Source organism: Acartia tonsa, chromosome 11 (assembly GCF_053477335.1).
Source record: "Acartia tonsa isolate MP-2025a chromosome 11, ASM5347733v1, whole genome shotgun sequence".
NCBI lineage: Eukaryota > Metazoa > Arthropoda > Copepoda > Calanoida > Acartiidae > Acartia > Acartia tonsa.
The window spans coordinates 20,416,764-20,534,592 of record NC_137270.1 but is presented as its reverse complement, the minus strand read 5'-3'; the positions used below and the strand labels follow the sequence as shown (position 1 = coordinate 20,534,592).

At 32.8% G+C, this 117,829-nt stretch overlaps 3 protein-coding genes across 3 annotated transcripts; 2 read left to right on the top strand and 1 right to left on the bottom strand.

The window, feature by feature from the left end:
• Nucleotides 1–5,872: 5,872 nt before the first annotated feature.
• LOC145332900 (1-phosphatidylinositol 4,5-bisphosphate phosphodiesterase-like) lies at nucleotides 5,873–107,339 on the top strand. The gene is made up of 42 exons (XM_080178004.1): nucleotides 5,873–6,051; nucleotides 15,290–15,384; nucleotides 16,066–16,182; nucleotides 23,551–23,593; nucleotides 25,222–25,308; nucleotides 27,155–27,249; nucleotides 27,714–27,811; nucleotides 28,681–28,726; nucleotides 29,307–29,378; nucleotides 32,282–32,365; nucleotides 32,872–32,991; nucleotides 33,410–33,467; nucleotides 36,751–36,855; nucleotides 41,808–41,921; nucleotides 42,608–42,706; nucleotides 44,155–44,263; nucleotides 44,427–44,508; nucleotides 45,207–45,256; nucleotides 47,554–47,586; nucleotides 50,039–50,079; nucleotides 50,510–50,578; nucleotides 51,431–51,518; nucleotides 51,986–52,038; nucleotides 53,925–53,976; nucleotides 54,672–54,730; nucleotides 56,023–56,081; nucleotides 56,562–56,634; nucleotides 59,430–59,515; nucleotides 60,027–60,134; nucleotides 86,437–86,529; nucleotides 87,137–87,266; nucleotides 88,205–88,273; nucleotides 88,676–88,795; nucleotides 89,551–89,604; nucleotides 90,436–90,545; nucleotides 91,078–91,131; nucleotides 91,880–91,958; nucleotides 93,173–93,220; nucleotides 95,244–95,344; nucleotides 95,957–96,008; nucleotides 96,468–96,557; nucleotides 106,758–107,339. Exons 1-42 carry the CDS (start codon nucleotides 6,022–6,024, stop codon nucleotides 106,818–106,820), a joined length of 3,288 nt encoding a protein of 1,095 aa, XP_080034130.1. The 5' UTR covers nucleotides 5,873–6,021; the 3' UTR covers nucleotides 106,821–107,339.
• Nucleotides 77,086–78,340, bottom strand: LOC145332382 (uncharacterized). The gene is made up of 3 exons (XM_080177381.1): nucleotides 78,039–78,340; nucleotides 77,865–77,968; nucleotides 77,086–77,333 (listed from the first exon to the last, which is right to left on the bottom strand). The coding sequence occupies exons 1-3, from the start codon at nucleotides 78,254–78,256 to the stop codon at nucleotides 77,086–77,088; spliced, it is 570 nt and encodes a 189-aa protein (XP_080033507.1). The 5' UTR covers nucleotides 78,257–78,340.
• On the top strand, nucleotides 78,619–82,057 carry LOC145332381 (uncharacterized). Its single transcript, XM_080177380.1, has 4 exons — nucleotides 78,619–78,657; nucleotides 78,864–79,221; nucleotides 79,485–80,557; nucleotides 80,826–82,057. The coding sequence occupies exons 1-3, from the start codon at nucleotides 78,619–78,621 to the stop codon at nucleotides 80,540–80,542; spliced, it is 1,455 nt and encodes a 484-aa protein (XP_080033506.1). The 3' UTR covers nucleotides 80,543–80,557; nucleotides 80,826–82,057.
• Nucleotides 107,340–117,829: the final 10,490 nt, after the last annotated feature.

Sequence of the window (117,829 nt, the reverse complement as noted above, 5' to 3'; positions counted from 1 at the left end):
GATGCTATAAACAACCATAACAAAAATATGGACCAAAAACGAATATCAAAGAAAATATGATTTTAATGCTTAATTTTAGAAGATTGGTTAAATGATTGTCAAAAGAGCCCCTTTAGAGATTGGGCCCCTAACGTAAGGCCTAAGAAAGAATAATTTTTCTTCTTAATTCAAATTTGGGGGAGGGAAATTTTTTTTGTCTGTGTTTAAGTACCATATAACATATCTAAGAAAACCTAGTCCAACATTTCAAAATCTGTGATTTTTGTAAGCCTCTACTTCATAGTTATAATACATTTATTTAAGACCCTGTATGTAAACGGGAATGGGGCAACAAAAATTGGAGGTCCCTTCCCCCCTCTCCCTCTCTCTCTTTCTTTTTTTCTCTCATTATCCCTATTTCTCTTTAAAATGTCATATAAAGTTTATTTAACATGTAATAATACCAAAAAATGGAACATTTAAAGAATAAAAATAAGGAAAAAGAAAAAAATCTGATAACATAAATATGTTTACAAGAGTTATTAAAATTGCTATATAAATGCTATATCCTCTGGTCTTATCTACAGAGCCTTTAACAGAGGTCCTCCGTGATAAGACGTGGGGGGGGGGGGGGGGGGAGAGGACAAAGAGAGAGAGAGAACACATCCCTTGTAAAAGTTTTATGAGAAGAGAAAGAAAGAGAGAGAGAAAGAGAGAGAGAGGGAGAGAGAGAGAGAGAGAGAGAGAGTTAGTATGTTGTTTTCTGTGTGTAAATAAACACACGTATAACATACATGCAGTTATATTTTCAAACATTAAACACAAATACTACTTCAAAAATAAACATTTATATTCTAAAAGTGATAATTAACAATTGAAATAACGCCTTTTGGATTATTTTTATTTTATATTATATCATTATTAGTTCTTTATGAATACTATGTAATGATGTGTAATAGTATGTTATTGTACTATTGTGACCTTTTCTAAGGGTACCATTATTTTACTATTTACACAATAAATGTATAAGATATATGGATACATAATCCAGACTACCTGGATCTTGTGTTAAGGACCTTTTTCGTCTGCTAGCAAATGGCTTTCTGCTCTTTTGTAGTGACTTGGCTGTGTTGATATATCCGATGCTATTGGCTCATATTAAAAGACCCAATTGTCAGTCGGCACAGGGTCCACAGGGTGGGAAATGGGTTATTTTCTTTTTGGGGACATATTTCTTAGGGAGTTGACTCCCCCCGCAAAATAGCCTAAAACCTTCCCTGAAAATTGTGGAAGTATTAATCAAGCCGTTTACGAGATCTTAACGGACACACACACATACAACATACTACTTTATATTATAGGATATGGTGTCTACTATATGTTGATTGTAAAGGAATAATATTACATGGTATAATAGTTCTATCAACTTTAAACTGTACATGGTGTTAAAATAGATTTATTATTACTTGGTTCTTACACCAAATTAACATATACTCTCATAAAATGAACCTTGTAGCGGGCTAAAATAACGATTTACACCAACTCCTCTCCTCCTACAGGATGAAAAAACTAACCAATTGATAATGTCCATCGCAAGCTAAATTGTCGACACATTTTCCCCTGTCAATATATCTAGATTCTAGGTATATGTCATAGTAATTAAAATAATCCATATTTCGAACACGAATATGTGGTGTAAATGTTTAATAATATGTCAACTGTATGGCATTAAAGGCTAGCTATTTATGACATACTAGCGACTTGGTGTTGTAGATACTAATTGACTTATTATTACATGGACATTGAAATACGTATTTAATCAGGGATCTGAAGGGATAAGACAATAGCCGATAAATTGGTGTATATCTCCAATGATGAAACACACAATTAAACCTCAGTAGCTTAAAATTAGTTGTTGAAACGTTTGAGCACTGAAAGTAATGATCCAACCATTTAAAATTCACTTAAGTCCCCAAAGTTGTCCCCTCTCATCTCTGGTAATTAATAAGGTTAGGTTAGTATTAAGCAATTCAAATTCAAATTCAAATTCAAATATTTATTGGGACAAAACAACATATACATTTAATATTCAACATTCATAAATGGTAATTACATTGCATTAAGAATTTATTAATAAACTATTTTTTATATAAACAATGAATAATATAGGATTAACACAATATAATACAAGTATCCAAGGACTGAAAAACGCCTGATATAATTGAAATATATATCCGTAAAGAAAATTAGAAGGATGTACGTGTGTGTGTTTGTAGCTTAGAATCCTTAATTCTATTCTATTTCAAGTATATTTTACTTATAAAACTAACTTCTCTCAATCATCAAACGGATATTTTATCTTAATTTGGTATTTAGTTTTTTTATTTATTCTGACCTAAGCTGACTAAAGATAATCTACACTTCATTACTGATAGCTATCATACAATATAACCAAATATTTAGTTTTTTTTTGTATTCTGACCTAAGCTGACTAAAGATAATCTACACTTCATTACTGATAGCTATCATACAATATAACCAAATATTTAGTTTTTTTTTGTATTCTGACCTAAGCTGACTAGATATTCTAGGCTTCATAATTTTCATACAAAACAACCAAATGTTGCTTATCACAGTGCAGTGGGATGCTTTTAAGGTGACCGAATGCTCAATCCAAGTTTTGACTTTGCCGAGTCACCAGGGAAGCTGCAGCAGACCAATTATGGATGTTAGTTTGTCTATAGAAAGAAAACTTTAAGAACATAGGGTCTATCTCTAACCCAGCTGCCACCAGATGGGCAAAAGGGGCATCGGTACGAGAAATATCGGTCACCTTGAAACCATCCCTGCACTGTACTGTACATACAAAATCTGACTATAGTTCAGATGCCAGGGATGTGTCACTAGATTTATCATTATAGATGTGTACAGCAAACAAGTTTCTGCCTTATTCTTCATTGACCCTAAATTTTGCAGACGACGCTTTAAAAATTTGTACGTAGCTACCTCATTTTCATATGTTAGGAAAGTGTCGTTTTTTCAGATCAATGCTAAAAAATTTATATTTTTAGGTTTGTTTCTAAAATAAAATGAATAGATTTTTTAGATTCAATAATGATGCATTTAAGGGTCTCTTTAGGGATTCAGCTATTTAACTATTGATCTTTCTTTTCTAAAATTAAAAAAACAAACATTAGTAGATAAAATATTATCTTTAATTGTCAGAAATTACGCAAGAAAATGTGGATCAATAACTATTTTGACATTTAGCTAGCCAAAAAACAGTTTAAAAGAAAAAAAAATGCTAAAAATACAATTACATATCTGTCTGAATGCAAGAACATATATTCCAAATTTGTCAGTTTTTGTGTAATTTGTAATGAACATTACTTTACTCTCCCATCAATTTCAGATTCTAAGGTCATTACATAACATTTTATTACAGAATCAGAAACAAATTTAGATTCTTTAGGTTGAGGGTGTGCACCACCGCTGGGATATAAAGGGATTAGACAATTGGCGATAAATTGATGTACATTCCCAATGATGACACACAAAATTCCCCCTTCTGTAGATTGAAATTAGTGATTGAATTGTTTGAACACTCAACTTAATGAATCAAACAATCAAAATTCACTAAAGTCCCCAAAGTTGTGAAGTTAACGAATAAAAAACTTTAGTATAAATCTTTGGGGACTAGTGTAATAAACAACCCATTGTCCCCCCCCCTCTCTGGCAACTTCGTCTTTATTTAATACTTTTAAGAATCGCCTAATTAAATTCATTCGTGTTGAGTTTTCTATGACTTAATTTTTTAATGGCAAAATATAGGTTGGGTTTCGTTTGTCCTTACGTCTGAATTCTTTCGCTAGGTATGCATTGATTAATTTGTCATCCTTGTTGACCAATGTAAGGCTCACCAAATAATATATTTGTCTATAAAAGAACGTATTTCTACACTATTAGGAATAGCCAATAGAGTCTTAATCAATCACTATGAATATAGATATTGGAAACAAGGATGACAACATCAATTAGTAGTGGAATGGAAATAAAAATCATAACTTGCTCACAGGTATCTAAAGGGCCAGCACAATGGACTATAAATTGATATAAAAATACCCGATATGTAGATTAAAAATAGTGGTTGAAACGTTTGAACACTCAACTTTATGAATCAACTATTCAAAATTCACGAAAGTCCCCAAAGTTGTTAATATATCTAATTAAAACGTTATTATAAAACTTTGGGGACTAGTTTAATAAACAGCCCATAGTCCCCCCTCTCTCTGAGTTGCTCATAAGTTTGGAAACAAGTATGACAACATCCAATAGAAATAGAAGAATAGAAGCATATTCTGAACCCTTTTTTCGTCAAATCTAAGAAGGAACATTTCTAGCAGACAAAAGTATTGTTTACTTTCGACTCAAGCTGATGTGGATTCTTAATAATTATAGACTCGCTACTCGATAGTGAGGCAAAATTATTTTTGTGAAAAATCATCCAAAAGCACATTAATAATCTACAAAAATTAAACAAAATCATATGTTAATAACCCTTTTAAGATTTTATTTAATTTTTTGTAATTAATTTTTTATTCGATTTTGAAGGATTTTTCACAAAAATAATTTTGCCTCACCAGCGAGTAGCCAGCCTAACTTTTTTTTAAGAATCCACCTCGTTACTAAGCTTTCAAATTTAAACGAAATTTTTGGGCAATTAATTCTGATTCCGCAAAGCTTTCTACTAAGAAAATATACTGTTTACAGCTGACTTTTATCTAAGTGTGAAATGAAAAAAAACATGCATTCTTAACAAGATGTGTACAAAATTTCAACCAATGAAATTAAATGTATGTACCGATGCGATTCTCCTATTGGCTCAATCAGACATTCCCTCTCTTTCTTAGTACCTTTATTCAACATCCATACATGATTTACTTTATCTTTATAAATTTCGAAAGAGGCTCTTGCAATTTTTAGCAAAGCTACTCTATAATTTATCTGTCTGTCCGTCCCTTAGTCCGTCATTCCGCAACGATATGGGGAAAATGTGATTTTCTTGGCTTCTATTTAAGATAGACAACTAATATTTTTTAGTGAAGATGGCCCGTTTTTTCTTTTACTTGACAACTAAACAGCTGCTAGGTATTCAACTCATCCCAATGCATTTATTAATTCGCACCAACAATCTCCGAGATCTTAAGCTTCAGACAAAAATTTTACTACTTTATATTAATGGAAATAGAAATTATTGTCCTTCTTCTCATTGACAACGTTTAGACAGACAGCTAGACGTTTTCACTAAAGAGTAGCAAATTAGAAATAAGTGAATTGTATGGTATCCATGCTATATTTCTCTAAAAAGTGTCTATAAGAATTTGGATCCAGGCCTTGCCAATATTATTAGAAAAGTTATTTCGGGACAAAAAATGTAATTATCCTTCTGATACATCAATAGTAACCTACTTAAACTTTTATATTGGCAATGCTATACTCGGAGATAGAGAACTTATTTAGAGATAGAAAAAGAATATACAGCTTTTTATTTTAAGGGGGGTAAACTGAGGGGCGTCAACCGTTTTAAGAGGGTAATCTAATGTTTTTATTATTTATTTATTGGGAGTAAAATAAGAGGTTTCAAAGTTTTATTTTGTAAATTCTATTTTTTTTAGAAAAGAAGAATTGTAAATACATATTTTAAATTTTTCCTATCCTTATATAAAAGTATCAGGATGTTTGTCTGTCCGTACCAAAGGATCTCGCAAACTTGTAAAGTGAAGCTTCTCATAGATACATCCAATCTCCAAAGAGAAATCCCTCCTAAAAAAAATACCCCCTCAACCCAAAAAAAGTATCTTAATATCTCAATCAACGTTTTTTTTCCAGAAATAAAATGTAGTTGTTAGTTTTAAAAAGTCAGTTTTTTTCTGAACCAAGTTCTCTATCTATCTATCTCACTGAAACTGCACAAAAAAAACCAAGCACAAACAATGTACAAAGTAACCTAGTCAGAGGAGAGAGGCACAAAACTGCGCCACAATGACGAAAGCTGTCGATTTTGATTGGAAGGTAGGTTTTTTTATACAATATTATATCAAGAACTGTTCTAAAATAACTGATAGCAATGTGCTTTTACAATTCTTTTTTCCACAAATATGTCGTAAATGGTTTGACCAAATTGTTGCACAATTTACAGAGAAGTTTACGGGGGTTATATCTCTCCCCCCCCCCCTCCCGATGAAAAAATAAATAAAGGTCATTAAAGTTAATATAATTACAATATATTTAAAATTTGCGGCTACGACTCTAGAGGCCTGAAGATTGTAGGAGCACTAGAAGTTGAGGGGGTGGTGGTGTTATTAAGCATCCAAGGTTATTTGAGAAGCTACATTGTAAAGAAGAACTTTATCAGTTTAGCGGTTAGCGTTTTCCTTTGGTATAGAAAGACAGACAAACAGAGTGTCTACATTCTGATACTTTGATGATTGTACTTTTATTTGACATGTTTTGAATATAAGTTAATATTTTATGTTTCATAATTATCATAAATTTTCAGCAAAATATTATGAATGAAATAACAGGGATTTAGAGATGGAACAATGGATAATAAATTAGACATTAATCTAATTTTTTTTTGTGGGATAATGCATTAAATCTATACATTTTGTTAATATTCCCGACGCTATTGGTTGATTTTCGATGCCCTAATTGAAAGTTGGCACAGAGTCCTCGGGAAGTTATCTACCCCCCCCCCCTTTTTTGTTTTATTCGGATCTACTGCAGTTCACGGTAAAATATTGCTGGTAAGCAATATTTCCAAAAATCTATGAATTTTAAAGGCTGCTAGCTGCCAAACGGCTGAACGTACAGATCTTACCCGCCCACCATTTTAAGGGGCATAAGAAGGCCTACAAATAATCTGGAATAGCGAAGATCCAATTATGCACAGGGAAAGCTTTACTGAAGAAAAAACACGTAAAATAGGTCTTTTTCGCGCATTTCTCTGCACTGCGAGATAATTATGCATTATTGATTTATGGATATTCCAGATTATTTGTAGGCCTTCTTATGCCGCCTAAAACAGTGTGAGGGCATGATCTGTACGTTCAGCCGTTTGGCAGCAAGCAGCCTTTAAATTTAATAGATTTTTGGAAATATTGCTTACCAGCAATATTTTACCGTAAACTGCAGTAGATCCTTTTATTCTAATAATAATGTAAGTGGGAGAAAGGTTAGTGGATTAATCATTTAATCCGCCGGCCATAGTCCGTCTCGTCCCTGTAATGAAGTTGGTGCATATTATATGCCTTTTGAATACTAATCATTAATGTTCTCAAGTTGACAGTAATAATCTTTCTCGTATTCATTCGAATCCGGTGGATAGAAACCGGTTCTCATCCATACGAAAAAACTATGTCTAGCATCGTATTATATCCAGTTTTCTACGAATATAGAAATGTACAATCACAAGATTAAAACTAGTTTTTTAGTCGGTGCCTTCGGCACCACGGGGCTAAAAAAACTAGTTTTAATCTTATAATTGTACATTCTATATCCGCGGAAAGCCGTTTATAATACGATACGAGAAATAACTATTCTCGTATTCATTTGAATCCGGTGGATAGGAACCAGTTCTCATGAATACGAAAAAACTATGTCTAGCATCGTATTATATCCAGTTTTCTACGAATATAAAAAAACTAGTTTTAATCTTATAATTGTACATTCTATATCCGCGGAAAGCCGTTTATAATACGATACGAGAAATAACTATTCTCGAATTCATTCGAATCCGGTGGATAGGAACCGGTTCTCAAAAATACGAAAAAAAATTGTCTAGCATCGTATTATATCCAATTTTCTACGTATATAAAAAATGTACAATCATAAGATTAAAACCAGTTTTTTTAGCCCGTGCCTTCAGCACCTCGGGGCTAAAAAAACTGGTTTTAATCTTATAATTGTACATTCTATATCCTCGGAAAGCCGTTAATAATACGATGCGAGAAATAACTATTCCAGTATGGCTTCGAAACGGGTTAAAACCGGTTCTCAGCCATACTGAAAAATAATGTAAAGTATCGTATTACAGACGGTTTTCCACGAATATTAATATAAAAATCATAAGGTTAGCATGGGTCTTCGGTACCACGTTGCTGCAAAAACTGGCTTTTATCTTTTGATTTTCACTTTAATATTCGCGGTAATCTGTCTATTATACGATGCGATAATAGTTATTTCTCGCATCTTATAATAAACAGCTTTCCGCGGATATAGAATATACAAATATAAGATTAAAACCAGTTTTTTTAGCCCCGAGGTGCCGAATGCACCGCCTAAAACAGACAGACATACAGAAATCGTTCTACTTTGTATTATAGATAAATTCTAAATCTATTTATAGAATCACCAATATGTAAGAATCTCAGGGATCTAAAGGGATAAGACAATGGCCAATATATTAATGAACATGCCCAATGATGATACACAAAATTACCCATTCTGTAAATTAGTAGTTAAAACGCTTGTACACTAATCGTAATGAACCAACTAATCAAAATTCAATAAAAGTCCCCAAAGTTGTTTCGCCAGTGATTATAAAACTTTATTATAAAAGTTTTTGGGACTAGTGTAATAAACAGCCAAATGTCCCTTCTCTCCCTGAAGTATCTATATTAAGAACAATTCTGAAAACCTTGTCATACATTTTTAACAAGATACCCTTTTAAGAATATTACAAATGTAAAACTTTATGCATTTTACCAATTTTTTCAGGAATCCATTGATAGTGCATTAAAAAAAATTAGTTATACAATACAAATGACCAAAGATAGGCCAGTATGCATTGTTATTGAATAATGGTAAAATGTATACTGGCCTGTCATTGGTCATTTGTAATGTATGACGTAATTTTTTATTAGGCACTACATGCTGTTAATAAATGTATAAGTCTAGATGTATATTAATTTCCGACAACTACCTCCCCCAAATAGCAACAACCTTTTGATAGCAGACGAAAAAGAATTTTCTTTAACTTTGCTTTCTCAGTTTGGCTATTAAACGCATTTGTATGTATATTTAATTATTTTGATTGGTTTTTATCTGAATGGTGAAAGTGGCAGCCCCTCGGAGCCAACAGAACTGGATTTTTAAAAGCGAAGCTCTTCTATAATTAGGGTCGGTCCGTCCGTCCGTCCGTCCGTACATCCGTCCGTACGTCCGTCCGTCCGAGATAGTTAGCTTTTATTCGTTAATTTAGGCATGTTAGAATTGTCCTATCGATTTCAAACTTTGCATGGTGATTCCTGTAGTAGTTAGGTACGATTTAGAAAGCGTAGCAACTCTATAATCGTTACTAGAATGTCCGTACGTCCAATTTAAACATGTTGATTTTTTTACTTTTTTAATAACAATTTTTTATGTGATAAAATCATCCGATTGATCTGATTTTTTGATTACTGATTCCTATTACAATAAGGTACAATATTATGAGCGAAGCATCTCTATAATCAAGTATTAAAATGTCAGTATGTCCTTAAACAGAATTCTGTAATTAAGAAGTTTTGCAACAAATTTACGTATAATTTTGTCAAACCTTATATTTTCATATTTTGTATGTTCAGTTCTGACACTCAACAAAAGTTAATGTTCGTCTGTCATATCGTTTCAGAGCTTCGCTTTTATGGATGTTGTCATCCTTGTTCTTATAATTTTTGAATTTTACTATCCGCAGAAATGTGTCCACAAAACCATGCGATACATATTTTTTCACGACTAGAATAGTTATTAATCGCATTATATTATAGACTACTTTCCGCAGATATTGAGATAAAAAAATTATAAGATTAAAACCAGTTTTGTTGCTTCCGGGTGGACGAGGAACCGGGCTAACAAAACTGGTTTTAATATTAAGAGTGTACAATTTAATATTTGTAGAAAGATGGATACAATACAAAACTATTCTGTATGGCTGAGTGAGAACCGATTCTAATCCAGCGGATATTAATAGGTTTGGAAGCCATACTGGAATAGTATTACTTTGATTATCATGTTTGCTCTTAGATTTATTAAACAACAAAAGATATTTATTTGTTCAAACTTCAAATAAGACTTAAATTTAAATTGCTACCAGTTATGTAAAATTGTATAAAGTAGTGTACTTTACAATTCATTGGTACGATGGTTTTGGTTTCATTTTATAATCAAGAATAAATTCGCAATAAGAATGAAACAAGCGAAATAAATCTAAAATAATATTTGGGGGCATATAAAAAAGTTCATCTTCTCTACGATATGTTGCACCCCAAAATCACGAAACCTTTTTTTAAAACAATTTATTCAGTAACAGTTGTTAGTTACGGCTGGATTTTGTCATCCTTGTTTTTAATATATAAGGACTGCATTTGACACTATATGTTAAAATAAATTAAGTTTTATTGTCGACTAGATTGGAAATTTTCAATAAAGGTTTTGTACAAATTGAACAAAGAGTTGAATAGTCTTTTGATGGCCTTCTTATTACGTTATTCTATTATATAGAATTTAGATTTTCAGTATGGTTTCATAACCGATTGATATCTGCTGGATTAAAACTCGTTCTCCGCCATACTGAAATTAAATTATTTATAATCGCATTACAGACAATTTATCACAAATATCAAAATAAAAAGCATTAGATTAAAACCAGTTTTGTTAGCCTGGACTTTTGAAATAGGAAGATTCAGAATGCGAACAAACCTCCATTTTCAAATTTAATTTTAACTTAAAATAGTAGAATATAGTAGTTAGGGCGATTTACTTTGTTGGTTTGTGGAGGTACCATCCCCCAAAATAGTTTCAGTTTTCCTGGACCTTTAAAAATCTTCACTGTAAAGTAGAACTATTCAGCTGTTCGCTGCACACACACATACATCCTGTTACATGTCCAACCTCTTGCTGGCAAACCAAGATAAGCCGCCTGCGGATTAATATCAGATTAAACAAATCCTTTCATTTTCTGGACACTTTTTTATAACGTGTCTAAGAAAGAATTATCGCAGTTCCAGGTAAAGCTAAAGTATACCACCCTCCCCAGTAGGGGAGCTATAGATACCCACAAAATCCTGGGGGGGGGGGGCGGGGTATGGAATTAACTCACTCCCAAACCCTTTGAATCAACCGAAATTATTTTGGGACCAACCCCCCCATAATAATTTAAAAAATAAGGATTAGAGAGGATAATTATTACCATTATATTGATTTTACCCCCTTTAAAAATGCAAGGAAGCTTAAGAAATCCCCTTGCAAAATGAATGCCAAAATTTATAAAGTACATATTCATTTTCTTTCTATCTTGGTTTAAAACTTTTATAAAAACTTTATTTCATTTGAAGATACCTTTGTTTTTAGCTATTTTCTTCTTAGAACTATTTTTGGTGTTTTCCCTCAAAATGGTCGAACACCCCCCACCTTCATTCGTTTTTTTAATTGAAAATAAGGAGTGGGGGAGGTATTTTTTATGCCAAACCCCAACCCTGTGGTGGTATATACATGCTGTGCTTTAACCCTAAAGGGATACATAGTAACCAATATTACCAAACCTATCCTTACCTAAACAAATAAACAAACAAACGAAGAACTTACCCCCACCCCTCGTATAATTTTTAAAAAAAAAGTTGGGGGATTCTTTGCTCGACTAGGCACTTTAATGACAATTGAATATTTCATAATTTTATTTGTTCTCTTCATATATTTTGCCTTTTTTCAGAGGCTTAAAAAGATTATCTCCATTTTATTTCACGCTGTCTTCAATTTTTTCTCTCTCTTCTATCTATCTGAATTTTTATTTTCTTTCAAATTATATCAAAACAAGTTTTAGTAAATCAATTAATAAATCTCTTTTTATGCACAGTCAACTATTTATACAGGCATCAAATTGATTTTCAAACAATCATTAATTTCAATATCATTTCTGAAACTTTATATTCCCCATAATAAAAAAAATGATTTATTCTAATAGCAACGAGACTACTCCATAATTTAGGTCTGTCTGTCTGCCCGTCAGAAAAAAAACTTTAAGAAGAATTCCGTGAAAAGCAAAAGATTCTTGTCAAGATATTTTAGTACCATCAAAAGTGTTAAAAATCGTTATTTTAAGATAAATGTCGTAAATTTCTGGTCGGATTATAGATCTATAAATCAGTCAGTTTGTGTGTTAAGTTGTTCTAATTCCGCATCGAACAGAGGTTGTCATCCTTGTTATAGAAAATGGTGTCAGACTTTTTTTTAAAGATTTAATGCTTGACCCAAACTTATTTTATTCACATGCCAAAAGTTTTTCTACGCTAATTTACCTAATTATTGCTTAGGGAGATTTTAGGTTTAGTCCCTTTCGTGGCAACTCCTCTTAAGGGGCGTTTCGTCGTATTTTCACAGTAGCTTTTCCCTTGCGGGGAACCCTAACCCTGCGGGGAAATAATCTTACCCATAATAACCTAAAATAAACTATCTAATGCTACTATGAAAATGCGACAAAACGCCCATTAGGAGGCGTTGCCACGAAAGGATCTATACACAAAATTCATTGTTTTTTAAGCCTCTACTTTTAACTCTACTATGACCGTCATTCTAACTGTAAGGATATTTATTGCTATTTCAGATAGAAGGCCAATATTTTTTTTATAACTCTTCTGAATTCATCAATCAACTATACGTAATTTTCTCTTCTGTTATCAAAGATAGAATGCTGAAATTTAGTTAGGAGATTCGTATGACCACTGAGCAACTATACCGTACAATTTATTAATCTATTTATCTGTTATGTAGTTTTTTCTTCCATTTGCTTTGATGGTCTTACTGTACTTCGCTACTTATGTATATGCTGTCATCCTTGTTATGAAATATTTTTGTTTTATTTCCAATAAACCAATTTAAAGTTAATTAGATAAAATTAAAAATAGTTTTTTTAATAGAATTAATTGCTTTAATTCGAAGAGTTTTTCTATATGATGACATCAAATAATTATTAATAACTGATAATTATTGCATTTTCATATTTTATTGAAAATATAATTACTGGAAAATTAGTATTTAGAAATTTTTTATGTACTTAAAAATGTTCATTTTACTTATATGCCTGTATTTGTATGAAGGTTTTTTTTAAGTGATGCTTTTCTATAATTAAGTATGCCCGTCCGTAACGGATAGCTCTTGTCGTTAATTTAGGCATGTAAGAACTGTTCTATCAAACTGTGCATGATTATTCTTATAACAGGTACGATTTAAGAAGCGTAACAACTTTAAATTTATTAACAGAAAGTCCGTGCGTCCATTTAAAACAACTGCCAAAATTCAACAAGTTTGTAGCTAAAACTATATGAGTTAATTTGAATTTTTTACGGATTTTAGCTTAAATAAATACGGCACCCGTGCATAGTAGGTAAAATATTATTATAAAAGATTAATGATTTGTGTCTAATGTCTATCAGTGCGATAAATTGATTTTTTCTCTCTCTATCACCTTTCTACTTTCATATTAAGATTCATTTTTCTCACAAAATACATGCTACATAATATATATTGTAAAGATCTTAAATTTAGCTTTCATTTTAAAGGCGACATAAAATTATGATTCCTGTAACTTTTCAACGCGTTGTCATAACCAAAACTGAAATGTCTGAACGGCAATTTCAAACACATTGAGTAATAAATTGTATTCAAAGAATATTATAATCAGGTCTTTAAACGTTGAAAACATCCTGTTACAAAATAATTTTCCATTTTTCTGTCTATATTTTTGCTTTTATGGATGATTATTCATTGTTATCGATCCATTTTATCGCCTTAACTAGACTTTAATCATCAAGGATGATAACATCCTTAAAAGCGAAGCAAATAAATCGAATTTTCTGTTAATGAATATAGAGTGTCTGCGCTTTCTAAATTAAATGAAATTGAGGATTGCTTTAATTTTGTTAGAATTTGTGTACTTTAGACTTAAGAATAGTAATTGACTTCTAATTAATGTCGCAATATTAATTTTCAATTGATTTATAATTACATGGATCTTACACAAAATTGCCATGTATTTTACTAAAGGGAACCTGTCCGCGGGCTAGAATAACAATCCCCACCACTCCTACTGGATATATAAATAAATGTAGGGGAAATAGCAACCTAAATTGACGACAATTTTTCCCCTGTCATTATATCCACGTAAATTCTACATCAAATATATCATATGCAGTCTTTTTAAAACTATATATAATACAAAGTAGAACGATGTCTGTCTGTTTGCTTGTTTTTTTTTATTCTTTTGAAACTCAAATTTAATATGGGATAAGGTCGATTTTCCCTCTCCTAACTTAAGTGCCCCTATAGGCTTCTAGGGGGCGTAGCCGCCAGTAATTCATAAATAGAAAGAAACTAAGATAAAAATATGAATTCAAGAAAAAGGAATGAATAGAAAAGTTAATAATTAATTTCTTATGTCAAAAATAGTTTATTTTATATTGTATAATTAATCCTTACATATCCGACAGTGCGACAAAATGTGTTTTATTCATTTTTCTATTTTTATTCATTAAGATCTTTACATAATCATAGTCTAATTGCAAATTTTACAAATCCTTATGATAAAGTAACAGGATGTGTGTTTGCCTGTCTGTCTGTTTGTTTGTACCGAAAGATCTCGCTAACCGCTGAACCGATTGGGTTCTCCTTAACAGGGCAGCTTCTCATAGGTCCCGGGAAGGTTTATAATTATTTTGGAGGAAGGTACCATCCACCACCCTCCCAAGAGAAATCACAAAAAAATGTATAAAAAATTATAGAGACTTCGATAGGTATCATAGAGACTTGAATGCTACATTGATAGGTAACGTATTATTTAAAAAAACATTTAGGTGCCACTAGAGGCCTCTAGGGGCGTAGCCGCTAGTAAAATATAAAAGATTTGAACTTAATTTTATAAAGTTTTATAAACTAACCAAATTTTTTTTATAATCTATTCTAAAACAGATGAACTAAATGTTTTTCAACTTTCGACTTTGGGCCTTTTAGTACAGGAAGTGAGGACCTTGGGCTGTAAATTTTACTGGTACCCAAAGTTTAAGCTCTCTCATTCGTTGGCTTGAAAATGGGTATTATTTAAAACATTGATTGGGTGGAAGAAACTAGCAGTTCACTAACTTTTCAACCTATAACTTTAAAATACAGATGTGAAATAATGTTAGTCGTAATTTTGATCAATTTATCGTCCATTGTCTTATCCCTTAAGATTCCTGGTTAAATAAATATCTATCTATCTAATAAGTAACAATTTATCTAGGTGGATGTCCCAGCTGAGCTACAGGCTGGCAACCTGTTTGACCGCTGGTCTGAGGAGAAGGACAGTGTGGAGCTAGAGTCACAACTATTATTCAGGTATAGTCATTTATATATATCTATCTATCTATCTGTCACAGCTGAGTTACGGGCTGGCAACCTGTTTGACCGCTGGTCTGAGGAGAAGGACAGTGTGGAGCTAGAGTCACAACTATTATTCAGGTATAGTCATTTATATATATCTATCTATCTATCTGTCACAGCTGAGTTACGGGCTGGCAACCTGTTTGACCGCTGGTCTGAGGAGAAGGACAGTGTGGAGCTAGAGTCACAACTATTATTCAGGTATAGTCATTTATATATATCTATCTATCTATCTGTCACAGCTGAGTTACGGGCTGGCAACCTGTTTGACCGCTGGTCTGAGGAGAAAGACAGTGTGGAGCTAGAGTCACAACTATTATTCAGGTATAGTCATTTATATATATCTATCTATCTATCTGTCACAGCTAAGCTACAGGCTGGCAACCTATTTATTATGTATCTGTCACGGCTGAGCTACAGGCTGGCAACCTGTTTGACCGCTGGTCTGAGGAGAAAGACAGTGTGGAGCTAGAGACACAACTATTATTTTCAGGTATGGTTTTCCAAAAATCTTTCTAAATATCTATTTTTTTTGTTAATTTCTACCTATCTATCTGTCTTTTTTTCTATATATCTTTCTATCTCTCTGTTTTTCTGTCTGTCTTTATTTCTTTCTATCTATCTGTTTAACTTTAGAGTTGATGAGTTTGGCTTCTTCCTTCACTGGCAAGGGGAAGGGGAGGAGGGAGAAGTTCTTGAGATCTCACAGATCAATGATATTAGAATAGGAGAAGATACACCAAAGGATGCCAGGTAACTTTATATTTTCTATGAGTGGTAACGTTGTATCTATGACTTATCATTGCATAAATAACATGCATATAATAAAGTAACAGGATCTCTGTCTGTTTGTACCGTAGAAACACGCTAACTGCCGAACCGATATGATTCTCCTTTATAGTGATGTTTTGATAGGTTCTGGGAATGTTTCTAGCTATTTTAGGTGAGAGTTCCATCACCTTCCCAAGAGAAAATGCAAAAACAAATAACTAACTACATAGCTCCAAAAAATATTTTTTGCTAAACAGCTGATTTTAACATATATTAAAAAGAAAACATTTTATGTGCTTACAGACTAGGGGCAAAGCCGCTAGTTATCATATGAATTGAGAGAGGCATAGAAAGAATTGAGATCTTGTGCTTCATTGGTGCTGATTATTAAAAAATTTAACATTTGAAACTTGTAACCAAAAGATGCATCTACATTTCATATTTACAGTAAAATCATCCTAAATGAATAATAAAGCGGCTATTCTGAAAATTCATTTTTTTATGGGCACTATTAAGGGCTTCTGACCTGGCCTAATATAATAAAGAACCAAACATAAAAACTTATCTTTTTTCAAATTAGCGGGGGGTTTATAGGGCTTAATAGGGTAGTTTGTATGAAATCGTCTATATCTTTACATAAGGATATTATTTTCTAATATGATATTTTTTCTTGGCTATTTCTATTGCTTCAAAATTGTACTTAAACGTTTACAAAACATGTTAATTATCTTCAAATATGTTGGAAATTAAACTTTCCTAATCTGATTGTAGATTAATTCCAGGAACGTGAATTTGTATTCCAGTGTGGCTTCGAATATCCGTTGGATTAGAACCATACTTAAAAATCATGTATGGTATCGCATATAGACAATTTTACGAATTATAAAATAAAAAAACAAATCTGAATATTAATAACGGTTTTACAGTCCACAGAAAGTTGTCTATAATAAGATGCGATGTTGAACTAAAGTTTATTGTTTAAAGGGTATGAAAGGCAAAAAGATACCGCTAAAGATAAGCCTCAAAATTAATATAGCCAAATGACTTTTTAGAGTATATATCTTAAAAGCCATGCATAGATATTAAGCTTATATGAAATACATATGTAATGTATATTTATCATTCCTGAGAAAATTAGTGTTTTATCCATGTAGTTAATATGTTAAGATGGTTAATTTTCATAGATGTTTAAAACGTAACACTAGGTCCTAGGGGGCATTCAAATAATAATTTTCTTGTGAGTACAGTCAGTACTTAGACAAGAACCTAGTAAAAGTGTCTGACTCTTATTATGACGTAAAAAAATTAGCCAATTAGAGGCCACTATAAATTTTACCATTGGTCAATTACAGTGTATTCTGGCCTCTCATTAGCTAATTTTTCTTAAGTCATAATCAGAGTCAGACACTTTTACTAGGTTCCTTAGACAATATAAACCAGTATATTAGCAGCTGCGCTCCTAGACTCTAAAACCATGTAGTTTTTCAATAATAGACAAAAACCTGCCCGGGACTTATATAAAGTTAATCCTTATTAGAGACAAAGGCCAAATTGTGTCAAAAATGATCCATTTGACGTCATAAAAATGAGGGAGAGGAGAAGTGGGAAAGAAAAACCCTAAAAAAGAGATGGATAATCCCTCATTTTTATGAGGTCAATGGATAATTTTTGACACAATTTGGTCTTTGTCCTTATTTGAACAGAATATATTTTTGTGTCTCTGTCTGTAGCTTAAGATACCATCAACCACTGGACCGATATGGTTTCTTATGCAGTGAAACTTTTCATAGGTCCATAATTATTTTGGGGGAGTGTACATCTAATTTTTTCTAAAACTATAATTAAAAGTGGAGGATCGATCTACCCTCCCCCCCATTACCCCAAAAGCCCCTAGAGGCCTTTTGGGGGACTTTTCCGCTATTATTAATATAAAGTAATTCTTTCGCTGTGAGCTATTCTTAGATAAATGTCTGTAAATTCATATTTTTAGGCTTTTTCGGCAATAATATTTATATTATAATTGATCAAAGACTTTTTTACCTTTGAATAAATCAAAATTTAGAAGTTTTTGTGTAAACATATGATGTCAGATGTTTATTTATTCCTTTTCATGTATCTGTGTAGAAATCTTAATCATATGAATATGAAACATTTACAGTTAGGCAGATGAGACATTTTCTAATAGTTATATATCGCATCGTTTTATAGACACCTTTCCATGGATATTAAAATGAAAAAATTATAAGATTTAAATCACTTTTTATTTGCAACATAGCTTAAAACCAACCTAAGACTTAAAATAAAAATAAAATAGCCTTAAACCATCCCGGCATCTATATAAAGCTTTTTAAAATAGAGAATTCAATCGGTTTAGTTGTTTGTAAGATCTTAAAGGTTATCAAAAGCATTACAATTTAACATAAAAGTGTTTAACTGAGAAAAAAAAGCAATAAATAGAAAAACATGTGTATCATCATTGGGTATATTTTATCAAATTAGGGAAGGATATAAAAAAAACAGGGCTCGGCAGCCGCGTTTAAGCCTCAGTGAAATTGTTATTTTTGAACTTTAAAATCCATCTGGATGTCTAAAACTCTTCCTAAAGAAACACTCTATCTCTTCGTAATTTCTTTTTTTCTGCACACAAGCGGGTTTAAATTGGAGGCTTATGCCGAGCCCTGATAAAGAAGTAGATAGACAATGTATATTTAATAAATGTAAAGTATTTCATCTGCCCGCAGGTTTTATGACAGAGATAATTTCCGCCAAGAACATCTGTTTACACGACATGTCTTCTCATTACATCTAAGCTTTTTACATATCATCATATATAAGCAACAGGATGTCTCTCATTGTATGTCTGTCTGTATCGAAGGATCTTGCTAACCGCTATACTGATATGGTTCTCCGTTACGGTGAAGTTTCTCACTGGTCCTGTAAAGGGTTAAAACTATTTTTTTCTGAAGATTAATACCAGACTCTCAAAGAAAAATCACCAAAAAAATTCTTTAAATGTAAAAATGTCAATAAGATAATTTTAAAATCAAGATGATGTTTAAAATGGACAAACGAACGTTTTTACAAAATTGAGTTTCCACGTTTTGTACCTAACTTATTCAGTTATCATCATGTGAATTTAAAATTTTTAGGACGTTTCTAAAATTCCTAAACTAACTATAAATATATAATAGAGAGAGAAAAAAGTTAAGAACTGGAAAAAGTAGATAGGATGAGGGTTAATATATTTTGAAAGTATAAATTAATGACGGTACCAATTTATTTTCTACTTTCCTAAGAGTTGTTACAGGGTGATTAAAAAGTATTAGTCTTTTTTGCTCAAATTGTTTAGTGAAATAAACTAAAAATAAGGGGAGAGTAGTTTTGTAGCTGTGGATTATAAAAAAAGCTCCTTCATTTATATTGATGCATTGTTATCATAATATTCATCTCTGCTCCTATTATTTGTGTAAATCATTACATTTATAGTTCCGAGGCTTCTACAGGGGAGAATAGTTTTGTATGTTTATTCATTACTTTAGGTCAGGTAGCCCCGAATGGTTAGAGCACTGCAAGGGGTTTGACATAGGGAAAAAATATCCCCTTAACAATTAAAGACAATTGAGCCATTTCCTTGTAATCCTAAGTGTGAAGTGTTGATAATGTGCTTTTTATTGGCCAAGACATCCATAACTTTTCCTCAAAGTTTTTTCCAATGATCTATTTGATTGCCATGGAGAATTAAGGAGCATTGAAAGCCCTTACCCAGGTTCCTGCAATGACCTAGAGTTGAATTAGATGAAAGTTAATAATTAGTTATGAAAATTTAAATTTCTTATAGGCTTTCAATTAAAATAAAAATCATTTAATTAAACTTTTATAACATTAAACTTATGCTGTATACAAAATATTTTTTGAGAAAAAATGAAAAAAAATTATTATATTTTTGTAAAAAGACAACCCATGCAAAGAGATTTGCCAGGGGGGTGTAAGCATTAAGGGGCAGTGACAGCCTGTTCAACCTCCATCCCCACATCCCTATGATGACCTAAAGTTTAGATAAAATTTTTGAAAGCTGGTTATAAATATGTAAATATCTAATAAAAAAGCAATCAGTGGCATGCTCTAGAAGGTGTAGAAGGATGTCAACACCCCCCTTAAAATTAAAATGCCTTCCCCTCTTTCACCCCCTAATCATTTTAAACCCCCCTGGTGTATATCTGAGCACGCTACTGTTCTCAGTTATGATAAATTTTTGGTAAGAAAAATGAAAAAAGGATTATTTTTATACCTTAATTGGATAGGTCTTGAATAGAAAACAAAAAAAATACCAATAGATCTAATTATGTAGCTCTCTATGAAAGGTTTTTTACACAATTAAAAAAGATTTATTACGCAAAATAGACTGTCAGACACAATCATCTGTCAAACTTATAAATTTTGAAAATTTATAAGAACGACCAAACTTCAAAAGCTATAATTCCCCAAAGACTATGTTCATCCTAAAAAATGTTACTACTACTGGATGAAAAAACTGCTCTTTCATACAAAAATGTATTGAAGGTTTAGCCATTTAACCCCAACCAGAAACTCCTACAAATGTTCTTATTGGGCAAATTTATTGATTATGAATCTATATTGTTATACAATAGACCTTTTGTGTACTGTGCATATCTTATTGTACAGTATATAAGAAAATATTAAAGAGTCTAAATATTAGGATATTATTGATTATATATCCTATTATTATTATTATTATGAATTATCATTATATCCTATTAAATGAAGTAGCAAGTTGTGAAGCTTCACATAGGTCCTGACAGGGACGTCCAAGGGGGTGGGGTGGGTGTGGGGTAAATGGGTGTTTACCCCCCTACCACCAATTATGAATTTTTGATTACCCCTCCCCCCCAATCCAATTATAAAACTTGGACATCCTTGCTCTATGAAATGAAGATTACAACCCCCTCCCAAAAATGAAAATAATTTTTAAGTATTTACCCTCCCCCCAAGATGAAAAAGTAAGATAGATAAGAAAAAAATTATACGAAAAAATATTTAACCACCCTGTAATGAGATGTGCAAAATAAAACTCTCAACGGAACTTGGAATTAGCCTTGTTTTTTTTGCACACTATCAACTCACGAGGGATTCTGCACCAATATATTTTTAATCAGATACCCTGTCGAAGTTTCGTGTCGTCATAATGTCAGCAGAATATTGTTTTGTCAGCAATGACCACTTTTATTTAATACAACATAGTCTACAGAAGTAAGGGGAGAAAGTCACTCAAAAATCAGCACGTGACGTCATAAAAATGAGGGATTATCCATCTCTTTTTTAGGGGTTTTCTTTCCCATTTCTCCTCTCATCTCTCTCATTTTTATGACGTCATGCATCTGATTTTTGAGTGACTTTCTCCCCCTACCGACATACATTTTTTTTCTTTTGATATCATTTAAGAAATTGTCATTTAATTTAATGCCATAATGTCGACATAATATAGAAGCCTTTTATAATGTCAATAAACAAAAAGACGCCATACAATACAAAACACAAAAGATAAGCCGATACACACACGAAATTACCAATGACAGGCCAATATATATTTTAATTGACCAATAATAGGTCAGTATGACATCCTTTTTTTTATAGGTTTATAATCTATCGTTATTGCTGTCCAGTATGCCTTCGAAATCGATTGATATCCGCTGGATTAGAACAAGTTCTCATGTAAAGCATCGTATTACAGACAATTTTCAATGAATATTTAGACAAAAATCATAAAATTAATGCCAGTCTTAATAGAATTATTTTTCATTTTTAAAATCTGCGGAAAGCTGTCTATAATACAATGCGATTAATAATTATTTTTGGAGTTAATTGGAGAGGAATTTCCACTCATTAAAACTCACTCTTCTCGCTACCCCCTGGCAAAACCCCCTGTGCACGCCACTTCACTAAATCTATTCTCATTGACTAATAATAGTTAAAATGTTTTTCATTACACCAATTATCTTCTCTCTCTATAGCCAGGGAGGGAGAGGACATTAGACTGTAAATTGCACTGATACCCAAAGTTTCTTAATCAAGTTATTTTGTTGGTTGGCTTAACAACTTCATGGACTTTTTTTGAATGTTTATTATATTAGTTGATTATTAAGTTTAGTATCAACAACGTTTCAACCACGTTTCAACCACTAAGTTTAATCTACAGAAGGGGTAATTTTGTGTATTATCATAGGGGATATACACCAATCTATCGACCATTGTCTTATCCTTTTAGATTCTTGGTTTAATGCCATCCGCTAATAGGGATAAACATAAACATAAACATATTTATTTGGGCATAAAAATTAAACAAAAAAAAAGTCATAAAATCAAAAAAAATATAATATACAATTAAAATTACTATAACAATAAACAACCTAAATCCTAATCAGTTCTGCCCGGGTAACCATGAATAGATTACTATGGATCTGTCTACTTTGCCCAAAATATATCAAACAAAGGTATCCTGGATCCCTTTAAACTTATAGAACCTAGGTAGTATCGCCAAAATAAAAATAACATAAAAAAGATTACAAAATTTACAGAGCTGGAGATTTAGATTATTTGATATTATTTAGGATCATAATCAGAGGGGGGGGGGGGGTCTTTAACAAAAAAACCCAAGAATCCATATAAAACTTAGCTCTATTGGTTGGTACATATTGACATTATTATCCTTGTTCATGTATAGGCATGTTTTATTATTATAGATCATGTTACACTGTACATATTTGCTTTCATTATGGAAATCAATAATCACCACTATTATGGATAATTAAAAAATAGGATATTCTATCTGTTAAGCCAATGGATATATAATTGAGGGGTTGCTGCCACTTTTACCACTAGCAAAAGTACAACCACTGTGTTTTTGACAAAAATTGGCTGTGTTTTTGTCAATTCGTTTATAGCTGTATTTTTGGCAATATTTTTTATCCACTGTCAATATTACACCTTTACTACTGTCATAAACATAATTTTACTTCATAATTGAGTGGATATTATGACAGGGGAAATTTAGTCCTCCATTTAGCTTGCAAATATTTACCTCATTTATTGGTCATTTCGCTCTAGGAGGAAAGGTGATGAAGTGAAGGGGGTTGGTGGGGGTATCGTTATTATATCCAGCTGCTAGCATCGCTTTATCAGAGTACATGAAAATCTGGTGCAACATCCAAGTAATTATAAATCGATTGTCAAGTCATTTTTGAGCGAAGCTACAATCAAGCTCTGTTTTTATATCTTAACAAAAAAATCTTCTAAAAGTATTTTAAAAATGTTCTAATATAATTATTAATTTAGATTACAAGCAGCTCTACTGAAAACACATGGAGAAAATTATAAGGTAATTAACACAATTAAAACTTTTAAATTAAACAAGAATGATATAAGTCCAAAGAATATTCCTGGAAAATTGTCTGTAATACAATGATATACATGATTTTTTAGTATGACAAAGAACCGGTTCTAATCCCTAGCAGGTATTAATCGATTTCAAAGCCATACTGGAATATATTTTTTAGTACAATTTGTTGAGTAAATTCTAAAGAGGAACATGACTATTTTTGTCTTATTCTCAAGGGGCCCAACCAACCCAAGTCCTATTATATCAGGGATTTTAAGGGATAAGACGATGAATGATTTGTTAATGTTCTCCCCAGATATTGGATACTGCTTACCGGTGTCCTGGATAGGAAACCGTTTTTTTTGAGTTACGTATGACAAGACCTATATTTCTATGACCGGGCGTGTATGACAGTTCAGCACATAACTTTCATTAAATCACAGATGATCATTTTTAAGGATTTTTTTGAAAATTACTTTTTTATCCAAATTTTCATAGAAACTAGGACACCGGTGTGCTATATTGTTCAACCCAATCAATAAAAATCCAAGAAAATAATCATTTTATGTATTATATCCATTTAACGTATGCAAATTACATTTTGGAACAAGTAATAAGGTACATAGCAACTTTATAATCCTTTTCTAATAAGCAGTAAGTTGCTTGTCTGTGTCTAAATGCCCAGAAAGATCTCGAAAATGTTTGGACGATTTGTTCCACCATTTTCAATCAAGTTTATAAAATTTGGTCCAAGAAAAGTTTTTGGCTATTTTAAAAACATTAATAGATGTACCAACTCTTCGTGCAAAGTTTTCAGGGGATAGGTATAATAAAAAGTAAAAATATAAAAATTATTTATTTCTCAAACAATTTATTAACAAACAAATCAATTAAAAAATATTTGACTAGGAAAAAGTAACATAAAAGTTTTTTTTTACAAGTGCCATAACTTTTATCTTTACATACATTACAAGATTTATACTTACAACGCATTATATCAAGTTTTATTCATTATAAAATGCGGTATAATACATTATTCCTTGAAATAAATTAAAAAAACAAAGATAGAAAAAAATCAATAAAAGCTAAGCTCTGAAAATGTATAACAAACGAACATTAAAACTTATGTGTGTCAGAAATGAAATAAGCAGAATATTGAGACATAATTCTAAACAAAATTGTAAGTAAATTTGTTGCAAAACTTCTTAAATACAGGATACTATTTAAGGTCATAATGACATTTTTAGAACTTTTTTATAGTGATATTTCGTTTATGACATTGTATTTTGTGGTATTAGGAATCAGTATTCCAAAAATCAGCTGAATATGATAATTGTAACATACAGAAATTGACGTCAAAAAAGTAAAACCTTAGCATGCTTTAAATAGACGTATGGACTTTCTGGTAACGGTTATAGAGTTGCTACGCTTCCTAAATCGTACCTATTTGTTATTGGTAAGATCATGCAAAGTTTAAAATCGATAGTACAATTCTAACCTGTTTAAATTATCGAAATGAGCTAACTGGTCCACGAAATAAGCTAGCTGTTCGTTAAATATGTAAATATTGAGGGTGTATTGGTTATCAGTGCCTAAGAGGCCCATATATATTATTGTTTTGTTTTCAGGATAAAAGTCTTACAATATGCTCCGGACTTGATATGGTCAACATCAATTCATTCACTGTCGTTTGTCCGCATTCGGATACAGCTAAGGTAATATTCTATTACAAGGATCAACCAACAGATTTATTTTCCTAGAGGATCTATTAGGCGAAATAATCCGTCTACCTTAAAATTAATTTTTACAGTTGATTAACCTAAGAAAAGCGACAGATTTTTCGGACAACAGAATTTACACTGTTTTTTTATTTATTATAAAAAAATGTACCTACACACTTTTAAAAAAATAATGTGTTCTGATTGTTCCTACACTGTGTTTCTTTTCGTTCAATTATAAAATGTTCATCAACACTTTCTATATTTATTGAATAACCATATTAATGTATGTTTTGTTGTCTGTAGTTAAGAACATAAAAGGTATTGTTTATTATATCATGGCAATTAATAACAGGAAAAGCCATAAAAATGTTTAACTAACACACGGTTTTGTTTGTTTTAAACTAGAACGGCTATAGTAAGGAAAATTGTAATGTATTTATTTGTGTACCGTCGCGTATCATTAAAATAATCAACTACGTACAATATTTTAATATATTCCTATTCTAAGAGAAATTTTAGATATTCTTTTATTGGTTTTTCTGTTTATTATCCTTACCTATAAAGGTACAGGATCTTCAGCTGTCTGTACCAAAGGATTCGATAACCGCTGAACCGATATGGTTTATGTACATATATATTGGGAAGGGTACCACCACCCTTCTAAGAAAAAATGCACCTAAAAAAAATTACCCCCTTCCCATAGTAGCCGCTAATCATTTATATAGAGTAATGTGACTAAATTGCAAAAAAGACAGACAAACAGACAGGCATTTCAAAATCAAATATAAGCTTTGATGAATTAGGCTTTGAATTATATGTATAACCTATTAACAGATATAATATTACTTGGATCTTACACCAGATATTCATTTTCTATGATAAAGTGAACTCTGTAGTAGCGGACTAAAAGAACGATTTCCCCCATCCCCTCTTTTACCCTATCCCCTCTCCTCCTACTGGATAAACGGCCCGACTACTAAAAGCGATTAGAAATAGCAACCTAAATTGGCGACAATTTTTTCTCCTGTCATAATATCCACGTATATTGTACATCCATTAACCTAGTTGAGAAAATTGGATGATCCCTTTTCTATTCTCTCCTTTAATCCCATATTCCTTTGAATTCAAGAATTAAAAATGATTCGAGGCTATCAGAAATACAGTGATAGGACAATTGAAAATAAACTAATCTCCTTTCCAATTTTTTATGAATAAAATTTGGCTTTGGTAGATCAATTGTGGGAACCGATATGGATCTATTAACTTCTCTGAATTTAACAGTTAAAAATTGGGATTAGAAAGTTTTTTATCAACAATCTACTCAACTCAATAATAGAGGAAGCATGAGCAATATTTAACTCTGCCCACAGCGCGGGGAACCTGTCCAAATTTTGTATTTGGTCTTTGAAATCAGCTAATAGCGTCAGAAATATAAACACGGCGGAGTCCCCTCTAAATAAATTTGCTAGCAGATAAAAAGGGTCTCCACCACTTGGGTTAGATAGTTGTCTTGATTGTACTATATACTATAACTAACGGATTCACCCCTAGCCTCTAGGGACTTTGCCCCAAGAGGTATAATTACATCTTCTATCACCTACCCAGCCGAAAAAAATGCGAATTCGTAAAAAAAATATTTGGGGGGGATTTCTTTGTTTTTGGGAGGGTTGGGTGTGTCCCATCCCCCAAGAAAATTGCCTAAAACCACCACAGGACTAGTAGGTATTTTCCCTGAAGAGTAGAATACAATCGGTTCTGTGGTTACCAAGATCTTAAGGGACTGACAGACGGACAGACATCATTCTACTTTGTATTATAGATTATACATTTATTGTTTTAGACATGGATGAAAGGGCTGCGACTCTTGGCTAACAACATTAAGATGAATAACATTTGTCCTACAATGAGCTTAAAGAAACATTGGCTGAGACTCAGGTAAAATTATAGATCAAATCATTAAAGATAAAAATACCGATTTATGCTGATTCACATTTTGGATCAAGTGCAGTTCACGGTAAAATGTTGTTAGTAACGATTATTTCCAAAAGTGTATAAACTTTAAAAGCAAAACATTTTTACAGACAAAAAAAGGCCTACAAGTGATCTGGAATAGCCAAGCTTTCCCTATGCATCATTGGATCTTAGCTACTACAGATGTCAGCAACAGCCTTTAATGTTAATAGATTTTTAGAGAAAATCGATCCTAGGACAATTTTACAGTGAACTGCACCAAATAAATATTTTTCTAGGATACATATTTATTAAAAAAATATTGAAAAAGGGCGCGAACTCTATGGCTGAATAAAATTCAAGTGTCTGCTAATCTATTTTTCAAAATAACTGCCAGCCGTGAGTTTTCTAACAGTTCATTTTCATTATATTTTGTTTGTGTATTTTAGGTTCCTGGTATCTCCAGAGGGTAAGGTACAGAACAGGCATCTTACCAAAACATTTGCCAGCGGAAAAACTGAGAAACTTGTGTACCATGCTCTCACAGGTAACTAGTACGCAACTCTTTTGGCAGGTATTGTTATAAAAACATCTATTTCTCTATTTCTATCTTATGTATATGACTTTCATTCTGTTCTAGTCCACGACTATATATGTTATTAATCTGTATATCTATATATTTATTTATTTATCAATAATTCGTATATTCTCAAACATATCCATTCATTTAAAATATTTGATCCAGCTATCTATCTATCTATCCATCCATCTACTTTTCCAGGTACCCATCTATCTATCTCTCCATGTATCTATTTATCTATCGAACCATCCATCTAGGTATTGATAAAAAATTCCATTTATCATTCTATCCATCAATCTATCTATCCAGCCTTCTATCTATCCATCCAGCTATCTAACTATCTTTTAATCCACTATCTATTTAGAGCCAACTTATCTAACCATTCATATATCTATCAAACTATCTATCCATCTATCTATTCATTTCTGTATCCATACATCTATCTATCCAGCTATCTATCTATCCAGCCTTCTAGGTATCCAGCCATCTATCTATTTGGCCATCAATCTATCTACATATCTATTTCTATATGTATTTATCCATTCATCCAACTAACCATCTATCTATTCAACAATCTATCTACTAATTTAACCATAATCTATTTAACAATCCACTTATTTGTCTAGCACGTACATGTCTCTCTATTTACCAATATACATCTACACACTGGATATCTATCTATCAACCTATCTTCAAATATTCTGTACATCTATTTATTATAAGTCTTTGACTGCCAAGTGGCAAGAATGATACAATTTTCTATCTGTCTTTCTATCTTACTGACCATATATCCACCCATATATTTATATATTTATCTATCTATCAATATATTGCAGATCTTGGATTGCCAAGTGGCAAGAATGATACTATTGAACTTGAGGAAATTTATCAATGCAGCATATTTATAAAAAGTCAATCATACCATGGATCTTAAGGATAAGACAATGGCTGATGAATTGATGTACATACCCAATCTGTAGTTTAAAATTAGTAATTTAAACGTTTGAACACTTAACTCAATAAACCAATCAACATTCATTAAAAATCACCAAAGTTGCTCGTCCAACGAATAAGAAGGTTATTGCAAAACTTTGGGGACTAGTGTTATAAATAGCCCCTCTCTATCTCTGCAATCATTCACATGAAGATTCGAAGAATCACTCTATCGTTAATATGAAGCTTTCCTAAAAGATATATTCGATACAAACAAAAAACAATTTAAAAAGATAAAACCAACAAAACTTTTGCCCCTGGTCTCAAGGGGATGGAAGGGATGAGAGTAAAATAGCCTAATACCTACCCCCCCCCCCAATATTTTTTTACAGCTTCCCAGCAAAGTACAAAAAAATTAAACCAGCTAAATTCCGACAAAAAACCTAACTACTTTATCATATTGGGGATTTTCTCATGATTTAAAACAAAATGAAATATGCATTGATAAAATTTTACTAAAATGACAGGATTTTACGTTTGAGACCTTTTACAAGATATACCAAAGTATTTGTCCCAGAAATGACATTGACGATCTCTTTAGGTAGGTTAATATGTAGAGTAGCTATGCTATTACTGGTTTTGTTTCTACGTACAATTACCTCTCGGGGTTGTCGCCTCGGGTTCTAGCCCCTTCCACGTACCTTGAAGCATATTCCGCTTCTTATAACTGTAGTCTAAAGCTTCTATTTGGGTTACCCAACAGAAAACCAACCCTTTGATTGCAAAAAACTTGTCTGAAACTGTGCATGGTAATGAGTTGCAAGGCCTGTTTAAAGACTAAGTCATTCCCCCCTACTCTTACTATTTAAATCACTCGCCTGACATAGCAACAGTATCTACTATTTTAAACGTCCTAAGTATTGTAAAATATAGTTACGAAACGAGTTTGTTTAATTTGATTTGATTTTGAAATTTATTTAGCGATGGTTTCCCTAAAAGTGCCTAGTCGAGCACATAAAGGACGCGCCCTTATTTTGAAATAGGTGGTGGGGTAATTTTTCCTGTGTTAGTGTTTAGGTTAGGTTATATTGGGTACAAGGTAGACACGCAGGTTTAGGTTAGGTTATATTGGGTATAGGGTAGCCACGCAGGTTTAGGTTAGGTTATATTGGGTATAGGGTAGCCACGCAGGTTTAGGTTAGGTTATATTGGGTACAGGGTAGCCACGCAGGTTTAGGTTAGGTTATATTTTGTACAGGGTAGCCACGCAGGTTTAGGTTAGGTTATATTGGGTACAGGGTAGCCACGCAGGTTTAGGTTAGGTTATATTGGGTATAGGGTAGCCACGCAGGTTTAGGTTAGGTTATATTGGGTACAGGGTAGCCACGCAGGTTTAGGTTAGGTTATATTGGGTACAGGGTAGACACGCAGGTTTAGGTTAGGTTATATTGGGTACAGGGTAGCCACGCAGGTTTAGGTTAGGTTATATTGGGTACAGGGTAGACACACAGGTTTAGGTTAGGTTATATTGGGTACAGGGTAGCCACGCGGGTTTAGGTTAGGTTATATTGGGTACAGGGTAGCCACGCAGGTTTAGGTTAGGTTATATTGGGTATAGGGTAGCCACGCAGGTTTAGGTTAGGTTATATTGGGTACAGGGTAGCCACACAGGTTTAGGTTAGGTTATATTGGGTACACTAGGGTAGTCATGCAGGTTTAGGTTAGGTTATTTTGGGTACAGGGTAGCCACACAGGTTTAGGTTAGGTTATATTGGGTACACTAGGGTAGTCACGCAGGTTTAGGTTAGGTTATATTGGGTACAGGGTAGCCACGCAGGTTTAGGTTAGGTTATATTTGGTACAGGGTAGCCACGCAGGTTTAGGTTAGGTTATATTGGGTACAGGGTAGCCACGCAGGTTTAGGTTAGGTTATATTTGGTACAGGGTAGCCACGCAGGTTTAGGTTAGGTTATATTGGGTACAGGGTAGCCACACAGATTTAGGTTAGGTTATATTGGGTACAGGGTAGCCACACAGATTTAGGTTAGGTTATATTGGGTACAGGGTAGCCACGCAGGTTTAGGTTAGGTTATATTTGGTACAGGGTAGCCACGCAGGTTTAGGTTAGGTTATATTGGGTACAGGGTAGCCACACAGATTTAGGTTAGGTTATATTGGGTACAGGGTAGCCACACAGATTTAGGTTAGGTTATATTGGGTATAGGGTAGCCACGCAGATTTAGGTTAGGTTATATTGGGTACAGGGTAGCCACACAGATTTAGGTTAGGTTATATTGGGTACAGGGTAGCCACACAGATTTAGGTTAGGTTATATTGGGTACAGGTTAGCCACGCAGGTTTAGACCCTTAAGTAATCAATAATTTATAGAGGAAAAAACTTATATTCAATTTATTTTGAAAAAAAGTTAAAGTGAAGGAGTTTTTGTGCTCTCTATGCACATTGAGGAAAAGCGCCGATTCTATTATAAATCTTATTCTAAAAGGCGCTAACAATGTACTTTGCCATCCTTGTTTCTAACCATTTATTTTGGCAGCTAAGAAATGTTTCCAATAGTTTAACTTGTTTTCTTCTTTCTAGTTTAATTTCATTACCCTTAGTTTTCACAGGCAGGGAGGAGACAATAGAATTTAAAAATTATCAATCCTCTCTTTACCAAGTTGTAATAGCTGCTAAAATCCAGAAACTTACTCGTAGGAATTGTAAGCAAAGCTGGATCTTTAAATGTGTTGCCATAGCCGTGGCTGTAGCCGTCGCCACTGCCAGTGCTGCCAATAAAACATGGATTTCTAAATGTTTGAAGTTTTAATATTTCTTTTCATATTTTTACTGAAAATTCCAAAAGTGGTTGTGATTTAAAGATTTAAAGCCGGGGCCACGCTTAGCCAATTTGATTTAAAGATCGCTATTAGGATAGTGGCTGTACCTCTAGCAGCGGCAACGGCAACGGCTACACATTTAAAGGTCCAGTTTTGATTAATGGTTGTTCATTATCCTATCTCAATATCCCCGAGTTCACAAAACTTAGTTTTGAAGCGATTTAGAAAATCGATAAATTATTACTTGGATGTTGCACCAGATTTTTATGTAGTATAATGAAGTGACACTCACAGCTGGCTAAAATAACAATACCCCCTCATCCATCCATTTTACCACATCCCCTCCCATCGTACTGAAAGAACGACCCGGCCAATAAATGAGGTCCATATTAGCAACCTAAATTGACGATAAATTTTTCCCTATCAATATATCACGTATTCTATATCCATTACTGAGAAACAGTTAAAAAAACAACAATTAGTAGAAATAAATAAAATGCATTGCAAGATCTGGTAATGGATTTAGAATATACGTGGATATTATGACATAGGAGAAAAATTGTCGTCAATTTAGCTTGCTAACATGGATCTCGTTTATTGGTCAGTTCGTTCAACCAGTAAGAGGGGAGGTAGTTTATATGAAAATAATTATTCTTGTTATTTTAGAATGATAAAAGGTGGCAAGGAGGAAGATTTTATAGAGTGTGATAAACTTATTGAATTTCTCAATGAAAAACAAAGAGATCCGAGGTAATAATCAAGCATAACAAGAATTACATCATCAAAAAAAGCAAAGATCAACAAATCGAAAAATTTAATTTTTAATTGAATTATGGACAAGTGTTATATTAAATAGAGGCTAGGGGTGAGGCCGCTAGTTATTTATATTTAAAGACTTGGTTATATAAATACTACTATTAAAATATTGTGTCTTTTCGTCACTCGAAAAATATACCTAATTGTAATAAGAATCCTTGTGCAGGTTTTGAAATGCATATTGTATAATGTATATTGGCCTATCATTGGCAATTTGTATTGTATGAGCTTCTTCTTATGTTACAGGTTTAATGAGATATTGTACCCGCACTATAACACGGCCAGAGCCATGGAGATCATCCGGATATCCGGTAACTGGCCAGTAAAATTTGTTATGTTACAGGTTGAATGAGATATTGTACCCGCACTATAATGCGGCCAGAGTCATGGAGATCATCCGGATATCCGGTATCTGGCCAGTAAAATTTGTTATGTTACAGGTTGAATGAGATATTGTACCCGCACTATAATGCGGCCAGAGTCATGGAGATCATTGATAAATATGAAACTGATCAAAATATCATTGCTAAAAACGGCATTGGCAAAGAGGGATTTACTAGGTTTGTTTTTTAGTAGCGAAGCTACTACATATTTCACTTTGTCAGTATGTCATTCAACCAGTTGTTATGACGTCACATGGATCATTTTTGACACAATTTTGACACAATTTGGGCTTTGTCAAGATAGACAGATGAATTTTTGGTGAATATTCCTATGGCAAATATACTCAAAAGATTGTCATCCATTATAAGGAGAGTAAATTGCACAGGTACATCAAGTTTTACAACCACATTATCTCATTTGTTGGCTAAAAACTTTGATTGACTTTTGATTGATTGGTTCTAAATTTGTAGTGTCTAAACCTTTCAACCAATAAATTATGTTTCTCATCAAATGGAACATCCTACATATAATAATTTATCGCCCATTGTCTTATCCCTTAAGATCCCTGCATTTGTTAACAGGAAATATTTACAGGTATTTGATGTCAGATGAAAATTCACCAGTTTTTCTGGACAGACTGGATATTTACCAGGTATGGTTTTATGGTCATGCGTAGAATTTGCATACATGTAGATTTTGTGAAATGTAGATTTTTCGAATAAATCTATTCATAACAGTTTTGATAATATGCTACGCAAACTGCTTTATCACAGACTGTGTTTTTTGTTGTGAAAATATGCCCCATCAAAGAGCATCCAGTATGCAATTTCCTTGACCCATTGCTGGTCTGTCGGTCATGCTTAAATAGTTGTATATCGTATTGTATCATAAACAGCTTTTTGCAGATATTAAAATAAAAACCCAGTTTTGTTAGCCCTGAGGGGGGCCAAAGATTCAGGCTAACAAAACTGTTATTAATATTAATATTATGATTTTCATTTTTGTAGAAACATAGCTATAAAACGAAACGATACATGATTTTTCAGTATAGCTAATCTAGTTCCTATCTAGCAGATATTAATCAGTTTTGAAACCATACTGAAAAACATACAATATACAATTATATATATAGATATCTTGATTCGATTTATTGTTTCGGCAATGTGCCCAGTGTTCTAGATCGGTTAGGCTTGACTAGACCAGTCCAAAACTTATAAGTATATCTTATATGTGGGGGGGGGGGGGGGCTTTCAAAATGGCGCCTTTTATCTACAAATTATGTTTTATGAATACTTCTTTTTCAATAATAAGTAATGATTTTGAAGATATTTATAATAATAACAACTGATCAATATGATTCTTACTAATTCTGTATAAATATATTTATATTGATGTAATAAATTTTTTTGGTGTTTATATATTCATAATTTTACTTTTATTATAAGCAAAGCTTTTCTACATTTGTGGGGCAATTCATCCGAAATTAACAGATAGCATTTGGGCATATTTATATTGTTCCTTTGAATTAAAAAAATCCTGATGCTTCCTGTAACAATTAGGTACAATCTAAAAAGCACAGCAACACTTTATTATTACCATAAAATCTTTACTTTTATTACAAACATGATGATTTTTTCTCTATATTAATTGTCAGTTAAACCTGGTTATTCCTAGGACAACAGGAAATAATTGGTTAAGCAGAGCATCTCTATGATTACTTTTAAAATGTAATTATGTCCATATTAAGCACATATGATCGTGCTATTATTTATCTTTGCTAATATTGTTGTTTCTGATAAGTTGAGTCTGCCATCAATGATTATTAAATCTTTGTTACAAGAAATTCTATTTTCATTTATCTATCATTTATCTATCTATCTATCTATCTATCTATCTATCTATCTATCTATCTATATATCTATCTATCTATCTATCTATCTATCTATCTATCTATCTATCTATCTATCTATCTAGCTATCTATCTATCTATCTATCTATCTATCTATCTATCTATCTATCTATCTATCTATCTATCTATCTATCTATCTATCTATCTATCTATCTATCTATCTATCTATCTATCTATCTATCTATCTATCTATCTATCTATCTATCTATCTATCTATCTATCTATCTATCTATCTATCTATCTATCTATCTATCTATCTATCTATCTATCTATCTATCTATCTATCTATCTATCTATCTATCTATCTATCTATCTATCTATCTATCTATCTATCTATCTATCTATCTATCTATCTATCTATCTATCTATCTATCTATCTATCTATCTATCTATCTGTATCTCTATATATCTAACTATTTATATATCTATCTAACTATCAAACTCTTCAACTATCTATATATTTAGTTATCCGTCCATCTGTAGAAGTATCTGTCTATCTATCTATCTATTTATCTATCAATCTATATATCTAACTATCTATCTAATAATTTATCCTATCTATAAATAATAACTATACTTAGGACATGAACCAGGCCCTATCCCACTATTATATAAGCTCTATCCATCTTTATTCTTTATATCTAACTAGCTAGCTATCCCACTATTATATAAGCTCTATCCTTCTATATTCAATATATCTAACTAGCTAGCTATCCCACTATTATATAAGCTCTATCCTTCTATATTCAATATATCTAACTAGCTAGCTATCCCACTATTATATAAGCTCTATCCTTCTTTATCCAATATATCTAACTACCTATCTCTCTATCTAACTAACTATCTTTCTAACTATCTTGGATATGGACCAGCCCCTATCTCACTATTATACAGAATGACCCTCGAAAAAGTATTTTTTAGCATCTGCAGCCCTTATTTCTCAATGAATTATTAAAAAATGTATATGTCCTTGTTCTCTATAGATTTCCACATAAGTAAATTTTAATTTTACCTCCATTAATTCCGGAGATTTTTAGAGCTAAAGTTTTGAAAAAGTGACTGAGAAAAAGAATTTTTTTTTGTTTCTCATAATTTTTGGATGGTTATATTATGTTTTTCTGGCAACTGAATAATAATACACAAAGAAAAACTAGTTAACTAATTATTTCTTTTTTATTCCACCAAAAAATATCAATTTTATATGGCAAAAAATACTACTGAATAAATTGATTATTTGCGAATTTAGGTTATTTATTTACCCTTATTTATGAAAAGGATTAATTATGACAGTTGTTCCACCCCCTTTTCTGACATCTCAATCATTTAATAGGGGGTTAAATAAGTGTTTTAGACTAAAAAATCATTATGTTCTGATTTTATTTTCTTTATAACTTTTTTGTTATTAAAGTTAGGATTATGAAACAAAAACAATTTTCCTGCTATATTCATAAAGATTTATTTGGTTTTTTAATCTAAAACAAATTTATCTAATAAGTAAGTTTTTCAAAATATCATTAAACTAAAAAGACTCAAAAAATATGTGTAAAAAAATGCTTTTTACTTAAAGCCTAAATTTTGTATTTCATTTTTGTATGAAGTTTCTGCTAGTAACAAAAATAAAAGGACTTCTATCTTAATTTTGCTAAAAAAGTCGTTTCATGTTAAAAGTTACTTTTTCCTCAGTCACTTTTTCAAAACTTTAGCTCTAAAAATCTCCGGTGTTAATGGAGGTAAAAAAAATATTTTTATATCTACTTATGTGGAAATCTATAGAGAACAAGGTCATATATATTTTTTAATAATTCATTGAGAAATAAGGGCTGCAGATGCTAAAAAATAGTTTTTCGAGGGTCATACTGTATGAACTCTATCCATCTATATTCACTATATCTAACTACCTATCTCTCTATCTAACTAACTATCTTTCTAACTATCTAGGATATGGACCAGCCCCTATCCCACTATTATATAAGCTCTAACCATCTATATTCTATATATCTAACTAACTATCTTTCTAACTATCTAGGATATGGACCAGCCCCTATCCCACTATTATATAAACTCGTCACATAATACCTATCTGACTGGTAGACAGATTGGAGGCAAATCCTCTGTGGAAATGTATAGACAGGTTAGTGTGTCTGTTTCAGGGCTCGGCAGCCGTGCGTCAGGCTCATTTTTTATACTTGTTTGGATGCCTAAGAAAAATATTTGAGAGTTAAGTAAGTGTGCAAACGTTTCAACTACCAATTATTATCTAAAGAAGGCTTAATTTTGTGTATTTGCATTGTGGATTTACAATTAGATACCTGGAAACTAATTATGTTATCGAACTGTTGGGATGGTAAGGTAGAGGATCATGGGAGATAATAATTACTCATGTCTAGGTATTACTAGCTGGGTGTAGGTGTATGGAGCTAGACTGTTGGGATGGTAAGGGAGAGGATCATGGGAGATAATAATTACTCATGTCTAGGCATTACTAGCTGGGTGTAGGTGTGTGGAGCTAGACTGTTGGGATGGTAGGGGGAGAAGATGGGAGATAATAATTACTCATGTCTAGGTATTACTAGCTGGGTGTAGGTGTGTGGAGCTAGACTGTTGGGATGGTAGGGGGAGAGGATCATGGGAGATAATAATTACTTATGTCTAGGTATTACTAGCTGGGTGTAGGTGTGTGGAGCTAGACTGTTGGGATGCCAAGGGAGAGGATCATGGGAGATAATAATTACTCATGTCTAGGTATTACTAGCTGGGTGTAGGTGTGTGGAGCTAGACTGTTAGGATGGTAAGGGAGAGGATCATGGGAGATAATAATTACACATGTCTAGGTATTACTAGCTGGGTGTAGGTGTTTGGAGTTAGACTGTTGGGATGGCAAGGTAGAGGATCATGGGAGATAATAATTACTTATGTCTAGGTATTACTAGCTGGGTGTAGGTGGTAAGGGAGAAGATCATGGGAGATAATAATTACTCATATTTAGGTATTACTAGCTGGGTGTAGGTGTGTGGAGCTAGACTGTTGGGATGGTAAGGGAGAGGATCATGGGAGATAATAATTACTTATGTCTAGGTATTACTAGCTGGGTGTAGGTGTGTGGAGCTAGACTGTTGGGATGGTAAGGGAGAGGATCATGGGAGATAATAATTACTTATGTCTAGGCATTACTAGCTGGGTGTAGGTGTGTGGAGCTAGACTGTTGGGATGGTAGGGGGAGAGGATCATGGGAGATAATAATTACACATGTCTAGGTATTACTAGCTGGGTGTAGGTGTGTGGAGCTAAACTGTTGGGATGGTAGGGGAGAGGATCATGGGAGATAATAATTACTTATGTCTAGGTATTACTAGCTGGGTGTAGGTGTGTGGAGCTAGACTGTTGGGATGGTACGGGAGAGGATCATGGGAGATAATAATTACTTATGTCTAGGTATTACTAGCTGGGTGTAGGTGTGTGGAGCTAGACTGTTGGGATGGTAAGGGAGAGGATCATGGGAGATAATAATTACTTATGTCTAGGTATTACTAGCTGGGTGTAGGTGTGTGGAGCTAGACTGTTAGGATGGTAAGGGAGAGGATCATGGGAGATAATAATTACACATGTCTAGGTATTACTAGCTGGGTGTAGGTGTTTGGAGTTAGACTGTTGGGATGGCAAGGTAGAGGATCATGGGAGATAATAATTACTTATGTCTAGGTATTACTAGCTGGGTGTAGGTGTGTGGAGCTAAACTGTTGGGATGGTAGGGGAGAGGATCATGGGAGATAATAATTACTTATGTCTAGGTATTACTAGCTGGGTGTAGGTGTGTGGAGCTAGACTGTTGGGATGGTAAGGGAGAGGATCATGGGAGATAATAATTACTTATGTCTAGGTATTACTAGCTGGGTGTAGGTGTGTGGAGCTAGACTGTTGGGATGGTACGGGAGAGGATCATGGGAGATAATAATTACTTATGTCTAGGTAATACTAGCTGGGTGTAGGTGTGTGGAGCTAGACTGTTGGGATGGTACGGGAGAGGATCATGGGAGATAATAATTACTTATGTCTAGGTATTACTAGCTGGGTGTAGGTGTGTGGAGCTAGACTGTTGGGATGGTAAGGGAGAGGATCATGGGAGATAATAATTACTTATGTCTAGGCATTACTAGCTGGGTGTAGGTGTGTGGAGCTAGACTGTTGGGATGGTAGGGGGAGAGGATCATGGGAGATAATAATTACACATGTCTAGGTATTACTAGCTGGGTGTAGGTGTGTGGAGCTAAACTGTTGGGATGGTAGGGGAGAGGATCATGGGAGATAATAATTACTTATGTCTAGGTAATACTAGCTGGGTGTAGGTGTGTGGAGCTAGACTGTTGGGATGGTACGTGAGAGGATCATGGGAGATAATAATTACTAATGTCTAGGTATTACTAGCTGGGTGTAGGTGTGTGGAGCTAGACTGTTGGGATGGTAAGGGAGAGGATCATGGGAGATAATAATTACTTATGTCTAGGTATTACTAGCTGGGTGTAGGTGTGTGGAGCTAGACTGTTAGGATGGTAAGGAAGAGGATCATGGGAGATAATAATTACACATGTCTAGGTATTACTAGCTGGGTGTAGGTGTTTGGAGTTAGACTGTTGGGATGGCAAGGTAGAGGATCATGGGAGATAATAATTACTTATGTCTAGGTATTACTAGCTGGGTGTAGGTGTGTGGAGCTAAACTGTTGGGATGGTAGGGGAGAGGATCATGGGAGATAATAATTACTTATGTCTAGGTATTACTAGCTGGGTGTAGGTGTGTGGAGCTAGACTGTTGGGATGGTAAGGGAGAGGATCATGGGAGATAATAATTACTTATGTCTAGGTATTACTAGCTGGGTGTAGGTGTGTGGAGCTAGACTGTTGGGATGGTACGGGAGAGGATCATGGGAGATAATAATTACTTATGTCTAGGTAATACTAGCTGGGTGTAGGTGTGTGGAGCTAGACTGTTGGGATGGTACGGGAGAGGATCATGGGAGATAATAATTACTTATGTCTAGGTATTACTAGCTGGGTGTAGGTGTGTGGAGCTAGACTGTTGGGATGGTAAGGGAGAGGATCATGGGAGATAATAATTACTTATGTCTAGGCATTACTAGCTGGGTGTAGGTGTGTGGAGCTAGACTGTTGGGATGGTAGGGGGAGAGGATCATGGGAGATAATAATTACACATGTCTAGGTATTACTAGCTGGGTGTAGGTGTGTGGAGCTAAACTGTTGGGATGGTAGGGGAGAGGATCATGGGAGATAATAATTACTTATGTTTAGGTATTACTAGCTGGGTGTAGGTGTGTGGAGCTAGACTGTTGGGATGGTACGGGAGAGGATCATGGGAGATAATAATTACTTATGTCTAGGTATTACTAGCTGGGTGTAGGTGTGTGGAGCTAGACTGTTGGGATGGTAAGGGAGAGGATCATGGGAGATAATAATTACTTATGTCTAGGTATTACTAGCTGGGTGTAGGTGTGTGGAGCTAGACTGTTAGGATGGTAAGGGAGAGGATCATGGGAGATAATAATTACACATGTCTAGGTATTACTAGCTGGGTGTAGGTGTTTGGAGTTAGACTGTTGGGATGGCAAGGTAGAGGATCATGAGAGATAATAATTACTTATGTCTAGGTATTACTAGCTGGGTGTAGGTGTGTGGAGCTAAACTGTTGGGATGGTAGGGGAGAGGATCATGGGAGATAATAATTACTTATGTCTAGGTATTACTAGCTGGGTGTAGGTGTGTGGAGCTAGACTGTTGGGATGGTAAGGGAGAGGATCATGGGAGATAATAATTACTTATGTCTAGGTATTACTAGCTGGGTGTAGGTGTGTGGAGCTAGACTGTTGGGATGGTAAGGGAGAGGATCATGGGAGATAATAATTACTTATGTCTAGGTATTACTAGCTGGGTGTAGGTGTGTGGAGCTAGACTGTTGGGATGGTAAGGGAGAGGATCATGGGAGATAATAATTACTTATGTCTAGGTATTACTAGCTGGGTGTAGGTGTGTGGAGCTAAACTGTTGGGATGGTAGGGGAGAGGATCATGGGAGATAATAATTACTCATATTTAGGTATTACTAGCTGGGTGTAGGTGTGTGGAGCTAGACTGTTGGGATGGTAAGGGAGAGGATCATGGGAGATAATAATTACTTATGTCTAGGTATTACTAGCTGGGTGTAGGTGTGTGGAGCTAGACTGTTGGGATGGTAAGGGAGAGGATCATGGGAGATAATAATTACTTATGTCTAGGTATTACTAGCTGGGTGTAGGTGTGTGGAGCTAGACTGTTGGGATGGTACGGGAGAGGATCATGGGAGATAATAATTACTTATGTCTAGGTAATACTAGCTGGGTGTAGGTGTGTGGAGCTAGACTGTTGGGATGGTAAGGGAGAGGATCATGGGAGATAATAATTACTTATGTCTAGGTATTACTAGCTGGGTGTAGGTGTGTGGAGCTAAACTGTTGGGATGGTAGGGGAGAGGATCATGGGAGATAATAATTACTCATATTTAGGTATTACTAGCTGGGTGTAGGTGTGTGGAGCTAGACTGTTGGGATGGTAAGGGAGAGGATCATGGGAGATAATAATTACTTATGTCTAGGTATTACTAGCTGGGTGTAGGTGTGTGGAGCTAGACTGTTGGGATGGTAAGGGAGAGGATCATGGGAGATAATAATTACTTATGTCTAGGTATTACTAGCTGGGTGTAGGTGTGTGGAGCTAGACTGTTGGGATGGTAAGGGAGAGGATCATGGGAGATAATAATTACTCATATCTAGGTATTACTAGCTGGGTGTAGGTGTGTGGAGCTAGACTGTTGGGATGGTAAGGGAGAGGATCATGGGAGATAATAATTACTTATGTCTAGGTATTACTAGCTGGGTGTAGGTGTGTGGAGCTAGACTGTTGGGATGGTAAGGGAGAGGATCATGGGAGATAATAATTACTTATGTCTAGGTATTACTAGCTGGGTGTAGGTGTGTGGAGCTAGACTGTTGGGATGGTAAGGGAGAGGATCATGGGAGATAATAATTACTCATATCTAGGTATTACTAGCTGGGTGTAGGTGTGTGGAGCTAGACTGTTGGGATGGTAAGGGAGAGGATCAGGAGCCAATAATCACTCATGGCAGAGCTATGTGCAGCGAAATTTTCTTCAAGGTAAATTTTATTTAGCAAGGGAGGGGTAATGGACTGTAAATAAATCTTCCCCTAAACTGTATTAACAAGTTCATACCTAAAGTAGCTTAAAATATTTGGGGGGGGGGGGGGGGGGAGAGAAGGATGGAAGAGGGAAAAGAAAACAAAATAATATTTAAAACTTAACCCTTCAAAAATTTTATTCTCAAAAGGGAGCTTTGTTAAAATTTTCATTTATTGACTATTTGAATTTTGAGTTTACCAAATAAAAAATCTGGGTCAACTGCAGTTCACAGTAAAATGTTCCTTGTAACGAATATTTTCAAATAATCTATTTAATGGCTTCTAACGGCTAAACGGTGAAACGCATAGATTTTGACCTACAAAAGAAGGCCTACAGATATTCTGGAATAGCAACTAATCAATAATGCACACTTATCTCGCATCGCACATAAATGCGCAAAAAATACTTATTTTACGCGTTTTTCTTCAGTGAAGCTTTCCCTGTGCATCATTGGATCTTGGCTATTCCAGATTATTTGTAGGCCGCTTAAAACGGTTTGCGGGCATGATTTATATATTTACGTTCAGCCGTTTGGCCGTGAACTGCAGTTGAAACAACAATCTATTTAGTATTTTTAAAGATTTGTATATTCTACATACCTAAATTGATCTTGATCATTATTTAGACAGAATTTATATTTAAGGATGTTATTGAAGCTATTCGGGACTGCGCATTTGTGACTTCAGAATACCCAATCATCCTCTCATTCGAGAACCATTGCTCTAGACCTCAACAACTAAAGGTTTGTACTAGCGTTGGTCCGGATATCCGGGCATTTTTAATATTTGACCGGATACCGGATATTGAATCAATGGCTGTTTTCTTATGTCGGATATCCGGTCAGCCGGCCGGTAATTTTCCATTCGGCCGGATACCGGACATTAAAAATCAGCCGAATATCTGGTATCCGGTATCCGACCAAAAAAGTATCCGGCACAACCCTAGTTTGTACATTCGTTAGCAACTCGTTTCATAGTCATTTGGCATTTAGACACACAGGTCTGTTTAAAATCAGAATTGCCGTGTGGTTTTCTTTTTTGGCCTTAAGAAAGGGAAAAGAAAATAGTTTGGGAATAGTCCCTTTCGTGGCAGCGCCCCTTAAGGGGGGCGATTCGTCGTATTTTAAAATGGCTTTTGCTAGGTTATTTTAGGTTAGGTTAGGATATATTGGGTTAGGTGATTGCCCCACAGGGTTAGAAATAGAATAAAAGTTACAATGAAAAAAACGAAAAATCGCCCTTTAAGGAGCGTTGCCACAAAAGTTTTTATATTCTTCTGGTGGTTTCACACCCAGTGCCTGCTAATAATTGATAACTGATATTTAGAAAAAATGGAAAATAAGAGAGTTCTTCTTTTTTTCTATGTCCTTCAAGGCCTATACCTGTGGTGCTTGAACTCTGCGGGGCTACCCAGTAATCAATATAACCCAACATACCATGACATAAAGTTATAAAGCTGTTCTATTAGAATTATGTGATGGTGTTATATACTATTTGAAAGGTTACGCGGCATGCGCGAATCAATAAAAAAATTAAAATCTAAGCTTTATTAGGTTAAATTAGGTTAGGTTAAATTAGGTTCAACTAACCTAATAAAGATTAACTTTCATTAATGCGCGCATTCCGCGTAACATCTCAAATAGTATATAACACCATAACATAATTCTAGCAGAACAAAGCGCAAAACTACATTCACCTCCACCACTCCCTTTTGTTTCAAATTTATTTTTAAATAAAAGAGGGTAGGGTGTGCTGCTCATTCGGGTTCTTTAGACGAAAGCACCTTTATTCTAGTCGAATTTTCATAATTTGGATGATTTCTTTTTTTAAAAAACTTATTTTAGAATAATTACAAATTTGATAATGCTTTTACTGTAATTCAATTAAGTAGTGTTCGGTTCTATAACCATTTAGAAGCTCTTTATGGTGCCTCTATAAAAAATTACGTCATATTGGAATAGTCCATTATTCTATTATGAAGTAGTACGTGATTTTCGGCCAAACGTTAATCCCCTTTTTTATAGGCACTAAATTTAAAAACTTTTGGCAGAAAAATCCCAAACTACGTCATATTGGAATAATGGACTATTATAATATTATGTATCATTTTTATATAACACTAGGCACTATAAAAAGCTTCAAATTAAACTAAAAAGAAGAAATTGAATTTCTATTTCTACGATTATTTTAGATGGCCAAATACTGTGTTGAAATCTTTGGAGATATGCTGTTGAAAGAATCTATTCCAGATGTACCATTACAAGCAGGGGTGGAACTACCATCCCCTAATAAATTAAAAGGTAATATATGATGGAAATTTTTGGAAAATTGATTCACCCCAAAGCAAACTTATGTACCAAGTTTCAAGGATCTATCTTAATATTTAGACCATTTTGCTCACTCTTTAAGTTTAGATGTCATTACATCCCCCGCCCTCATATTTGAATTTGTTTCGTTTTTCAGGAAAAATATTAATAAAGAACAAAAGACTGCGACCTGAAGTGGAAAAATATGAACTAGAACTTTACTGGAAAGGAGAATTTAGGTAACAAAATATTCTGTCAGTTTAAATCTATACTAGCCAAGTGGAGGCGTCCCTACCATCCAGGGGTTTTATATCATAAGATAAATGTAGGTGACAGAAAAAAAGGCTCATGACCATTTTAAGGCTTAAGTTTATCAATTTAATAGCCTAAAATCATCCTTGGTCATCTCTAAAGTGTAGAACTCATATGCTTCAGTGGTTAGTGAGATCCAACCAAAATAACCTTACTACTTTATATAATACTAGCGGCTTCGCCCCTAGCCTCTAGGGGCTTTGCCCCAAGAGGTAATTAAAAAAAATTTAGTACCCCCACTAAGGTGCCCCCACTACTTTCTATTTAAAAAAAAATGGGGGGGGATTTTTTGTTTTTTTGGGGGGTTGGGGGTGTCCCAACCCATAAGAAAATAGCCTAAAACCACCACAGGACCAGTAGGTATATACCCTAAAGAGTAGAATTCGATCGGTTCAGTGGTTACCGAGATCAGACGGACAGACATCAAGCTACTTTGTATTATAGATGGGAGTGTACCACCCCCCAAACAAATAGCCTAAACCACCACAGTGGTTACCGAGATCTTAAGCTTCAGACGGACGGACGGACAGACATCAATCTACTTTGTATTATAGATTATATATTCAATATATTTCTTTACAAAAAATGAATCTTAAAAATCAACGGTTTTTATTGTCTTTTTTAGTATTGATGAGAATGAGGAGCCCAAAGAGGATGCTAGTGCCGCACCTACAGGTATTATCAAGCTCTTCATAGTGCCTATTAATATTGGGATAAATATGACGACATTTGGCACATTTCGGCCAAAACTTTCCAAATTTATCCCCTATATCTATAGGCACTATAAAGAGCTTCTTTTCAGTTATAAAACAAAGAACGGAAAATAATGTTCATTTATTTTTTGAGTAAACTTATATCTTTTGTAAAACATGTACATATATATGAACCTAATTTTTATTCTGATAGCGTTTATTTATATTGATGAAATGATAACAAAATTATTCTATCTATTAGGCTGACTGAATCGCATAAAAATAGTGAATACTACATGTGAATAATTTTGTGTACAAAGTACAACTCTCTTTTTATACATTTTAATATACTATACTAAATACAAATACATATAAAACCATACAAACCGGTTCTCAAACTCAATGAGACACGTACTTTTACAGCAGCTGTGCTTTAACAGCTGCTATATTCAGGGGTCTTCTTAAGGGATAAGACAATGAACGATTAATTTGTGTACATCTTCAATAATGATGATATCCTTTCTATAGGATAAAATTTTTGGTTAAAACCAACCAATCAATTGAGATTGAATTAGATCACTGTGGTTATTAATCCAACAAATGAGAGTACTAGTTTAAACTACACTGTAAAAAATAATTTTTTCATTTAGTATCAATTGATACGCTGAGGTTGTATTAGACCTGGACCCGTAAGTGTGCTGTATTAACAAAACGAATATATAACACCATGTAGTACTATATACCATAATAACTATTACATACAGAGATATTACGTTTTTAGTAACAATTCTTACCCTACAGAGTAACAAAAATTACGAACCAGAGTATTAAAAACTTCCTTCTAGAGTATTGAATTTTATTCCATAGAGAGTATTAGATAATACTATAAAATGCACATTCTTTATTTAGTAATACATATTACTCCATAGAACACTAAGTAATACTCAATACAGTATTGGAATCTTCCTTATATCGTAATGAGGTTTTTTTGCTAGAACGTATGGGATGATGCTATATGAAATGAAATATATAGTATTATCTGATGCTAAATTTTTTTTTATTTTTAACAGTGTAGTTTTTACTATAAATAAAATCAGAAATACTATCCTTATGATGTTGCTATTCGAATTGTGGACATTATTGTCCTTGTTTTTTCTATTTTATCACTTTCGTGATATATTAGACGGAAAATAAAAATAAATAATATTTTGATCCCTAGACAACAAAATTAACATTTGGTACAGCTTCCGCATAAAGTTTTTTTTATCAGCCTGACACCAGCAACTGTTGTTTAACACTACTATTTAGCGCATCCATTCGTCGTTGGAGGAGGTGTTGGGTCCGAATCTCGGTCCAAACTGCGTCATAACTAAAGACGTTAAAAGTTGTATCTACAGATAATACAACTTTTGTGATTATTGTTGCTTTTGACTTTTTTAATACTCTATGCAAATAATGTTTACTCACTGTTTTGTACTCCCCCCCCCCATCCCCAAATAAAAGCTAGGTCGTCTTTTAATTAAGCGGAAGATATATGACAACTAGAGACAGTTGCATGTTGATTTATAATAAGATTAATTATTTCATCTTAGTAGGCATATTGATCAGATAGGGAGGGGCCATTGGAATGTTTATTACAGTAGTCCCCAATTTTTCCTTATTCGTTGACTCGACTACTTTGGGGGAATTTTTATAGAATTTTGATTGGTTGATTCATTTCAACCACTAATTTATACTACAGAAGGGGCAATGTTGTGTACAATCATTAGGGATGTACTTCAATTGATCGACCATTGTCTTATCCCTTTAGATCCCTGCACATTGCTAGAAGAAATATAAATAAATAGGAAATCTTTATTCTTTTTTCATAACCTTTGTGGATTATCAACATTTATACCTAAAAATAAACATATACTTAAAACGAAATGCTTTTTTATTTAATTTATTCTACTTGCTTTATATTTGCTTTGTTACATTGGAAGTTAGTTGACATTAAGCTGTAAATTGTTCGAAGTTTTATAAAATTAAACACGTCCTCATTCGTTGGATTCGTCGCTTGATTGGTTGTTTCAAACCTTTGCATTAAACAATTTTGAGAGGGGGTAATTTTGTTTATCATTAGATATCTTTAAAAATTTCTTACTCTGACTTATCCCCCATACCTTTTTTGCTGGATGAATGAACTGGCCAAAAATGATATCAATGTTAGAAAACTGAACTGAAGACAATTTTTCCCCTGTCATAATATCCACATACATTTTACATCCCTTGTATTTCCAGATCTCGAGAAGAAGGAGGATGCCACAGGAGCAGGTAAATATTTTTCCAGTATGGCACCGAACCCGATTCATAACCGCTGGATTGGAACCGGTTCTTTTCCATACGAAAAAGTTATGTCTAGCATCGTATTATATCGAGTCTATGAATATAAAAATGTACAATCATAATATCAAAACCAGTTTTGTTATCCCGTACCGGAGGCATCTCGTAGTTTAAATTTTAAATTTTTTTGTAAATATCCGTGGAGAGCTATCTATAATACGGTGCGATAAATAACTATTCCCTATTGGTTTTCAAACCGATTCATATCCGCTGGATAAGAACCAGTTCTGATACATATAAAAAATCTTTTATTGTATTTTCCACTGTAATAAAACATACAGTCATACAAATTAATACCAGTTTTGTTGGGCTTTTAGATTTCGGAGGCCAACAAACATGGAATTGATTCATTTTCTTTTCTTACCTCCACGAAAAGCTGTCTTTAATACGACACGATACTTGATTATTCAGTATGGCTATAACTAGGGGCGTCCAAGCTTTTTTTTTTTGGGGGGGGGGGTAAAATTTGTTAAGGGGGGGTAATTCGTTTTTTGGGTGGGGTAAAATAGCGACAAAAATTGTACCCCCTCCAAAATTTTTACCCCAGGGGTAAAATTTGCTTGGGCGGGGTAATTACCCCCCCCCCCCTGAAATCTGTTGGCAGGGGTAAATTTTGTATACCCCCCCAAAAAATTTTACCCCAGGGGTAAATTTTGGGGGTAATTTAAATTTTATTAAATAGTTAGTATTAAAAATGCGCGCGAAGTGCGCAAAAATATTTTTTGTAAGAGATTTTTATTTGGGGGGGGGGGGGTATTTACCCCCCCCAAAATTGTTTGGGGGGGGGGGGGTAAATAACCCCTCCTAAATGGTTGGGGTTGCACACTTTTTATCTGTTGCCCAGTACTAAGCTGAAATAAAAATTCAATTTGGTAAAAAAAATGTACATACAATCCAAACTTTATTAAATGTTTCATATTGTTTGAAATTGTAGACATTAGTTAAAACAATATACACATTATAGTACGCACATTTACAGTCATGTTAAAATGAATTATTTCAGTCAGAATTGTTCTATAGACCCCCTGTCTTTACAATTAAAAAAATATATATAGTTTGTATCTTTATCTACAATAATTAAAATAATCAAGAAACAACAATACACCTGTCCCGTAATATTTTTAGAAGCAAAACATATATATAATTAGGTTATGTCCTTTGGCAAGTCCGTGAAGTATAGCCTACCCAGTTAATTTAGCCATGCTAGAATTGTCCTATCAATTTCAAACTTTAAATGGTGATTCCTGTAATAGGTAAGATTACTCTGTAATCGTTACCAGAAAGTCTCATTTTACACTTGCTGCTTTTTAACTTTTTAAAACAATTTTTTTGTATGATATAGTTATCCTATAAATCTGGCTCTTAGGACAAGAAAGTCAATATTATAAGCGAGGCATCTCTATAATCACGTCCGAAAAAAAAGTAAGTATGTCCTTAACAGAATCCTGTATATAGGCAAATTTGAGCTTTAATGTTGTCATCCTTTTAAAGCTACAACAGACAGAAATTTTGCAAATGAACTAAGAGGAAATTTTTAAAAATTGTATATTTATCCTAATGTTTTTTAAAATTTAATTATTAGAAATTACATTTTTAAAAAGTGCTATACACAAAGAATTCAAAAACTTGAGAACTCTGAACCTCTCCATACCGGATTTGATTTCTATTTTTGGTTTTACCACTTTGGACAGGTTTTTTTTGTACAGAAATGTTTTACCTAATTGTGTTGTTGTATATGAAAAGTACTAGAGTTGGCTCGATATAACTATCTCCCTATTGGCTAGTTTTCTATATGCATATCTATTTCTCAATAAATCTATTTTCCACACCCGGCATTACTATTTAAACGGAAGTAAATTTTAATAATCTAAATGATCTTAAAAAGATTTTTTAAATTATATTTTTTTCTTTACATTACCATCACCAAAGGGTTTATTATATGATTACAATTTTAGTTTAATATTTGAACACACAAAGTGTCGCCACAATCGAATTCTTTTAAAACAGAGTTTTCTTAAATTAGTTATATTATAAATTTAAATTTTCTTTTTTATGATTAGAAATTAAATACTTCATTATAATGTAAATAGCAACATGGAATGAAAAAAATTAATTTATTTTTAATAAAGTAAAATAATGGGTCTTATCGTTCTGGGCAATGAGAGTTTATTATGGATTATTGGAGCACTATGAGTTTTAAACAAATATTCCTTGGAAAACTTGAGCTCGTTTATAGACATTTATTTCCTATATAGATCTGACATGGATCTTGAAGCAATTAAGCAGGCCGTTTTGTACATGTTAAAAATAGGAAGATTTCATTAAATAAAAGTTATCGCTAATATACTTAGTAAATAATATTATATTTCTCTTTTTTCTCTAGGGACAGATTCACTTCCTATGCCATTAGCAACTCAGTACCAGGTGAAAAGTTTAATATTTTTCATTTCAAAATACAATTCAGGCGTTTGTCATCTAAAGTTTAGGTTAGATTGTCACTTTTAAAGGCCTTCATAATGTAAACTTATTAAGCAACAAACTATCTTTTTTTGCCTCAATCATTAATTTCCCACATAATATCATTCGCCATCTAAGTTTAGTTTAAATTTAAGTAAATAAAGTAATGGGGCATGTTTCATTACTTCATATTTACTTGATCTTTGGAAGCTTAATTTAAGTCCCAGGATGGTTATTTTATTTTCATATTTAAGTCTTGGTATAGTTGTAGGCTATATTTTGCTTTTACTACCCCTATGGCCCTATGGGCTAGGGGCGCAGCCACTAATATTAAATTAAAATAGTTGAATATATCTGTTATTTAAAGAGTATACAACCATTATTTGTATAATTTTAGGGTTCAACCACCAACATTCATCCGTATTTATCCAGTCTAGTTAACTACACATGTCCTATGAAGTTCCAGGTAATATTTCTAGTCAACTACACATATCCCACATGAAGTTCCAGGTAAATATTTCTAGTCAACTACAAATTTCCTAAGAAGTTCCAGGTAATATTTCTAGTCAACTATACATGTTCTATGAAGTTCATGGACATATTTCTAGTCAACTACACCTGTCCTATGAAGTTCCAGGTAATATTTATAGTCAACTACACATGTCCTATGACGTTCAAGTTAATATTTATAGTCAACTACACATATCCCATATGAAGTTCCAGGTAATATTTATAGTCAAATACACATGTTCTATGAAGTTCCAGGTAATATTTATAGTCAACTACACATGTCCTATGAGGTTCCAGGTAATATTTTTAGTCAACTACACATATTACATATAAAGTTCCAGGTAAATATTTCTAGTCAACTACAAATTTCCTATGAAGTTCCAGGTAATATTACTAGTCAACCATACATGTCCTATGAAGTTCTAGGTAATATTTCTAGTCAACTACACATGTCCTATGAAGTTCCAGGTAATATTTCTAGTCAACTGCACATGTCCTATGAATTTCCAGGTAATATTTCTAGTCAACTACACATGTTCTATAAAGTTCCAGGTAATATTTCTAGTCAACTACACATGTTCTATGAAGTTCCAGGTAATATTTATAGTCAACTATACATGTCCTCAAATCAAAATATCTGCCTTTGTCTTTTTTCAATCCATCCTCACCCTCTCCCAATAGGACGGGAGGGGATGGGATAAAGGGGGTTGAAGGGAGGTATCGTTATTTTAGCACACTGCAAATTATACTTTATTACAGAACATGAAAATCTAATGTAAAAAAAATAATAATATATCCATTATTTCAGGGTTTTGAGTACGCAGAGGAGCAAAATTTGGCTTTCAAAATGTCGTCGTTTCCGGAGACAAACGCGCTTGGATATCTCAAAACTCAGGAAAATATAACAATATATTTAAAATCTAAGATGAATTTTTTCAGTTTGTCTTCAAAACCGATTAATATCCGCCGGATTAAAACTGGTTCTCAGACATACTGAAAAATCATGTGTAGCATCGTTTTACAAACAATTTTCCACTAATATTATAATAAAAGTCATAAAATAATACAAGTTTTGTTAGACCGGGCATCAGGCCCGGTCGGGGCTAACAAAATTGGTTTTAATCTCATCATCTCCCATTTTACTATCCTCGGAAAAAAGATAAATAACTATTACGCTTTTTGATAATTTTAGTTTTATAATTTCATTCCATTTCATGTCTATGTTTACCTATTTTTAAAAGCGAAGGTTTTCTATGATTAGTGTCTGTACGTATTTACATACATCAGTCCATTCGTACGTAACGGTAACGGTTAGCTCTTATTCTTATCATAATAAATAGTTATTGGTATTGTTAATACTAGGCTGTTGAATTTGTTAAATACAACAAGAGACAGTTATCTAGAATTTATCCAAAGGTGAGTTTTTTTAAGCGAAGCTTTTCTATAATTAGGGTCGGTCCGTCCGTCCGTACGTCTGAGACGGATACCTTTTTTCGCAAATTTAGGCATGTTGTCCTATCGATTTCAAACTTTGCATTGCGATTCCTGTAGTAGTTAGATACGATTTAGAAAGCGTTGCAACTCTATAATCTTTACCAGAATGTCCGTCCGTTTCAGAGCTTCGCTTTTATGGATGTTGTCATCCTTGTTTTTTTTTATAGTGTTAGTAGTCAAGAAAGTAAAGAAATAATCAAAGAAGCACCAAAAAGGCCGCCAGTTTTTTGCCGCAAAACAGTCGCAAAATTCTGAAAAGTAGATGTTAGCTCCCTGCCAGGGATGTCCAAGCTTTTTTTGAGGAGTGGGGGGGGGGGGTAATCTAGTGGATTTTTTTAAAAACAAGGGTAAAATTAAGGATTTTTTTTTTTGGGGGGGGGGGGGGTTAAACACCCCTTTACCCCCATTCTCGGACGACTATGCTCAAGGCTAACTCTTAATGTACCTTTTTGATGATTAATCAGCAGCTTACTGGCGGATGGATTACAGCGGCTAAAACACTTTATTAACAACTATATACCTTATTTTGAAAATAAAATAAAACTTTCAATAGCTTTCGATACAAAAAATACATTTCTTTTTTATTTGATGAGATTATTTTCATGCTGTACTTATAAATTTAAATAATAAATAAGAAAAAAAACTTTTTACATAAATATAGAAAACATGACAAAAAAGTTTTGTAGGCAAATTCCAAGTTTTCTTTGTATTTTTGAGAGCAAAGCATATTTGAAAGTGGCTTTTGTTGGTTAGTAGGAGGATATCTTTTAGCACCCCCTCCCCCCCCGAAATGTAATTAACCCCCTTAAACCATTGAAACACCTTATTTTACCCCCCCCCCCCTCAAAATAAAAAGCTGGATGTTCTTGTCTCGTAAATTTAATAAACTTTGCTTGTTGTAAAAATGTTCGTTCTAGTTTTTTTTTCTCGAATTTCTTGTGAAAAGTATGTTGAGTTTGTAGAGTAAGATTTGCCAAGAAAAGAATTTAAATTGTGAAAATAAGAAAAAAACAGATGAATATGTGTTTTTTGTGTACAATGTTTTATTCTATTATGTATTTGTATTTTTGATAAAATACAACAAAACATATATATTTTAGTAGCGAAGCTACTCTATTAATCACTTTGTATGTTTGTCAGTCAGTCCGTAACGCAACGGTGGGAAATTTGATTTTCTCGGCTGCTATTAAAGAACCTAGTAATATTGTCTAACTTTTTATCTTTGTTACGTAACAAAAATAGAAGGATGAGAGGGGAGGTGTGAAAGGAAACCCCTAAAAAAGAGATGGATTTTTGTTCCTTCACAAAGATAAAAAGTCAGACACTATTACTAGGTTCCTATTAAAAACTGACAGCTGAAATTTTAAGATTCCTATGACATAAGCGTATCTAGTCTCTTGTTTTGTCAGTCTGTCTGTCGGTCATGCTTCAATAGACATAAACCTTATTTTTAAAAGTTTCGTGATTTTCTTTAAGTTTTTAAATAATTTGAGTATATTTAAGTATATTGTTCATAACGTTTGAATAAATTATTTAGAATGTACAGCAATTTAAATTCCCTTGTCTTATCCCTTAAGATCCTCCCTTCCTCTTTCAAATACCTCTTTCGTCTGCTTCTAAATCATATTCTGCTACTTGGCTTGTTAATATAAACGTGTTAATATAAGCGACACCATTGGTTGATTTTCAATGACCCAATAGAAAGGTTGCAAAAGGTGGTTGCGATGGGGAGATACAGTTATTTAACCCTTTCTTCCTCTAGGGTTTTACTCTTATATTTTAATTATTTTTAAACGTTTAATTTTTAGGGAACGAGGGCAGATTCTTCTAATTTCATGCCACAGGTTTTCTGGAATTCAGGTTGGTAAAAAGAAAAGCTTTTTATAGAGCCCATAAAAGATGACGTCATGCTGGCCTACCATTGGTCATTGAAAATGTATACTTGCGGTTATTTAGTCTGTGTATTGGCCTATCATTGGTCATTTGTATTGTATGACGTAATCTTTTATATACACTATAAAGAGCTTCGTAAACAGATAAATAAAATGGTTCTGTGCTATACAAAATATTTGATCGACTCATATTATAGACAATTTTTCACAGATAACAAAATAATATTAGTTTTGTTAGCGAGAGCCAATCTTAAAATTTTTCATTTCACTGTCCGCGAAAAGCTGTCTAAAATACAATGCGATAATTAACTGTAATAAACAAATAGATATAAAGGTCTTTTGTAAGTAAGTAATTAAGGCAAATCAATAAGTGTTAATTAATTGATAGATTTATATCTACACAAATCAAGTAAAAACCGGAAATAATTAAGACTGATAGGAAAATGTGTTCTTTATAACTTTGTTTCCCTTAATCTGAATGTCTGTAACTGTTTATAATAATATTCTGTTTTCTTATGTTATCAAAACAATGATGATAACAACTTTAAAGCCTTACAAAAGTCCCCAAAGTTGTTGATCCAATGTCATAAGAATACTTTGAGGACTAGTGTAATAAACAGCCCATCCTTCCCTGATATAAACTTATGTTGTGTTTATATTTAGGTTGCCAACTAGTTTCTCTAAACTTTCAAACTTCTGACCTTCCAATGCAGCTGAATCAGGTACAAACAGTTAACATTATATTATAGAGTAGTTGCTCTATAACTGTCAAGACTGGTTAGTAAAGCTCTTTATAGTGCCTTTACAAAATGACGCTTTACAGTACAAATGATAGGCCAGTATACATTTTAGTATTGGTCAATTACAATGTATAGTATACTGGCCTATCATTGGTCATTTGTATTGTATGAGGTAATTTTTTATAAGGCACCATAAGCTGCTTCTCACTTTACTATTGATAAATAATTTAAAGTATGAAATATTTATCTTAATAAGTTAAAATACTAACCTAAAGCCCATTCAACAAACACAAATATAAATAAACTAATTACTATTTTATAAAAAAAAGTAGATGATTTTTTCAAAATATTTTGGATAATTTTTTTTCCAAATATTTAATTTATCTTAAAAAGTACTCATTTTGAACAGCTAAATCCTTAATTTTCTTTAAAAGATGATATTTTTTTGTAGATATAAGATTGCACCTTTATACATAAGGCAATTATTGTTTTTTCTTAGGTTAATACTACAATCATTTATATTTAATCTCAATTATTTTTTATGTTTTTCATACAATAAATAAAGATAGAATGACAACTTTATGTTTTTTATGCAAACCTCAGCACCAATATATTATTTCTTATGCACATGGAAAAAGAGAGAAGGTGAATTACCAAAAATATGGAAAACACCTGTCATTTATCAACAGGCATAAATTTTTTAAAATTTCAATGTACAAAGTCCATTATGATTAAAAGGTAGCTTTTCTTTTAAAAACCAGGGTAATAATATCAATAAAAGCAAAGCTCTTAAATGGTAGGACAAACAAACATTAACACTAGTAAGCTGTCAGAAAAAGTAGACTATAAATGTATAATTCCAACCAAAATTGTATGTACATTTGTTGCAAAACTGCTTAATAACATTGTACTATGTTTTCCTAGAAATCACTATTCCAAAAGTCTTTTGAATAGAATAATTATATCAAGTGAAAAATTTATATGAAACAAGTTGAAAAATCAAAAGGAAATAATTAAATGGACGTATTGACTTTCTGGCAATGATAATAGAGTTGCTACGCTTTCTAAATCGTACCCAATTACTACATGAATCATTATGCAAAGTTTGAAATTGATAGAACAACTCTAACATGCCTTAATTAAAGATAAGAGGACGGACTGACTCTAATTATAGAAAAGCTTCGCTTTGAAAAAATGTTAAATATTTTATATTATTTATACCAATCCTTTTATCTGCAATGCTTTGGTAAAATTGATTTATTGTCGTTTTGCAGGGAAAATTTGAATACAATGGAAAGTGCGGGTACCTACTCAAACCAGATTTTATGAGAAGGTGAGATGTACTTTGATGCACAGCTACTCTATAAACTAAGTCTTTAAGTCTGTAACAGGAAAACAGCAAAAGGCGTTATTGTTATTGTTATATATCTATTCAAGTTACTCAAAAATCGGACATGTGACGTCATAAAACTATGGAGATGAAAGGAGAAGTGGGACAGAATACCCCTAAAAAAGAGTTGGATAATCGCTCATTTTTATGACGTCACATGTCTGATTTTTGCGTGACTTTCTCTATTTACTGAACAAACTTAATAAGGTAAAAAAACTGAAACCTGGTCAGTATACACTGTAATTGGCCAATGGTAAAATTTATGCTGGCCCTCATTGGTTATTTTAACGTATGACGTCATATTCTGTTGAAGGACTTTAATCATCTTCGTCCAATGTCCTCTTTCTCTCTATATCATAAATAAATATAATAAATAATTGTTTGACTTAATAATAGCATTTGACTCTGTTTTTACCTATTAAGGGAAGACAAACAGTTTGATCCATTCGCAGAAACTCCTGTAGATGGTGTCATTGCCGCACAGTGTGCTGTACAGGTGAGCTAATTCTGCACTGGTCAGCCTAAGCAATTAACTCGCTTTTTACATAAGCATTTAAATAAGATACAGTGTGTTTTTTTTTATGAGAACTTTTTTGAAAGCATTTTTACCCCACTTATAGTTATCAGAATTTAATGATTAATGGCTTATTTTCTTCGTTTTTTAATGGAATTAATAGAACAACAAAAATATTTCAGTTTTTATTTAAAAAAAAAACAGTAAAATCTAAAATTCAAAACTTAGGTGTCAACATCTAAAAATGGTTTTAGCGCATTTTTCTCATGCTCAAATATTCAACCTTTTGCATGAATGGCTGCAAAACACTTCAAAGTTTAGATATAGAGCTAAAAATGTATACAGATACTATTAGAAACATGTACTAGAACATATCAAAGTTTAAAGGACATATCTCAACCAGGGAGGGAGTACTGGCCCCCCAAAGTCAACTACAGAAAATCTAATTTTTTTCTTAGAAGATTTAGGCATAAGAAAAATGCGCTAAAACCATTTTTAGATGTTGACACCTAAGTTTTAAATTTTAGATTTTACTGTACTTTTTTAATGAAAACTGATATATTTTTTTGGTGTTATATTAATTGCATTAAAAAATAAGAAAATAAGCCATTAACCATTAAATTCTGATAACTATAAGTGGGGTAAAATTGCTTTCAAAAAAGTTCTCATAAAAAAAACACACTGTATAACTGATTTATTTGAAAAATGTAACTACTGTTATTATAGCAGCCTCTATCATAGATGAATCGATGTATTTTTACTTGGATTTGTGTACCAGATTTTCATGTACTCTGATAAAGTCATACTCACAGCTGGCTAAAATAAGGATCCTCCCCATACACGCCCTTTACCCCATGTTATCCCCTCCTATTGGATGAACGAACTGACCAATAAGTGAGCGCCGTATAACCAACCTAAATTGACGACAAATTTGCCCCTGTCAATATGTCTACATATTCAATATCCATTCATTTACTATTTATTATTCCTATTATATCAAGTAGAAACGTCATTGTTTGTAGTTTAAGATCTTGCTAGCTTTTTAAGAAATCTTTACATAGGTCTCGAATTGGTTTTGTCCACCTTTCCCTTTACTAGATGCTAAGGCGCAGCCTATGCATGTAATAAAGTTGTACGATATATATTTTTTTTTTCATTTTGATCTAGCTTATCCCTGAAGCGATTAGATTTTTATTTTAGGTATGCTTCCAGTGATGGTTTTAAAGACTATTTTTTTCATGTTTAAAGTGTAACGTTGGTTTTATGCTATTTCTGCCCTCTCCAACCTTTTAAATTCTGTACCCCTTAATCCTTTTTAAGATTTTTAAGTTTGAAGCTTAAGATCTCAATAAATACTGAACCAATTGAGTTCTCTATTTTAGGTAATCTTCACATAGGTCCTATGATGGTTTTAGACTATTTTATTTATAGATTTGGGGAGTTTTAGGTTATTTTCAAAACCATTTCTTACAGCTTTTGATACAGAGTAACTAGATGCTATGGGCCCAACCACTAGTATATTAGAAGGTACACAGACTAAGAAACAAGTATTATCCTGTATTAGTGTCATGTATGTCTATATCAAATATTAGATGATAGAAAGAGATTTTCCTGACCAAATCACTGATTAAAAAGGGCACTCTTCAATCTTCATACTATTTTAGAAATAAAAAGTGTATTGGGGTGAATATTTTGGCCTACAAACAGGCTGATGAATATATTATGATAAATCTTCCTGAAATTTTTTTAATAATCTTATTAACATAAAATTATAGTTCGAATGCTTTATATTTTATTATTATTATTTACGAAAATTCTAAGATCATTAAGACTTTTAGATAAAAATAATTTTCATTTTTAACCAATTTATGTATTTTTTGGACATACATAATTGAAAAAGTACGTCTGTTTAATTAGGTGAATTATACAAACAAAAATAAGAGTATCCTTTAAATTGATAATACTTTGTAATATACATACATATATATGTATATAATAAGAATACCAATAAGGTATTAACGGATTTTCCAATATTACCATAACCTCAAAATAGATTATTACTTGTACTTTCATATCAGAATTCATACAATTTGTGTATCCACATGAGTTTGGGAAATGAATTAGACCCCCCCCCCCTGAAAAGTTTACCATAAAAACCTAAAACTACATCCAGAAAATTTTTGCCGATTTGCGCAATGGTTTATTAACTTTATCTAAAAATCAGTTAATGACCAAATGACCGCTAGGGGGCTTGGTGATGCTTTAGGTTCTAAATCTAGACCTCTCCAAGCCCCTTGAAACATACTTCGCATAATTAAATTGCGGTGTAAAGCATCCATTTGCCCGATAGACAACCAACTCTAAGATTGCACGAGCCTTGTCTGTAAGTCCTAACTGTGCATGGTAATCACTCCTACTTTTACTATTACAGTCACGTAGCAACAGTAGGAACCAATTTTAACGACTCGAACCCGACACCACCCCGTCAGCAATCCGACACGTTGCCAATTAAACTAATGCCATGGGTTGAAGGGTATACAATGTCAGTTATAACCACCTCCACTGAATAAGGAATACCCAACAAGCGAAATAAATCTAAAATATTATTTGGAGGGCAGATAAAAAGGTCGTCTTTACTATGAAGCGCCCCCCCCCCCAAAGAAAAAAAATTACGGAAAAATCTGCTGCAATAACCAAATATTTTTAAAAATTAATTCAGTTTTTGGTTTCAGTTGAATTTGTGCAGCTACTCTATAATTTTATTGTATATATTTTAGGTAATATCTGGTCAGTTTTTGTCCGACAAGAAGATTGGAACCTATGTAGAGGTGGATATGTATGGACTACCCACAGACACCATTAGGAATAAACATACACAATATATCTTCATTTAAATCAACCCCCTTCCCTTTAAAAAAAAAAGGTTTAGTAATTGCCTCTCTTAAACATGAATTACTACCTACCTTATTGAGGTTTTTATCCCCCCTTACCCCCCCCCCAAAAAAAAAAAGCAAGCTTGTACCTCCTTGAATCATCATGCCTTAAAAATAATCAATGTTACCCTCAGGCATTTAAAGTTATAAGACAATGGCCGATAAATTGATGTACATCCCCAATAATAATACACAAAATTACCTAATCTGTATTACAATTGGTGGTTGAAACGTTGGGATACTCTACTTTATAAACCAAACAATTAAAGTTCAATAATAGTCTCCTAAGTTGTTGAGCTAACGAATAAAGTTACCTTATTATAAGACTTTAGGGACTAGTGTAACAGCCATATATCCCCTCCCTCTCTGGCTATCCCGAAACAGACGGTCAGACCATCAAGGTATAGGAAAGCTCTAAATAATTGTATGCTTTATGAACAGAAAGGAGTTTCGTACCAAAGTTGTGCCACAGAATGGTTTGAACCCAGTTTACAATGAGGAACCATTTGTCTTCAGAAAAGTTGTACTTCCAGAGTTAGCCGTTCTCAGGTAATATATTATTTTAAATGTCCTTCTGTATGTCTGTTTGTATGTCTGTCTGTCTGTCTGTCTGTCTGTATGTATGTTTGTCTGTCTATCTATCTATCTCTCTATCTATTTATTTATCTATCTATCTATCTGTCTGTCTGTCTGTCTGTCTGTCTGTCGATCTGTCTATCTGTCTAGTTGTCTGTCTGTCTGTCTGTAAGTCTGTCTGTCTGTTTGTCTGTCTGTTTGTCTGTCTGTTTGTCTGTCTGTTTGTCTGTCTGTTTGTCTGTCTGTTTTTCTGTCTGTTTTTCTGTCTGTTTGTCTGTCTGTTTGTCTGTCTGTTTGTCTGTCTGTCTGTCTGTCTGTCTGTCTGTCTGTCTCTCTGTCTGTCTTTCTGTCTGTCTTTCTGTCTGTATGTAAGTCTGTATGTCTGTTTGTCTGTCTGTAATCCGTTCTCAGGTATTATATTATTTTAAATGTCCGTCTGTATGTCTGTTTGTATGTCCGTCTATCTGTCTGTAGGTATGTTTTTCTGTCTATCTATCTATCTATCTATCTATTTATTCATCTATCTATCTATCTATCTATCTATCTGTCTGTCTGTCTGTCTATCTGTCTATCTGTCTATCTGTCTATCCGTCTATCTGTCTATCTGTCCAACTGTCTATCTGTCTATCTGTCTGTCTGTATAAATGTCTATCTGTCTGTCTGTAAGTCTGTCTGTCTGTCCTTCTGTGTGTCTTTCTGTCTGTCTGTCTGTCTGTCTGTCTGTCTGTTTGTCTGTCTGTCTGTCTGTCTGTCTGCCTGTTTGTCTTTCTGAAGGATTTTTATGAAAACATAAATTTCTCACCTCCTACTTCAATACAATACTAGCATACATATAACTAACTTTGTCAGTAAATCTGTTGGTTATACTTCAAAAGAAATATTATATATTTCATTCTTCCGTCCATAATTTTTGATGAGTAAACATGATTTACAATCCATTGTCCCCTCCCTAACTTGTCACCAGGAAGCTAGTAAAAGTGGCGGAACAGATTAAGACGTCAAAAAAAGATTAACCGATGAGAGGCTTCTATAAATTTTACTATTGGTCAATTACAGTGTATTGTGGCCTCTCATTGGTTATTTTTTTACGTCATTATTTGTGCCGCCACTTTTACTAGCTTCGTCACAAGAACAAAATTTGGAACAGCTAAGCCTAATACTAATAACCTTATGTAAGGTTGAGACTGTATACAAATGTAAATACATATTAATATATACAGGGAGGTAGCGGATACTGGACTCTAAATTACACTGGTACCCAAAGTTTTATAATCACGTTCCTGAGCTGGATCTTTAAATCATTTTAGTGGTGAGCCAGATCGGGGTGAGCCAACTTTCCACCAATGAGAGCACAGCATATTATGAAATGCCGCGCTGTGATTGGCTGAAATTCGGCTCACCCCGATATGGCTCACCACTAAAATGATTTAAAGATCCAGCTCTGTTTTCTTTAAATAAAGAAATTGGAAGACTTTTGTTAGATCTAGTTTGGTTGGTTTAAAGAGCAGTGTTTAAACTTTTCTACCAATATATCTAATAATCATAGGAATCTTTTTTTCTTTACTCTTTAAATTCCTGTATTTTAAAAGAAAGTTATTATGAACTATAAACACTGCAGTTTACAGCCAGGAAGCAACTGCAACCGTTTTTAAGCCAAGTTGTTACAAGTATAATTTACAGCTCAATATCTTCTTCTTTCCTGCTCCTATTCTATATTCGTATATTCTGATAAATCCTAGGTAGAATAATTAAGGAATCTATGAAAGACAGACACTAAGAAATGTATTCAGAAAGTTAGGTTAAAGTTAATTATGTCCTTGATAAGAAGTAAAACAAGCTGAAATCATCTAAAGACTTAAAGTTAAGAATAAAATAGCAGAAAACCACCCAGAACTCAATCGGTTTTCATTGGTATAAGAAGCTTAACTGTAAAGGGGAACCATGTCGGTACAGAAATCATGTCACTTTTCTATAAGGATTAAATGTTTTCCTGCCTAGTTTAATATTTGTATTTTTCCCCGCGTTAGCTTCGATGTTAGCTTGACTGCTTGTTCTCGTGAGGTGGCAAATGTTACCTACTGCTGCTATGTCTAGCACGTGACACTTACAGTGAGAGTAGGGGTAATGCTTTGGCCCTGAAATAGGTGAACTTATTACCTTACACAGTTAGGACCTCTACACAAATGTCGTGCATTCAAAGGGTTGGTTGTCTGTTGGATACTACTTATACATAATATCCGTGAGCATTATCGCATCCCATAATAAGCGGATGATGCTCTGACTTCGTTTGATGATTACTTTAAAACAAAGGAAAATCCTGCCCCAACGAGGTAATCAATAACAATGAATGTAGAATATACGTGAATGATATAACAGGAGAAAAATTGTGGTCAATTTAGGTTGCAATTTCCCCCCTTATTTATTGGACTGGCCGTTTATCCAGTTGGAAGGAGGAGGATGGTGTAAAGGAGGGGGATGTGGTAGATCTCTATTTTAGCCCGCTACTCAGTTCACTTTATTATAGAACATGAAAATCTGGTGTAAGATACAAGTAATTATACATCCATTTTAATAACAAGTTAATTATTTGTTTTGTAGAATACTGTTAGGACAAAAACCGGTCCTAAATAAGGGCAGGACAAGAAAAATTGTAGAGAAGCTATGCACCTAACACAAAGAAAATTTTATTGCTAAACGCTCCACATCACACACACACCCAGGGGAATATTTTCCTGGATAAATATACAGACAGAATTAGGTAAAGAAAAATCATAAGATAAAAATGTTTTTACAAAAACTGAAACCTATTTTTTTAGGATAAACACAGACATCCAACTACTACGCGAGAAAATAGAAAACAAATAAGAACACTGAAAAACAAGAAAAGAAAATCAAACATATATTCTACAATTGTATTACATAAGATATCTAGTGCTTTAAAAGCTTTTCATTTTATAGTTTTTTTTACTATCATGACCTAAATTTAACCTGGATTTTACAAGCTAAAAGCTCTGATGTCATAGCCAAAATTTAGTATAAAAAGGGCAAATCTCAAGACTTTTGTATCAGTCTTGGGAAGATTGTTCACTACTCAGCTTCTAGCTCTAATCAAGGTTAGCATTATAATTTAGGTTCAATAAGGTTTTCTATTAGTAGAGTATAAAGGAGTTCTTAAGTAGATTTCATACTTTGCCATTTTCTTACTTGAGTTTTCTTTGAATTTTCTAAGTATCATATCTCTCTTCTATTTTTCCTGAAACTTAGAAATATTTTAATATACATTTTTCTTTAAAGATTCTAAGTGTCAAAACACTTGTATTTATTTTTAGTTTATATTTTACCTTAAAGGCCTAAGTATAAAAAAGAACTTAGAAATATTTTGACACACATTCTCCTTAAAGATTCCAAGTGTAAAACACTTGTATTTATTTTTAGTTTAGTCTTTACTCTAAAGCCCTAGGTATAAAAGAAAACTTAGAAATATTTTAATATACATTTTCCTTAAAGATTCCAAGTGCTAGAACACTTGTATTTATTTTTAGTTTAGACTTTACTCTAAAGCCCTAGGTATAAAAGAAAACTTAGAAATATTTTAATATACATTTTCCTTAAAGATTCCAAGTGCTAGAACTCTTGTATTTATTTTTAGTTTAGACTTTACTCTAAAGCCCTAGGTATAAAAGAAAACTTAGAAATATTTTAACTTACATTCTCCTTAAAGATTCCAAGTGCTAGAACACTTGTATTTATTTTTAGTTTATACTTTACTTTAAAGCCCTAAGTATAAAAGAGAACTTAGAAATATTTTAACTTACATTCTCCTTAAAGATTCCAAGTGTTAAACACTTGTATTTATTTCCTAGTTTATACTTTACCTTAGAGTCTTAAGCATATATAAAAACTTAGAAACAATTTCAATTTAAATTTTTCTTAAAGCTTAAAATACCAAAAGACTTGGTATAAATATAATATTCTAAATCTAAGGGCATAGTCTCTAAGTAGTATTCATTTCATACAGTATATGTTCTGGTTATATTTACCAGGTATCTTATCCATTGTAATAATATTTCTAATTAGTATATACTTGTGTGCTTGAATATTTTACCTTTTGTGGTATATATATTTTACTTTCTAATCAGATATTTGTTTTGTATAACTGTAAGAAGTAAAATAAAAGAAAAGAAAACTTAATCAAATTTTACCTTTGTTGATTTATTCATTTATTTCTTTACTCTACTAGTACATAGTGGTACATTCTTGTATCTTCTTGTCCACTTTAAACTTGGTAAAAACTTGAAATTTGCTTTGATCTGTTTGTTTGGTCTGTACTGCACCTCTCCCGTTTCCGAGCCGCCTTATTTAACACCTTAATAAAGAAAAAGAATATTAGAAAATTACAGTCTTAAAACTTTTGTGGCAGGGAAGTTTTTATTTACACCTAAGGACTTTTTTTTCTTGCTACTCAGGGATAATATACCACTGAACCAACGAGCTATTTAACTAACAAATTAAAGTCTAAAGAGAAATTATCTGACAACACCTTAACATAAATTCTTCTTTTTCTCTGAGTAGAAATCAAATAGAGTTTTTTTATCTTGCTTGATAAAGGAACAAACCGTTTTTACATGTGGTGCACGTTTCCGGGTTTGGAATAGAGATTGCATTTGACCTAACCTAACTTTTTACTCTACAGAAAACCTGCTCTTTTCTTCCTGGCCAGTTGTAAAAGACACTTTGAACCTAATTTTTGTGTGTGTGTTATTTTGCTTTGCATGCTTTATATTTTCTTTTTCTATTTAAGAACATTTTTCAGGATCCTGCTATCTACATCAACATTTCTACATTCTACCTGCTAGCTACATCAACCTACATTTCTACATTCTACCTGCTAGCTACATCAAAACTTCTACATTCTACCTGCTAGCTACATCAACATTTCTACATTCTAAGAAGCATCAGGTCTTTGTCAATAGAAATTAAAATTTGACATAAAACTAAAGTTTAGTTTTCATTTCTAACTTAGAAGTTTTTTTTCCCCTTGAGACTTAATGCTTATACTTTTAGTACAATACAGCTACTAATTTTCCGCTTTGATTATATTCCCATTTTCTATATTAAGGACTATTTTACTCTTTGCGCAATTTTATTTTAAAGATCTGTCTCTACTTATATAAAATTTTTATCTACCTTAAGCTTCTACCTTAAGACTATAAACATTTGAAATTTCTAACTGCCTTAAGCTTCTACCTTAAGTGTATAAACATTTGACATTTTCTATCTGCCTTAAGCTTCTACCTTAATATATAAACATTAAACATTTGACATTTTCTATCTACCTTAAGCTTCTACCTTAAGTGTATGAATAATTTGAATATTTTATCTCCCTTAAGCTTCTACCTTAATATATGAGAATTTAACAAGTCCCCTTTTTATTTTTAACCTCAGTGTCTAAACTATTTGTCTTTTAAGTCTTTTCTTTGAGTGTTTAACATTTTTAACACATCTTATGCTTTGAAGTTTTTTTTACAACAAAATAAACTCGTGTATTTAAAGCTTTTATACTTAAATAGACTTAGTCAATCTTTTCTCTATATCTTGCATAAATTACTTTACCTTCCCTTTTATTGAGATATTGGAGTTTTTTATACATATTTTAAAAATATTTAACCTACAGATATTTTATAAAAACATTAAATAACCTGTCTCTCTTTCTTTATAAGACACATTCTCTAGACTTCTATTTTGGATTTTTGACGTCATTCTATTCCTGTTTTCTTAACATTTTCGGGCAAAATCCCTTAGCGCTTATTTCTATCTTTTCTTTGATTATATACAGGCCTTTTATATCACGTTTTAGGGACTTTAAACGTGCTTTATTGTTAATAAGGACTTTTAACCCTTATTTAATAATACTTACTTAATACAGATCTTATAGTCCGTCTTTATTGCTTCTACCGATAAAGTTTATAATCCGCTTTTATTGCTTCTACCAAAAAAGCTTATAGTCCGTCTTTATTGCTTCTACCGATAAAGTTTATAATCCGCTTTTATTGCTTCTACCAATAAAGCTTATAGTTCGTCTTTATTGCTTCTACCAATAAGGTTTTTATTGCTAGCATTTTTTTTTCTACCTTACTTAGTTACTGTGCACAGTCATTTCTATTCTATACATAGTTATTTAGTTTAACTATTTGTCATTCCTTTACAGACACACTTTTGACTTAATACTTTTAAATTTGCTCACTCTCTCTTGAAATTCTGTCGATCTTTTATCTCATTACATTCACTTAACTACTTGTATTTTAATTTCTTACCATACTTTAAACACTCCTAACTTTACTAAGTTCAGATTATTGTATGAGGTTGCATGAATTTTATTGACATTACAAACTTTGGTAATTTCTTCTCTTTTATAATTGACATAAACAATGAACTCAATGAAATTTCCTCGCAGTAAATCACAAGACAGAACTTTTGCTGAAGCACTTGCTGAAAATTTGAATACTGAACAACTTAAACGTAAATCATTTTATAATTCTACTTCAGATTTACATGACAATGAAGAAATTGAGCATCCATTTCAAATTGAACAATCAGATTCCATGAAACATGATGAATATGATGAATTCTTACTTAAAATTAAACAAGACTCCAGATCTTATAAATTACTGAAAACATATTTGGGGTGAATACTTCTCATCCAAACTGCATATATTGTAGAACTTGCTAGGAAAAGCAAAATCCACTTGGGAAAACTTTTTTGATGATACTGTGAATGATTATATCACTTTTCTGAAAGAACATGAAGCAAATAAATACTTCTTCTTTTAATATTGATGCATCAATTAAAGCAGCTATTCATGAAAACATGATTCAACGACACTATGAAGTTTTTGATCAACAAACTAAAGTTTTTCTTCTGCCTCCATTCCCAGAAAACAACGATTCTCCTGTATTTTCTGATCATAAATTGAGCCTTATTAATAACACTTTTCCTGTCCGTCAAAAATTTTCTGGAAAAGATAATCCTTCTATAACAGATTTCTGAAGAAATATAAAAAAAGCACAATTGCAATGCCAACTAACTGTGTCTGTTTTTCTTCGCTGTTTTACTGGTCCGCCATATGTGCTGGTTAGTAATGCTATAGATGGTAACCTAACAATTAACGAAATTATCTCATCTCTTTTTATAAAGTATGATAAAAGGATAAAGCCTGAAGATTGCTATGAAGTCTGAGCTCTGAGGTATCTACGCAAGATTGCTACTGCTATAGATCTCAATTACAAAAAAAAAAACATAATATAACAGTGAACATAATATTTTTAATTTGTCAAATTTTCCTCTCAAAGAAAATCGATCAAGCCTAATACAAATTTCATCCGTTCTGGCAACAAAGTTTTAGAGGGTTCAGCTTTTCGCAGTTTTCAAATTAAAGAAGTTACACCACACACTAGAACTTAATCAATATGAGGTACAATTTAAAAAAAAAAAAAAACATACGACAGAAATAAATTACATTTGTTGTAAAATAGAATCGAAAACTATACGTGCAAACATCCATTTTGCTTGCAATTACATTTATTACAAGTTATGTTAGTATTTATATTCATATGACTAAATTTGATGTTATTAACATATTTTACTCTAGGTTGCTACAAGCACACACTTACAACGGCATTAGGCATCCTTACAGAAGCATACAAACTTTGAATTATTGGCTACAAAACAGGTAAACATAATATTCTTTATTAAATTTCTAAATTAAGGCTCCCCTTACAAGCCCATATATTACACATCTATCCCAGTGGGATTGAAAAATTTTAATATAACTTCAAGTATATTGTTATGACAATAAAATTTAATTATGATCCCTTTAAGAAATGAGAATTTTCATAAACTAAGATGCTACTGTTAGGACATAATTCACTTTAATTTATTGATACTAACCTCGGGCCCTCACTGTACATGTATTGTTTAATATCTATCTTATAATATGATATTCCCAAAAAACGTAAAGTTACAACTGTTTTACACTACAAAATGCTACTTTTTTTCAAAATAAACATTTTTTGGGGGGATTCCCACCTTTATGATAAAGATAGCCATATTTTCAAACATCTACCTCCCAACTAGTTTCATTGTTCAAGTTTATATAATTTTACCAAACTGCAGTTTAGGAATATTGATACAAAATCTCTTTTTTTTTTCCTTTAAATGATACATGTCCATCATCGATAATTGGGTGGTTGAAGTTCAGGTTCACAGATATGGATATTATAGATGTTTTCAAACCTGTCTTATCCCTGCCCTATTTTATTTGTACATGACATACTTCTAGGATGAAGGAAGATTGAATTATCTAGAAATTCTTAAAACTTGTTCTCCCCCCTCTCTTTTTCATTTCCCCAAAATTTGCGTAATATTGATAGTCAACGAGTGTTTATACAAATGCGCCAATTTTACATTTTTTGACATCTGTTTGGTTTTCCAATGCAATTACGTTTCTTTTTTAGGTACAGGGAAGAATTTTAACTAATTTAAGAGCGTAGCTAAACCATCCCAATTTAAAATCCCTCCTTTTTTTTATTTAATATTCCTCTTTAAAACTCAACATTAAAAAGTAGAGGGGCAGTTGACTTATCTCCCTCCCACCTTAAGAACACCTAGAGGCTTCTAGTGGGCGTTGGCCCTACTCTTTCTAAAAATAAAAGCTATGTCTTGCATTTTTTTTCAATTAGGGGTTTGATCACAAATTGCATATGGTAAACATAATTTTATTTAGCTGTTAGCCTGATAAGATAAAAGTTATGCTTGAAAATTGTTTTCATAGCTATTATTATATATTGCATTTTTAAAACTTAAAAAAGAAACATGAAAACTGAGATCAAAATTTACGTAGCTTTTGTACTCATACTAGCATACTCATGCTAGCATATACTGGAAAGTACAAATTTTCTGAATTTATTTTTATAAAATTCACAGGATTGTCTATAATACGATGCTATACTTTATTTATTAATATTGTTGAGCAATGGTTCCTATCCTAAGTTTCCTAATCAGTTCTTAAGCAATACTGAACGTTTCAAATAAGATACAAATGAGGCTTAAATTTATTTAATAACTATCATTTCTTTTGTATTTTACACACAATGCGTACATTAAAATTTGACATCTGCTTCGTTTTCAAAATTTCTATTTTTCGGACTTCTTTAAAGAAGCAATCAACTGATTGTTTGAGAAATTCATTTTTAAGCAAATATACCTTCTTTTTTAACCTATTTTATAAGACTTTTTGCACAACGTAAAAAGTTGAATATATTTAAATTGACAGTAATTATAAGTAATGAAATTTTCAAGAAAATTCTACTTAAGTTGCATCTCAATATAGAAAATGAAACAACTTATTGAACAGTTTTTAGTAAAGTTCAATATTTCTGGAATAATCAGGGAAAAGAGATAAACATATATAATGCAAATAAACTTTATAATCTACTAAAAATACGATTGTACTCTGTGAAACTAAAAATTGCTGATTCAAATTTACTCCCCCCCCCTCACGATTTTAGAATATACTACTTTATTGTTCTCCAGGATGAAAACAAACATACAACTTTTAAATATCAAGAATTTTTATAATCTTTTTTTTTTACCTCGCATTTTTAGGAATTCCCTGCATTGTTACATAAAGATATGTGCTTTTACTAATATTTTATATCCCAATGGAGACAAAAACATAACTTCCTTTCTGTATATTTAATTTCGAAAACTCTCTTTTATGTAATTGATGACCATGAAACATAAATAACTTGTATTGAGGTGTTCCTACCAACCCGTAGCAAAAACACTTCTAACTAAAAACTTTTCTTAAATGAAATTAGTTTTTCCCCTTTTACACTTTAATAACTTAGTAACTTTTCACCCATAAGATATCAAAATATTAATACTCAAGATCTATTTTGTATAATCTTACTGGATGAAAATTAGAGCAAACCTTAAGAACACGAAAAATTTGTGAGTTGGGATACATATAAGCATTTGCTAATATGCCAAAAGCGACTAGTACTCTTGCGTCTCAGTAAAAGGCCAAAAGATTATTAAAACATTTTGATGCATTAACATAACACTGTAAAAATGTCGACCCTTATGCTTGAAACTATACTTCTGTTAATAGTTTTTTTGCAGTGTCAATTTTTTGCAACGAAAAAACTCTGCTAAAATTAAATGTAATAATATTTTGGTGCCGTTAGAAAATATATTCTAAGATTTGCACTTACTTAATTACATAGCTTTCTACTTTCCTAAAATAATTTGTACAACCCATTCAGTTTTATTTAACCTCTTTAATCTTTCTCCTTGCAGGAATTTTTTTTAATCATTATATTTTCCCCTACTTCTGCTACAAACCTCAAAATTTTTATCAGAGAATGTTTTCTTAAAATGATTTTAAAAACTTATGTCTTCCTCCGACATTTTTACTAAAATGTACAATTTTATTTACATTGAATAATTTACATACAACTCCCTTTAATTCTATGCCGTCCATGAACCTCCTCACCTTACTTTGCAGGCTTTATTGACAACTATAAAAATCACTAATTTTGAAATCATTACTTCTAATGTTTATCTCTATTGACTATATTTTGCTGATGTAAATGGTAGACTTGCTTTCAGATCAATGTATTTTGATATCAAGACAACATTCAACACTTTATTTAGGCATTTTTCTTTTTTATTGGGATGCAAAAATACTAATATTTATCAAAAGATATTCATGGATATTATCCACGTTTCCCCTAAAAACATATATTACATTGTAAAACTGATGCAACCCTGAAATGTTTGTGAAAATGTAGGCCAGTAGTTGTGGTATTCGGCAACCGTGAGCCATGTCTATGGCACCCCTGATCTGGGGTTCGGTGGAGGGTCAATGGCCCTCCCCCGAGTCCTGGGGAAGGGGTCTAGTGACCCCCTCCCTACGCTTAGAATTAATGATTGAATCTGTCATGTTTATTATGGTTAACTGTATTCTTAATTCTCCCCCACCCTTTCCAGGGATGGGGGAATCATTATTGCCCAAACTGACCAAATAAGCGTCCTTATAAATGCATATGACGTCCTAGCCAACAAAATTAAATCAGAATATGCCAAATTTAAAAGAATTCGTAATTCATTAGGATCGCCCCCTGGGATCCCAGCCGACAAAACATTCGTTGTTCATATTAACGAAGATACTGCTACTCAACTTCTAGAAGATTTAGCTACCGCAGCAACAAATATTGAAACTGAATTAAAAGCTGCAGGAAGCTGGGTTACCCTTAAATCGCAAACAGCTCGATTGTCGAATTTTGCCAACGCTGCTGAAAACATCATAACTTTATTGAATGAGTATCTTTCAATAATTTCAGTTCATACATCAATTTTGAAACTTTCCACGGAGGGTACTTTACACGAAAATCTTAAAGAACATTTTTTTATTGATGGAACCTCTCATATAAATTTTGATACATTTGTTTTTCTAGCTGCTGGTAAAACAGATAATGATGCTGTATTCATTGTAGAATATGAATTGGTCAAGACTGTGAGACAAATTTCTAAGCAAATACCTGTCGCTTATTACGGTTTCTCTTTGCAATCTGATTATTTTTATGATGACATGAGTCACATTTATGATAAAACACCGCCCCATTCTGGGTCAACCCTGCAAAATCTTCAGAACAGAACTAACTGTCTCAATGCCCTTAATACTAAAAATATTTCTGCGGTAATTTCATACTGTGTATTTATACAGAACAAAAAACATTTCGATATACTAGGAAATGGAATTTTGATACACACTATCACCCCCACAATCCTGAGCAGCCTAAAAAGGGATCTGGAGTATGATGCTAAGGACACGACTTTTCCCGCCTATATAGAATATAACGGTAATTTATCTTTTACAGACCCAACAGTAGGACCCGTTATAATATCAAAAAACTCCCCATTTACCGTTACCTCTCATTCCATTCCCCCCGAAATGTTATCTTTATTCAGATCTTTTATTAATACTACTTTATTTCCTACTCAACCCCAACATAACGTTTTTGATTATATTATTAACGATTTCGATGAAGTTTTTACCAATATGGTAATATTACTATGCATTATAATGTTTTTTGTTATCATAAAATCGCTTATTGACCTTTATCAAAGATCTACGACCGATCCTAACGTCTTTGTATTACGTATTTTGCGTCAAAGATTTCGCAGACAATAACAACCTGCACATATTGCCTTGACTATATTTCATACTCAACATATATGTGTAACTTAAAATTATATTCCCCATAATTTTTTCTCTCTAAATAACTTCATATCTATTAGCAATTTCGAAATGCCTTTTGATTATAACATTCAATATTCGACAGCACATCCTACTACTTTATACTTTTTCCATTTTATAATATGAAACCATACTGTCTAATATATACATATGAATAAGTTCAGTTTTACCTACGAGGGATATATTCCCCTCTCTCGAAGCTACAAAGTTCTTTTAATATTTTTGTTTTAAATTTCCGGTAACAAGAACATTCATACTCTCAACAACGGGATTAGATATTTTTATAGCACAAATCAGTTTTTTTCTTCGCTTTCCTTATGTCCAAAAATTAACATTTTTTTTTAAACAAAAAAAATTTTTTTTCAGTTTCTCACCAAACATGTTTTTTTTATTACATTTTTGCTCCCATAATAAGAAATAAGCAAACATCATTATAAAAACTATTTGATTCATATCTCAAATTTTGTCTCGATAAGTATTTCCTTTTCTGTCACAGACATAACAATTATAGAGTAACGTCGCTTTTTTTCAGTAGATTTTATTACCTCAAATACACAGATATCATAAGATAACTAAAAAGTTTTTTTTTCCGAATTTTATTTCATATAGTTTTTATACTTGATTATATCACAAATAATTTACATGTTTAATTTCGATATATTGGTCTAAAATACTTCAACAAAACTTAACAACTTTGATTTACATGAAAATCTTACATATATTAATATTAACAAGTCATACTTTATTTAATACTTTTTCTAATACTTTAATTTCTATTTTTATCTAAAACTTTTATAATTTGAAGAATGGACCTAAACTGGAACAAATTTTGAAAATAACAGCTATAAATATATTATAATACAAAAATTTTCTGACGTTTGAATTTTGACAGAGATCTAAATTGGCGAAAACACTTTTAATAAATACAAAATATAAATACTTTTAATAGCACAAAAGTCTGCTACCTTTTTGAATATAGATATAATTAAGGGTCGATTTTTGTGATTATGATAATACAAAATACTTTTTGGTACACAAACATAGAATTTCTACCTTTATAATTCTACCATTGGAATTTAACTTAAACTCTAGTAAACATAATATTTTAAACTATAACCCCAAATTTTTCTCGTTAATCTATTTCTATAACATTGATAATATAAAAAAAAATTTTGTGGAAAATACCTTATTACTTACTTCTTATCTATAAACGGCTGCGCCCTTCATATTTCCCAATTCTTTGAAAAAGCATTTTTCTCTACCCTTTATAAACATAAATTACCGTAACTAACATATACCCTCTCTATAATACCTAATCAATTGGAAGATTAATTATTTTTCCGCCCCAAATAAACAACGAAAAAGAAAATATCGGCTACTTTATATATTTTCTTGACTTAACTAATATTATTCCCCTCTATAAAGCTTAAACCTAAACATTACTTTTATTTTCTCACAGCCAGATATTTATTATGCCCCACAGTTAGTGTGACCAATAATCTTTTGGACTAATATTAATAAAAACAGCCAGAGTTTCTATTTTTACGCCCCTGTAGGGCTTAATTATTCACAGCAATACTTCAATTTAAAACATCAATATAAAAAGCCTTAATTCTTCCATTTATTACTAAGCAAGTTTAATATTTATTTACTTCCCATAGCTGATAATAAAGATACTAAAATTAGAGGCAATTTATATTAAGTTTTTTTTTTCAGTCTTTCTTATTGATATTTCAGTCTTCTATATTCATTTTTTCTCTCGATACTAATTTTTATGATTTTATAATAGAAATCTCCAAATTCTTTATGTTTATACACCTTAATATTAAGTACAACAGATTTCCTTGATAATATAATGGTCGAATTAAAAAGGAATAGCACTATTCTCCTCTATAACCTTGAATAAGAAAATTTAAAGATTTCTATTAACATTATTTTTTTTTACAGGATGCAGGCAGGATTCTTTTTATCTATCAATTTTCGCCTACAGTATCCCCGGGGAGTTTTTATAATTATCTTTGCACTTACATTATATTCTTTCTTTTTATCTCTTTTAAAAGCCCTATCCCAATAGATAATTTTTTTTGTCGTTTTTTTTTTGCCCTCTATAGTGGGTATTTTATTGCATAAAAATTTAAACAGCTTAACAAAGAAACCTACACTTAAGCAAACTAATTAAGGTGTAAAAGCAACCCCCCAGATAGGTGAATAATAAAAACAAGAATATTTTAATTTAGACCTTTCGAATAAAGTTTAGTCGTAAGCATAACCTTAAACTAATAGCAACCCAACGAAAAATGGATATTAGCACGTTATACAAGTTTATCACCAACTCAGGTAAATAATTTATAACAATTGAAAATTAAAAATAACCCAGCCTGCAAACTTAAAGTATTTTATGGATAATCATGGAAACAGTCTTTCCAAATTCATTGAAATAAAATATAAAATCTAATAGTGAGACAAATATTAGTTATTAAAAGTTTTAATTATAAAAGAATTTTGGAAGGAATCTGTCCCCATGATTAACCAAATAAAAATTTTTACATATTGATCTTCACTGTAGCGTCCATATTAACGGTGGAATCCTGTCCACCCGCAGTTTCCGAGCCAGAAACCGCGGGCAAACTAGGATTATCACCGCCAACAGAGGGAGCGCGTACAGGTGAAGAGAAGTGGCTTGGATGGTTGAATACCACTTCTGAGGCCTCTGATGGAGCACTAGCCGCCAAAGGGGGGACACTACTTGCGGGGAAGCTCGCCGCCGTCGGAGGTACATCCGCGGGCCTCTCAATATCCGCGGGCCTCTCAATGTCTGTGGGCGTCTAAAAAAAGTATAATTAAGCATAGATAAAGAAAAATAGCGGAAATATCATTAAAAAGAATTTTACTTAAAAGTCAGAATCTTTACTTTTAAGAAACATAGTTTTCCCCATTTTTTTTTTCTCTCCAAGATTAATCAAAATTAAGAAAATAAACATAACTTTACTTTATGTATCAGTAGGATATGTATGTATAGCTAAATCTCAAACCATATATAATCAATTAGTGTAAACATAGGATTTTTACCTTAAAGTAGTAGTTATCAGCATCATAGTAAAAATCTTCAGAGCGGGGATCTCTACCGGCTAAACAAAAAGCATAATTTTAACGAAAACTCAGATATAAATAAATAAGACTTTATCTTCCTTAAATTCTTAAATGTGTAACTTTAAGACTTCTAGAGAACATATAGTTCTTAATAATATCCCCAATTCAAGGGACAGGGATGAAAATATAATTAGAAATACTAATAGGGACTTGCGCCTCAGGGAAGAAATCTCTATTTTTTTGTTTGTTCAGCAAATTAGAAATATAATAGTACAAAGGATAAATGAAATTAGAAATAAGGAAAAGCTTAAACATTGTATTAAAAATAAGCAAATTGATCAATTAGTCAAACCAATAACATTTTTTAAATATATTAAAATAAATAGCCGCCTAGCTAAGCAAGTACAAAGGGAAATACTTCTTAAGGTAATCGAAAATTTAATAACAAAGTTTAACGGGTTAAAATCAATTTCTTAAGTAAACAGGATGGAAAATAGAGATAATTTAGCTCTTATATACATTACGATAATATTCGCAGTTTTAACACTCTTATTTCTGATTCGATTTCTAATTTTTAATTGTCTTTAATTAATGAGAAACTAAATTTGATATCCTTTGTACACCAATCATAAAAAAAACATTTTATTTATTAAAAAGAAAAGAATTTTCTTACCGCAGTAAAAACAAAGCCAACCACAATACTCGCAGACAGTTATGTAAAAGAATCTCAACCAGCCTCTGAAGAACCATACAGTAACGAGCAAACTAAAAAGAAAAAAATATATTATAATTTTTATTTTTAAGTACTAAGCCCATATTAAAACTTTCTGAATAACCCCTTTTCTCTCCTTCAAATATTCTATTTCATTTTGAGCACATTTTTTATTTACACTTTTATTTTAATTTTACCTACGATAGGACGCTTAAATTTTTGTTAAAAGAGAAATACCTAACTAGATAAAATTCTTTTAACAACTTCTAATTATCTTAAGTATTTTAGAACTTTAACTATAGTTAAACTAAAATGTGTATAAGTTTTTTACATTAACAAAGTTAATCACGTGATTAATATCTGAGCTAAAAAAAGTAGAGTTTTTATCTTAGGACACTCGAGGACAAATATATCTAACTTAAGTAGCCAAAATATTTATTTTTACCTCAAGAACAAACAAAGACATGTGAGCGACAAAGTCGCTACATTAACTTTGGAACTCTCCAACGCAATGTCGATGTTCTCATTTTCCGGCTGGCCGATAAGATTCTTGAATGAGGACGAGCTCATGATTTTTAACTTTGCGAATCTGAAAAATAAAGAAAACCTCAGAATTTTTTATTAAAATATACATATAACACATTTCTTAATAATATGGTTCTACAATAAAGTTTTATAATAACTTCCTTAAAAACTAAAGATAAATAGAACAAATGAAGGCCTTTCAGAATAAGATAAAAATATAATTCTACTAGTAAATAGACTACATAATTTTATAAGGTAAAATTAACAGAATATTCTAAGTAAGGGGTACTTCTACAAAGTTACTATTTTGCAGCGAATTAGAAGTAGTTTTTTGTCCTAACAGTTCTGCCGCAACGGTGGACAAGGGATTTGAGTAGCCAGATGAACCCTGGGAAACAGTAGCTGCGCTTTGACCGTTTACATCGTTTCTTTCGTTAGAATCAGTAACAGAGCTGGCATTCGTAGACGTAATCAAGCGGTCATGGGTAGAACTCGAACGTTTATAACGGCAGCAAGCAATCACTAAAAAAAAAATAAAAGATATGGGGACATTTTTCTTTATAATATATAAAAAAAAAAATAAACAATTTAAACACGAGTACTTCTAGCCATCACTAAAAATTGCGGGCGATTGTTGTATTTTTCAAGCATGATGTAAGAATCAGATAAAGGGTTACCAACTTTAATTTTCTTTTTATAAATTAATAAAAAAAGCAGAAACAATATTTCTTTTTCTTTGAAATATAGATAAAGTTATTCTTTTTGGCAACAAAGTTTTTTTTTTAGTAAAAATGAAATTAACCAAAATAAATCTTTTATAACCCTGTCATAAACTTGAACTTGGAAGGCAAAAGGGTTGCCAAAACATATTATGTAATTAATTATTAATGTATATATATGATAAATGTTATATGTTTTTTTTCTAACTTTGAATGAAAAAGACTTAAAAGTGATAATGAAAATTTAAGACTTAGAAAAAACTTTCGTGAAATATAAAACTATTCAAACATGGCAACCTGTAAAACCTTATCAAAAGGGGAACTATTATTTTACCTGCTAAGCTTACAATAAGAGCCAAAAGAATAAGGACGGTGATTCCAAGGACAATCACAATCACATCACGCACGCAGTACAAATCGTTGAAGCAGGACATCAGACTGAATAATAAATATAAAAAAAAGTAAATCTATATAATTTTTCTATTTATTTTTAAAATCTTCAACTAACCTTTCCCAAAAACTTTTCTCCTCTAGAACATCCAAATTTTTCAAAGAGATATCAACCATTGTAGTTGTTTCAGGGGTACTGGGGGCATGAGTAACCACAGACGTAGTAGACAGAGTTGATGTACTTGACGTGTCACTTAAAATCTCAGGAATTTCCTCTATCACCTCTGAATCACCCCATTGAGAACGACTAATCACAAAGTTTGAAAGCATATCCATTTTCTCTAAAAGCCAATAATGAACTGTTTTTTTTTTTTTAGAGCTACGAGAAGATCTGGATAAGTGTGCAGACCCAGCTGTGATCTCAAGGCTTCTAGCAACTGCTATGTAAGTTAAAATAATTTTTCATTTTTATGACTAATACTTTTTTTATGCATAAAATAGAAAAATCAAGCAAGAACAAAAAGAAAATAAAATAAAGGAAAGACAAAACAAAATTCTTTTTCTAATTGAATGACAGAAACACCTTTTACAGCTTTCCAATATTGCTCTCTATATTAAAAATCAAAATACATATCACATGGATACAGGGATAATAAATTAATATTATTTTTTTTAGTGACACATACCCCAATGAAGAAATGAGGAAACACATTCTATTTACAAAGAACAGAAATGATGTAAGTCTTAATTTTTTTTTTAATAAAAAAAAAATATTTTATTGATCCCTCATCTACAGAAGGAAAGTGTATGTATATCATATTACTGGATCCTCAAAAAAGACAAATTGTAATTAATTGGGATGTAAAACGACTTAGAAGATCACTATATCAATTAACACTTTATATAGAGATAAAAGGATAAATAAATATGTTTTCCTTTTTAGGTAACAACTCTTCTTGCAATCGGGCTGGAAGCTAATTCCATACTCGTCGTGGAGTATTCAGAAGAAGGTACCTACTTCTTCAATCCAGACGACTTCATCGATCAAGATGATGTTGATGAATTGAGAGACAAACTAAAAGTTGAGGAAAACAAATGGATGTCTGCCCTGAAAAATCATTTACTGGAGATGCAAGGAAGCCAACAAATATTATTTGTTGCTAATTCCAAGATCATCAATGTAACCTCCATGACACATCCTGGAGGACGGAGGCTGTCGAGAAACAGGGGAAAAGCTGGAAAGAATACAGTGATGTTACAGGCTCTTTTTAAAGCACAACAAAACAAAGCTATACAAACAGGTGCAGTTTATATTTTCAAGTTCCTTTCTCCCTGGCTATTTTAGCACTGAAATAGTTTTTTTTAACAAACATAAAAAAATATATGCAACTAAAATTAAATTTATTATAATAAGATAAAATAAATATGGACATATCACACTCTAGAAAAAAAAAAGATATAAAAGACAAGCAGAATCCATATGAATCATTCATGTAAAAAAATTAACATTTTCTAAACTATAAGGAAAATATAATAAAGGTTGCGTGAATTTTTTTTCTTTTAGATGCCAGTTCTACAACAAATGAAAACATGATAATTGAAGAAAATAATGCACAAGAAATTGGAAACCCCGAGACCAACAATTTAGCTGTAGATGTAAGACATGGACATGTACCTGAAAACGGTACCAACCTTCAACAGTCAGTAAACAGACCAGAATTCTTAAATAACATTTCTGAAGGATATCGATTCCTGGTAGCTGACAGAACTCTATACCTGAACAGGCTTTTCGAAAACATGTTAAATAAGTTCTCGATAGAACCAAATACCTTCACAGAGACTGCATATGATATGCCCCCTCTTATATGCGACCTCCATATTGGAATGACCAGCAATCGTGTCATACACATCATCAAATGCAACAAACGCTATATTGGAGTCAATATTATTCGGAATTTTACCCTGGATCGATGTATCATTGATGGAGAGGGAAAACCATTAGAAACCATTGAAGTTACTAAAGATGATGATTACCCATGTCTATGTACAGAAACAGAGGAAGAGGATGTTAAAACTATACATGAAATGTGTTCAGTCATCAAAGTGGAGATTGGAAAAGCCAAAATTCTTGCTACAAAACCACCTCCAGCAGTACACAATATGAGTATTGGACCCAGAAACGTTGATACAACCGCCAAGATCAATGTATGTCCAAGAAGGAAGCTTACTAATGTAACCGCTATGGACTCACTTGAAAGCTTGATAAATATTTTAAGTCACTTCTCCATTGTTTATATCCTACCAAACAAATTGGAAAGAACACCATTGAGTTACATATTGAGTCAAGCCAATGCTATGGTATATATTGGGCGTTTCTGGGAAATTAATCATTTGAGCAGATGCATTGCTAGCGAACAGGTATATAACCTGGAGGACGTACAGATATACCTAAAGTCAGCCACCACAACAATACAACAACTGCTTAGTTCCCTACGTTTTGGTCTTGTTGTCCTTACCACTAGAAATGGTGACGTGATCATGAACATCACTGATATCATCAATGCAACAGTTCAAGCTATCAGGATGAGTGGACAATCAATAGTTCTTGACAGTTTAGCTTAAACAATTATCATCAAGGTATGACTTAAGAAAATTTTTTTTTAATTATTTTTTTTCCTATTAATAGAGTGCATGTTAGGACAAAAACCGGTCCTAAATAAGGGCAGGACAAGAAAAATTGTAGAGAAGCTATGCACCTAACACAAAGAAAATTTTATTGCTAAACGCTCCACATCACACACACACCCAGGGGAATATTTTCCTGGATAAATATACAGACAGAATTAGGTAAAGAAAAATCATAAGATAAAAATGTTTTTACAAAAACTGAAACCTATTTTTTTAGGATAAACACAGACATCCAACTACTACGCGAGAAAATAGAAAACAAATAAGAACACTGAAAAACAAGAAAAGAAAATCAAACATATATTCTACAATTGTATTACATAAGATATCTAGTGCTTTAAAAGCTTTTCATTTTATAGTTTTTTTTACTATCATGACCTAAATTTAACCTGGATTTTACAAGCTAAAAGCTCTGATGTCATAGCCAAAATTTAGTATAAAAAGGGCAAATCTCAAGACTTTTGTATCAGTCTTGGGAAGATTGTTCACTACTCAGCTTCTAGCTCTAATCAAGGTTAGCATTATAATTTAGGTTCAATAAGGTTTTCTATTAGTAGAGTATAAAGGAGTTCTTAAGTAGATTTCATACTTTGCCATTTTCTTACTTGAGTTTTCTTTGAATTTTCTAAGTATCATATCTCTCTTCTATTTTTCCTGAAACTTAGAAATATTTTAATATACATTTTTCTTTAAAGATTCTAAGTGTCAAAACACTTGTATTTATTTTTAGTTTATATTTTACCTTAAAGGCCTAAGTATAAAAAAGAACTTAGAAATATTTTGACACACATTCTCCTTAAAGATTCCAAGTGTAAAACACTTGTATTTATTTTTAGTTTAGTCTTTACTCTAAAGCCCTAGGTATAAAAGAAAACTTAGAAATATTTTAATATACATTTTCCTTAAAGATTCCAAGTGCTAGAACACTTGTATTTATTTTTAGTTTAGACTTTACTCTAAAGCCCTAGGTATAAAAGAAAACTTAGAAATATTTTAATATACATTTTCCTTAAAGATTCCAAGTGCTAGAACTCTTGTATTTATTTTTAGTTTAGACTTTACTCTAAAGCCCTAGGTATAAAAGAAAACTTAGAAATATTTTAACTTACATTCTCCTTAAAGATTCCAAGTGCTAGAACACTTGTATTTATTTTTAGTTTATACTTTACTTTAAAGCCCTAAGTATAAAAGAGAACTTAGAAATATTTTAACTTACATTCTCCTTAAAGATTCCAAGTGTTAAACACTTGTATTTATTTCCTAGTTTATACTTTACCTTAGAGTCTTAAGCATATATAAAAACTTAGAAACAATTTCAATTTAAATTTTTCTTAAAGCTTAAAATACCAAAAGACTTGGTATAAATATAATATTCTAAATCTAAGGGCATAGTCTCTAAGTAGTATTCATTTCATACAGTATATGTTCTGGTTATATTTACCAGGTATCTTATCCATTGTAATAATATTTCTAATTAGTATATACTTGTGTGCTTGAATATTTTACCTTTTGTGGTATATATATTTTACTTTCTAATCAGATATTTGTTTTGTATAACTGTAAGAAGTAAAATAAAAGAAAAGAAAACTTAATCAAATTTTACCTTTGTTGATTTATTCATTTATTTCTTTACTCTACTAGTACATAGTGGTACATTCTTGTATCTTCTTGTCCACTTTAAACTTGGTAAAAACTTGAAATTTGCTTTGATCTGTTTGTTTGGTCTGTACTGCACCTCTCCCGTTTCCGAGCCGCCTTATTTAACACCTTAATAAAGAAAAAGAATATTAGAAAATTACAGTCTTAAAACTTTTGTGGCAGGGAAGTTTTTATTTACACCTAAGGACTTTTTTTTCTTGCTACTCAGGGATAATATACCACTGAACCAACGAGCTATTTAACTAACAAATTAAAGTCTAAAGAGAAATTATCTGACAACACCTTAACATAAATTCTTCTTTTTCTCTGAGTAGAAATCAAATAGAGTTTTTTTATCTTGCTTGATAAAGGAACAAACCGTTTTTACAATACTTGTCCTTGTGATTGTGTCCTCGTATTGCCAGATACCAGAGATTAATATAATTAGTGACTCCTATCAGAGAGAGAGGGGACAATGGGCTGTTTATTACACTAGTCCCCAAAGTATTATAATAACATTTTCATGCTTTCATTAATTTTGATTGGTTGATTCATTAAGTTGAGTGTTCAAACGTTTCAACCACTAATTTTTATCTACACAAGGCTAGTTTTGTGTATAATTACTAACACTGGGTATGTACATCAATTTATCGGTCATTCTCTTGTCCCTTAAGATCTAGGACTCCTACCCAACAAAGTATTTATAATGTAAGTAGAACGAAAACTAGGGGCTAATAATTAATTAGTCATTCTATAACTCACTTTGTCTGTCCGTCCGTCGGCCTTAAAAATAGATGCAAAATACTCGGCTTCTATATGAGATAGATATATGACTTTTTTTTTTGTAAAATTTCTCGTCAAAAACAAGTGTTTTCTTTTAGTTCCATAAGCTGCTTAACGGTTCTTTTGCTTACTTTTATATTATCTAGTCGTTACTTAGTTATTTTATACTAGCAGCTACGCCCCTAGAGGCCTCTTGAGGTGAGGGGGCAGTCGAAACCCCCATTTTAAAAAGTAAAAATGAATCTAGGGGGGGGGGGTATTTTTATATGAGCGATTTCTTTTGGGATTGTGGTGGTAATCACCCACAAAATAGTTATAAACCTTCCAAGGACCTATAAGAAGCTACATTGTAAATGAGAACCATATCGGTATAGTGGCTAGCGAGATCCTTCGCTACAGACAAAAAATCTTTGTACATTGTATACAAGAATGCTTTTCTCTAGACATTGATGTTGTCATAAGTAATTCAGCAGTTTCTGAGGTATTTTGTAGCACGTCATCTTTTTTCTCGTATTCATTCGAATCCGGTGGATAGGAACCGGTTCTCATCCATACGAAAAAACTATGTTTAGCATCGTATTATATCCAGCTTTCTACGAATATAAAAATGTACAATCATAAGATTAAAACCAGCATCTCGGGGCTAAAAAAACTTGTTTTAATCTTATAATTGTTCATTTTATATCCGCGGAAAGCTGTTTATAATACGATGCGAGAAATAACTATTATCTTACTTTTTGTAAGAACTTTGATTGTCCTCTCAGATGTGCTTAATGAAAGTTTTTATCTGCAATAAAGTATTCAATATAGGTCTTACTTACTAGGAATAAGGATAGAACAACAGTTTTTAAATATTGCATTTGATTATTGTTGTATTTTATTGAAGGCTAATGGGTGCTGCGCAGTTAGCATCTAGGGACAGTAAAAAAGCCTTAAACCACAATATGACTTTTTTTTCCAAAAAAAAACCGTTAAAAAACTTAGGGATTTATTTCAAGCACCCCTAAAATGAAGAACTGTATAAGTTCTGTGGTTAGCTTTTTTCTATAATTTGGATCATTATTACAGCTCTCAATTTTTATCTCTCTATCTATCTTTTAAAATTAGAATGTCCATCATTGTATCTAGTTAAAAAAAGCTATTTCTAATATTTTTGCTATAAAAATATTCATTTCCTTATAGTAATATCCTATGCTGCAAATGGATATGTAAATATACAGGGTCATTAAAAAACTTAACTATGCACAGAAAAAAAAACAATTATATAAATTGCTTTATATAATAGGAAAACCTGTTATGGGTCATTTATATTTCAAATATTTAAAAATGATTATTTCAACAAATTATGCCTTAAAAAACGGTTTTCCAAAAACCTTATTTTTTAAGATTTATGGATTTGAAGGTTGTGCAAAAAATGTCCATATTTTTGAAATTTAAATTGCGCGGCTTCTATTAATAGTAGATAAATGTTAGGCATATCGTTAGAATCGTCATATAATCTAGTTTTTAGAAATATAAGTACCAATTAAAAGCTGTTTATAGTTTGAGAGCTATCTTGAAAAATGTGAGAAATATTAAAAAGTGTTAAGTCAGTTGGAACATTTTACCACGAAGTATAAGTAGCACAGGAATGGTTCTTATATATCCAAAAACTATAGCTTATGGCGATTCTAACGGCATGCATAACATCTTTCTACTATTCACACAGGACGCGCAATTCAAATTCTTAAAATGTGCACATTTATTGTGCAACCTTCAAATCCATAAATCTTCAAAAACAAGGACTTTGGGAAAACGGTTTTTAAGGCATAAATTGTAGAAATAATAATTTTTGATATTTGAAACATAAATGTCCCATAACTGGTCTTCCAAATATATAAAGCATTTTAAATAATTTTTTTTCCTTTGCAAAATTAAGTTTTCCTATCGATTTTAAACTTTGCATGGTGATTTCTGTAACAGTTAAGTACGATTTAAAAAGAGTAGCATCTCAATAATCGTTACCATTATAATTATCCTCTTCCTTAAACAGTATATTGTATTCACTCAGTTTTGCAACAAATTTACTCACAATTTTGTTTAGATTTATGCATTTATATTCTTCTTTTTAAGTTTTGACACCATATAAGTGTTAATGTTAGTTTGTCCTAACGTTTCAGAGCTCCGCTTTTATGAATGTTGTCATCCTTGTTTTAATTGTGACAATGTACAGGTCTCTCCTTGGGTTACTCATATTAATCAATAACATTAATCTAAGCCTTTTTTTTTTCGGTTTCTAGGTCAGCATGATTAATTCTGATTATGCACAAATCTATTTTATTAACCAGGGAACTAGGGACCAATATTTGGATTGTTTAGGCCATTTTGGGGTAAGGGTTAAGCGCAATAACAGAACTATAGTATAGATGTATATACAGACAACTTTCTCCCTTTCTTTTTCAAAGACCTCTTTCGTCTGCTTCTACATTACTTTCTGCTGTTTGGCGGTGTTAATATAAGCGACACCATTGGTTGATTTTCAATGACCCAAGAGAAAGGTTGCACAAGGCGGTTGCGATGGGGAGATACAGTTATTTAACCCTTTCTCCTTCTAGTGTTTTACTCTAATAGCGCAATGTTTATTTTTCAGTCTAATTTGAAGACTTTAGGGAAAATGCTATTCTTGAATAAGTTGCAAATTAAATTTTCCAGATAAATCTGGTTCTAAACAGAGAGAGAGGGTACATCGGGATGTATGTTGCACTAGTCCCCAAAGTTTTATAATAACGATTTATTATTTGTTGGAGACTTCAGTGAATTTTGTTTGGAAGTTGAGTGTTCAAACGTTTTAACTACTAATTTTAATCTACAGACGGTGTAATGATTGTTGATGTACATAAATTTATCGGCCATTGTCTTATCCCTTTAAATCCCTGGGTTCTACAGCCATTTTATGCTAGTTCTTCTGAATGGGAATAAATTTCCCAATGTCTAATGCATATATCCTTGCTTATTTACACATACTATTATATATCAATGTCTCATTTATACATCCACAAAAGAATAATTATATAATTGTTTTACATTAATTAAAAGCTTTATTAGAGAAATTTTGTAAAGAAATATTATTTTGGTAAAATTTAATAAATAAAAATTTTGTATCTAAAATGACTAAATTGAAGAAATTGATTAACATTTGTAATATTTTTAAAATATTTATATAAATATAGGAATAATTTTTGACCAAGGGAAAAAATTGATGAAAAATATAATAAAATAGATAAATATTTTTGACCACTAATTTTACGGTCAGTGAATGTTCTTTTTTCACAACATTAGTGGAACCATAACACTGTTTTTTTACATTCATTGAGAGAATGCATCAAAATTATTCAAATAAATCTATAGTAGAACACAATTTTGTAAAGGTTTGGTGTATATGACGACAACGGAAAGCTGTTGGGCCAAAGAATTCTTCCCTTTAATGATCTCCAGGCTGGATACAGACATATAGCTCTCAGGTACATATTCTTAATCAACATTGACTCTTATGGGGCGGTGATAGCCCTCTATGACATCTACATTTTTCCGACCCTAGGACATAGTCTGTCCCATCGGAAGATTTTTTTTCGAATTAAAGGGAGTCAACCAGCGTCAAACCCTCTGAGGTTAATAAAAAATGTGAATATTATGGCAATTTAAGGCCAGAAGGGTGATCCAGGTAACTGGTACTTCTGGTGAAAGAAACCCCTCTCAACGGCTTTTATTTTTGGATAAAAAAGGCTTTAGTAAATTATTATGAACGTTTCTTTGTGTTTGAGCAAAAAAAGAATGTGATTTAGTTTGCTAAAAATTCTAAAATTTTTGCCTGGATATTGGATGGCTCCTGTAGATAGCAGGATAGAATAATTCAAAAAGTATTTGTGCCATATGAAAAGTGTTAAAAACATATGACAAAGACCAAATTGTGTCAAAAATTATCCATGTGACGTCATAAAAATGAGGGAAATGAGAGGAGAAGTGGGAAAGAAAACCCCTAAAAAAGATATGGATAATCCCTAATTTTTTATGACGTCACATGGATCATTTTTGACACAATTTGGTCTTTGTCAAACATACTTATTTTAGGACTGAGGGCAACTTCCCCATGTCTCTACCCATGCTGTTTTGTAATATTGAGCTGAAAATCTACATCCCTGACGGGCTGGGCGAATTCATGGATGCTCTCTCGGATCCTCGCGCTTTCCTTTCCGCTCAGGTTAGTGCTCTTTAATATCCCGTGACCGTGGCTTAACACGTAGCGCATCCGCTCGTCGTCGGGAAGGTGATAGGTTCGAATCTCGGTCAGACACCGCGTCATGACTAAAGACATTAAAAATGGTATCCACTGCTGCTATGTCAGATGCGCGACCTAAATAGTCAGAGTGGGGGGAATGCCTTGGCCCAAAACAGGCGCAACTCGTTACCATGCACAGTTTGGACTTCTCAGACAAAGGTCGTGCATCTCAGAGTGTTGGTTGTCTGATGGGCGAATGGACGCTTTACACCGCAATCATAAGCGGAGTATGTTTCAAGGTGCGTGGCAAGAGGTCAAGTACCCGAGCGAAACCAAGCCCCCTAGAGACATAACTTTTAGTGATCTTTAATAGTTATTGTTAGATGTTGCAAAGGTGAGGATTTCTGTAACAATAAAGTAAATTTTCAAACTTTATCACTCTTAGAACATAAATATCTTTTTAATTATTTTGACTTATACACTAGAAAAATTTACATGATTTGATAATGGTAGTTATTAATAATTTTACCTTGATTTAAATTTTGATTTATGGTGATTCTTATGAGGATTATGCAAACTATTTAAAGTGAAGTATATCACAACATAATCTCTACTTTTTTCCATAGATTGAAATTGAATTTGGAAGAAGATAACCGGTTGAGCACTAATAATAAACCCACCCTAATAAGTATACTGCAGTGCCCTTACCCTGCGGGGCTACCAAGCACCAATATAACCAAATCTAACCTAAAGGAATAAAAAACAATCGAAATAGTCACCCCCCCCCATATTTTTAATTTATTTTCAAATAATTTTTTTTTGGTGTGGGGGGGGGGAGATAAATGCTTATTAAGAGGGTACTTTTGCGAATTTTTTGAAATTTCTTGAACTTTTCTGTTTATTATAAATGCAATATTTAGGAAAAACGGGCAGAGCAGCTGAAAGCCATGGGCATTCAAGAATCTGATATTGGCAAAGATATTATTGAGGTGAGGTTTCCAAATAATGCAGGGATGGAGAGATAGGCCAATAATTAATAATTTGAACTCATTTTCTGTCTTCTAGAAGTTCTGACCAATTGATTTTAAATTTTTAAACTTTTCATCAATTTTCTATATTGTTTAATACTTAATTGTTAATTTTAGGGCCTCAAATACCTATTAAACAATGGTCTACAAATAGTTTATCGATATGTCTGTCAGTTATTGTGTCCGTCCAACCTTTTGAAAGTGCCTTGTCCATTTACAAAGGTTCGTGCAAATATTATTTTTAGTATTCCCAAAAAAGGTTACTAAAATGTTTTTTTTTGTGTGTTCCAAAAATAAGTTAATAAAATTATTTTTATTCGGTGTGTTTCCAAAAAGTTTACCAAATATTATTTAATTATTCAGGGTGTTCCAAAAAGATTACCAACGCTTGCAGTGACCAAAGTACCAAAGAGAGAGGACGAACACGTGGAGTTTGCCGCGCTTACACATGACACTCTCATGCAGGAGAAAGCTTATGTCAAGGTTAGGAAGCAGTTGTGCTTAATAAAAAATGACGTCATACAATACAAATGACCAATGTTAGGCTAATACACAGACTAAATTACCAATGGCAGGCCAGTAAATTATTTAATTGACCAATGGTTGGCTAGTATGACGTCATTTTTTATTGTTTTATGGCAATCTTGCAGGGTTAAAGACAAAGTGCGGGGGAGAACCTAAATTTTGGATGTGTGAAACCTGATTTGTAAAAATTGAGGGCTTGGAACTATAGTGCGAAACGTATTAAATTTACCCTCCAAAATAAAAAATAAAAATTGGTGCTAATGGCATATTTAAGCTATTATATTAGCTATTTTATTTTGAATCTTTTTATCAGTGATCTAAAGGGATAAGACAATTGGCGTGAACTTGATGTACAGACTGGTGTAATAAACAGCCAATACGGTTTGTTTTGTTAGTACCACAGACAGACTGAACAATAAGTACATAAGACGCATTAAATAATTATTAAATTTTGCACTAGAACGATAATCATTAACATTAAAGGACATTTTTATTGGAGGATTTTTTTCTCAATATTTTTGAAAAGCAGCATTTATAGATTCAAAGATTTCTCCTTTTTAAACATTTAAGTTAACATTGAAATGTCAAAACTTTGAAATAAAAATATTGAAAACCTAATCTTAATGGGAATCGTTAAAAATTTCCTAGTCCGTGTAAAAATGTTAATGTTAAAGATTGCCATTATCAGCATTTTTTACCCCAAATTTCTTTAGACATTGAAGAAGCACCAAAAAGAGCTTGAGACTATTAGAAAAAGACATTCAAAGGTAAATTTATTATTAAAAATACAATTTGACTAATTTTTAATATTTAAATCTGTCATAAAAACAGCTGTGGATTCATTACAAACAAAGAATGTTCTTTCTACCTATAATAAAAAGTAGAACGTTTGTCTGTCTGAAGCTTACGATCATGGTAACCGCTGAACCGATAGGGTTCTACTCTTCAGGCAATATGCCTACTGGTCCTGTTTTAGGCTATTTTCTTGGGGGATGGAACACACCCAACCCCCAAAAAAGACTCAGTGTAAGGCCATAGAGAAACTATGTAAGAGTGGAAATAGGAAATTATTATCCTTTTTTAGAGTCACAGAGAAACAATAAAAGAGTAGATAAAATGTCTTTTAATTTCAGGAGAAAAGAATAATCAAAAAAATCAATGAATGTCCATAGACAAACTATGATAGACAATAAACGAGTAAAACTATTGTATAGTCATAAACAGTGTATAAAAGAGTAGAAATAATAGTTTACCATCGTTAATTAGAGTCATAGAGAAACAATAAAAGAGTAGATATATTGTCTTTTAATTTCAGGAGAAAAGAATAATCAAAAAGAATCAATGTATGGTTGGTCATAGACAAACTGTGAAAGAGTATAAATTAGAATTTACCATCCCTATTTAGAGTCATAGAGAAACAATAAAAGAGTAGATAAATTGTCTTTTAATTTCAGGAGAAAAGAATAATCAAAAAGAATGAAAAAAGTATGGACATGGTCATAGACAAACTGTGAAAGAGTATAAATTATAATTTACCATCCTTATTTAGAGTCATTGATAAACAATAAAAGAGTAGATATATTGTTTCTTTATTTCAGGAGAAAAGCATGATTCAAAAGACCCAGTGTATGGCCATAGACAAACTATGTAAGAGTCGAGGAAGTAAGAGCAGTGAACCCCCAGAATGTAAAGTAGATTCCACTGTAAGGTAAATATCTACCTATAATTTTTTCCAGCTGTTTATAGTGCCTATAAAAAATGTCTTCATACAATACAAATGACCAATTATAGGCCAATACGCAGACTAAATTATCAATGGCAGGCCACTAATTATTTTAATTGAGCCAGTATTAATTTTTTATTGGCATTATATAAAGCTTCTTTATTTTTCCAATAGAATTTTTTAAAAGGGTGTCTTAGAATATGATACTTAAATATCCTGTTGTGTTTGGTAAGGGATTTGGGTTAAAACAATCCTATAATATAAAGTAGTAAGGTTTTTGTCTGTAGCTCAGATTTCAAGAACTACTGAACAGTATGAGTTTGATATTTCAGGGAAGCTTTACATATGCATAACACCGCGAATTATGATGGATAAGAAATACCTCTTCTGTATATAGATTAAAGGTCCTGTAGGAAAATTTCTAAATTGTTATACTACCCAAACTAGATTTAATAAAAGTCCCCAAAGTTTTAAGCCAACTAATGAGATAACGTGTTAATGAGTGTATATTTTTCAGGGATGTAGTATTGGATCAGATGGACCAGTGGACAGAAATGTTGGACCGTCATAGGTATACAAAAGATTCGGGGTTCTGTTTAGCGGTTCTGTTATGCTTTTAAATTTTGAATTGTTATATTTATCGCATCGTATTATAAACAGCTTTCCGCGTATATAAAATGTACAATATTAAGATTTAACCAGTTTTATTTTTGTCTTCGTATAAAAGTAAATATTATACGATGCGATACATGCTTTTCCAGTATGGCTTAGAATCGGCTCTAATCCAGCGGATATTAATCGGTTTTAGTAATGACTCTGTTTTACAGCCGTCTATCAGACACAATAAGCTGTCCATCTTAAAAGGAATACCTAGCAGTCAAAGATTCTTTTTTATATTTAGTTATATATAATTGAAACCCTTAATACAACCGACGATGATATAGCGTAGACGTCCAAGGGTGGGGGTAAAGATTTTTTTTAACGGGGGTTAAATTTTTGAAATCCAATTTTACCTCCTCAAAATTTTAAGACATACATTAGATAACCCTCCTCAAATCTTTGAAACCCTATATTTTACCCACTTCAAAACTTTGAAATCCCATATTTGACCCCCCACCCTTAAAAATAGGAATTCCTTCTTGCAAAGCAAAGCTTTACACTGAGAAAATTTGATGAATGCCTTGTTTGATGGATAAAACGAAAACTCTTTAGTAATAAATTGTGTCACCTTCTAACCAATAAAGTGGTCGGATTGTTGAGTTTCCTATTGGCCTAATTAAGGTATTTTTCATCTAGACAGTCTATATCTATTTGTTCAGGAAAGAAGATATGGATTTACAGAGAACCCAGATGACCGCACAACATGAAATTCTTAGAAAAATCATGGAAAATATGCAGGTTAAGCGTGCTGCTTTAGTTGACAAACAAGGATGACCACATCTATAAGTAGTAAAGCATAAATAGTCATGGAATTGACGTACAAACAGATGATGAGTTATCACATCAAAGGAAAGGAAAAGAGGAAATATGCAAAAACTTAATGAAATTCACGAAACCTTTAAAAAACAAGGTTTATGCCTTTTGAAGCAAAACAATGTATAAACGAGATGCGTATAGAAATCTTCAATGATATTATACATATAATTATATATAGAAAAGCATCACTTTTAATAAGTTAAGCCTTTGAAATACAAAAGAGGAATTATGACTTGTTTCAATGGTATTATAAAAATTTTTAATTTAAAAAGTTAGATTTTGAATATTTAGTTTTGAGAAGTACTAGCGAGTGCGCCCTTAGCATCTAGGGGCTCTATACTCAAAGAGATATGAAAGGTGCAGAAAAATAGCCTAAAACAATACCATCTTAATCTCAAAAAACAAAATAGCCTAAAACCATCTCATGATATTGATATATAAGATGCCTCTTTGTAAAGGAGAACCATATCGTTTCAGTGTTTAGCGAGATCCTTCGCTACAGACCAAAAAAGCTTACTACTTTATATAATAGGATTGTGTTTGAAAATATACATTTTATATATTTTTATTTCTCTTTGGAGGGTGGTGGTACCCTCTCCCAAAATAGTTAAAAACCTTCCCGGGACCTATGAGAAGCTACCCGGTTAGCGAGATCCTTCTGTACACACAGACAAACAGACAGACAGACCAACAGACAGACAGACAGACAAACAGACAGACAGACCAACAGACAGACAGACAGACAAACATCCTGTTACTTTATTATAAGGATAATCTATCTTAATGGATTTGGCCAATTTTTTAGAGCATCATTAAATATCTTACATGTCCAATATTACTTACTAAAAGAACGCGAATAACTTTTGTTTCGGTTAAATAACTGTTTCTCCCAATCGCATCAACCTTGTGCAACATTTCTATTGGATCATTGAAAATCAACCAAAGGTATCGCTTATATCAACACAGAAAGTAGCAAAAAATAATTTAGAAGCAGACGAAAGATGTCTTTGAAAAAGGAAGGGAGGTAGTTGTCTGTATATACATCTATACCATAGATATATTGTTATATTTATGCTTATGGACTTTTGGACAAAATAAATTATAGAGTCGCTATTACAAAGTAAAAATATTTTTAGGCTCAACAAATGAAGGACCTCGAAGTTAAATTAGAACAAGATAAGAAGGTAATAGTTATTTATCGCATCGAGTTATAGACAGCGTTCTGCGAATAATAAAATGAAAAATTTATATTATTAAAACCAGTTTTGTTAGACCCGAAGTATTCTTTTAAACTTGATTTAAAGCGCAAAGTGTTGAGGATTAGTGAAATGATTGTACAATAAAAAGGTTGGTTATCTGACTGACCTTTAGTTCTCTGAAAAGTAAGATCTAGTGTTTATTACACTAAAAAATTTTCTTGTGGCACTATTGGGTTTTTCGTTTAAGGAAAGTTTCCTTTAGACTTAAGGATTGTTTAAGCAATTTTTCAAATTTTGTCTTGAACCGATTGTAGACAATTTTCAAGAATTCTTCCCCCTAAAAGAATAGAGCACTTTGATGATAGGAACGCATCTAGTAAACTATAATTTTAACTAGCGGCTACGCCCCTAGTTGCCTCTAGGGCACTTAAGGTAAACTGCCCCTTTTTTTAGTTGAAAAAGAAACAGTGTCGATTTTTCTTGAGGGAGGGGGGGAGGCAGTCACCACAAAAATAGTTATACCCTCCAGGAATTATGTTGATCTCTTGTGGAGGCACTCAAGGATGTTCACAATAATAATCTCTATTTTTTACTAGGATATGAAGGCTGCACAAGCGCGTGCAAGTGTGGAGGCACTCAAGGATGTTCACAATAATAATCTCTTGTTTTTACTAGGATATGAAGGCTGCACAAGCGCGTGCAAGTGTGGAGGCACTCAAGGATGTTCACAATGATAATCTCTTGTTTACTAGGATATGAAGGCTGCACAAGTGCGTGCAAGTGTGGAGGCACTCAAGGATGTTCACAATGATAATCTCTTGTTTCTACTAGGATATGAAGGCTGCACAAGCGCGTGCAAGTGTGGAGGCACTCAAGGATGTTCACAATGATAATCTCTTGTTTCTACTAGGATATGTAGGCTGCACAAGCGCGTGCAAGTGTGGAGGCACTCAAGGATGTTCACAATGATAATCTCTTGTTTACTAGGATATGAAGGCTGCACAAGCGCGTGCAAGTGTGGAGGCACTCAAGGATGTTCACAATAATAATCTCTTGTTTTTACTAGGATATGAAGGCTGCACAAGCGCGTGCAAGTGTGGAGGCACTCAAGGATGTTCACAATGATAATCTCTTGTTTACTAGGATATGAAGGCTGCACAAGTGCGTGCAAGTGTGGAGGCACTCAAGGATGTTCACAATGATAATCTCTTGTTTCTACTAGGATATGAAGGCTGCACAAGCGCGTGCAAGTGTGGAGGCACTCAAGGATGTTCACAATGATAATCTCTTGTTTCTACTAGGATATGTAGGCTGCACAAGCGCGTGCAAGTGTGGAGGCACTCAAGGATGTTCACAATGATAATCTTTTGTTTCTACTAGGATATGAAGGCTGCACAAGCGCGTGCAAGTGTGGAGGCACTCAAGGATGTTCACAATGATAATCTCTTGTTTCTACTAGGATATGTAGGCTGCACAAGCGCGTGCAAGTGTGGAGGCACTCAAGGATGTTCACAATGATAATCTCTTGTTTACTAGGATATGAAGGCTGCACAAGCGCGTGCAAGTGTGGAGGCACTCAAGGATGTTCACAATAATAATCTCTTGTTTTTACTAGGATATGAAGGCTGCACAAGCGCGTGCAAGTGTGGAGGCACTCAAGGATGTTCACAATGATAATCTCTTGTTTACTAGGATATGAAGGCTGCACAAGTGCGTGCAAGTGTGGAGGCACTCAAGGATGTTCACAATGATAATCTCTTGTTTCTACTAGGATATGAAGGCTGCACAAGCGCGTGCAAGTGTGGAGGCACTCAAGGATGTTCACAATGATAATCTCTTGTTTCTACTAGGATATGTAGGCTGCACAAGCGCGTGCAAGTGTGGAGGCACTCAAGGATGTTCACAATGATAATCTTTTGTTTCTACTAGGATATGAAGGCTGCACAAGCGCGTGCAAGTGTGGAGGCACTCAAGGATGTTCACAATGATAATCTCTTGTTTTTACTAGGATATGAAGGCTGCACAAGCGCGTGCAAGTGTGGAGGCACTCAAGGATGTTCACAATGATAAATCTCTTAAAACCAAGGCAGAGAAGGAAAGAAGAATTAGGTATTGGTTTATTTTAACTAGCGGCTGCGCCCCTAAGGGGCCTCTATTAGCACTTTAAATGCTTTTTTATTTAAAATATCCAATTGGATAAATAATTTAACTATCAATATTTATGGTATTTTTCGGTTATTTACCTTGGGAGGGTGGTGGTACCCTCCCCCAAAATAGTTATAGACCGGACCAGCTTCTATGAGATGCTACCCTGTAAAGTGGTTAGCGAGATCCTTCGGTACACACAGATAGAGATCCTTACTTTATTATAAGGATTGAAGATAACAGCATGCCAGACAAAAAACAAAACAAGCTAAGCCAGAATGTAAATAATTATTATAAGAAAACATGCTGGGAATGGATTTGGATAAATGATAAGGAAAAAAAATTCGTCAATTTAGGTTGCTATTGAACCTGTCATTATTTGGTCTTTTCATTCATCATGTAGGAGGGGAGGGGATAGGGTAATGATAGGGGAAGGAATGAATCGTTATTTTGCCAGCTACGAGTTTCACTTTATTGGATAATAAGTAATATTAAATCCATTCTATTTTGTCTAATAATGTCCAGTATGACGTCATTTTTATATGCACTATAAAAAGCTTCATATTTTTTCTATAGGGAAAAGAACGATTATAATACCAAGAAATTCATTGATGAACGAAAATCACAGGTACTTCAACTTTCAAATAATCCTATGGAAAAGAGGGTGTTGTGCTGAGAATTTCCGTCGAGTCCTCAACATAGGCGGAATTAAATGTCGTCTTTAAATTCAGACATGTAATCTTCTATTAAGAAATAAATCTCAGGTACTTCAAATTTTTAATAATCCCAAGGAAGGGAGGGGATATTTAAATCTAAATTACACTTGTACTCAACGTATTCTACTATTCATTGGCTGGGAAACTTTTGGTAAATGCTATTAGAGTAAATCAGTGTATAGTGTCTATTAGAAAACAGCCCTTGAGTTCTCCTTTTTACGGGAACTTCACATAGGTTTATTAGGCTATTATATTTTTGGTTTGAATAGGTTAAAATTTCAAGTAAGCTTTCTAAATGTCTTTGGGGTTTTTTAGGCTATTTTCCTATATTTATTTTATGCTAGCAACTAGTATACTAATACAATGTTTAGGCCATCAAGCATGCAAAGGAGGTAGAGAAACTGAGGAAGGTTCATGAGAAACAAATGGAGGAATTAAACAAGTACCTACACAACATTCAGGTAAAAACAAGTCACGTGATCATTGTGACGTCATAATTAAACAAGTACCTACACAACATTTAGGTAAAAACAAGGCACGTGATCATTGTGACGTCATAATTAAACAAGTACCTACACAACATTCAGGTAAAAACCAGGGAGGAAAGGAGGGGACAATGGGCAATTAATTCAATTTTATAGTTGTGACACTTTAAGGTTGAAAAACCAGATAATTCCAGATAAAACGAGTATTTCTGATAGTGCAACTTTTATTGGAAATTTATTCATTTTTTAATTAATTTTAATTCAAAATGCACCATCCCCCAAATTCTACTTTACTAAAAGCCTCTGATTATCAAGATAAAGAACTTGGTAGCAATTCATTTACTAAAGAATATTAGTTTTAGAATTTAGCGTAGAAAAATAGCATAAAACCATCTTAAGATTTTAATGATAAAAACAGTCTAAAAAGATTTTAGGACCTTTATGCATCTTCCCTAAAATGTAGAACTTAATCGGATCGGTAACCAAATTCTTAAGCTATATATAAACAAAACTTACTACTTTTTATTGGATATTAGCGCAGCTTACTATATGTGTATGAGCATGTTATAAATGGACGTACAGATTTTCTAGTAACAATTGAGATTTTATGGTTTCTAAATCGTAATAAATAATAAACAAGAATCAGTTAAAACAATTGTATTAAAAATTATTAAAATAACAACAAATTCTACTTAAATAATACATATATGTATATATCATATCACAATAGAATTGTTAGGTAAATATAAAACAATTGAATCAAAAATGATTTATGGGTATAGTCCCATTCGTGGCAACACCCCTTAAGGGGCGATTCGTCATATTTTCAAAATTGATTGGGGCTGGAAATAGGAGAAAAGCTACAGTGAAAATACAAAGAAACTCCCCTTAAGGGGTGTTGTCACGAAAGGGGCTACCCTGATTTAATTACAACAAAATAATAAATAAAAATAAAATCAATTAGATTAACTTTTTAAAATCTAAAAAATTGTCAGTTTAAGATGTACCTACACAGTTACACACACTAGGTATAAACAAAATAACTTGATTAAAATTTGTTTATGAATAAACAAGGATGACAACATCCATAAAAGCGAAGCACTGAAACGGTAGGACAAACGGACATTAACACTTGTATAGTATCTGAACTGAATAATCAGAATTTAAAAGTATAATAGTCGAAGCAAAATTGTAAGTAAATATGTTGAAAAACTGCTTGAAGCAGGATAATGTTTATGTACATACTTACATTTTTGGACTTGATTATAGAGTTGCTTCGCTTATAATATTGTTCTTTGTTGTCCCAGGAATCAATATACCAAAAAACAGATTAAACGGATAATTAGAACACTTGAAAGTTTGTTACTAAAAAAGTAGAAAAATCAACATGTTTAAAATGGACGTACGGACATTCTGGTAATGATTATAGAGTTGCTACGCTTTCTTAATCGTACCCAACTACTACAGGAATCATCATGCAAAGTTTGAAATCGATAGGACAATTCTAACATGCCTAAATTAACGAATAAAAGCTATCTATCTCGGACGGACGGACTTACGGACGGACGTACGGACGGATGGACGAACGTACGGACCGACCCTAATTATAGAAAAGCTTCGCTTTTAAAAAGGTTGCAGAATAGAATGTCTCAGGGGTATTTTTAGTTTTGTATTTAGATTTATGGTTCTAATTCTTAATTATATTTGGTCTAGTTACAAAAAATTTACTTTTTATTGATAAAGTCTTAATAAAACATATTTTGGAAAGTATCAGATAAAACAAATTGATAAAAGTAAAATAAACTTCTAAATGACCCCCTTTTAAATAAAATTAAACAAGGATGACAACATCCATAAAAGCGAAGCTCTGTAATGGAAGGACAAACGAATATTAACACTTGTAGATTGTCAGAACTGAATTAGCAGAGTATTAATGCTTCAGTACAAACAATATTGTAAGTAAATTTGTTGCAAAACTGCATAAATAGATAATACTGTTTAAGGACATACTTAAATTTTTAGGACTTGTTTATAGAGATGCTTTGCTTATAACATTGTACCTTGTTGTAATCGGAATCAGTTTTCAAAAAATCTGAAGAATCAGATAATTTGTTATCAAAAAAGTTAAAAATCGACATGTTTCAAATGGATGTACGGACATTCTGGTATTGATTATAGGGTTGCTACGCTTTCTAAATTGTACCGAACTATTACCAGAATCATCATGCAAAGTTTGGAATCGATAGGACAATTCTAACCTGTTTAAATTAACAAAAAGAGCTAACTCTCTGTGACTGAGGTACGGACGGACGTACGGACGGACCGACCGTAATCATAGAAAAGCTTTGCTTTAAAAAAAAATAAAATTATGTAAATGTCAAACTACGGACCACCCCTACACGCTGCAGATACCCTCCGTGATGTAACTTAAATTCTTTCTCGCACGTTCGCACCATATCAATAACTTCTTCTTTCAGGAAAGCTAATTTTCTCTCTGTTAGTCATCTGAAATAAATATTTCTTTTAGTATTTATAGGCTTAACTGAAAGGCAAAAATATTAATTCGGCACTAATATAAATACCAATGAAATTATTACCTACTGCTACCTAGTTAAAAAACCATAACTAAAAATTACTTTTGGATATAGTCCCTTTCGTAACATCGCACCATATGGGGCGATTCTTTGTATTTTTCACAGTAGCTTTTTCCTATTTATAGCCCCTGCGGGAGGCTCTAACCCAACGGGCCATTACCTAACCCTGTGGGGCAATCATCTAACCCAATAAAACCTAACCTAACCTAGCCTAACCAAAATAACCTATAAAAAGCCATTTTAAAAATACAAAGAATAGCCCCATATGGGGCGATGTTACGTAAGGGACTATTCACTATTCCCTTACTTTTCTCAAAATTAGGTACCTAATACGAATGAAATGATAACCGAAAAGCAATCTTCTAATTGTTAATAATTAGTGGCAAAGGTAGAGTATGATTAAAAATGTCAATCTGTATGTCTTTCCCTTCCTAACATTCCATTAATTACAACATATTTTCTTAATATTTAAATTTCTATGCTTTGGTAGTTGTCAACTTTGTTTTGATAAAAAATGTATATATACCGTAACCATTTTGTTGTTCTCCTGGAAACCTAGGCAGTATCACATTTTCTGCTTGTTTGCATTTTATACAAGATTTCATCTGAAAAATATTAAAGATTCTTATAGAGTTGCTTCGTTTTCCAAGTCATACCTAATTGTTATAGAAATCATCATATAAAGTTTTAAATCGATAGGACAATTCTAATCTGTTTAATTTAACAAAATGAGCTAACCGTAATGGACAGATGTACGGACAGACCGACCCTTAAATTATAAAAAGCTTCGCTTTTAAAATTTTTATAAAATCATCACTAGACTAAATTTTATCTTGTAATGTAATGCCCTCTAAAATGGAGAACTATATCAACATACAAAAAACGTATTACTATATATAAAAGGATACAAATATTATATTATATCTTGTCAATAAAACATTTAAAAAAGGAAACCAAAAATCGCCAAGTGTCACTAAATTTTTATTCACAAATGTGTGTGTATATTGAGACGCTTGTTTGTGTATGTATTTCTTTCTAATATTGCCATACACTGAGCTCTAATCAACAGCAGAAAATATATGCTATTAGCGTAGCTACTTTATAACTCATTTATTTTAAATTTGATTAATAAGATAAGATAAGATAAGATAAGATTTATTTCCTCTAAGGTGCATATAATTAGGGCGAGTTACTAATAAAAGTTTACAATTTTTAACTATAGGTTTCTTCCTGAAAAAGATTGCATGTTAATTAAGATACTAGGTTTCTTCCTGAAAGAGATTGCAGGCAAGATAATAAATAAATTATTACATTTTATAGTGAATAAATAATCAATTAAATTGTAATTTATTAGCAATTTTAAGATCCTGTAGTACATTTACTATTTATGTACCTAGCTCAGGGTTGTAGTGAACTTCTCCTTCCCCGTTCACCTACATTTTACATTTTACTATACAATTATTATATAACTGAACACTGAGCAAGCTGTGAAGCGAGTGGATGGCTTAACCCCGGCCGGGGTTGTTGAACCGCAGTTCTTCGCGGCGCTTACCAAATCATTTCATAGCTTTAGAAAATAGTTGTAACAATTTGTTTTAGTTACAATATTGACATATATAAAAAACATATATAAGACTACTATACTACGGTATGCTGAATATATACCATCTGACAATCATTCCACTAGAATCCATACGGGGTTTCCAAAAATAAGACCAATACAATTATGTTATCGGTGCCATGGAAGTTAGCCATGTTTTTTTTCCCGTTATAAACTGCGACTCCCACCGCCCTAACGTTCCCGGATTAAAAGATTATAAGAACTGAGTAATTTAAAATCCTGTGGGATTTTAATCCCACACTTCTTTGATACCTGTAATTTATTTCCGAACCCGTCACTATATTCCTACATCCCTGATGGCGTTTATTAAATAAGAATAAATTTACATATTTGAGTTTTTTGTTGAGTAAAAACTAGAGGGCTTGATGGATTTTAGCCACATTTAAACATTTAACATTGAACATTGCAATAACAAGGAATACATATGCGTGGTAGGCGCGCATATGTACCTAGTACGTTAAGTAAAAACTTAAATAAAACCAAAATAAAACTAAAAAGATATAAAATCTGAAAACTTATAAGTATTTTAGAGAAAAACTGGTTTTATTTGGATTTTTGTCAGGCGTTTCAGGTGGCGATGTACTTAGGTATCCTAAGTTGAACGTGTATTCAATATCGGCTATGCTAGTTGTAGAGTGGCTTTGTAGCTTTGAAATTAAAATCTTGTTAAGTTTGATATTAAGAAATTGTTTTTGCTAGATTCAATTTAAGAAGGATAAAAATCATTTTTAGAAACACATCAGTTTACTAGCATTGTTCTTCAAGTGAAGGTTCTTTTTGTAAAGATTAATAAGACGTTAAGACGTTAAGACGTTAAGACGTTAAGACTTAAGGAGAAAAGTTTTGACTGAGGTGAGGATTTGGCGACAAGGACTGGACTAGAGATAAAGAAGAATTAAAGAAAAATTAAAGAAAGAGAGAGATGGCAGGTTTGGTGTCCGAGTGGCTGCGCACCAGAGTTCTGACCGCGGCGGCCGGTCCCTGGAATAACTTATCTGAGCGTTTAACAAACGCTTCCTTGTTGGCAGAGTTTTACCTCTGGGAGGTTTCAATTGAGGACGCTGTTTACCTCGAAATGATTGGGATTTATGACGAGATAAATGAGCTGCGCTCATTTATCTTTGTCAGACAACCCCGTAGCTTGACAGGCTGCCTGTCCGGGTTGCGCTCTTTGCGGCGCACACAAGCCGCCGTTCCTATCATCGAGGAACGGCTCCTGGCGTGCGCGGAAAGATGCGCTCAGACTCTTAGTGGGCGGCGTCGGTCACCTTACCTGCCAGAGATTGTTGACGCTAATGAGGATTGAATGACTGAGTGATCTGATCTGAGGAGGAACTGACCGACGGTATGGCTGATTGTGAATAGAGATAGAGAGGAGTGTGAGGAGAGTGGGCTACAGACTAAAGACTAAAAGACTGAGTGATGGATTTAATTTTGGTTGAACCCTGTAATATTGACGCCTAATTTTGTAGTGATGAATGTATACGTGAAAAAGTATGTATCAACCTATCGTTTATATATTTAGATGAGTCTGCTAGAGCCACCCAGCTCCGGCGCTTATTAACCTGTAACTGCAGCAACATATAAAATAAATAAAAGTGCTTGAAGAAAAGTTAGTTTTGTTTGTAATAATTGTTGAAATAAATAATTTCTCCAATTTAATGGATTAATTTTCATGTCAACAACCTTACTGTTGTTGCAGTTGTCAGTAGCCTGTTTCGCTGTGTCCCAACCTCACGCCTAAGCTTAATGCTCAACGACTTAATAACTTAATAACGCCAACGCTGCTCTATAATTGGATGTTTCCGTGCGTTCAAATATAAGACTTTCCGGCCTCAACAAAAACTATAAATTGTAGAATGGATGACAATGGAATTGGTGAAATTATGGTTGATGGAAAAAAAAGATTTTTGGTGAATTTAATGATATTTGATGAATATAATGAGTATGAAAACATAATTAAATTTGAAGTTAGAATGTTAGAATGCAAGAATTTGGTAGAGTTTTGTAGGAAGCACTATATACCCCCCTCCCCCCCCTCCTTAGCTACCCGGGTGAGAGTTCGGATCTTACAGATCCTATTTTTGGATTTTTGAGTATAAGACATGGATGAATAAAATATTGTTAGAACACTTACCATTTTTAAGTTTGTTAGTTATAGGTACCTATGTAAAATCAATTTGGTTAAGAAAGTGGGTAAAACATTTTCTATTGAATTCTTTTTCATTTACTATTTGCTTTATATTGTTGGGGAGACTGTTAAAAATTGTGGGAAAAGAATGAAGGGGTGAGTTTAGTAAAAAAGTTCTGTTTACTCCATTTGCATATGCAAAATTATTTACATTTCTTGTATTATACCTGTGGCGATCACGGGAGATTTCCCAGGTATTATTAAAAATTTCTGGCTGTAAGCCATGTAGGTACCTATACATAAATTTACAAACGTTAAATTTAATTAATAAATTAATGGGCAATATCCCATTACTTTTAAAATATTCTGCTGTGTGTGCTCTGCTAGGTAAGTTTTCTATGATTCTTACTGCCGCCTTCTGTATCTTCAAAATGGGATCTAAAAGATAGGCTGGACAGGCTGTGAACAGAAGGCAGCAGTATTCCACATTTGATTTAATATAGCTGGTATATAAAATCTTTAAGTGTTTCTTATCGAGCAAGTGGCGCATGACGCGCATAGAGTAAATAATCTTTGAAATTTTTGCATGTACTTTTTTAAGGTGATAAGAAAACTTTAATTTTGTATCCAAGCTGATTCCTAAGTGCTTTACAAAACCTCATTATTATCATCTACAAGGTTTAACTTTGTGATCTTTTCAGGGATGCTTTCACCTACGTTGTTCATGTCTATGAAGACATTAAATTCCGTTTTCAATTGAATTTCTTCAGGGGTAAGATTTTCTCTAGGAGAAGTAAAGACCATAACTTTGGTCTTGAGGGGATGGATTAAGAGTTCATTTGCGTTATACCAGGCGGTCAGTTTAGGGATGGTTACTTTTGCAAGTTCAATCAATTCTGCTAATGAGTTTCTTTCCATGAAGGTTAGGGCATCATCAGCGAAAAGATTAATAAAAACTTCTGGGCTGCAATTTGCAAGGTCATTTATGAAAATCAAAAACAATATTGGGCCAAGGACTGACCCCTGTAATACGCCTATGATAATCTCTTCCAACGTAGATGAAAACAGCCCCTTAAAATACACCTTTTGACGTCTATTACTATAATAAGAACGGAACCATTGTAATGGTAATCCCCTTATCCCTGCATTCCTTAACTTTTCAAACAACAAATTCCTAGGGATCATGTCGAAACACTTCCGTATGTCCAAAAATATGGACATACAGGAATTGTTTCGACCTAGACACTGAGTGATCATATTTGAGAGGTCAAGGACATTATGGTAAGTTGAGATATTTTTCCTAAATCCAAACTGTCTGCAGTTAAAAAAGTTTTTTTCATCCAAAAAATTTACCAAGCTATCGCATACGTACTTTTCCAGGGGCTTGCTTAGGTTATCAATCAATGATATACCACGGTGGTTATCCATTTGATTGAGTGAACCTGATTTGTGGAGGACAAGAATTTTGCTTACTTTCATACCGTCAGGAAAGACGCCAGATTGGAGGGAAAGGTTATAGACGTGGCAAAGGGGGTGTGCGAAAACATCCGCACAGCGGGAAATTAAGAACATGCTGACATCATTGATGTCTGTGGACCTTTTGGGCCTGATGTTTCTAATCAAATTTATTACTTTGAAAGGGTAAAGGGGTTCAAAAAAGATTGAATCTTGAATGGGGGGGGGGTAAAAATTCTGCAAAGTTTTTTTCTGTTGTTGGGATCTCAGGTTTAAGGGAGGTTCCAATCTGGCTAAAATAGGAATTGAATTCGTTGGCGATAGCTTGGTCACCCTCAACTTTCCTATCCCCGACCTCTAAGTATGAGCACTCAGCACTCTTTTGATCAAATCCTAGCATATCTTTTAAACAACGCCATAATTTTTTACTATCTCTGCCGCAATTTCTTATACTTGACCTATAGTATTCTAGTTTTGCACGACGTACATTCCTATTATAAGAGTTTCTATAAGAGTTATACAACAGCTCACTTTCCCTTGTTCTTTCCCTAAGAAAATTGTCGTGGAGGGTGTGTTTATGTTCCCTCATTCTCAAGAGGTACTCGTTCATGAAGGGCTGCTGGGGTTGGACCCTAGAATTTTTTTTGACTTTTACAATGGGGCATGAGATGTTATATAACTCAAGAAACTTAGCTATGAAATTACTATAGGCAACGTTGACGTCATTTTGGTTAAGTACATTTGACCAATCGGTACTGAAAAGTGCGTCATTTAGTGAATTAATGTTATCATCGCCTAGCAATCTTTTTTCATACGTATCAGGTTGTTTTGGTTTTTTGTTAGCATTAATTCTATACGCATTTATCAGCAACAAGTGGTCACTTATTTGTGATGTTAGGACACAAGACAACATAAGATTTGGAATAAAATTACCAACGCCGAAAATGTCAATCAATGTTGAAGTGTTTTTTGTAATCCTGGTGGCCTTGGTAATTGTATTCAAAATGCCGTTGAAATTTAGCGACTCTAGCAGACGCATACTAGGGCTGTTGTTTTCATTAATCCTGAACAAGTCAAGATTAATGTCTCCAACAATAAAAAACGGTAGGTTGAGTGACATAATCCTATCCAATAATTCAAGGTAAATTTCAAAAAATTCGTCAAGTTCAGCACTACTTTGATTAGGGGGTCTATAGGTATTCAACACTAAGAATTTAAATCCATTAAACGAACATTTGAGACAGATAGATTCACATATACGTTCTTTAAAGGAGATATTGTCAAACATTCTTACTACTTTATAATGTTTTTGCACGAGTAATCCCACCCCTCCCCCCCTTTGTGCTTTCCTAAGGTTGACATGCCAGTTATAGCCTTCAATATTATACACGTCAAAATTTGCATTGGAATTTGCCCAGAGCTCTTGACACGCAAGAACGCTGGGCCGTATTCCTTTGCAATGAAAGATATCTAAAAGCAATTTAATTATTAATTTTAAAAAAATAAATACAATAATTTCTATAATCATAACTGCAAACAAATATTCCATAATTATTTTTTCATTATGATTTTAAAACAATTAAAGTAAAAATTTTCTGTCTGTTTGTTTATTGTTTACATTTTTATTATTGCGCTAGTTTTTATAAGAATGCCCCGTCATGTTGCATGATTTCTCGTGACGTCATTCATATTTTAGTCCCCAAAGTCAGTCAGAAACTGCTAAATTCATGCACATTCCCTTTAAGCCAGTCCCCAAAGTCTGAGACTCCTAAAATATGAATATTCGATCCATTGTCCCCTCCCTTCCTCCCTGGGTAAAAACAAGTCACGTGATCATTGTGACGTCACAATTAAACAAGTACCTACACAACATTCAGGTAAAAACAAGTCACGTGTCAGCGTGACGTCAAAATTGGTGGCAAATTCTATCATTGCACTGCGAATTTTTATTTTCGTATCTACGGAAAACTATCTTAAAACCTATCATTGCAAGAAATTTAATGTATAAAATTAATGTTTGCCTCTCTATCTAGATTATACATTTTTTTAATAGTTATGCTGCTATTTTAGATAGACAGCTGAAATTTTTAGTGATGATTCTCTTTACCACTGAGCATCCAAAAAATAATTTACTTGGTACGTTGGTCTGTCGGTCATGCTTCAAAGGACTTATATGAAACTGCTGTATAAATCACTGTGTTCATTTGTCTACCCATTATTTTTACTTCGATACTAATGAATGTTGTCATCTTTGTTAAAAACTAGATCACCATGTTGTTTTAAGAGGATCTAATTCTTGTACATGGGCAGGTTTTGAGCAATTTTTCTTAAACTATACGCCTTTCTATAGGGCATTGATGTACTTTATTTTTTAGGAATTGAATAATAGCGAAGAGATAGAGAAGAATTTGGCAGCTTCACAAGAATGTTTTGTTTAAAAGATTAATGTTTTAAATTATTTTTGTAGCTGTTTTTAGTGCCCTAGGAATATGGAGATAGATGTCACTGCTTTTGACCTACCTATTTTATTGAAGTCATGGTAGAGGAAAAGAGAAAGGGAAGGGGGAAAGAAACCCCCTAATAAAAAAAATGGGGTAAAAGGGTATTTCCTAACGACAATAGCTAGGCCAAAAGCAGTGAAATCTATCCCCACTTTGCAAGGGCACTTAAGACATCTACATTATCTTTATTTATATAAATGTGTCTGGTAAAAAAAAATATTGATTACAAAAATAAAAAATTAATGTTAAAGTAAAATTCATAGTTAAAACTAATAAGGGCATTATTGTTTTGAGCATAGTATATTTATTGTATTTTTTTCTTCTTCTAAAAATAACAAATTATTTAAACAAAATACAGTTAGGGAGTTGAATCCATTTTTATAGAAGCAGAAATATAATCTATGATTATGGTTTGGACCCTATAAAACTGTAATCTACCTTTCCACTTTCCCCTCTCTTGGTGAAGATATCTTCAACGCTGATACGATTTTTGAAATGTAAGATTCTACTTTCCCTTCTCTTGGTGAAGATATCTTCAACGCCGATACGATTTTTGAAATGTAAGATTCCACTTTCCCCTCTCTTGGTGAAGATATCTTCAACGCCGATACGATTTTTGAAATTTAAGATTCCACTTTTGCCTCTCTTGGTGAAGATATCTTCAACAAGAGAGGCAAAAGTGGAATCTTATATTACAAAAATCGTATCGGCGTTGAAGATATCTTCACCAAGAGAGGGGAAAGTGGAAGGGTAGATTACAGTTTTAGAGGGTCCAAACCATAATCATAGATTATATTTCTGCTTCTATAAAAATGGATTCAACTCCCTAACTGAAATAAGCTCAACATTACTTCCAAAAGCACAAAAATACAAAAGAATTTTTTTTTATTTAGAAAGTTATACAAAGTTTAAGCTTTTAAACCATTCTTTTATTTAGTTGAAATTAAAGTAACGTGTACAACCAAAACTTTTTTAATTTAAAGTTTTTTTTATTAAATAATAGTTATTTATCGCATCGTATAATAAACAGCTTTACGCGGATAGTAAAGTGAAAAATTAAATGATATATTCCAGCTTGGTGGCGCCTGAGGTCCCGGCTTACAAAACTAGTATTTTTAAAATTTTTTTTTTATAATTCGTCGAAAATTGTCTATAATTCGATACGATAAATGATTTTTCAGTTTGGCTTATCACCCGTTCTAATCCAGCAGATACTAATCGGTTTCGAAGCTATACTGGAAAATCCAGGAAGTAAGGGAGGGGACAAGTGATCGAATATTTAATTTTTATTAGTCTCAGACTTTGGGTATTGGCTTAAAGGGAATGTGCAAGAATTTAGCAGGTTCTGACTGACTTTGGGTACTAGCGCATCAAATGCCGCTAACTCGCAACGTTAGTTTTGAATACAGCAGACGAGTATCAATAAACTTAATTTGATATGAGATGGCTGTTTTTAACAATTTTTTCTCTCCAGAAAATATAATTTCATAGATAAAACTTTATTGTGATATTTGTGTAATAAACAATATAAGAACCCTTACAATTTGGAGGGTTTTGGAGCTATGGGGTTGAACGGGTTCCAGGGACGATTTTTCTAGTAATTAATTACAGAATGGTTACATGCAAATAAATTGATTTTTTCTTTGAACTTTTTTCTTATTTTATAGTTTTCTAAATTTTTTTTCTAAATTTAACACACCCATTAAAATGTCCTTAACATTTTCTGGATAAATCTGGATTTCATGGTCTTTCAGCGAAAACTCTTAAATTGAATTAATTGTCCATTGTCCCCTCCCTTACTCCCTGGGAAAACCTCATACCATTTCTATGTACCTGTTTTCACACAAATTTAGATATTCATGCAAAAACTTTTATTTGAAAAATAAATTTACAGTTTAAGATTAAAAAAATAACCAAAAATTGGTGAATTTCTTTTAAAAATATACTATTGTTTCTACATTTTACTTTCTGAATTTTTTGGCTTATTATAATCAATGCAAGTTAAGGTTATTTTTATGTTTAAATATGATACATGAAATAATAGAATAAATGAAAACAAAAATATTTAAATTGTAGATAATGTCAACCTTTTTTAAATCCTATAAACTTAAAATTTTTAAAAATGATATTAATATCGGATTAGGTTTTTTACATTACTTTGTTACATAGTATAATGTTAAGTTTAAAGCTAAAATAAACCAAAGATGTAATAAACAAAGATGATAACATCCATAAGAAGCGAAACAAAGTGAGTTGAAAAGAAGATGTTGAGGGATAAAAGAGAGAAATAGAAAGGAGATAATATTGATGATACATAATAGAAAATCACGAAACCTTCATGTCTTTTTGTAGCATAACATTTGTATAATGGGTGCTTTTTAAAAGAGTATCGAGACAACAACAACAAACAAGTTCATTAAAAAAAATAAAAGATCACTTTTTTTATCGATACGGACGGACGAAAGCATAAAATATCTCTGTTCTCTTTATAAGTTTTTTTTTCTCTAGAATAGATGTCTTAATTATTAGCTTTATAAAAAATATTATTATTATTAAAATGTTATTAAACTTGTTTCTATGTAACCAAAGATTATTAATAAAATATATTTATCTGGATGTATTTTTATTTCTTTGTAATTTTTACATTTTTTGAAAACGCGCATTCCCATATAAACGACATCTTAAATAGTGGATGTAAATATTCATTTATTTCCCCGGTATGATCATTTATATCCATGGTATCATTTTTAGAAGATTTAAAATTTTTTTTTTGAAGATTTTAGAATTTTTATTAATTACTAAAAGAAAGAAAAATTATACCAGGGAAATAAATGAAATTTAAAAACCAAAATTAAACCACATTTTAGCATAAAAATGAGTTTTTGTTTAAATGAGAATGATACTCCTATCCAGTTTTTTGTTTAGGAATACCCCATTTACTTTTTTAAGTCGACTCAAGGGCGTCCAAGCTTTTTATGACACCAACTAAAAAAACTGGTTTTAAGCTTATGATTGTACATTATTATATTCGTAGAAAGCTGTATATAATACGATGCTAGACATAGTTTTTTTTTGTATGGATGAGAACCGGTTCTAATCCACCGGATTCGAATGAATACGAGAAATAGATTTAAAAAAGGAATATGCCAAGAAAATAAATCACGAAACCTTTTCAATAGACAAAAAGGTCTTTTGAAGCATGAACAACAGCCATACGGATAAAACAATGGACAGACACATGCGAACAGGCAATAGGAATCTTCACTAAAAATTTCAGCTGTCTATCTACAATAGCATCCGTGAAAATCACATTTTTCATATAGCATTTTAGGCTTACTGACAGGTAGACATGCATACAAAGTGAATTATAGAGTAACTTCGCTGCTAATGGCCGACGGGCGGAGATGCATACGAAGTGAATGATAGAGTAGCTTCATTATTAAAACTAAGAAAGTTTTTTTTCTTGAATGCTTAGTTGGAAATTTTTGTAATGGGATTTCTTCCTAAATTTGAATGGCGATTTATTAAAATTTTTAAGTATTTTAAAGGGGTATAGTCCCTTTCGTGGCAACGCACCTTAAGGGGCGATTCTTCGTATTTTTCACAGTAGCTCCTCTCCTATTTCTAGTCCCTGCGGGGGGCTCTAACCTTGCGGGGCCAATTGTCTAACCCTGTGGGGCAATCACCTAACCCAATATAACCTAACCTAACCTAAAATAAACCATAAAGAGCCATTTTAAAAATACGACGAATCGCCCCTTCAGGGGCGTTGCCACGAAAGGGACTATTACCAAAAAAAGTGTACATAAAATTTAAATATTAAGCAAATGAGGGATTCCTATCATTTATGTCATGCAAATGAATATATACAAATTTTAAAGCAAGGATCAAAACATTCAGAGATTTTTACAATTATACCCCCCCCCCTCTCCTCCCACCCTCCTCCTCTATAAGAAAGTTACAAAAAAAGGGAATATAACGTCCTAATATTTACAAACTACCAAAGGTGCAATACTACGCAGAGGTATTGTTTTATTAAAAACTATTTGCTACTCCCCTAAAGTCTTATAAAGTCACTTGAGGTGGAAGGGGGGTAAGTCGAGCCCCCCATTTTCAATTTTAGTTCTTGGGGGGGGGGGGGAATTCTCTTCATATGTTGGAGGTGCGCTCCCCCAAAATAATAAACCTTCCTGGACCTAAGTGAAGCTTTAATGCAAAGGAGAAACATATCGTTTCAGTGGATCGCGAGATTCTTCGCTTTACACACTCTTAGACATCCTGTTACTTTTATATAAGAATAATTGAAAAGATTTAAGTAAATGTTTGATTGAGTAGCTTCCTTGCAAAAAATCTGCATAAAATGAATGATTAAATATGATTTATAAGAATCCTGAACTGGGACATTTTAATCCAGTAATATTTTTATATTTCTGGCGGCTAGATACCTTTAGGGGTTCTTGAGGTGGTTGGGGGGGGGGCGAAATCGACCCCCCCCCCCTCTTTTAACTAATTATAGTTTAAAAAAGAAAAAGTTAAAAAATTAGGAGAGTTGGTATATTTTTTTCTAGGGACGATTCTCTTAGGAGAAGCTACATTGTAAAAGAGAACCATATCGGTTCAGCGGTTAGCAATATCCTAATTCGGTTTAGAAAAATTATTCTGTACATGTTTGTTTTTCTCGATTTTTACAAATATTTAAAAAAAGATTCTAAGAATTATTTTATTGAGCAATGGTTATTTGGCCGTGTGTTTAATACAACCTGAATACATTTTTGGACTACAAGATTTCTGTCACTGCAAACATGATTTGTATTAAGTAGGAAATGCAGTGATAATATATTGATTTCTAAAAACGTACTATTTCAGTAATATTACCATACTTTAATATGCTTCAATAGGTAGATATCATACTGTAATTCAATTCAATAATCAGTTTTGAAACCGCCAAAAAAATACCATAAGCATCATGCATGACAAAATTCAGAAATGGAGCAATTTTTAGCAGCACAGCTACTCCAGAATTACGTTATGTCGTTCCTAAGTCACTGTAAAAACAGAAAATTATGTAAAAGGAACAGGATGTCTACTTTATGTCTACTGTTTTTGGGGAAGGTACCACAGCCCACCAAAATGGAATTGCCCAAAGAGAAAAATTTACCCCTACAAAGAAGAATTTTAATATTTCTTTTTAAAAATTTAATATTCCAATTCCCCCTCCCCCACCCATATTTACATTCAAAAACAATAAAACCAGGGATCTAAAGGGATAACACATAAGGGCCGAAAAATTAATATACGTTCTTAATGATGATACACAAAATTACCCCTTCCATAGATTACAATTAGTAGCTGAAACGTTTGGACACTCAACTTATTGAAATAATCAATCAGATCCAAGAAAAGACCCCAAAGTTATTGAGCCAACAAATAAGAAAAGGTTATTATAAGACTTAAGGGACTAGTGTAACAAACAGCCCAAGTCCCCTACCTCCCTGCAATAATGAAAACATTCTAATTAGAAAAATTGTTATTATAATGTTAACATAAAAGTTATACCATTAATTAATAAAACAATGATAAACAAGCCATTAATAAAGATAATAATGTAGTTCAGGGGCGTCCAAGCTTTTTTTTTTGGGGGGGGTAAAAAATTTTAGGGGGGGGGGGGTAATTCGTGTTTGGGGGGGGGTAAAATTTGATTGGGGGGGGTAATTACCCCCCCCAAACTAATTTACCCCGGGGGTAAAATTTTTGGGGGGGGTAATTTAATCATGTAAAAAAAGCACCTACCTAATCTATTAAGTTAATAATAAGTACTATCTTATAACATAAAGTAGTAAGTAATGTTTATTTGACTATAGCTTCAGATTTCATTACTTTTAATACTGAGTTCTCCTTTTTAGGAAAGCTTCACATAGATCCCATGATGGTTCCACACTATTATAGGTCAATCCTTTGAGTGGTTTTAGGCTATTTTTCTCCTCCCTTTTTACCCTTTAGAAAACACGAGTTCTTAGATGCTAAGGGCGCCACTACTATTCAAATATATAGTAGTATCTCATTCTTTAGAACATAAAAATACAATAATTAATTCACTAACCAATGAACCAATATGATTTTACTTTAAAGTGAAGCGTCTTATAGGTCCTGGTAAGTTTTATAACTAGTTTTGAGACACCCTGACATCCTCCCAAAAGAAATCGCCTATAGAAATTCTTTTTCATTATTTAATGAAATATTTAATTTAGTTAGGGATCTATTTTTTGGAATCTTCAGTGCTTTACAATTACATCATAGATCCCCGGGATGGTTTTAGCCCTTATAAAGGCCCAAGCAAATAAAACATGATCAAACTATTAAATTTTTTGTTATCATGGTTAAGAACTGTTTTAACTGGTTGGACAGTAAAATTTTTTTTTAAAGAACATTCAATTTGGGGGGGGTAAATACCCCCCCCAAAAATTTTTTTTAAAGAACATTTATTTTGGGGGGGGTAATTACCCCCCCCAAAATGGTTATGGGGGGGTAAATACCCCCCCCCAAAATCGTTGGGGGTGCCTACGGCACCCCCAAGGTAGGGGTAATTTTTTTTGGGGGGGGGTATTGTTCACAAAATTTTGGGGGTGCCAAATGGCCCATTACCCCCCCCCTTGGACGCCTATGATGTAGTTATGAAAATAATCATACATGACAAATAAATCATTTTAAATCAACTTCATAGATATTAAATAAATGATATTTTTTATAGCTTATTTTAGAATTAACGTGTAGTGCCGAAGAGGGAATTAAGGTGGTTTCTATCCTATACACCTTTTTGCAGGGTCCCCCCCCCCCCCCCCCTTCAAATTAAATAAAAACCCGACACCCCTCATGAATCTCTTTTGGAATAAGAAATCGACATGGATGTGTAAGGGGGCGTAAGGGGTGATTCCCCTACCCCCCCCCCCCCAAAAAAAAACAAAACACATTTTGACAATATTAGAGTAACCTCTCCTTGAATAGAACACCATGTCTATAAGAAAAAAGATTTTCCTATCAGCTTTTTCTACCAATCCAATATTTTGTTAATATAGATATTAGATCTTTTCATGAAAATACCCTTTCTCGAATTTCATTCTTCTGCTAACCTAAAAAGTTACTTTAGGGGCCTAGAAATACATGTACAAAATTTCAGCTCTTTATCTCTACTGGCGACCTAGCGCCAGGCATGTAAAATATCAACAGATAACGGTAGCACGGCGGTTTTAATAATATCTCAGTAATGTGCAGGTTTTAAGCTCTTCTGCATATTTCAATTTAAACACATAAGGCCAAAGATATTATATCCAAAAAATCTTTTGTCAAAGTCTACTCTACACCTAGCGCCAGTCAGTTTTCTAAAATCATGCATTTTATACCTGTGAAAAATGAAATCGCCAGCGCTAGGTGTAGAGTAGACTTTGACAAAAGATTTTTGGGATATCATATCTTAGGCCTTATGTGTTTAAGTTGAAATATGCAGAACACCTAAATTCACCTTCCAATCCATTCTCTAAGCATTTTAAATTTTTTTATGAAATAACGGGATTTCAAAACTGCCTTTTGAAAAGGCCTAAAAAATATCTTTTTTTGTTCCTTTTTTCACTGTTTATAGTTACAACTTATTAAGATATTATTCTCAGTTAAAAAAAAATTGGCGCTTCCAGCACCAAAACCGGCAAAAACAGGCAGTTAAACTTCTGTACCCCTACTTAACCCCCTAACAGACCCCCCCTCTATCTCGGCTCCTGTGACAGATAGAGACGTAAAACTTTTTTCTGGTGGTTCATATAATTAGAGAAAATTACTTTTTCTAGTCATAGCAGTCAGACCGCTCCTTATCCGCTTTTTTTCGGCCAGCCGCTAAATATTAAAACTGCTGTAGAGCAGCCAATTTTAAAGATAAGAAAACTAAATTTTATTATGAACTATTATTTTTTATAACAAAAAAATACCTTTTCTGACCATCGCCGAAAAACGAAAAATAACGAAACCGCCAATTTTGGCGGTAAAACGGCGGTTGGCGGCGCTAAATAATATTTTTATCTGTTTATAGTTACAACTTATTAAGATGTTATTCTCAGTTAAAAAAAAATTGGTGCTTCAAGCACAAAAACGGGCAAAAACAGGCAGTTAAACTTCTGTACCCCTACTTAACCCCCTAACAGACCCCTTCTCTATCTCGGCTCCTGTTACAGATAGAGACGTAAAACTTATTTCTGGTGGTTCATGTGTATTTTTAGAGAAAATTACTTTTTCTAGTCATAGAAGTCAGACTGCTCCTTATCCGCTTTTTAGCGGCCAGCCGCTAAATATTTAAACTGCTGTAGAGCGGCCAATTCTAAAGCTAAGAAAACCAAATTTTATGACGAACTATTATTTTTTTATAACAAAAAAATACCTTTTCTGACCATTGCCAAAAAACGAAAATAACGGAAACTGCCAATTTTGGCGGTAAAACGGCGGTTGGCGGCGCTAAATAATATTTTTATCTGTTTATAGTTACAACTTATTAAGATGTTATTCTCAGTTTTAAAAAAATTGGCGCTTCCAGCACCAAACCCAGCAAAAACAGGCAGTTAAACTTCTGTACCCCTACTTAACCCCCTAACAGACCCCCCCCCCCCTCTATCACGGCTCATGTTATAGATAGAGACGTAAAACTTGTTCATGTGTATTTTAAAGAGAAAATTACTTTTTCTAGTCATAGTAGTCAGACCGCTCCTTATCCCCTTTTTAGCGGCCAGCCGCTAAATATTAAAACTGCTGTAGAGCAGCCAATTTTAAAGCTAAGAAAACCAAATTTTACGACGAACTATTTTTTTTTATAACAAAAAAAATACCTTTTCTGACCATCGCTGAAAAAATGACAAATAATGGAATATGCCAATTTTGGCAGTAAAACTGTGGTTGGCGGTGCTAATTAATATTTTTATCTGTTTATGATCACAATAAAAGACTTCATACAAAAATTGGCTGATTAAGGTCTGGAAAGATGCAACACAGTTAATTGTTGAAACTAATGTAACAGATTTTTATTTTAGTCAGATGCCAGACGCAGACAATTAAAATTAACATTTAGAAATATTATCAATTTGTCTACAAAGGGTTAAAAACAAAATCAAAATATACAAATCTAATTATTAAAAACATCAAGATGATCTTTTCCATCCTATTACATATTATCTTTCTTATTTTCCTTTTCAAATGCAAGATGTATTTTAAAAATTTAGCTGTTGATAGAAAGATTCTGGATCATGGAAAGAAAACGAAGTTGCCGGTGATTCTTATGTGCTAGTATGCATAAAATGACTTTAGAAATGTCTTCTGATTTTTGTTAAAGGTGGATACAATAAGTGAAGGACCTATTTTTATAGTATCTAACAAAAAAAAGTTTATAATCAGTGATAGTGAGAAAAATTGTGTCTATGGTTGTCTTTATATAAACTTTTGTAAAATATTTAATATTGATATAGTGTAAAAAATAATTGTAGTAATATTACCATTCTCCCCTTCAAGGGCGTCCAATGTGTTTATTAGGCGGGGGGGGGGAGGATATTTTCATTTAGGGGGGATAACAGGATGTCTGTTTTTATGTCTCTCTGTTTGTACTGTAGGATCTCACTAACTGCTGAACTGATATGGTTCCCCATCACAGGGTAGCTTCTCTTAGCGCCGCCAACCATTTTACCGCCGAAATAGGCGGTTTCCGTTATTTGTCGTTTTTTGGCGATGGTCAGAAAAAGTATTTTTTTTGTTATGAAAAATAATAGCTCGTCATAAAATTTTATTTTCCTAGCTTTAAAATTGGCTGCTCTACAGCTTTTTTAATATTTAGCGGCTGGCTGCTAAAAAGCGGATAAGGAGCAGTCTGACCAGCTATGACTAGAAAAGTAATTTTCTCTAAAAATACACATGAACCAACAGAAAAAAGTTTTACGTCTCTATCTGTAACAGGAGCCCAGATAGAGGGAGGTCTGCTAGGGGAATAAGTAGGGGTACAGAAGTTTAACTGCCTGTTTTTGCCAGTTTCGGTGCTGGAGGCGGCAATTTTTTTTAACTGAGAATAATATCTTAAAAAGTTGTAACTATAAACAGATAAAAATATTATTTAGCGCCGCCAACCGCCGTTTTGCCGCCAAAATTGGCGGTTTCCGTTATTTGTCGTTTTTTGGCGATGGTCAGAAAAGGTATTTTTTTGTTATTTTTTTTAACTGAGAATAATATCTTAAAAAGTTGTAACTATAAACAGATAAAAATATTATTTAGCGCTGCCAACCGCCGTTTTACCACCAATTTTGTCAGTTTCCGTTATTTGTCGTTTTTTGGCGATGGTCAGAAAAGGTATTTTTTTGTTTAAAAAATAATAGTTCGTCATAAAATTTGTTTTTCTTAGCTTTAAAATTGGCCGCTCTACAGCTGTTTAAATATTTAGCGGCTGGCCGCTAAAAAGCGGATAAGGAGTGGTCTGACTTCTATGACTAGAAAAAGTAATTTTCTCTTAAAATACACATGAACCACCAGAAATGAGTTTTACGTCTCTATCTGTAACAGGAGTCGAGATAGAGGGGGGGTCTGTTAGCCGCCAAAAAAGCGGATAAGGAGCGGTCTGACTGCTATGACTAGAAAAAGTAATTTTCTCTAATTATATGAACCACCAGAAAAAAGTTTTACGTCTCTATCTGTAACAGGAGCTGAGATAGAGGGGGGGTCTGTTAGGGGGTTAAGTAGGGGTACAGAAGTTTAACTGCCTGTTTTTGCCGGTTTTGGTGCTGGAAGCGCCAATTTTTTTTTAACTGAGAATAATATCTTAATAAGTTGTAACTATAAACAGTGAAAAAAGGAACAAAAAAAGATATTTTTTAGGCCTTTTCAAAAGGCAGTTTTGAAATCCCGTTATTTCATAAAAAATTTAAAATGCTTAGAGA

Bases quoted from the DNA above. Each gene is read 5' to 3' on its own strand.
- LOC145332900 (XM_080178004.1), top strand. From the start codon at position 6,022: ATGACGAAAGCTGTCGATTTTGATTGGAAG. The intron at 56,635-59,429 runs GTGAGCTAATTC...TATATATTTTAG, and splicing joins CCGCACAGTGTGCTGTACAG to GTAATATCTGGTCAGTTTTT. The intron at 88,274-88,675 runs GTGAGGTTTCCA...TTAATTATTCAG, and splicing joins TTGGCAAAGATATTATTGAG to GGTGTTCCAAAAAGATTACC.
- LOC145332382 (XM_080177381.1), bottom strand. From the start codon at position 78,256: ATGGATATGCTTTCAAACTTTGTGATTAGTCGTTCTCAATGGGGTGAT. The intron at 77,969-78,038 runs GTTAGTTGAAGA...TTTATTATTCAG, and splicing joins GAGAAAAGTTTTTGGGAAAG to TCTGATGTCCTGCTTCAACG. The intron at 77,334-77,864 runs GTAAAATAATAG...TTTTTTTTTTAG, and splicing joins TCTTATTGTAAGCTTAGCAG to TGATTGCTTGCTGCCGTTAT.
- LOC145332381 (XM_080177380.1), top strand. From the start codon at position 78,619: ATGAGGAAACACATTCTATTTACAAAGAACAGAAATGAT. The intron at 78,658-78,863 runs GTAAGTCTTAAT...TTTCCTTTTTAG, and splicing joins TTACAAAGAACAGAAATGAT to GTAACAACTCTTCTTGCAAT. The intron at 79,222-79,484 runs GTGCAGTTTATA...TTTTTCTTTTAG, and splicing joins AAACAAAGCTATACAAACAG to ATGCCAGTTCTACAACAAAT.